This window comes from Hyla sarda, chromosome 10 (assembly GCF_029499605.1).
Source record: "Hyla sarda isolate aHylSar1 chromosome 10, aHylSar1.hap1, whole genome shotgun sequence".
Lineage (NCBI taxonomy): Eukaryota > Metazoa > Chordata > Amphibia > Anura > Hylidae > Hyla > Hyla sarda.
The window spans coordinates 11136520-11258415 of NC_079198.1; the positions used below are offsets into that span (position 1 = coordinate 11136520).

General features: G+C 43.8%; 3 protein-coding genes across 3 annotated transcripts; all 3 read right to left on the reverse strand.

Annotated features, from left to right (window-relative positions):
• Positions 1-33276: 33276 nt before the first annotated feature.
• On the reverse strand, positions 33277-73069 carry LOC130293717 (sialic acid-binding Ig-like lectin 13). The gene is made up of 12 exons (XM_056542743.1): positions 73014-73069; positions 71609-71725; positions 70010-70372; positions 58292-58555; positions 57165-57200; positions 46432-46686; positions 44525-44566; positions 43584-43841; positions 38113-38139; positions 35133-35223; positions 34759-34873; positions 33277-33614 (listed from the first exon to the last, which is right to left on the reverse strand). The coding sequence occupies exons 2-12, from the start codon at positions 71673-71675 to the stop codon at positions 33462-33464; spliced, it is 1671 nt and encodes a 556-aa protein (XP_056398718.1). The 5' UTR covers positions 71676-71725; positions 73014-73069; the 3' UTR covers positions 33277-33461.
• Positions 73070-87094: 14025 nt separating this feature from the next.
• On the reverse strand, positions 87095-100642 carry LOC130294293 (sialic acid-binding Ig-like lectin 12). The gene is made up of 7 exons (XM_056543906.1): positions 100576-100642; positions 97420-97794; positions 94197-94595; positions 93587-93622; positions 92435-92554; positions 90603-90652; positions 87095-87740 (listed from the first exon to the last, which is right to left on the reverse strand). The coding sequence occupies exons 1-7, from the start codon at positions 100640-100642 to the stop codon at positions 87690-87692; spliced, it is 1098 nt and encodes a 365-aa protein (XP_056399881.1). The 3' UTR covers positions 87095-87689.
• Positions 100643-104324: 3682 nt separating this feature from the next.
• On the reverse strand, positions 104325-120988 carry LOC130294294 (myeloid cell surface antigen CD33-like). The gene is made up of 7 exons (XM_056543907.1): positions 120934-120988; positions 118090-118467; positions 115832-116095; positions 111366-111383; positions 107325-107415; positions 106579-106681; positions 104325-104516 (listed from the first exon to the last, which is right to left on the reverse strand). Exons 1-7 carry the CDS (start codon positions 120986-120988, stop codon positions 104364-104366), a joined length of 1062 nt encoding a protein of 353 aa, XP_056399882.1. The 3' UTR covers positions 104325-104363.
• Between the last annotated feature and the right edge of the window lie 908 nt (positions 120989-121896).

The following is a 121896-nucleotide window of genomic DNA, read 5'->3' on the forward strand; positions in this document are numbered from 1 at the left end:
TCCGCCCCTGGACAGGGCTGTGTAATGAAGACATAGGTGTATATAATGAATATAATGAAGAAACAGGGTTGTGTAATAAAGACATAGGTATTTATAATGAAGAGACAGAGTTGTGTAATGAAGAGATAGGTGTATATAATGAAGAGACAGGGTTGTGTAATGAAGACATAGGTGTATATAATGAATATAATGAAGACACAGGGTTGTGTAATGAAGACATAGGTGTTTATAATGAAGAGACAGGGTTGTGTAATGAAGAGATAGGTGTATACAGTGACCCCCGACCTACGATGGCCCCGACATATGATGAAATCGACATACGATGGCCTCTCAGAGGCCATCGCATGTCGATGTCAGCATTGACATACGATGCTTTTTTATGTCGGGGCCATCGCATTAAGTGCTATCCGGCAGCGCCAAATGTTTAAGCTGCTGCCGGATAGCAGCTTAATGTTCCCCGTGTGGTACGGTAAGTATTACTTACCCCTCCACGATGCTCTGGGGTGCCCTCTGGGTCCAGCGCTGGTCTTCCGGTGTCTTCTCGGCCCTCTCCGATTACGTCAATACGCTGCTGCGCACGCCATCCAATAGGAATGGCGTACGCAGCGGCGTAATGACGTCACTATGCAGGCCCAGTAAGACTTGCGGAAGACAGAAGAGGACCGGAGAAGACAGAAGAGGACTGGAGAAGACAGAAGAGGACCGGAGAAGACAGAAGAGGACTGGAGAAGACAGCGGAGGACCGGAGAAGACTAGGAGAGCCCAGAGGAGGCCCGGGATCACCATCGGGAGCGGCGGGGATAGGTGAGTACAGCTTCCTATACTTTACATTGCACGAATCCCTCAACATACGATGGATTCGACAAACGATGGCTCGTTTGGAACGAATTACCATCGTATGTTGAGGGACCACTGTATAATGAAGAGACAGGGTTGTGTAATGAAGAGATAGGTGTATATAATGACGAGACAGGGTTGTGTAATGAAGACACAGGTGTAAATAATGACGAGACAGGGTTGTGTAATGAAGACATAGATGTATATAATGAAGAGACAGGGTTGTGTAATGAAGACATAGATGTATATAATGAAGAGACAGGGTTGTGTAATGAAGACATAGATGTATATAATGAAGACACAGGGTTGTGTAATGAAGACATAGGTGTATATAATGAAGAGACAGGGTTGTGTAATGAAGACATAGGTGTATATAATGCAGAGGTAGAGTTGTGTAAGGTAGAGGCAGGGCTGTGTAATGAAGAGACATGATGTAATGAAGAGACAGAAGTGTGTAATGAAGAGACAGGAGAGTATAATTAAGAGACAGGGGTATGTAATGAAGAGACGGGGTGTGTAATGAAGAGACAGGGGTGTGTAATGAAGGAGCCACCTGTGTCTTGGTGGTAGACAAAGAAACTGTGGGAGCTCGTGCTAGTCAACAAATCCTTTCTACTGGTTATCTGTTTGGACTGTCCACAGTCCACTGTCTCTTACCAATAGGAACACTACCCAAAAGTGGCCTCAGAGAGCCTTTTTTATAAGGCAGCACTTTTATACCCTTCTGTGGCAAGACCCAGTGTCTTATCAGACCTTACCTTTAATAGTTTACATATCTGCCTGAGACATAACTGCATGATTGTGCTTAATGTGTAATCATGGTGACAGCTACAGAAACAATGGTTGTAGAGAAAAGAATATGTGTAAAAATAATGAACAGTACTTACAGCAGACATCAAGAACAATGGTTTTTTGAGTTGTCCTCCCTCTGGAGTTTCTCATCTCACATGTGATGATTTTCTGGTGATCATCTAAAGATGGGGTAAATGTTATAGTAGATGAATTCTTCCAGATTCCGGACACATCACTCTTCTTCCATTGGATAACTAAGGAGGTCACATGACAGTCCCCAGGAGGAGCGCAGGTCACTGTCTTATCTATACCAGCAGTCAGTGTCCCAACATCTGAGATGACCGGTTCTTCTGTGAGATCTATGAGAGGAACAGTCATAGACTGTCATATATAATTTACAATATATATATTTATGGCAATATTATTATTCACTTTTAGAGGCCTTACCTTTCAGGGTAAAGAACATATAAAATACAGAAGATTTTATATACATGTAATGACAAGAACAAACAATTAAAAACAAGCAAGTGCAATAAACATGAATTTATGAAATAATGTATTGTTACTGAGGAGAATGGCCCCGCCCATGAGGATTACAGTCAATATAGAAAGAGAAAAGAGACATATCAGAGTAGAATCTGCATACAATATATATATGTGTAGTGGGAACAGTGTTATTGCAGGGTGTAAATATTTAAATATATACTGGTGATCTGAAGAAGCACCTTGAATGGTGTGAAATGGCTGTAACCAAGCACCCAGTTTAAAGGGGTACTCTGGCCCCAAGACATCTTATCCCTATCCAAAGGACTCCGCCCCCGTGTAACGCCACACCCCGCCACCTCAATGCAAGTCTATGGGAGGGGTCGTGATGGGGGTTGAGTCATGACGTCACGATACTGCGCCCCCGTGGTAGGGAGGCAAAAGACTGAGAACCCACCAGCGCTTACAGTAACGGGACACCCGCGATCAGACATCTTATCTCCTATCCTTTGGATAGGGGATAAGATGTCTTGGGGCCGGAGTAGCCCTTTAACCTCATATTGACGTCTTGTTAATGCTGTTTTAATGCAAACCGCACCAGATGGAAATGTGAGTGCCCCTTTCTTTTCTATTGTGGAATTTGTATATATTTAAAGGTTTGAATGGTGGGATGGGGTCTGGTGTGTTGGTGTAGGAAGTTCCAGAGTATTGGGGATACACAGAGGAAATCATAGAGACAATGATGTGAGGAGCAAACAAGTGGAGAACAAAGAAGATCTTGTGAGGACCAAATATTATATGTTGGAAAAATGTATGGGTTTTGGCAGAGATCACCACAGAGCCTTGAGGGACATCAACAGAAAGCGGAAGTGGTGTGCAACTTCAGACACTAAGGGCTCTATATGATGGTCTGAGCCGTTATGTACTGTGAACATATGTTGTAGATCGGCATTCGTTTACAGAAGCTGTTATATAGCTCAGTATTCATGTGGTGACGGCCACACGAATAATTGCTTGTGCCGCCCTTTTCACCTGCACATCCCTTTCATCTTCACTAATGCAGCAAGATGCTGGTTGTTCCCATTCAGCTGTGTGCAAAATTGGTGCAAGTATAAAAAAAAATATATATATAAGAAGCTAATAAAAAGAAACAAAATAATAATAAAAAAAAAATTGCCAGAAACAGAAGTTAATATGCTGTGCAGTAAGATGCTGGTTGTTCCCATTCAGCTGTATGCAAAATTGGTACAAGTATAAAAAAAAAATAAGAAGCTAATAAAAAGAAAACATATGGGTAGACCAAGAAGATGGCAAAGTGTCCGACTAAAAAACTCAAACCAATGCCAGGAAAATACAAAGTTTTTAACAAAACAAATAGGTAAAAACAGAAGTCAATGGGATTTACTGTACATATAGAGAAGCCAAATGTAATCTACCACTTACACCTAAACTGAGAAGAACAAGGTAATAGGGAGTTAAAGAGAAGAATCAGAGTGTGGAGAATTGGATGAAAGTGATATCACTGATCAGTCACCAATTTTTATTGGCTGAGGAGATGGAGCTGGAATTTCTGTCTGCGGTCATTCTAATGAATTACAGTTAGTGATGAGTGGCAGGGGCCATATTCAAATTCACAATATTTCACAAATATATTGACGATTATTTGTCCTATGTTTGTGAAATTTGCATATTCGCTATGTTCGTTCCTTTTTTTTCCATGGAAAACTTGCATAAAAATTCGCACCAAAATTTGCATGTGAAAAAACAAAAAACCAAAAAAAAATTCTGAATATATATAACTATATTCTAAATATTTGCGAAATCGCTAAATGCCGATATTCGCTATAAAAATTTGCATTATGAATATTCGTACTCAACACTAATTACAGTATATAAAGATGACGCTTGAATAAAACTTTCACATTTTTCAATGTTTATGAATGGAGCTATATGTCAGGTAAAGAATGAGAAAACATGGCAACCATCACCTCAGTAGTCCTTGTAGAGGAATAGGTTTGGTCATGATGATATGATTTTTCAGGATGATAATAAATCTTACTACAGAGCAAAGAGGGTTAAAACTTCTCTTCAGTAAAGACATAGCTGCTTATTGATAGGATTCAGATTATTGGACAGACTAGATGGGCCAAATGGTTCTTATCTGCCGACACATTCTATGTTTCTATGTAATGACAAACAAACAGTCATCCATTAGAATGGAGATCAAAGGACTAATGGGAAATTCATATGATGATGCTCCCAATTTTTGTTCACTCTATAGAATTGTCAGTTATTAAACATTGTTTAAACAAATTTATTTATAGGTGTTAGACATCAGGATCCTGCACAGTCACTCTATTTATACCCAGGACTGTATCTATAACAAGGGGGCATCCTCTACATCTAGAGGAAAGAAGGTTTCTACACCAGCACAGACGGGGGTTCTTTACTGTAAGAGCAGTCAGACTGTGGAATTCTCTCCCGGAGGAGGTGTCATGGTGAACTCTGTAAAAGAAGGGGTCTGGATGCATTTTTGGAGAGTAAGAACATTACAGGTTATGGATACTAGATTTATAGGGACAGAACGTTGATTCAGGGATTTATTCTGATGCCATATTTGGAGTCGGGAAGGAATTTTTACCTCTAGTCTGAGGGTTTTTTGCCTACTCTGGATCAATTCAGTAGGGACTCATTAGGGTTATAGGTTAAACTTGATGGACTCTGGTTCAACCTTATGAACTATGTTACTTACCAGGCACTGTAATAGTTGTTATTTTATTGATATAATTCAATTTCACTTTACTATATTTGCTTTCTTCAAATCTAAAGAAATAATCCCCGTCATCTTCTTTCCTGGCACCAGTTATGGTCAGGGTGCAGTCTCCAGTATCCGGATTTCCCGTCAGATGGAAGTTTGTTTTCTTCACCTCTCTGGATTTATCATTCGTGGCCACAATATAATCTGAAGAAGAAGGCATCCGTGTCCAGTATCCAAAGGAATTAGTGAATGTATTTCTATTATCAGCAGTGAAGGTACAAGGAATGGTGACACAGAGACCCTCCTGGACACTGAAGACACACTAGAAGACACTTGTATAGAATAACCTGGAAGACATGTACTACCTGTAGAAGGATAAAGGATGGGATTATTTCAGATCGGTTATTATATGTATCAAATATTCAATATAAATATTTAATTGGGCACTATCAGATACAAAAACTTTTTATATGTTGTAAAGCATGTATAACCAATAGGTTTTGCAGTTGCTTTCATTTGAAAATTTTCAGTATCTCATACAGAAAAAGTCAGTCAAACAACTGCCCCCCCTGTCTGCTTGGACACATACTAGTCCTGCTGTGTCCATTAGTCATCACCTATATCATGGACACACTTCCTTGATTGACAGCTGTGAGCGCAGGGCTGGAGGAAAAATTCCCCCACTGTCAGCTTGTGTCCCGCTACTGTCAGTGAGGACATGCTGGAATTTGCAGTTTTGCTAATGCTAGGGGAGATGTGAGCTGATTGTAGAAAAGCAACTGTAATGTTGCTTTTCTACAATCAGACTGCGACAGCTCATGACCAGAGAAAGTACAGATATTGCTGAAGGTAGAAGGAATCTCACGCACATGAAGAACAGAAACTCAGTGCAGAGATATTCAGAAATACAGAAAAAATACCCAGAGATCTGCACATACATGCTAAACAAAACTGAGAAATAGCTAAATGCATTAAATAAAATAAATAAATCCATTTCAGACTGTGATAATCTTAATATCTTGGAAAATATTTCAAAGGGCACCTGACTTTTGTGCCAATTGTATTATATTGATGTTAATTCAAAACATAAAGTCATAAAATTCTAATTTTCAGGTGGGATTTTCCAATGTTATGTGACTGTTATGGGGTTACATTGAAGTTTCCCATAAGATAGAACAAAGCTGGTTCATATAGGACACATTGTGGAGGGGTATGTGTCCATTATACAGGGTAATGTAAGATTCATTGGGGGGACGGACATTATACAAGGTTATACAGGGTAATATAAGATACATGGGGAGGAGGTAGCACCATTATAAAGAGTAATATAGGATAGATTGGGAGGTACCATTATACAGGGTAATATAGCATACATCGGGGAGTGGTACCATTATACGGGGTAATATAGGATACATTGAGGGGGATAGAACCATTATAGAGGGAAATATAGGATACATGGGGGATAGTACCATTATACAGTGTAATATATAGGATACAATGGAGGGGGTAGTACCATTATACAGGGTAATATAGGATATATTGGGGGGGGGTTACCATTATACAGGGTTATATAGGAGACATTGAGGGGGGTAGTACCCTTATACAGGGTAATATAGGCTACATTGGGGGGATAGTACCATTATACACGGTAATATAGGATACATTTGGGAGGGAGGGATACCATTATACAGGGTAATATAGGAAAGATTGGGGAGTGGTACCATTATACAGGGTAATATTGGATACATTGAGGGGGTAGTACTATTACACAGGGTAATATAAGATACATTGGGGAGGGGAGGGGGGATACCATTATACAGGGTAACATAGTATACATTGGGGAGGGGTACCATTATACAGGCTAATATAGGATACATTGGGGGAATAGTACCATTCTACAGGGTAACATAGTATACATTGGGGAGGGGAGGGGGGGAATACCATTATACAGGGTAACATAGTATACATTGGGGGAATAGTACCATTATACAGGGTAACATAGGATACATTAGGGGGTAGTACCATTATACAGGGTAGCATAGGATACATTGGGGAGGGATACCATTATACAGGCTAATATAGGATACATGGAGGGGTAGTTCCATTATATAAGGTAACATAAAATACATTAGGGGGGTAGTACCATTATACAGGGTAGCATAGGATACATGGGGGGGGGTCACCATTATAGAAGGTAAAACTGGTTTCAGGTCCTGTACATCTATGTATCACACTCACCTTTCCACAGCTGGAGTAATATCCATACACCACAGATGTGTCTACACGTCATCCTCATTCAGATGTTACTGATGGTTTAAAGGACTTAAATAGAATAGAACGATCGTGAGTCTCAAAAAAGAAGTCACATCGAGTCAATGTGTAACTTTCTTTTTTTGGAAAGCAGAAACATCTCTGTTTTAGTTTCTTCTTTCTCAGACCCAGCGCAGGCTTTACATCCCTCACTTCCTCCTGGTGTTACAATAAGAGAGCAACACAAGCACAAAAGTGTTTCGTTTTTTAAGATTTCCTGGATTTATCAAGAAGCACCCGTTTCTCGAATAATCCCCACAATTCTGGAGCCACAAATGTTCACATGGAAGGAATAGAATTGGAGGTGTCTGAAATGTGCAACAGATTTATTATTACCATTCCTTTATATAAAATATTGGTGTAAAGAGGTTGAGTAAGGAAAGATAAAGCATATACACTGAGATGTGCACCACTGTGATAGACTGGGCATGGGGGACTGCAGGAGTGTGGAGGATGGGGGGGACTGCAGGAGTGTGGAGGATGGGGGGGACTGCAGGAGTGTGGAGGATGGGGGGGAGGCTGCAGGAGTGTGGAGGATGGGGGGCTGCGGGAGTGTGGAGGATGGGGGCTGCAGGAGTGTGGAGGATGTGGGGCTGTGGATGAATGGGGGGCTGTGGGAGGATGGGGGGCTGTGGGAGGATGGGGTCTGTAGCAGTGTGGAAGATCTTCCCACACTCTCACAGCCTCCCATCCTCCACACTGCTACAGCCCCCCCATCCTCCACACTCCCACAGCCCCCCATTATCCACACTGCTACAGCCCCCATCCTCCCACACCCCCCATCCTCCACACTCCCACAGCCCCCCATTCTCCACACTCCTGCAGCCCCCATAAATAAATAAGCCCTACCCTGAAAATAAGCCCTAGTGTGTTTTTTGTGACTAAAATTAATATAAGACCCGGTCTTATTTTCGGAGAAACACGGTGTATATATATAGTATATAGATGTATACAAAAAAAGAAAATGGCCTAAATAAAAACTGTCCCTGTGTCCCCTGTGGCCTAACTAAAAATAACACTGTGAGTTCTCTAAACTAAAAAAGTTTACACAGTGGTCAGTCATGTCATCACACATCATAGGGAAATATATCACTATATCTTCAAGACACATCATGCAAAGGAAGCCTCAATAAATAACGCCTTGTGAACGGAAGCGCAACTTGTAGCTTCTGGGTCCTGATGAAAAATCTGCAACAGGGCCCCAAGTGCCATTTATTATACAGTACAATCTCCATTAGCGGACGCCACCCAATAGTGGACACCTCCCAATAGTGGACACCTCCCAATAGTGGACACCTCCCAATAGTGGACACCTCCCAATAGGGGACTTAATGTAATGGCACCCTCAAAATTGGGGACATTCCCAATAGCGGACATGGACACACCCAATAGATGGGGATTGTGCCATTTAAACGTTTTAAAATGTGAATACGGACAACCACAGTCAATGCTTGAGCTATGCTAGTATATATACAGAAAGGAGGGACCTATCTCTTTTTTCTATTTTTAACAGATTTTTTCACTGAAAGATCTTACTGTGGCTTTTGCACCATCTCTAGAACATAAGACTATTGACAACACCCTCAAAGCGGTCACGATATACCATATAACACATCAAAATGATGGCATATTGTAAGGTCGGTAAATTTAGTAATATGGTACAAAAAGGAACACAAACTGCTGCTGGCTAATTGTTGAGGATCCTGAATAGAAATGAGCCAAATATTTAAATATGAAATAGATTAGTCCAGAATTTAACACAATGTTCCGATTCCTAAGAAATTAAACATTTTGTTGCTTGTTTTATGCCAAACGCTCAAAATGGCTGCAATCTATAGATAATATGAAAAAGAGGAGAACGATGATGATGATGATTAGAGATGGGCGAATCGAAGCCGATGATGCCAAATTCATTTCGAATTTCATGAAAAATGTTATTCTGAACAAATCTGAATTTCGACGTGTTTCATGGTAATGAATCGTTTCAGTCACTACATTAAAATGGTGGCTACACGTGAGAGGACATGGGACATAAAAGTCTGGGAAGGCAGGAATGCGGGTAGGCGGGATCACCCTGAATCCCATTTTTGGCATGCAGCCTATCAGCAGCCTGCCGGCCCTGTGATGCCACAGCCGTATATATTTGGCAGCCATTGGCGAAAACGGCATTTCCCGGACATTTTGCTGAGAGAACAGGGACTGTGTGTGCGCACTAATCACCGTTACTGACAGTACAGATCTTTACAGCTGCGAATCCATTCACCTCAAGCCCGCAGTTGTTCTGGCTAGAGAAAAAGCAGAAACTGTGGGGTCACTAATCAGCGTTACTGACAATACAGATCAGCACAGGGGAAATACATTGACCTCGAGCCCGCATCACTGCAGGTAGGCAGGCAGGGAGAGTTTAGAAGTCGTTTCATAGATTGTTTCGCTTATTTCTGGTGTAACCATACTGGGGCATATTACTCAAAAAAAAAAAGGGAAATGTATACGCACTCCGCTGTTGTACGTGTTTTCTGTGGCAAAAACTATTTTTACAGCTTTTAAGTAACACCAAACCTATTGCTACTCCTCAAAGAGAGATCTTTTTTTTTTTTTTTTTTATGTTGTTAAAGAGACATTTGCTTCTTCCGCTGCCACCATGTGTAAAAACATCTTTAGGCATCTGCCACAAACAACCAATACAGTTGGACCATTTTTAAAAAAAACATAAAAAATCTTATAGTGTACCTGTGTTGCTGTCGCTTTGACATTACTAAAGCTGTCTAGAGGTTAAAGGGGTACTCCGGTGTTTTTTTGTTTAGTTTTTTGCCAGAAAGTTAAACAGATTTGCAAATTACTTCTATTAAAAAATCTTTACCCTTTCAGTACTTTTTAGTGGCTGTATGCTGTATGGAAATTCTTTTCTTTTTGGATTTATTTTCTGTCTTGTCCACACTGCTCTCTACTGACACCTCTGTCCATGTCAGGAGGAACTGTAAAGCAACAAATTAGACCACAGGTGTGCACATATGGGGGGCTTCCCTTATGTCTCATTCAGGGCTCCTCCTCCTGAACAAAAGTCCAATATAGAAAAGAAAGACATACTCTGGGAAGTGCAACAATGTTCAATCTCACTTGTTCAAAAAGTCATTAAAACAGAGAAATGAACATATTCACCCGGTGCAAGAAACAATACAAAGATCCTCTCAGCGCGGTGTCATAAGAGCGGTTCATCCTGAGCTTGCTGTAGCAGGACGATTCACTCCTGGCCGCTAGTGATGTCGCGAACATTTGAAAACCCACAGGGACTCTTTCTGGCCACAATAGTGATTTAAAGTTGTTTCAAGGGGACTAATACCTGGACTGTGGCGTGCCGGAGCGGGATCCATGGCAAAACTCCCATGGAAAATTACATAGTTGATGCAGAGTCTGGTTTTAATCCATAAAGGGCATAAATCACCTAACATTCCTAAATTCTTTGGACTAAGGTGCTTTAGCCCCCTTTAGGCATCACATAGTTAGAGCCCCCCTTTAGGCATCACATAGTTAGAGCCCCCCTTTAGGCATCACATAGTTAGATCCCCCCTTTAGGCAGCACATAGATTCCCCCATGTTAGGCAGCACATAGTTAGAGCCCCCCTTTAGGCAGCACATAGAGCCCCCCTTTAGGCAGCACATAGATTCCCCCATATTAGGCAGCACATAGTTAGAGCCCCCCCTTTAGGCAGCACATAGTTAGAGCCTCCCTTTAGGCAGCACATAGAGCCCCCTTTAGGCAGCACATAGTTAGATCCCCCTTTAGGCATCACATAGGTAGATCCCCCCTTTAGGCAGAACATAGATTCCCCCATGTTAGGCAGCACATAGTTAGAGCCCCCCTTTAGGCAGCACATAGATTCCCCCATATTAGGCCACACATAGTTAGAGCCTCCCTTTAGGCAGCACATAGGTAGAGCCTCCCTTTAGGCAGCACATAGAGACCCCTTTAGGCATCACATAGTTAGATCCCCCCTTTAGGCAGCACATAGATTCCCCCATGTTAGGCAGCACATAGTTTGATCCCCCCTTTAGGCAGCACATAGATGCCCCCATATTAGGCAGCACATAGTTAGAGCCTCCCTTTAGGCAGAACATAGATTCCCCCATGTTAGGCAGCACATAGGTAGAGCCTCCCTTTAGGCAGCACATAGAGACCCCTTTAGGCATCACATAGTTAGATCCCCCCTTTAGGCAGCACATAGATTCCCCCATGTTAGGCAGCACATAGTTTGATCCCCCCTTTAGGCAGCACATAGATGCCCCCATATTAGGCAGCACATAGTTAGAGCCTCCCTTTAGGCAGCACATAGATTCCCCCATGTTAGGCAGCACATAGGTAGAGCCTCCCTTTAGGCAGCACATAGATTCCCCCATGTTAGGCAGCACATAGTTAGAGCCCCCCTTTAGGCAGCACATAGAGCCCCCCTTTAGGCAGCACATAGATTCCCCCATATTAGGCAGCACATAGTTAGAGCCCCCCCTTTAGGCAGCACATAGTTAGAGCCTCCCTTTAGGCAGCACATAGAGCCCCCTTTAGGCAGCACATAGTTAGATCCCCCTTTAGGCATCACATAGGTAGATCCCCCCTTTAGGCAGAACATAGATTCCCCCATGTTAGGCAGCACATAGTTAGATCCCCCCTTTAGACATCACATAGTTATTTTTTTTTTCAAATTTACACTACTGTCACCCCAAAGATGATTTGCACTAGTGTGACAATGAGCCCTGAAGGCCAAAAGACTCTCAAGTGTGAAGTGACTGATTTTATTTTACAGCCAAAAAAGGTATTTTTTTTTTTCAAATTTACACTAAGGTCACCCCAAAGATGATTTGCTCTAGTTGTTGGAAAGAAAAAAAGTTTGCCAGCGGAGTACCCGTTTTAAACAGTGGTTACCCAACCAGGGTGCCTCCAGCTGTTGCAAAACACACGGATTGATGTTTGAGCCCTTTTAATACTATAGTTGCTGGACTGAAAAAAAGTTTGCCAGCGGAGTACCCCTTAACCAGAGGTTACCCAACCAGGGTGCCTCCAGCTGTTGCAAAACACTCGGACTGATCTTTGAGCCCTTCTAATACTGTAGCTGCTTGAAAGAAATCAAGTTTTCAACCGGAGTACCCCTTTTAACCTGTGGTTCCCTCCCAACCAGGGTGCCTCCAGCTGTTGCAAGACACACGGACTGATATTTGAGCCCTAAGAAGGGATTTTTTGGGTGCTGTCCTTAAAGCAGATGTTATATTAGTGGTTTAGGAGTGTAGTGGACCCTGAATGAACCACCTAGCTATCGCTTTCCCTATTTCAGCAGGAGCAGCTTCACTTTCCCTCCTCTCTCTAAGCCTACAGCATGCCGAATGAAAGTAAAATGGCGTCCGTGCAGGAGGTAGGAGGGTCTGGAAGGGAGGGTCTGCTAGTGATTGGCTGTAATGTGTCTGCTGACTGTGACACACAGGGTCAAAGTTTACCGCAATGTTCATGAATAGGGGGCGAATCGAACTTCACATATGTTCGCCCGGCAAGGCGAACGCGAACAAGTGAAGTTCGCCAGGAACCGTTCGCCGGCGAACAATTCGCAACATCTCTACTGGCCGCATGGAGACGCTGATCCCGAGGGTGTGGAAGAGCTCGCTGGCATGCGAGCAGCTAGAGGAACGTTTCAGGAGTCCCCTCCCTTTCTCAACCTAACTTCCGTGAACCCATCACCTTCTACTAATACAGGTGAATTCTCGTGAGATTTCATTTCTATATAAAATAGTATAAAACCAATAAGCATATAAATATACATATGGCAATAGTAACTTTTTCTTATAAGTCCTAATGGAACTTCATTTAGTCTCACTTTTATCATACGACATGTCTGTCCAACATAGGACATGCCGCATGGGCATTTTAGCATGTAGATGACCTGCTTGGAATTACAGGTACGGAACCCTTTGAGTTTAATTTTATTTCCTTGGGTCGGGTGTGTGACATAATCCCCTTTAATAATGCTACTACAATTTTGACAGGACATACATGGAAACGTCCCTTTTTTTTTGTGTTTTTAAACATTTCGGTTTGGACTCTTTTTTCTCTGTAATATCTGCTCGTATCAAATGGTTAGTTATTGATTTATTCTTTCGATAAAGAAACCTTGGCTTCTGTTCAAATAAATGCCCATATTTTTCATCAGCTTTTAATACACTCCAATATTTGTTCACTACTCTCCTGATTAATTTCGCATGACCATCATAAGTTGATAAGTACGTAAAACCCCTTTTATTTTCATTCCTCTTATTTCTTTTTCTTAATGTTTCCCTAGGGATCTGATCTACCTCTTCCCCTACTTTTATAAGTTCCGTTCTTTCATAGCCCCTTTCTACAAATTTCTCAATGATCTTTTCCTTATTTTTTATAAACTCTTCCTCTTTACTACCGATCCTCTTCGCTCTTATTAATTGTCCTTTCGGGATCCCTTTAAATGTTTGGGGGGCATGTCCACTCTTTTTATGCAACAGGTTATTTCTGTCACTTTCTTTTGAAAGTAAGGTGGTCTCAAACTTCCCATTTTTAACACTAACCTCCACATCTAGGTAATGGATGGAATTAACATCATACTCACATGTGAACTCTATAAGTGGATGGCAACCATTCAAATATTGTATATACACCAAGAGATCATCTGTTGTACCTGTCCATAAAACAAAGCAGTCATCTACATATCTCAGCCATTTGTTTTTTACATATTTGGATAATGGATGTGCTGGAACGAATTTATTCTCAAATCTGCTCATAAAAATTTTCGCTAAACTTGGTGCAACAGGGGACCCCATCGAAGTCCCCTGTTGTTGCAAAAAGGAATCCTGTCCAAACCTAAAATAATTCTCATACAATGTAAGTTCAAGCAGATCCATTATAAACCTTATTTGTGTATTATCCAGATTGTTTTCTTTAATCAGCTCCTCTTTAATTGTCAGCATCCCTTCATCTGACGGAATGTTAGTATACAGGCTCTTAATATCGAGTGTACACAATAACATCGTTCCTTCTATATCAATATCTGTAACATGATCCAGGAATTCATTTGTATCTTGTAGACAATTTGGCAATCTTTTCTCAATTTTCTGCAAAAATGTATCCACACATACCGCTAATGGATATAGGACTGAGTCGACCCCCAAGACGATTGGTCGTCCCGGGGGTCGACTCATGTCCTTGTGGATCTTAGGTAGCAAGTAGTCCAGGGGTAGTCCAGTGGTGAAAAACGTATCCCCTATCCTAAGGATAGGGGATAAGTTTGAGATCGCGGGGGGTCCGACTGCTGGGGCCCCCTGCGATCTCTCTGTACGGGGGCCAGGCTCTCCGGCCAGATAGCGGGTGTCGACCCCCGCACGAAGTGGAGGCCGACACGCCCCCTCAATACATCTCTATGGCAGAGCCGGAGATTGCCGAAGGCAGCGCTTCGGCTCTGCCATAGAGTTGTATTGAGGGGGCGTGTCGGCCGCCGCTTCGTGTGGAGGTCGACATGCCTCCTTCCCACGGGCTGTCGGGGCTCCGTACAGGAGATTGCAGGGAGGGGGCCCCAGCGGTCGGACCCCCGCGATCTGAAACTTATCCCCTATAAGTTGTTCACCACTGGGTCACCACTGGACTACTCCTTTAAGGGAACACGAGGACATTTGTTAATCAGCATTTCTTTAACCTCACTAGATATTATACCTTTATGGAAAGCTTCCTCTATCCCATTATCAACCTCTTTCTTGATCGCTCTGGTCGGGTCATTTTGTAACCTCTTATAGACAGTATCAACATTAAGCTGACTGAACGCCTCAGACATATAAAGTCCTCTATCCTGCACAACCGTAGCTCCACCTTTATCCGCTTTCTTCACTATGATTGCGGTCTCATTTTTCAATTCATATAGAGCGTTTTTTTCTTCTTTTGATAAATTGGGTTTAGTTTTATATTTCTGATTTTCCCACTCATCTGTTATTTCTTTAATAACTACCTTGTGAAAAGGAAATGAAGGAGATCGGATCCAGCTCAGTGCAGATAAGATCAGGTTTAATCCATAGGACAAGGAAGGAACAAGTAACGCGTTTCAAGCGCGATAGGCGCTCTTAGTCATACAACATGTATGACTAAGAGCGCCTATAGCGCTTGAAACGCGTTACTTGTTCCTTCCTTGTCCTATGGATTAAACCTGATCTTATCTGCACTGAGCTGGATCCGATCTCCTTCATTTCCTTGCTATTGGCTGGTGCCGTCCAGCACCTGGATCCGTGCTCTACTGTCCGGGGCGGGGTGAGCTGGCTTTCACCTTGTTTGCCTACCTTTTGAAAAGTATCCAAAGTATTGCAGACTACATTTGGGTCCAATGCACTCCTTTTTTTAAGTTTATTTCTCAGTACATCGGATATATTACCCTCCTTTTCTTTATCCTTATCACCGAAGTGCATTTTTAGCCGAATGAGCCTGCAAAACTTATAGAAAACTACCATAAAGTCAAATTTCCTCAAATCTTCAGAGGGCACAAACCCAAGTCCTTTATTAATAACCTTTTGTTGGGCTTCGGTTAATTCTATGGATGAAATATTAACTAATAGCTCACCGTTTTCGGATACTGTTTTTTGTTGCGAGCTCTTGTATAAACTCCCTCTGTACTCCCGGTATCTCTTTTTTCTTTTCTTTTTGGTTTTTGATGAACACCTAAAAAATCTTGTCTAGGTCCCTGTTCAGATACATCATTCAGCTCACTGTCTGTAGACCCGTAATCAAAGGCATCATGTTCCCCTCTTTGTTCTCTCTGGGTACGCCGCTATTTGCGTTTTTCGTCCGCCCATGTCCATTACATAATCTTTAGTGTCCCTTTCGAATTTAGATAGTTTGACCTGTAAAATAGATGTTTTTAATTTATCCACATTGTCCTTAATCTCTTGTTGTGTTTTATCAACCACTTCTTGTTTTTCCTGTTTTTTGAAATCTTCAGTGACTGTGGACACATCAATTATTGCTTGTTGTAAATGTTGAACTGTAAGATACATAAGATCCAAAAATGGTTTGAACTGTGTATTCAACATTCTTTGGCTCTTATGTATCTTACAGTTCAACATTAATGGATAAATATGGTGAAACCAGTCTCGTCAGGCATTTTATTGAAAACAGACATCAAACCAGTGATCTTCGGTGGTTAATACTGGAGGAGATTGAGGGACCGAATTTAGATGAAATAAAAAGGAGATTAGACCAAAGGGAGGTACCGTATTTTTCGTTCTATAGGACGCACCGGCGTATAAGACGCACCCTATTTTTAGGTGCCAAATCTAAAAAATTAAAAAGATTTTGAACCCAATAGTGGTCTTCAACCTGCGGACCTCCAGATGTTGCAAAACTACAACTCCCAGCATGCCCGGACAGCCGTTGGCTGTCCGGGCATGCTGGGAGTTGTAGTTTTGCAACATCTGGAGGTCCGCAGATTGAAGACCACTGCATAGGAGGTAATACTCACGTGTCCCCGCCACTCCGGACCCGTCACCGCTGCCCTGGATGTCGCTCCATCGCTGTCGCCGTGTCCCCGTCGCTCCGGAACGTCTCTGCTGCCGGCCGGGTATCCTCGCTCTCCGTCGCCGCCATCACGTTGTTACGCACGCCGACGCACGTACGCGACAACGAGGAAGGTGAGCGCCGGCCATACAGGGAATCCCTGAACGGAGAAGACACCGAGGAGGCAGGTAAGGTCCCTCCCGGTGTCCTGTAAGCACTAACCCGGCTATTCAGTCGGGCTGTTCAGGACCGCTGCGGTGAAATCGCGGCGGTCCCGAACAGCCCGACTGAACAGCCGGGTTAGTGTCACTTTCCCTTCAGACGCGGCGGTCAGCTTTGATCGCCGCGTCTGAAGGGTTAATACAGGGCATCACCGCGATCGGTGATGTCCTGTATTAGCCGCGGGTCCCGGGACCGCCGCGATAGGGGTGTATACGGTGAAAAATACTGTATATTGGATACACCACTTGAATACTGTTACACCAAGAGGCATTAATGAACAATGTCATTTTAATGTTTTCTTGTGAAATACTGTTGCGATCCTGAACTATTTATATATATCTATTGGTATATGTATATTTATATGCTTATTGGTTTTATACTATTTTATATAGAAATGAAATCTCGCGAGAATTCACCTGTATTAGTAGAAGGTGATGGGTTCACGGAAGTTAGGTTGAGAAAGGGAGGGGACTCCTGAAACGTTCCTCTAGCTGCTCGCACGCCAGCGAGCTCTTCCACACCCTCGGGATCAGCGTCTCCATGCGGCCAGGAGTGAATCGTCCTGCTACAGCAAGCTCAGGATGAACCGCTCTTAAGACACCGCGCTAAGAGGATCTCTGCATTGTTTCTTGCACCGGGTGAATATGTTCATTTCTCTGTTGAACAAGTGAGATAAAAGTGAACATTGTTGCAATTCCCAGAGTATGTCTTTCTTTTCCATATCAGGAACTGTCCAGAGCAGGAGAAAATCCCCATTACAAACCTATGCTGCTCTGAACAGTTCCTGACACGGACAGAGGTGTCAGCAGAGAGCACTGTGGACCAGAAAAAAAAGAAATTCAAAAAGAATAGAATTTCCTCCGTAGCATACAGCCGCTAAAAAGTACAGGAAGGGTAAAGATTTTTTAATAGAAGCAATTTTCAAATCTGTTTACATTTCTGGCACCAGTTGATTAAAAAAAAAAATTTCAACTGGAGTATCCCTTTAAGGAGCTCAAAACTTCTAGAGTGTCATACATGACCTTTCTGGGTAATTGGGGCATTTCTGGATCTGAAATAACCTCTGAATCAACATGGATGACCAACTCATTAGAATCCGACCCAAAACATATTTCAAAAGATATGTTCCTCTCAAGTCCTGAATAAATTACCCACTAACATAGCTATATAGTTACATAGTTACATAGTTAGTACGGTCGAAAAAAGACATATGTCCATCAAGTTCAACCAGGGAATTAAGGGGTAGGGGTGTGGCGCGATATTGGGGAAGGGATGGGATTTTATATTTCTTCATAAGCATTAATGTTATTTTGTTCCATGAATGTATCTAATCCTGTTTTAAAGCTGTTAATTGTTCCTGCTGTGACCAGTTCCTGAGGTAGACCGTTCCATAAATTCACAGTCCTCACGGTAAAGAAGGCGTGTCGCCCCTTGAGACTAAACCTTTTCTTCTCCAGACGGAGGGAGTGCCCCCTCGTCCTTTGGGGGTGTCACGATGCCGGCTGGCAGGTAGTGGATCCTCTGTGCCAGAGAGGGATTGGCGTGGACCGTGCTAGTGGATCGGTTCTAAGTCACTACTGGTTTTCACCAGAGCCCGCCGCAAAGCGGGATGGTCTTGCTGCGGCGGTAGTGACCAGGTCGTATCCACTAGCAACGGCTCAACCTCTCTGACTGCTGAAGATAGGCGCGGTACAAGGGAGTAGACAGAAGCAAGGTCGGACGTAGCAGAAGGTCGGGGCAGGCAGCAAGGATCGTAGTCGGGGGCAACGGCAGGAGGTCTGGAACACAGGCTAGGAACACACAAGGAAACGCTTTCACTGGCACAATGGCAACAAGATCCGGCGAGGGAGTGAAGGGGAAGTGAGGTATAAATAGGGAGTGCACAGGTGAACACACTAATTGGAACCACTGCGCCAATCAGCGGCGCAGTGGCCCTTTAAATCGTAGAGACCCGGCGCGCGCGCGCCCTAGGGAGCGGGGCCGCGCGCGCCGGGACAGGACAGACGGAGAGCGAGTCAGGTACGGGAGCCGGGATGCGCATCGCGAGCGGGCGCCACCCGCATCGCGAATCGCATCCCGGCTGGAGACGGTATCGCAGCGCACCGGGTCAGTGGAGCTGCCCGGAGCGCTGCGGTAGCGAGAGTGAAGCGAGCGCTCCGGGGAGGAGCGGGGACCCGGAGCGCTCGGCGTAACAGTACCCCCCCCCTTGGGTCTCCCCCTCTTCTTAGAGCCTGAGAACCTGAGGAGCAGACTTTTGTCTAGGATGTTGTCCTCAGGTTCCCAGGATCTCTCTTCAGGTCCACAGCCCTCCCAATCCACCAAAAAGAACCTTTTTCCTCTGACCGTCTTGGAGGCCAGTATCTCTTTCACTGAGAAGACGTCAGAAGAACCGGAGACAGGAGTGGGAGAAACTAATTTGGGAGAGAAACGGTTGATGATGAGTGGTTTAAGAAGAGAGACATGAAAGGCATTAGGAATACGGAGAGAAGGAGGAAGAAGAAGTTTGTAAGAGACAGGATTAATTTGGCACAAGACTTTGAAAGGACCAAGATAGCGTGGACCCAGTTTGTAACTGGGGACACGAAAGCGGACATATTTAGCGGAGAGCCATACCTTGTCTCCGGGAGCAAAAATGGGGGGAGCTCTTCTTTTCTTATCGGCAAACTTTTTCATGCGAGATGAAGCCTGTAAAAGAGAATCTTGGGTCTCTTTCCATATGGTGGAAAGATCACGAGTCACTTCATCTACAGCGGGCAAACCAGAGGGCAAGGGAGTAGGGAGGGGGGGAAGAGGGTGACGGCCGTACACCACGAAAAATGGGGATTTGGAGGAAGATTCAGAGACTCTAAAGTTATACGAGAATTCGGCCCATGGTAGAAGATCTGCCCAATCATCCTGGCGGGAGGAAACAAAATGTCGTAAATAATCACCCAAGACCTGGTTAATTCTTTCTACTTGTCCATTGGATTGAGGATGATATGCAGAAGAAAAGTTTAATTTAATCTTGAGTTGTTTACAGAGAGCCCTCCAGAATTTTGACACGAATTGGACGCCTCTATCCGAGACTATCTGTGTGGGCAACCCGTGAAGACGAAAAATGTGTACAAAAAATTGTTTAGCCAACTGAGGCGCTGAAGGAAGACCAGGAAGAGGGATGAAATGTGCCATCTTGGAGAATCGATCAACGACCACCCAAACAACAGTGTTGCCACGGGATGGGGGTAGGTCTGTAATAAAATCCATACCAATCAGAGACCAAGGCTGTTCGGGGACAGGCAGAGGATGAAGAAAACCAGCGGGCTTCTGGCGAGGAGTCTTATCCCGGGCACAGACAGTGCAGGCTCGCACAAAGTCCACGACATCCGTCTCCAGAGTCGGCCACCAATAGAAGCGAGAGATGAGTTGCACAGATTTCTTGATGCCCGCATGGCCTGCGAGATGGTAGGAGTGACCCTATTTGAGGATTCCGAGGCGTTGGCGTGGAGTGACGAAGGTCTTCCCTGGAGGAGTTTGCCTGATGGAGGCTGGAGAAGTGGAAATCAGGCAGTCAGGAGGAATGATGTGTTGTGGAGAGAGTTCAACTTCCGAGGCATCCGAGGAACGAGAGAGAGCATCGGCCCTAATGTTCTTATCGGCAGGCCGAAAGTGAATTTCAAAATTAAATCGGGCAAAGAACAGAGACCACCTGGCCTGGCGAGGATTCAGCCGTTGGGCAGACTGGAGATAGGAGAGGTTCTTGTGATCGGTGTAAATAATAACTGGAAATCTTGATCCCTCCAGCAGATGCCTCCATTCCTCAAGTGCTAATTTAATGGCTAGAAGCTCTCGATCCCCGATGGAGTAGTTCCTCTCCGCCGGAGAGAAGGTCCTAGAAAAAAAACCACAAGTAACAGCATGCCCGGAAGAATTTTTTTGTAGAAGGACCGCTCCAGCTCCTACAGAGGAGGCATCAACCTCCAATAGGAAGGGTTTAGATGGGTCAGGTCTGGAGAGCACGGGAGCCGAAGAAAAGGCAGCCTTGAGCCGTTTAAAGGCGTCTACCGCTTGAGGAGGCCAAGACTTGGGATTGGCATTTTTTTTGGTTAAAGCCACGATAGGGGCCACAACGGTAGAAAAATGTGGAATAAATTGCCTGTAATAATTGGCGAACCCCAAAAAACGTTGGATAGCACGGAGTCCGGAGGGGCGTGGCCAATCTAAGACGGCAGAGAGTTTGTCTGGATCCATTTGTAGTCCTTGGCCAGAGACCAAGTATCCTAGGAAAGGAAGAGATTGGCATTCAAACAGACATTTCTCTATCTTGGCATAAAGTTGATTGTCACAAAGTCTCTGAAGAACCATACGGACATGCTGGCGGTGTTCTTCTAGATTGGCAGAAAAAATCAGGATATCGTCCAGATATACAACAACACAGGAGTATAAGAGATCACGAAAAATTTCATTAACAAAGTCTTGGAAGACGGCAGGGGCGTTGCACAGGCCAAAGGGCATGACCAGATACTCAAAGTGTCCATCTCTAGTGTTAAATGCCGTTTTCCATTCATCCCCCTCTCTGATGCGGATGAGATTATAAGCACCTCTTAAGTCCAGTTTGGTAAAGATGTGGGCACCTTGGAGGCGATCAAAGAGTTCAGAGATGAGGGGTAGGGGGTAGCGGTTCTTTACCGTGATTTTATTAAGACCGCGGTAGTCAATGCAAGGACGTAGAGAGCCATCTTTTTTGGACACAAAGAAAAATCCGGCTCCGGCAGGAGAGGAGGATTTACGGATAAAGCATTTTTTTAAATTTTCCTGGATGTACTCCGACATAGCAAGAGTCTCTGGGGCGGACAGAGGATAGATTCTGCCCCGGGGTGGAGTAGTGCCCGGGAGGAGGTCAATAGGACAATCATAAGGCCTGTGAGGAGGTAGAGTCTCAGCTTGTTTTTTGCAAAAAACATCCGCAAAGTCCATATAGGCCTTAGGGAGACCGGTTACAGGGGGAACCACAGAGTCACGGCAAGGGGTACTGGGAACCGGTTTTAGGCAGTCCTTGAAACAAGAGGGCCCCCAACTCTTGATCTCCCCAGTGGACCAATCCAGGGTTGGGGAATGGAGTTGAAGCCAGGGTAGTCCAAGGAGGATTTCGGAAGTGCAATTGGGGAGGACCAAAAATTCAATCTTCTCGTGATGAGGTCCGATGCACATTAGAAGGGGCTCCGTGCGGAAACGTATGGTACAGTCCAATCTTTCATTGTTTACACAATTGATGTAGAGGGGTCTGGCGAGACTGGTCACTGGGATGTTGAACCTGTTGACGAGAGAGGCCAAAACAAAATTTCCTGCAGATCCGGAATCCAAGAAGGCCATAGTAGAGAAGGAGAAGGCAGAGGCAGATATCCGCACAGGCACAGTAAGACGTGGAGAAGCAGAGTAGACATCAAGGACTGTCTCACCTTTGTGCGGAGTCAGCGTACGTCTTTCCAGGCGGGGAGGACGGATAGGACAATCCTTCAGGAAGTGTTCGGTACTGGCACAGTACAGGCAGAGATTCTCCATGCGGCGTCGTGTCCTCTCTTGAGGTGTCAGGCGAGACCGGTCGACCTGCATAGCCTCCACGGCGGGAGGCACAGGAACGGATTGCAGGGGACCAGAGGAGAGAGGAGCCGGGGAGAAAAAACGCCTTGTGCGAACAAAGTCCATATCCTGGCGGAGCTCCTGACGCCTTTCGGAAAAACGCATGTCAATGCGAGTGGCAAGATGGATGAGTTCATGTAGGTTAGCAGGGATTTCTCGTGCGGCCAGAACATCTTTAATGTTGCTGGATAGGCCTTTTTTAAAGGTCGCGCAGAGGGCCTCATTATTCCAGGATAATTCTGAAGCAAGAGTACGGAATTGTACGGCGTACTCGCCAACGGAAGAATTACCCTGGACCAGGTTCAACAGGGCAGTCTCAGCAGAAGAGGCTCGGGCAGGTTCCTCAAAGACACTTCGAATTTCCGAGAAGAAGGAGTGTATAGAGGCAGTGACGGGGTCATTGCGGTCCCAGAGCGGTGTGGCCCATGACAGAGCTTTTCCAGACAAAAGGCTGACTACGAAAGCCACCTTAGACCTTTCAGTAGGAAACTGGTCCGACATCATCTCCAAGTGCAGGGAACATTGGGAAAGAAAGCCACGGCAGAATTTAGAGTCCCCATCAAATTTATCCGGCAAGGATAGTCGTAGACCAGAAGCGGCCACTCGCTGCGGAGGAGGTGCAGGAGCTGGCGGAGGAGATGATTGCTGAAGCTGTGGTAGTAGCTGCTGTAGCATCACGGTCAGTTGAGACAGCTGTTGGCCTTGTTGCGCTATCTGTTGTGACTGCTGGGCGACCACCGTGGTGAGGTCGGCGACAACTGGCAGAGGAACTTCAGCGGGATCCATGGCCGGATCTACTGTCACGATGCCGGCTGGCAGGTAGTGGATCCTCTGTGCCAGAGAGGGATTGGCGTGGACCGTGCTAGTGGATCGGTTCTAAGTCACTACTGGTTTTCACCAGAGCCCGCCGCAAAGCGGGATGGTCTTGCTGCGGCGGTAGTGACCAGGTCGTATCCACTAGCAACGGCTCAACCTCTCTGACTGCTGAAGATAGGCGCGGTACAAGGGAGTAGACAGAAGCAAGGTCGGACGTAGCAGAAGGTCGGGGCAGGCAGCAAGGATCGTAGTCGGGGGCAACGGCAGGAGGTCTGGAACACAGGCTAGGAACACACAAGGAAACGCTTTCACTGGCACAATGGCAACAAGATCCGGCGAGGGAGTGAAGGGGAAGTGAGGTATAAATAGGGAGTGCACAGGTGAACACACTAATTGGAACCACTGCGCCAATCAGCGGCGCAGTGGGCCTTTAAATCGCAGAGACCCGGCGCGCGCGCGCCCTAGGGAGCGGGGCCGCGCGCGCTGGGACAGGACAGACGGAGAGCGAGTCAGGTACGGGAGCCGGGATGCGCATCGCGAGCGGGCGCCACCCGCATCGCGAATCGCATCCCGGCTGGAGACGGTATCGCAGCGCACCGGGTCAGTGGAGCTGCCCGGAGCGCTGCGGTAGCGAGGGTGAAGCGAGCGCTCCGGGGAGGAGCGGGGACCCGGAGCGCTCGGCGTAACAGGGGGGGTTTAACCTGGAACAGTTTTTCTCCATATTTTTTTTATGGGCCATTAATATACTTATATACGCTTATCATATCCCCCCTTAAACGTCTCTTCTCAAGACTAAACAATTGTAACTCCTTTAATCGCTCCTCATAGCTAAGATGTTCCATGCCCCATATTAGTTTAGTCACGCGTCTCTGCACCCTTTCCAACTCCGCAGTGTCCCTTTTATGGACAGGTGCCCAAAACTGAACAGCATATTCCAGGTGAGGCCGTACCAATGATTTATAAAGGGGGAGTATTATGTCCCTGTCCCTTGAGTCCATGCCTCTTTTGATACATGACAATATCCTGCTGGCTTTGGAAGCAGCAGCCTGACATTGCATGCTATTCTGTAGTCTGTGATCTACAAGTCACCCAGATCCTTCTCTACCAGTGACTCTGCCAGTTTAATCCCCCCTAAGACATACGACGCTGCAGGTTATTAGTACCCAGATGCAGAACTTTACATTTATCCACATTGAACCTCATTTGCCAAGTGGATGCCCAGACACTTAGTCTATCCAAGTCATCTTGTAACCTATACACATCCTCTATAGACTGTACCGTGCTACAAAGCTTGGTGTCATCTGCAAAGATAGAAACAGAGCTGTTATTACCATCCTTTATATATACACAGCCCCCCCTCTATATACACATCCTCTATAGACTGTACCGTGCTACAAAGCTTGGTGTCATCTGCAAAGATAGAAACAGAGCTGTTAATACCATCCTCTATATCATTGATAAATAAATTAAACAACAGCGGGCCCAGTACTGAACCTTGGGGTACACCACTAATAACCGGGGACCAATCAGAGTACGAATCATTGACCACCACTCTCTGGGTATGATCCATGAGCCAGTGTTCAATCCAGTTACAAACTAAAGTTTCCAAACCCAAAGACCTTAACTTACCTGTCAGACGTCTATGAGGGACAGTATCAAACGCTTTAGCAAAATCCAGAAACACTATATCCACAGCCATTCCTCTGTCAAGGCTTCTACTCACCTCTTCATAAAAGCAAATTAGATTGGTTTGACAACTTCTATCCTTAGTAAACCCATGCTGGCTATCACTTATAATACTATTATCCCCTATGTATTCCTGTATGTAATCCCTTATAAGTCCTTCAAACAATTTACCCACAATGCACGTTAGACTTACCGGTCTATAGTTTCCTGGCGAAGACCTAGAGCCCTTTTTGAAGATTGGCACCACATTTGCCTTGCGCCAGTCCCTTGGCACAATACCAGACACCAGAGAATCTCTAAATATCATGAACAGGGGTACATATATTACTGAACTTACCTCTCTAAGAACTCTTGGGTGTAGTCCATCCGGCCCTGGGGATTTGCTTACATTTATATCACTTAACTTACCTTGTACCATCTTTACATTAAGCCAGTTCAGTACATTACATGATGTGTTACCAGCACTGACCTGTACATGATGTGTTACCAGCACTGACCTGTACATGATGTGTTACCAGCACTGACCTGTACATGATGTGTTACCAGTACTGACCTGGCCAATGTCAGCTCCTTTTTCCCTAGTATATACAGAACTAAAGAACCCATTCAGTAGCTCCGCCTTCTCTTGATCGCCCGTGACAACCTCCCCATTATCATTATTAAGGGGTCCTACATGCTCTGTCCTTGTTTTTTTTGCATTTATATATCTAAAAAAATATTTAGGATTAGTTTTGCTTTCTTTGGCCACCTGTCTCTCGTTTTGAATTTTTGCTGTTTTTATTACATTTTTAAAGATTTTATTAAGCTCTTTGTACTGTTTAAATGTTATCGCTGACCCATCAGATTTGTATTTTTTGAAGGCTATTTTTTTGTTGTTTATTGCTCTTTTAATATCATGTGTCAGCCATGTAGGATTTAGTTTTAATGGTTTATATTTGTTCCCCTTTGGTATATATTTAGCTGTATAGTTATTTAGAGTTGATTTAAAGATGTCCCATTTACCTTCTGTATCAGTATTTGAGAACACCTCCCCCCAGTCTATGTCCTGTAGTGCAGCTCTCAGCCCAGGGAAATTTGCCTTTTTAAAGTTATATGTTTTTGCCTTCCCCGCCTGTCTTTGTTTTCTACATTTTAAGTCAAAAGTAACTATATTGTGGTCGCTATTCCCAAGGTTTTCCCTCACAGTTACATTACCAACCAACTCTGCGTTGTTGGAAATGATCAGATCCAACAAGGCATCACTTCTTGTTGGGTCCTCCACAAACTGGCCCATAAAATTATCCTGCAATAAATTTAGGAATTGTCGCCCCTTTGTAGTTTTAGCCAACCCCGGACCCCAATCTATATCTGGATAGTTAAAATCTCCCATTATTACCACTGTACCTGCCCGGGCGGCCCTCTCTATTTGTTTATGAAGCCGAACTTCTATCTCTTCAGTGATATTAGGGGGTCTGTAGATTACACCAAATACTATTTTTTCAGTATTTCCCTCCTTTTGTAATTCTACCCACAGTGATTCCACATCCTCAGAATCATCACATACTATGGCATCGTTCACACTGACTTTCATACCACTTCTTACATACAGACAGACTCCACCACCTTTTCTGTTCATTCTATCCTTGCGAAACAATGTAAACCCCTGCAGATTGACAGCCCAGTCATGCGAGGAGTCCAGCCATGTCTTAGTGACCCCAACTATATCAATATGTTCCTCCAGTATCAAGGCCTCAAGCTCCCCCATTTTATTTGCTAGGCTTCTGGCATTTGTGAACATACACTTTACATTTCCATCCTTTATGTTATTGGGGTTAATGGGATTCAAGGGTGTAAGTTTTATTTTCCTATGAAGCCTATTCCTATTAACTATTCTAACTCCTCCCTCCGCTCCACCCCCAGGTACATTTATAATTCCCACCTCTCTATCTACACTATCTTCCCCCTCTTTGCTGTAGGTTCCCTCCCCCCAAGTCCCTAGTTTAAACACTCCTCCACCCTTCTAGCCATCTTCTCCCCAAGCAAAGCTGCACCCTCCCCATTGAGGTGCAGCCCGTCCCTATGGTAGAGCCGGTAACCGACAGCGAAGTCAGCCCAGTTCTCCATGAACCCAAACCCTTCCTTCCTACACCAGCTTCTGAGCCACTTGTTTACCTCCCTGATCTCCCGCTGCCTCTCTGGTGTGGCTCGTGGTACTGGTAGTATTTCAGAAAATACTACCTTGGAGGTCCTTGCCTTAAGCTTGCAGCCTAAGTCCCTGAAATCATTTTTAAGGACACTCCACCTACCTCTTACTTTGTCATTGGTGCCAATATGTACCATGACTGCTGGGTCCTCTCCAGCCCCGCCCAGCAACCTGTCAACCCGATCCGCGATGTGCCGAACTCGTGCGCCAGGCAGACAACACACTGTTCGGCGATCCCGGTCTTTGTGACAGATTGCCCTGTCTGTCCCCCTAATAATTGAGTCCCCCACCACTATTACCTGTCTTGCCTGCCCTGTACTCCTCCCTCCCTCCTTACTGGAGCAGACACCCCCCTGGCGGTCAGAGGCGGTATCCTGCTGCAGTTCTGCTAGCTCTGTAATGGCATCCCCCTCATCTGCGAAGCGGGCAAACTTGTTGGGGTGTGCCAGTTCAGGACTAGCCTCCCTGACACTTTTTCCCCTACCCCTCTTTCTAACTGTAACCCAGCTAACTGCCTGACTGTCCTGCAACTCCGTCCCACTGTCCTCCCCCACCTCTATTCCCGAGAGTGCCTGCTCAGTGAGTACGAGACTCCTCTCCATGTTGTTAATGCTTCTCATTGTTGCCAGTCGCCCCTCTAGATGCAGGATCTGGGCTTCCAAACGGACAACTAGCACACATCTCGCACAACAATATGCACCCTCAAACTGTTGTTCAAAGATTGCATACATTGAACAGGATGTACATTGGACTGCATTTGTCCGAGTGTGTAATCGTGTCCAGATGTTACAATCCGTCATGTGATTCTTCAGGCGTGGAGATGAGGAGGGGAACAAAGAAAGACCAATCAAAGTAAAATAATCTAGAACAAGAAAAGAAGAAATAAAATAAATTAGTATACAAATACTAAGTGATTAAAATATAATCTAAAAAGCAAACGCGGCTGAAAGGAAACGTCCGGTGATCAGAGAAATGGGGCGAATGGTTGTATTTCATTAAGTCCAAGTGGTTGTAGGGTATGAAGACGCCAAATCCATTTGCTTTCGCACTGTGCTAGAATTTTTGGAATATCACCACCTCTGATGCCTAGGTTCACTTGATCAATTCCTTTTACCTTTAGGAGGTTTGAGTCACACTCATGCTCCGACAAGAAATGCCTTGCAATGGGTTTTAGTTCTTCTACATGTACCCGCGTAGCCGCCTGTCTAATGTCTCGCATGTGTTCCCGCACCCTGACCTTTAATGGTCTAGTAGTTAGTCCGATGTAGATTTCAGGACATGGGCAATAGGCATAATATACCACTGCTTTAGACTCACAAGTAATGTGATGTCGAATTTTGAAAGTTTTCTGTCCACCAGAACCACTGAAGTCGGTGCTTCTCACAATGTTGGGACATGCGACACATTTACCACACGGAAAGCAACCATTTTTTATGGTACCCAAATTAAATGGATTAGGAGTAGATGAAACATACTCACTTTTCACGAGGATATCTTTCAAGTTGCGGGCACGTCTTGCTGTCATCTGTAGTCTAGTCACTACGTTCCAGATAGACTACAGATGACAGCAAGACGTGCCCGCAACTTGAAGGATATCCTCGTGAAAAGTGAGTATGTTTCATCTACTCCTAATCCATTTAATTTGGGTACTATAAAAAATGGTTGCTTTCCGTGTGGTAAATGTGTCGCATGTCCCAACATTGTGAGAAGCACCGACTTCAGTGATTCTGGTGGACAGAAAACTTTTAAAATTCGACATCACATTACTTGTGAGTCTAAAGCAGTGGTATATTTTGCCTATTGCCCATGTCCTGAAATCTACATCGGACTAACTACTAGACCATTAAAGGTCAGGGTGCGGGAACACATGCGAGACATTAGACAGGCGGCTACGCGGGTTCATGTAGAAGAACTAACACCCATTGCAAGGCATTTCTTGTCGGAGCATGAGTGTGACTCAAACCTCCTAAAGGTAAAAGGAATTGATCAAGTGAACCTAGGCATCAGAGGTGGTGATATTCCAAAAATTCTAGCACAGTGCGAAAGCAAATGGATTTGGCGTCTTCATACCCTACAACCACTTGGACTTAATGAAATACAACCATTCGCCCCATTTCTCTGATCACCGGACGTTTCCTTTCAGCCGCGTTTGCTTTTTAGATGATATTTTAATCACTTAGTATTTGTATACTAATTTATTTTATTTCTTCTTTTCTTGTTCTAGATTATTTTACTTTGATTGGTCTTTCTTTGTTCCCCTCCTCATCTCCACGCCTGAAGAATCACATGACGGATTGTAACATCTGGACACGATTACACACTCGGACATATGTATGAGACTGATATAGAGATTCTCTCGATTAATTTCAAAGTATTGTTTGCGCGACGGAATCATGTGCAATTATAAATTTATACACATATACTTTTTATCACTTACCGTATTTTTCGCCATATAAGACGCTCCGGCATATAAGATGCACCCAATTTTAAAGGAGGAAAATCTAGAAAAAAAAGATTCTGAACCAAATACTGTAGTAAAATATTTTATATCAGTATAGTTCCCCCACAATAGTTGGCAGTATAGTTCCCCCACAATGGTAGGCAGCTCCTCCTCCCTCCCCCCCCACAATAGTTGGCAGTATAGTTCCCCCACAACGGTAGGCAGCTCCTTCCCCCTCCCCCCCACAATGATTGGCAGTATAGTTCCCCCACAATAATTGGCAGTATAGTTCCCCCACAATGGTAGGCAGCTCCTCCCCCCCCCCCCACAATGGTTGGCAGTATAGTTCCCCTACAATAGTTGGCAGTATAGTTCCCCCACAATGGTAGGCAGCTTCTCCCCCCTTCCCCCCACAATGGTTGGCAGTATAATTCCCCCACAATAGTTGGCTGTATAGTTCCCCCACAATGGTTGGCAGTATAGTTCCCCCACAATAGTTGGCAGTATAGTTCCCCCACAATGGTAGGCAGCTTCTCCCCCCTTCCCCCCACAATGGTTGGCAGTATAGTTCCCCCACAATAGTTGGCTGTATAGTTCCCCCACAATGGTTGGCAGTATAGTTTCCCCACAATAGTTGGCAGTATAGTTCCCCCACAATGGTAGGCACTGGCAGCTCCCCCCCACAATAGTTGGCAGTATAGTTCCCCCACAATGGTAGGCAGCTTCCCCCCCCTCCAAAATGGTAGGCAGCTCCCCCCCCCCCTCCACAATGGTTGGCAGTATAGTTCCCCCACAATGGTTGGCAGTATAGTTCCCCCACAATGGTTGGCAGTATAGTTCCCCCACAATGGCTGGCAGTATAGTTCCCCCACAATGGCTGGCAGTATAGTTCCCCCGCAATAGTAGGCAGCTCCCCCCCCCACAGACATACAGCTTCAAGCCATATACAGTGTATGGCTGGAGGCTGTATCTCTGTGTGCTGCCCCCACAGTGTTCCGGTCACCGCTCCTCTGGCCCAGTGTCACATCTACTGCTATGGCCTATGGACCATAGCAGTAGGTGCCGGGACCGGAGGAGCGGTGACCGGAACGCTGAAGATTACACACCGCCGGTCACTCACCAGGCCCCGGTCGGCGTGCGTCTTCCTCCGGTCCTCCGGCGCCTCTATGGTTGTACGCGCGGGACGTCACTGAGGTCCCGTGAGTACAACCATAGAGAGGCAGAGGATCGCAGGAAGACCGCAGGAGGACCGGAGGAGGACGCGCATCGGCCGGGGAATGGTGAGTGACCCGCGGACATCCTTATGTCCCGAAAAGATTTTTCGGGACATAGGGATGTCCGGCATAGGAAAACCTATGATTTTATCTGCCCGGGCCGGCTCCTGTGTGCGGCTGCAGGCGGGGGCCGGCCAGAGCAGGTAAAAACTAATACTGTATATTAAAAACCAGGGGGCCTCCAGCTGTTGTGAAACTACATCTACCAGCATGCCCAGACAGCCTTTGCCGGTCCGGGCATGCTGGGAGTTGTAGTTTCAGAACAGCTGGAGGCACCCTGGTTTTTAGTATACAGTTATTAGTAATTCACTTGCCCGGCGCCCGGAACTGTATGTTCCAGGCATAGGGCAATAAACATATCCGGTGAGAGGTGAAAAATTCACCGGGGGTCATGAGGCTGCTGCGGGTGGGGAGCGGGTAGTCAGCGCTGTACCGCACCGCCGCAGCCTCTGTACTTACCGCTGACTTCCCGCTCTCGCCCTCAGCAGCCTCGGGCGTATATTCGCCGTATAAGACGCACCAACTTTTCCCCCCACGTTTTGGGGAAGAAAAAGTGCGTCTTATACGGCGAAAAATACGGTATATTATTTATTATTCAAAGGCTATTTTATTTCAGTTATTTGCACTAGTTTGGTACAATTTATACACCTTTAGTATTATTATTAATTTATATGAATTTGTTGCATGATTAATAATTAAATTTTGAATTTTGAATTTTTTTTAATATTCTATTTATTTATTTATATATATTTTTAATTATATTTTTATTCAAATATTTACGCTATTACATATATGTACACAGCTTATTTATTAATTTTTAACACATACTTTACTTATAATATTTATTCACAGTATTCACACAATTTATAATAATGATGGAATAGTATATCTGTCCATCATGACTGTACTAGGTATCACATATAACAGCTTATATACATATATAGTTAAGTATATATGATATATACCACATATTTCATTGATTATGAGATATATATATTATGATTGTCACATATATTATTTACTCACCTGATTATTAATGTTTTTAATTATAAATATACATTTTTCTCCTCTGATTGGTATCATGATCCGCACTGCTTAATTCTTTTTTATGTAATAATTTCAGTTCATATATACATATGTAAGACACCCCTGTAGCAAATGTATTATTTTGTAATCGTATTTCTGTGAATTGTATTATCGGCGCTGCGTCAGTGGAGCCTCCGGCCAATCACCGCCTGTGGGCGGGTGGTTGCCTTGACGCTCCACTGATGCAGCGCCGACGTCATACCGAAGGTGCGCATGCGCCGGGGTGCTCGTACTTCGCTCTTCTGGCGCTGTATCCTATCCGGCCGGTCATGTGATGCAGTCATGTGACCGCTATCATGGCCGCGCCGGGGACGCGGCGACCGGAAGAAGCGGAGCCTGCGGGTCCCGGCGTCATGCGCCGATAGAGAGGTATGTCTTACCTGGCAATTTATGTAAACATGACGTGGATGTATGTTATTGGACGGGGACCATATAAAAAGCAGCTCCTACTGAGAGGACGCCACCCCCAGGAGGAAGGACAACCCGAAACGTACGTTGGGGTGGCGTCTCTCCAGCGGTCCCTCTTGTATTTGCATCTTGATTCTATTTATTGGTATGTATACTGTCTCTAGGCACTTTATAGTTGTTGAGGTATATCCTCTATGGGATTGTGCAATAGAATGAGCAGTAGTACAACTTATGAAATGTATTTAATACTATAGTTTACATTGTGGACTTTCTGGAGTGACGCCCTCTTTTCCACCACAAGTTGTTTTCTCCCTTTTTATGATGTGTTTTTTTGTTTTTAATATGTAATGAATTATCAATAAAGTCATATTTTTATCCATGTATTACTCCATCCGATTCCTGTTCTTAGTATAAGGAGTGTATAGTAGGGCCATATGTAACAACACTATATATAGGTATCATAGATCCCTAATTATAATAATATATAGTATATTGTGCCATAATTTTGGTTATGGCTTAATAAAGAAGTATACCTACCTGAAACAGCTCCTGCAGTGGTTTGCGCTACCAGCAACGTTTTTTTTTTCCCTTGTTCATTCACCCTTTGCACACCTGACTAGTGATGTCATGTCTCGACTGCACTTAAACCTATGAAAACCTGAGTAATGTTCTATGCAAAATACATATTGGGGCAAAAACCAAATAAGAATTGCAAGACCACCGTCACACACAGGTACTGACACTATATTATGGACAACACTAACTATACAGTCTCTGCAGCATTGTAAAAAAAAAAAAAAAAACAGTTCCAAGAATACCCCTTTAATTTCTAATAGTCATACTGTATATAAATCCTGTAAAACAGTTGGCTGTCCAGGCATGCTGGGAGTTAAAGTTTGGCAACATCTGGAGGGCCCCAGTTTGAGACCACTGCTGTAGAAACAACAAAAATGACACAGAATATGAGGGTGGTGGTGGTGGGGGTGGGGGGTACACTGTAATCAGGGCTCAGTCTATTTTCTTTTTATTTCGGCATATTCTGTCTCTGGATGACTTGATGGCACTTTGGAGGGTTTCTCAGTAAAAGTGACAGTGGAATAGTGCAGGACTTCTTGATCCGATGTGACGCCACTCGAATCCTCTTGTATATTGTTAGATGTTTCTTCCTGTGCCACAGATAAAAATTGTAACTATTAAACATTGGGCCATTGTTGTTTCCAGCTTAAAAGATCATTTGCTGTAACTTAGAACTGAATAATAAAAGTAAACAGGAGATATTCTAGGGCAGTGGGGGGAGGCTCCTGCTGCAGCTAGTTGTCTTACAGCCAGACACAGTGCAATAATAGGGGAGAGTGGGGGATATGGGTGAGGTCCTCTGACCCACGGACCTTTATATATATATATATATATATATATATATATATATATATATATATATATACAGACTCTAATTTTTATCTGCTGCAGCACTGATCCAGGAAATCAAAGTCGTGGATCGGTGCTTCTGCAAAAGTGATTGCAGAAGCGGGGGTGGGGTGGGGGGGGGAAGACAGCAGCATGCGACAACCAATGATATATTGCATGAAAGCTAAGAAACTCCCCCGACACTACCACTGGGGGCAGCAAAGAGACCGTGTTGAAGCTCTGGGCACTACAGAACTTCCAGCATAGAATATGATAGTACAGAACTACCAAAAAAAAAAAAAAAAACTTCCCAAAATTTTATAAAGTACATTACAAAGTTCTTTAATTGTTAAATAAGACAAAAGGCAACTGGGACGCCCTGCGATCTCTGGCGTAACCAACACGGAAGCCTGGGGCTTCGGGTTCGTGAGGTCATGCCACGTCATGCCCCAGGCAGGTGTTTGGTGCCAGCAGTGCCGGCCTGGAGGTCGTAGGGGTGGTCCTACCCCTGAACATGTTACCCCTCCCCCCAATCCTTTGGATAGAGGATAACATGTCTAGGGGCGGAGAACCCCTTTAAATAAATTTATTTTTCAGCCTTCAAAAAATCGTTCATTTATCTTTTTGTTCAGATTGTATGGACACTATTATTTCAAATAATGTTTCTAAATCAGTGGTCTCAAACGGAGGCCCTCCAAATGGTGCAAAACTTCAACTCCCAGCATACCCGGACAGCCAACGGCTGTCCGGGCATGCTGGGAGTTGAAGTTTTTCACCATCTGGAGGGCCTCCGCCACTGTTCTAGATGAACCTACAGTGCACATATAGATCACAGACTGATGGATGCCTCTGCTGCACATACATACAGTACAGAAACCTACTGTAGGTTCTCATCACTCCTTGTACCTCGGCGTGTTGTTCAGCCTTGTCAAAGTTCATGTATATGACATCCGTTGGGGGGTCTGCACTGGCGGACAATCCTTTCTCATCCACATAAATCATCTTTTTGGAATTAATTTTCCTGAAAATTAGTTGGATAAGTAATCGTAGAATGATATATGTTGTATATGTTCATTCAAAGTAATTGCATAGAAGAAACCAAATCAATTGGACATATTTCTATGTTAACAGCGCACCATGTGGTTAGATAGGGTATTGCAAGGGAATAGTATTTAAATTTTTTACTTTTAAATTGAAATGACATGATTTAGGCTTTGTATGAAACAGTGGCTCTAAGGTGTTGTACTATATAGCACATTAATAAGCCTATGGATTCTGACCTTAAAATACATTTATACAGCAGAATGATTAAAGCGGTGAACAAGATTCCACATGTGAATGTGATCGCTATATCCCGGTATGAAATGGTAGCTGTAAAAGAAACAAAACAGGAAATATATGAAATAAATAAAAGTTTTTCTTATATTAGTTTGGTTTAGAACTAATGCAACTATTATAGAGATTGTAAAGGGTTACTCCGCCCCTAGACATGTTATCCCTGATCCAAAGCATAGGAGATAACATGTCTGATCGCGGGGGGTCCGGCCACTGGACCTCCCCCTGATATCAGGGCCGGCGCTACAGTGTTACGGACATAGAAGCCCGGGGATTCCATGATTGTGATGTCACGCCCCCTCCATTCATGTCTATGGGACAGGGCGTGACAGCTGGCACCCCCCGCAGACCCCCGCGATTAGTCATATTATCCCCTGTCCTTTGGATAGGGGATAACATGTCTAGGGGTGGAGTACCCCTTTAAGTCCCAGGCAGTTACCAGAGCTTAAAGGGGTACTCCGTTGGAAACATCTTCTCCCCGGATACCGCCATTGCCGACCCTGAGGTTAGGGCATAGGATGTTAGATCGTGGGGGTCCCCAGCAGCGGGCTGGCAACTATGCCACATAGAACACAGAAGCTTGCAGCTTTCCCATTCGTGCGTTACACCACGCCCCATAGTACATAGCCATCACGCCTCCTCCCATAGACATGATTGGAGGGGCTGTGGTGGCTTACATCGCCAGTCATCGGGCACGGAGTTCACGTCATGCACCGAATACAGGGGTGTTGCAGAGGAGATCATGGGGATCCCCAGCGGCAGATAGGGGATAATTTGTTTAGTAGCATCCCCCACTAGGCTAAGAAAAGGGAACCAGATCAATTTGCAAGGGAGGAGGTAATGGGCACAGCTCACCAACAGCATTGTAGATAATTACAATACTAAAATCACCAAAAATGGGGAAACAAACAGTAATTCAAAGGAGGGTTCCTCCATGAATCTACACACTATTTGTGTGGTTACTTTTTTTGTTTTATCCACCTGTATAACCACAGAGTGGGACATAGATATATATTCGGCATCTAGCATGTTAAGGAAACAGGGCGTACCTGTATGCCCTGAGTCTGCTCCCCATCATAGCGGGTCTGGCCCAGCCTCTAACAACGGATGGGAAATGTGGCTAATAGCGCGTGTCACCGATCGCGGTACCGCGCTATTAACCCTTTTTAATGCGGTGTTCAAAGTTAATTGCTGCTTCTAAAGCTGTGAAAAAGCACCCCCAATAGCTTAGTTGGGCTGATCGGGACCATCATGGTTGAATAGTGATGTCCCGATCAGCTAGGATGCAGAAGAAGGGTCCCCTACCTGCCTCCTGCGTGTCCGATCGCCGAATGACTGCTCCGTGCCTGAGATCCAAGCAGAATCATTTATCAATGTTATCCTATGGGATAACAATGATCAGTGTAAAAGATCAGTGTGTGCAGTGTTACAGCCACTAGAGGGGGCTGTAACATTGCAAAAAAAAAAGTTAATAAAGATCATTTAACCCCTCCCCTAATAAAAATTTGAATCGCCCCCTTTTCCCATTAAAACAAAAAAAAAACAGTGTTAATAAAAAAAAAAAACATATGTGGTATCGCCACATGCGGAAATGTCCGAACTATAAAAATATATAATTAATTAAACCGCATTATGTCCATAATAGCGTACTTTTGGTCACTTTGTAGACCAAAGCGATCAAAATGTCCGATCAATAAAAAAAAAGGTACCGCTAAAAACTTCAGATCATGGCGCAAAAAAATGAGCCCTCATACCGCCCCATACGTAGAAAAAAAAAAGTTATAGGGGTCAGAAGATGACAATTTTAAACATATACATTTTCCTGCATGCAGTTATGATTTTTCTCAGAAGTAAGACAAAATCAAACCTATATAAGTAGGGTATTATTTTAATCGTATTGACCTACAGAATAGAGATAAGGTGTCATTTTTACCGGAAAATGTACTGCGCAGAAACGGAAGCCCCCAAAAGTTACAAAATTGTGTTTTTTTTCTTCAATTTTGTCGCACAATGATTTTTTTTCCGTTTTGCTGTAGATATTTGGGTAAAATGACTGATGTAATTACATAGTAGAATTGGTGGCGCAAAAAATAAGCCATCATATGGATTTTTAGGCGCAAAATTGAAAGGGTTATGATTTTTAAAAAGTAAGGAGGAAAAAATGAAAGTGCAAAAACTGAAAAACGCTCAGTCCTTAAGGGGCTACAGAGCTAATGAGGTTTGAAGTATTATCTCTACATAACTTCCTCACACCTAAAATGTCAAGAACATTTTAGGACAAAGTCTTATCGCTATAAAGTGTACTTTTCATTTACAGTCATTTTTTAGGATAAACTGCCCTATGTGTGTACATGAGGAGCAGCACTATTTTTGACCATTATATCACTTGGTATATATGGTATTTTTCAGCAGATTTTTGCTCTGAAGGCTTCATCTACAATTTGCAGTTCTTTGAGAGCTGGTGGGCGGTGCTTCCTCCTCCCCTCTCCATAGACTTGTATTGCTTGTCTTGCAGGCACAGGACAAAGCTGAGCTGACTTTCATAGAAGTAGATTTGATTAGCACGAGGGAAGGGGGAGGGGTTGATAACTGGAGAGAGAAGAATTTTTGTCTGATATATTACAAAGTTTCTTATATTTGCTTGTACCATTAATCTATGCCGTTTGTCTAAATGACATAGGGCCTATTTAAATATTATCTTATTATGTAAAAACTTATAAGACATCTTTTAAACACTCCATTACAGGTATAATAGTGGACACAGCTAAATCCACTAAACAGAAAAAGAGATTAGAACAAAAAAAGGAACTATAGGAACAAAAGAAATGGGAAGCAAATGGGAACGGGGAGTATGGGGTTGGGGGGGGGTGAAAAGTAGAAGAGGAAAAGGCTCTACTGAGATTATAATGATATGTAAATTCATACCACTGGTCTTCTGTTCAGCTACAGGTTCTGAATGATATGAAAAGATAAAGAATGAAATCTCATCACATACATTTAATAATGTTATCTGCGCATTCAATATAATTAAACATTTTGATCAATATATATATATATACATATTAGGGATGAGAAAAAATCAATTGGCAATGAATGCGAATATCGCCGGGATTCGATCGCGCAAATCGCTTCATTAAACTCCATTTAGTGTGGTCCAGGCTCCAGGGCATCTAAAATGGCGGATACACATGTCAGGACATGGGGCAAGGAATCATGGGTGGCAGGAACAAGGATCGGCGGGATGACCCTGAATCACATGCAGCATGTAGCCTATCAGCAGCTAGCCACCCATGTCACAGCCCTATATAATTGACAGCCATCTTGCGACCACTCAATTCAGTGTCCTATTGCATAGAGAGAGGGACAGAGAGACACAGAAAAGCATTTTTACAGCAGCGATTCTCCTCAAGCCAAATTCCATCCGAGAAGCACTGATAGGGAAGGGAGAGAGATTGAGAGAGAAAATGCACCTGTGGGTGTATTACAGCAGGCTGTCAGCAGCGATTCACCTCAAGCCCAAATCCAACCTAGAAACACTTAAAGGGAAGGGAGGGAGAAAGGCCAGCCAAAAGTACACACCTGCTGGTGTTGTAGACAAATGCTGTTTTAAGCGTAGTGGAGCGCATTGTACTCCACTCATAAGTGCATACCACATACGTACATCTAAGTGGTGTACTATTTTGTTACAGTTAAAGTCTTAAAGGGGTAGTCCAGTGGTGAAAAACATATCCCCTATCCTAAGGATAGAGGATAAGTTTGAGATCGCGGGGGGTCCGACCGCTGGGGCCCCCTGCAATCTCTCTGTACGGGGGCCAGGCTCTCCGGCCAGATAGCGGGTGTCGACCACCGCACGAAGCGGCGGCCGACACGCCCCCTCAATACATCTCTATGGCAGAGCCGGAGATTGCCGAAGGCAGCGCTACGGCTCTGGCATAGAGTTGTATTGAGGGGGCATGTCAGCCGCCACTTCGTGCGTAGGTCAACACGGCCCCTTCCCGCGGGCTGTCGGGACCCCATACAGGAGATCGCAGAGGGCCCCAGCAGTCGGACCCCCCGCGATCTGCAGCTTATCCCCTATCCTTAGGATAGGGGATTAGTTGTTCACCACTGGATATCTCCTTTAAGGGCCTAGTTACTTGAAAGGCCAGACAAAAGTACACACCTGCTGGTGCTGTAGACAAATAAGCATAGTGGAGCATATTGTCCTCCACTCATATACGCACTAAGTATGTTAGGCAGAGAAGTGCCAGGACGTGCACAGAGGAGTGGCAGAGGCCTAAATTCATCAGACAGAGGTGGCAGCAGACTAGCGGCCTGAGCTCCCGGTATCAGCTAGCGGTCGTGTCTCGACCAGCAACCCATCTGCTGTCATCGATTGGTTAACACGGTCATCCACTTCATCACAAGTGACATCTGACACCCCCAGTCAACAGTCGGTGGGTTCCTCAGACACAACCCTCGGTTGGCATGGCCCGGGAGCAGTCCCTGTCCTCTTATTGCCTCTGTCCTATGCTGTTCCCTCCCCTACAGTAGTATCTTATGCTAATAGAGGACAGTCAGCAGCTACTGCCCAGCCAAGAAGTGGAGGAGACATCCGCCACTTCCTCCTCTAGGCGGGCAAGTAGTCAAGAGGAGAGTGACATGGGAGGTGGTGTTTCCAGCATTCAGGCTCTGAAGCAGATACTGTTGAGGAACCTGAGGAGGACATCAGTGACATGCAGACACAACTCGATGTTGATGATGAAGCCGATCGCACTTGGGAGCTGAGTGCAGAAGGGGCTACATCATCATCAGATGAAGAAGGTTGCAGGTTGCCCAAGAGGCAGCAGTTGAGCCAGCAAGGTGGTAGCACGGTTGACATTCAGCATCGTGGCAGAAGTGGAAAGTCTGGAGCCAAATGTGCCCGGGGTAGACCACCTGCTTCGCTGCAGCCTACCTCCCCTTCCTGAGGGCTTCCTGGAGTCGGCGGCAGTAGCAGTCAATTAGTGCGGACTGTTGGTGGGAAAATCAGCTACTCGGTGGTGTGGCAGTTTGTCATCAAGCATCCGGAGGAGGTTAACATGGCCACATGCAAGATGTGTCGACAGAAGGTGAAGCGTAGCCAGGGTCCCAATGTTAGCATCACAGCCCTGCATCAACATATGCAGCGTCTCCATAAAGTGGCCTGGAAGAACCGTGGCTCCGATGTGGTGGTCCAGCCTGCGGCATCACCCAGTGGCACACTGCTCCCTGTTTCAACCAGCCAAGGCTCCATCACCTCAGCCAAAGGGAGCTGTGTGTCATACCCTGCTTCTGTCGCTCCTGATGCTCCTGGTTTGTGACAAGCCGAGGTGGAGAGTCCCAAGCCGTCATTTCTTTGCGAAGAAGGCAGTACCAGCCCTGCACAATTTTGTGGAAGAGAAGGTGTGCCAGTCCTTGAGCCTGTCGGTGTGTAACAAAGTGCACGGCAGTGCCGACGTGTGAAGCTGTAACTACGGTGAGGGACAATACATGTCCTTTACGGCCCACTGGGTGAATGTGGTTCCTGTACAGCCACAACAGCAACTTAGACAGGTCACACTGCTTCCGCCTCCACGCTCTCAGGCCGTTGGTCCTAAGTACACGGTTGTGCGACTCGGCTTCCTCATCCTCCACTTTTACTCAACCTCCACTGCACGGAGTGCTCAGTGCCCCTCCAGCATACCAAGTGTGCAAGGCACGGCAGTGTCACACTGTTATTCACATGGTTTGCCTTGGCGAACGGAGTCACACAGGGGAGGAACTGTTAAAAGTCATTCATCAAGAAATTGGAGCATGGCTTACTCCACAAAAACTGGAATTGGAAACCATGGTGACAGACAACAGGAAGAACATCTTGTCTGCTCTGCAACAAGGAAGCCTGAGCCATGCGCCCTGCATGGCACACGTGTTCAATCTGGTTGTCAAGCGGTTCCTGAAGTGTTCCCCCCATTTGCAAGACATCCTAACAATGGGAAGGAAACTTTGCATGCACTTCAGCCTCTCGTACACCGCAAAGCACACCTTCCTTGAGGTGCAGCGCCAGAACGGTATCCCACAACATAGTCTGATTTGGGACGTTTCCTCATGTTGGAATTCCACCCTTCATATGTTGGACCGACTATACGAACAGAGAAAAGCCATCACCGATTTCTTGATGATCCATGCAGATAGGAGTACTCCCCTGTGTAACTTCAATATGAACCATTGGCAGCTCATACGTGACACCTGCCGTTTGCTCAGGCCCTTTGAGGAAGCCACATTATTAGTCAGTCGCCAGGATTATGGGATGAACAACGTGATTCCACTGCTTCATTTCCTACAACACGTGTTGGAAACGATGGCTGGTCAGGGCACTGGAGACGTGTCACCTACATCTCACGGCCACATGAGCCCTGTGGGGGCTGAACTGGAGGAGGAGGAGGAGGGGCACAGTGGAGCACAGTTTAGGTTTCATGAAATGGGCGGTTTCTCTAGTCATCTGACAGGAGAGGAGGAGCAGGAGCAACCAGAGGAGCTAGAGGGTTATGATGAAGGCGAGACAGAGGACCCAGACACACCGGGATGACTTCTGGCTCTCCACCTTATTGGACCCTCATTACCGGCACAAAATGGGGGCCTTTTTTTACACCCACTGAGAGGAAGGACAAACTGACCTACTACAGAAACATCCTACACACTGCCATTTCTCAGGATTTTTAGGTGGAAATAGAGAGAGGTTCCTGTGAGGGGCTGCCCTTTTTAGGTTGAGTAACACTTGCCAAGAAAGGAATTAATAGGGTGAGAATCGGGCCTTACAGGGGAAGTTTTTACCCCCACTGGTTGCAATGGACCATACGTTGTTCCCTTCCACCTTTTAGAGGTCTTTGCCTCACATCAATACTTGGTGGTGTAGGTGGACATGGTGTTTTTTGCAAACCCTTCCTTTTGTTTGATTAAAAAAAAAATTTGAGTACATATGTTTTATCCTAAGAATATTAATAAAAGTTAAGTTTTACGTAATGCATATCCTCAATACTTACTTGTGCACACTAACACTTTTACAAAAGAGACCATTTTCTTCTGCCTACCTGCCTCAGCTACTATTCTGATCCTGCCACCTGCCTGATGCCACACATCTGATGCCAGGTTCTACTTTTTTCACCAACCTTTGTCACCGGGTACAGGTATTGCCACCCACCACACCATTCTGTCACCGCGTCATTTTCAGGACTCCTGATGCTGCTGCTGCCACCTCCCGGCTGTCTCGTTCTGCCACCATATTTTCTCCTCATGCAGCTGCCACCTGCAGGCTGTGTCATTCAGCCACTATATGGTCTCCGCATGCTGCCGCCAACTCCAGGCTGTGTCATTCAGCCACTATATGTTCTCCTCATGCTGCCGCAAACTCCAGGCTGTGTAATTCAGCCACTATATGGTGTCCTCATGCTGCCGCCACCTCCACGCAGTGTCATTCAGCCTCTATATGGTCTCCTCATGCTGCCGCCACTTCCACTTTGTGTCATTCAGCCACTATATGGTCTGCTCATACTGATGCCACCTCCAGGCTCTGTCATTGTGCCGCTCTGTGACAGTAATAGCGACACCTCTGATCTGCATGTCACACTGAATAACAGTATTATTTCACTAACCCAGCACACACCCTATGCGTGTTACAGCAAGGCAAAGTGTTATATACCCCTATTGAGGCTCTCTGTAGGCCAGAAATTGTCGTTTTTAATAACGATTAGCTGCGAATTAATTTGTACCGAAACAAATTTTGGGGGAAAATATGGCGAATCGGCCAAATCAAATTTTTCAAAAATGTGCACATCTCTAATACATATATGTATATATATATATATATATATATATATATATATATATATATATATGTGTGTGTGTGTGTGAAAGTATGTGTGTATTTTTGTATGTATGTATGTTCCAGCATAACTAAAAAGCATTGTTAACTAAAAATATTTTAGAGTTAAATTAACACTAATCCACCCCCTTAAAAAATCTTAATCCTTTTAGTACTTATGAGCTTCTGAAGTTAAGGTTGTTCTTTTCTGTCTAAGTGCTCTCTGATGACACCTGTCTCGGGGAACGCCCAGTTTAGAAGATGTTTGCTATGGGGATTTTGCTTCTAAACTGGGCGTTTCCCGAGACAGGTGTCATTAGAGAGGACTTAGAACGAAAAGAACAACCTTAACTTCAGAAGCTCATAAGTACTGAAAGGATTAAGATTTTTTAATAGAAGTAATTTACAAATCTGTTTAACTTTCTGGAGCCAGTTGATATATAAAAAAAAGTTTTTTCCTGGATAACCCCTTTAATGTTTTGCTGATATGTACAACATATAAAAAGGTTTTGAATCTGACATAGAATGGTAATAATAGTAATGATACAATATCTATTACCCTGCTTTGTGTCAACTTGAACACGTCGTTCTCTGAGCCCAATCGCGTTCCATGCCAAGCACCGGTAGACATCAGCCATTGAGGCCGTCACATTAATCACTGCTGACGATCCATTAGTACTGATTATAGATGTATCTACATCAACTTCTCCCCTCACCCAGACCACAGTAACAGGGGGGTTACCCTCCGTTCCGCAGACCAGGGTCAGTGTTTCAGTTTCCTTAATATCCACTTGTGGACTTGCTATAGGTTCTTCACCTGCAAATATTTTACCGTACAACATTAAAAAAAAATAAAAAAAAGTTTGGTTGACCAATTGCAGGCACATGTAGAAAAACTCAATGGCGCAACTTAGGACAGCAACGTTCATTCTAGAGATGAGCGAAATTACAGTAAATTCAATTCGTCACGAACTTCTCGGCTCGGCAGTTGATGACTTATCCTGCATGAATTAGTTCAGCTTTCAGGTGCTCCGGTGGGCTGGAAAAGGTGGATACAGTTCTAGGAAAGAGTCTCCTAGGACTGTATCCACCTTTTCCAGCCCATGAGAGCACCTGAAAGCTGAACTAATTTATGCAGGATAAGTCATCAACTGCCGAGCCGAGAAGTTCGTGACGAATCGAATTTACTGTAAGTTCGCTCATCTCTAGTTCATTCTGCCAAATGATGACCGATCTGCTTTAAAATATTTTGATACCATAGTAAAGTGGTCTTCAACCTGCGGACCTCCAGATGTTGCAAAACTAAAACTCCCAGCATGCCCGGACAGCCGTTGGCTGTCCGGGCATGCTGGGAGTTGTAGTTTTGAAACATCTGGAGGTCCGCAGTTTGGAGACCACTGCCATAGTAAGTAGCAGTGACAAGTAGCATATTCAGTTGCATTGCATGATCGCTCAGCTCTGCTATATCTCCACATAAAATACTTAAATATAAACTTTTACCTTTGGATGAACGAATGGTGATTTGCATATTTTTAGGTGGGTCTGTAAGAAAACAATAGTTGTGAAAAAAAATTACTTTTGGATTTGATGGAGATTTCTGTCATTTCCTATTATATTGTATATCACAAATGTGGTGCAAATTTCTAAAGCAGTGGAGAGCTACCCTATAGGCACAACTCCTAGTCCAGTCATTAAAACAAATAACAATTCATTTCCCTTACAGCGGCAGTTGCAGGCAATATAAAAAATATAATAATAATGATAGTAATAATAATAATAATAATAGGAAGAAGAATATTAACAATTATTATTATTATTATTTATATTATTATTGTTATTATTATTGTAGTAGTAGTAGCAGTAGTAGTATTAATAACAATAATAATAATAATTATTATTATTATTATTATTATTATCATGAATAACAACAACTATTGTTCACATTTTTTTTATAATATTGTTGTTGTTGTTGTTGTTAATAATCATAATAATAACAACAATAATATCAAAAAATAAGAACAATAGTTGTTGTTATTATTAATAATAATAATAATTATTATTATTATTAATACTACTACTGCTGCTACTACTACAATAATAATAAACAATAATAATATAAATAATAATTGTTACTATTATTATTTTATATTGTTGTTGTTTTTGTTGTTCATAATAATAATAAAAACAACAACAACAACAACGATAATATAAAAAAAAACAATAGTTGTTGTTATTATTAATAATAATAATTATTATTATTATAATTGTAATTATTATTATTGTTATTAATACTACTACTGCTACTACTACAATAATAATAAACAATAAAAATATAAATAATAATAATAATAATAATAATTGTTGTTATTATTATTATTATTTTATATTGTTGATGTTTTTGTTGTTAATAATAATAATAATAACAACAACAATAATATAAAAAATAAGAACAATAGTTGTTGTTGTTATTATTATTATTAATAATTATTATTATAATTATTATCATTGTTATTAATACTACTACTGCTACTACTACAATAATAATAATAAACAATAAAAATATAAATAATAATTGTTGTTATTATTATTTTATATTGTTGTTGTTTTTGTTGTTAATAATCATAATAATAATAACAACAACAACAATAATATAAAAAAATAAGAACAATAGTTGTTATTATTATTATTAATAATTATTATCATAATTATTATTGTTATTAATACTACTACTGCCACTACTACTACTACAATAATAATTAACAATAATAATATATAATAATTGCTATTATTATTATCATTTTTATTATCTAACATTCCTTGTAAAATGAAAATGTATTATAGGGGTTACCCAGGAAAAAACTTGTTTTATATATCAACTGGATCCAAAAAGTTAAACAGATTTGTAAATTACTTCTATTAAAAAATCTTAATCCTTTCAGTACTTATGAGCTTCTGAAGTTAAGGTTGTTCTTTTCTGCCTAAGTCCTCTCTGATGACACCTGTCTCGGGAAACGCCCAGTTTAGAAGAAAATCCCCATAGCAAACCTCTTCTAAACTGGGCGGTTCCCAAGACACGTGTCATCAGAGAGCACTTAGACAGAAAAGAACAACCTTAACTTCAGAAGCTCATAATTACTGAAAGGATTAAGATTTTTTAATAGAAGTAATTTACAAATCTGTTTATCTTTCTGGAGCCAGTTGATATATATATATATATAAAAAAAAAAGTTTTTTCCTGGAATACCCCTTTAATAACTGTTACTAGTTGGTGAAATAAAAAGTTATTTTTAAAAATAATGTTGCATTGTATTGTACATTTCTCAGTATATTTTCTCCTACGTAACTCTGCACACCCAGAGATATTGACTTGTAATATGGCATTCATTATATTTATTAGCGATACTTACATAGTACAGTTATGTTGACTTTTGTGCTATTTATCACATGTTCAGTCAATGCAGAACAAGTGTAGGTACCGGTCTGGTTCATCGTCGTGTTCTCTAGTCTCAGTTCTAGGTCTTTCTCAGTCCCGCGCTGGAGAACATTGTTCTTCTCATCCGTCCAGGTCACATTAAGTGTTAGGTTACTCTGTACTGAACATCTCAATATTACTGAGGAGCCTTCAGTCACTGTGAAGGATTCTAATTTATTTTTTTTCTTTCCTGAAAAAAAAATTTCAACTTTACTATCTGAAGAAGTAATGAAGGAGACCTCCACATAAGTACCATTGGGCCCATGTGGCTGTTGTGGTTGTGCCTGGAGAGGTCCCACCATCACTACCTGGACTTTGTCCTAACCTGTGCTTCAGCTGAGACAAAGAAGATGCTGCAGCCAGATAGGATTATGTTCTGGATGGTATGGGGGCCCCTAGTGGTCTTTTTTATAAGCCATAATTTTTATAAAAAGGGGATAAATATAGAAAGGTTAGTCTTTTGCCAAGACGTACAATTCTGACAGTGCCCATATAACTGGCAGCAGAGCCACCATGCTCATCTTTCCTATATGGTCCTCTTAACTCTATGAAAGTCCCTTCCTGCAGTTTAAAAAAAACGATAACAATAACCTATAATATCAACCTCTAACTTAATCCCTTAAGGACGCAGATCGTAAGCATACGCCCCCGCTTCCGAGTCCTTAAGGACTCAGGGCGTATGGATACGCCCTGCCTTTTTCCGGCCCCTGCCGCTCGCCGGGTGGGGAACGGACCAGGATGCCTGCTAATATGGGTCAGCAGGCATCCCGACATATTGCCCAGGGGGGTCCTGAGACACCCCCCATGTTGGCGATCGCAGGAAATCGGAAGTCAATTCAGACATGAGATTTTCTGCTATTCCAGGCTGATCGGGTCTCTGGTGACCCGATCGCCCGGAAAATAGGGATGATCGGAGCTGTCAGTTACAGCCCCGATCATCCTGAGTGCTAGGAGCGAGGTTGCAGTGGTGCCACCTCCTCCTATCCCCTGCCATTAGTCAGCAATGAGTACTGACCAATGGCAGTTGAAGACGTGGGGTTGCCATGGATGTCGGGCAGAACGGGGGAGAAGATGGCGGACGGTACCTGTGGAGAAGATGCGGTGGGGACCGGCGATCGTTGGTGGCATCAGCGGAGATCAGCGGCGCAGGTAGGGAGGCGACGGCATGGAGCATCAAGGAAGGTGGCAGTAAAGCGATCTTTACTGCTGCCTTCCTAGTGGTTGCCAAACTGCAACTTCCAGCATGCCCAGACAGCCAAAGGCTGTCTGGGCATACTGGGAGTTGTAGTTTTGCAACATCTGGAGGGTCACAGTTTGGAGACCACTATTACCAGTGGTGCCCAAACGGTAGCCCTCCGTATGTTGCAAAACTACAACTCTCAGCATGCCCAGACTGCACAGGCATGCTGGGAGTTGTAGTTCTGTAACATCTGTCCCTTCAGATTTTGCAATTTTCATTAAAATTTTGAAAATTGCTGCTCTACTTTGAAGCCCTCTAATGTTTTCAAAAAGTAAAAATAGGTCAATTTTATGATGCCAACATAAAGTAGACATATTGTATTTGTGAATCAATATAAAAAAAAAATTTGGGATATCAATTTTCTTTACAAGCAGAGAGCTGCAAAAAAATTTCATGAAATTTTGGGATTTTTCACCAAGAAAGGATGCAAGTAACAACGAAAATGTACCACTAAAATAAAGTAGAATATGTCACGAAAAAAACAATCTCAGAATCAGAATAATCAGCAAAACCATCTTAGAGTTATTAATGCATAAAGTGACAGTGGTCAGAATTCCAAAAAAGGGCTCAGTCCTTAAGGTGAAAAAGGGCTCAGTCCATAAAGGGTTAAACTCTAACTCAACCCACAAATTTCAGAAATTAACTTTTCTTGGTCTTATAAAAAAAAAAAAGAAGATATATATATATATATATATATTTATATATATATATATATATATATATACATACGAAGCCGAAACACAGGAAGTGCAGCCTGGAGTGCTGAGGGGGGTGTGTCCAGCCTATGGCAGTTAAAGGAGCTATGATTGGATGAGGCTGGACACACCCCCTCAGCACTCCAGGCTGCACTTCCTGTGTTTAGACTTTGGTCCAAAGTCTGTGTATGAGATGGGGGGAAATGTGCTCTTGAGCTTTTTTAAGTACAATTAAAACATAGAAAACTTCATTTTTTTTTAAAACGAAGAATATTAGAAATATTTTTTATTTACCATGAGGAGTGCAATAGGAAAATTTCGTTTTAATGAGAGTTACCCTTTAAAGACTACCTCCCATCAAAAAAACTTTTGGTATATTATAGATTAATGTATGCAGAATAACTTTACAATTGCATGTTATTAAAAAATATGCTTCTTTCTATTTAATTTTCCACTTTGAAGAAATGACCACTAGGGGTCTCCCTACCAGTCCTGGCAGCAAGCATTTCAGACTCATACTGGAGTCCTAAACACTAGGAGCTGCCAGTCTGCTTTGTTCACAAAGGAGAACACTCAGAGCTGCCAGCCTGCTTTGTTCACAGCCTGTTTGGCTGTGAACAAAGCAGGCTGGCAGCTCTGAGTGTTTAGGACTCCAGCATGAGTCAGAAATGCTTGCTGACAGGACTGATCGGGAAAAATACAATAGAAAGAAGCATATTTTTCATTAAGATGCTATTGGAAAATTATTCAACATTCATTAATCTAAAATATATCAAAAGTTTATTTGATGAGAGGTCCCCTTTAAAATTGTGCCGATGCTTGTTCATTCTCATCCGCGGGGATTGTATAGTCCTACCTATGTATTGATCTCCACATTTTCAGGACAGGAGGTGAATCACATAAGAAGAGGAATAATTGTAGTCCTCCATTGGCTGTTATTATTTCTCCGGTGGAATTAGAGGAGATGCTAGAAGTGCCAGGTGAAGTATCCATTTATAAACATCTTTGTGTTCCACATCGAAAAGTCCCATTGGGGGAGATTTTAGAAGAAATGGTAGTAGATGTTTCTCTTGGTTTTCTAAGCCTGCTCGGTGCTCGTTGGTTGCGGAGAGTTTAGCTCTCAGATGTGTTATTGCTGGTTTCACTGGATCAGCTAGAAGCGTGGACCAATGTTTGTTTAGGATTCTGCATATTTTATTAGGTGCATTAGTTAAAGTAGTTATAAAGTTGTCTTTTCTTGTAGAATCTTTATAGGAGTTGGATTTCTTCTTCTGTTTTCCATTTTGTTCAACCAAATCTTTCTGGGATAGTGTACTAGCTTTTTTTAAAAGCATTACTTATAATCTTTTTCAGATACCCATTTTCGACAAACCTTGTTTGTAATATCCTAGATTGTCGGACAAAATCCTAATTTTCACTACAGTTTATTCTGATCCGCTGGTACTGACCATATGGGGTATTTTTTATCCATTTAGGGAAATGACAGCTTTTGTAGTTCAAAAAACTATTCACATCTACTTTTTAAAAGTGCGTATGTGTCTGTAAATATGGACTCTAGTCTTTAAAAATCTCCAGACCCAAGAAAATTAAATGGGCACTGTCACCAACTTTATTTTTTGATATGTTGTAGTATCTCTATCTAACATATCTCTAATATACTTTTATTATTATTTTTTTTATTTTATTAAAATGCTTTAATTTACATTTGAAAACCGGCCACTAGGGGTCTCCCTCCTAGTGGCCGGCTGCAGCCTGGCATGACGTCACGCCTGAAAAAGGACTGATTTTGGCCCGGCAATCGGTCCTTTTTCAGTTAGGCTGCACTCACTCCCTGCCTGTCAATCAGACAGGCAGGAAGCGAGCGCATTGGCTCCCCGGCCACTGGCTGGGAGGCCACTCCTCCCGCACATCGCCACCGCCGCCTCATCGCCTCCACTGTCCCTGCACGCCCGCTGCTGGACTCTGCAGTAAGTGTAATGAGGAAACGGGGTATGTGGGAGGGGGGTTTGTGATGGAGGGAACGGGGTATGCAGGGCGGGTTGTGATGGAGGGAACGGAGGGAACGGGCTAGCGCCGTAGCGCCGCATATAACTAGCTAATAGTTTATCTACACAGGGTGCCTCCAGCTGTTTCAATACTACAACTCCCAGCATGCCCTGACAGCCAATAGATGTCAGGGCAAGCTGGGAGTTGTAGTGGTGAAACAGCTGGAGGCACCCTGTGTAGATGAACTAAGGGCGGAAGTCCCCCCCCCCCCCCCAGCAGGCATCAGTGACGTGGTGCCTGCTGGGGAAGTCTGCCTGGCAGTGAGCACACTACCAGGCAGAAAAAAAGTAATTTTTAATATAGTAAAAATAAAAATTAAAAGCAGGGAGGGGGTTAGGGATAGATTGGCAATAGGCAGGGACAGAAAAAAAATAGGATGGTGGGAGCTACTCTTTAAAGATGTTTTTGACATAGTTGGGGTGAATACTAAGTCCCAATCATTTCTATTAATATTTAAAACAAAATCGGTGGCTTCCTCCTCTGAGCCATTCCATAAATTAAAATCGAATTTTTCAAACATTTTCTCATCTCTATATATTACCTTTGCACTTCATTACTATTGTATCACGCCTGATGAAAGGGTTGACTCCCAGAAACACGTTGTGTGATAAGAATAAGGTATCAATGTATGAAATGCCTCCCCCCCCCCCACCAATAGTGTGTATGAAGGAGGCCTAAAGGGGCTATCGTCTCTAAAAAAAAAAAACATTGTAGGGGGCCATTTATTAAAATAAAGAAAAAAGAAAAGAAAAAAGGAAACTGTATACCACAACCCATTTAATAATTATTTATTTTATTTATTATGTTCCTTTTTATTTTAGTTTTGTTTTTGTTCCTTTTTATCTTTTCAGGAATTGTACAGATTTCCAACCCGCTTATTTCCCTACACATTTTATTCCAGTTCCGGCACTACAGAGGTAAGGTTGTGTTCTGGCACAGCTGGTCAGACATAAGGTATTGTCACGATGCCGGCTGGCAGGTAGTGGATCCTCTGTGCCAGAGAGGGATTGGCGTGGACCGTGCTAGTGGATCGGTTCTAAGTCACTACTGGTTTTCACCAGAGCCCGCCGCAAAGCGGGATGGTCTTGCTGCGGCGGTAGTGACCAGGTCGTATCCACTAGCAACGGCTCAACCTCTCTGGCTGCTGAAGATAGGCGCGGTACAAGGGAGTAGACAGAAGCAAGGTCGGACGTAGCAGAAGGTCGGGGCAGGCAGCAAGGATCGTAGTCAGGGGCAACGGCAGGAGGTCTGGAACACAGGCTAGGAACATACAAGGAACGCTTTCACTGGCACAATGGCAACAAGATCCGGCAGGGAAGTGCAGGGGAAGTGAGGTGATATAGGGAAGTGCACAGGTGAAGACACTAATTGGAATCACTGCGCCAATCAGCGGCGCAGTGGCCCTTTAAATCGCAAAGACCCGGCGCGCGCGCGCCCTAGGGAGCGGGGCCGCGCGCGCCGGGACAGGACCGAGGGAGAGCGAGTCAGGTACGGGAGCCGGGGTGCGCATCGCGAGCGGGCGCTACCCGCATCGCGAATCGCATCCCGGCTGGCAGCAGAATCGCAGCGCCCCGGGTCAGTGGATCTGACCGGAGCGCTGCAGCGGAGAGAGTGTAGCGAGCGCTCCGGGGAGGAGCGGGGACCCGGAGCGCTCGGCGTAACAGTACCCCCCCCCCTTGGGTCTCCCCCTCTTTTTAGGGCCTGAGAACCTGAGGAGCAGACTTTTATCTAGGATGTTGTCCTCAGGTTCCCAGGATCTCTCTTCAGGACCACAACCCTCCCAGTCCACTAAAAAAAAAGTTTTCCCTCTGACCTTTTTAGAGGCTAAGATCTCTTTGACAGAGAAGATGTCCGAGGAGCCGGAAACAGGAGTGGGAGGAACAGATTTGGGAGAAAAACGGTTGAGGATGAGTGGTTTAAGAAGAGAGACGTGAAAGGCATTAGGGATACGAAGAGAAGGAGGAAGAAGAAGTTTGTAAGAGACAGGATTAATTTGACACAAAATTTTGAAAGGACCAAGATAGCGTGGTCCCAACTTGTAGCTAGGGACACGGAAGCGGACATATTTAGCGGAGAGCCATACCTTGTCTCCAGGGGAAAAAACGGGAGGAGCTCTTCTTTTCTTATCCGCGAACCTCTTCATGCGTGAAGAAGCCTGTAAGAGAGAATTTTGGGTCTCTCTCCATATAATGGAAAGGTCACGAGAAATTTCATCCACAGCGGGCAGACCAGAGGGCAAGGGGGTAGGGAGGGGGGGAAGAGGGTGACGGCCGTACACCACGAAAAATGGGGATTTGGAGGAAGATTCAGAGACTCTGAAGTTATACGAGAATTCGGCCCATGGAAGGAGATCTGCCCAGTCATCCTGGCGGGAGGAAACAAAATGTCGCAAATAATCACCCAAGACTTGGTTAATTCTTTCTACTTGTCCATTGGACTGGGGATGATATGCAGAAGAAAAATTTAATTTAATCTTGAGTTGTTTACAGAGAGCCCTCCAGAATTTAGACACAAATTGGACGCCTCTATCCGAGACGATCTGCGTAGGCAACCCGTGAAGACGAAAAATGTGTACAAAAAATTGTTTAGCCAACTGAGGCGCTGAAGGAAGACCAGGAAGAGGGATGAAATGTGCCATTTTGGAGAATCGATCAACGACCACCCAAATAACAGTGTTGCCACGGGAAGGGGGTAAATCAGTAATAAAATCCATACCAATCAGAGACCAAGGCTGTTCGGGGACAGGCAGGGGATGAAGAAAACCAGCGGGCTTCTGGCGAGGAGTCTTATCCCGGGCACAGATAGTGCAGGCTCGCACAAAGTCCACAACATCCGTCTCCAGAGTCGGCCACCAATAGAAGCGGGAGATGAGTTGCACAGATTTCTTGATGCCCCCATGACCAGCGAGATGGGAGGAGTGACCCCATTTGAGGATTCCGAGGCGTTGGCGTGGAGAAACAAAGGTCTTTCCTGGAGGAGTTTGCCTGATGGAGGCTGGAGAAGTGGAGATCAGGCAGTCAGGTGGAATGATGTGTTGCGGAGAGAGTTCAACTTCTGAGGCATCCGAGGAACGAGAGAGAGCATCGGCCCTAATGTTCTTATCGGCAGGACGAAAGTGAATCTCAAAATTAAATCGGGCAAAGAACAGAGACCACCGGGCCTGGCGAGGATTCAGCCGTTGGGCAGACTGGAGGTAGGAGAGGTTCTTGTGGTCGGTGTAAATAATAACTGGAAATCTTGATCCCTCCAGCAGATGCCTCCATTCCTCAAGTGCTAATTTAATGGCTAGAAGCTCTCGATCCCCGATGGAGTAGTTCCTCTCCGCCGGAGAGAAGGTCCTAGAAAAAAAACCACAAGTGACAGCATGCCCGGAAGAATTTTTTTGTAAAAGAACAGCTCCAGCTCCCACTGAGGAGGCATCAACCTCCAATAGGAAGGGTTTGGAAGGGTCAGGTCTGGAGAGCACGGGAGCAGAAGAAAAGGCAGACTTGAGTCGTTTAAAGGCGTCTTCCGCTTGAGGAGGCCACGACTTGGGATCGGCATTTTTTTTGGTTAAAGCCACGATAGGAGCCACAACGGTAGAAAAATGTGGAATAAATTGCCTGTAATAATTGGCGAACCCCAAAAAGCGTTGGATAGCACGGAGTCCGGAGGGGCGTGGCCAATCTAAGACGGCAGAGAGTTTGTCTGGATCCATTTGTAGTCCCTGGCCAGAGACCAAATATCCTAGAAAAGGAAGAGATTGGCATTCAAACAGGCATTTCTCAATTTTGGCATAGAGTTGATTGTCACGAAGTCTCTGAAGAACCATACGGACATGCTGGCGGTGTTCTTCTAGATTGGCAGAAAAAATTAGGATATCGTCCAGATATACAACAACACAGGAGTATAACAGATCACGAAAAATTTCATTGACAAAGTCTTGGAAGACAGCAGGGGCGTTGCACAGGCCAAAGGGCATGACCAGATACTCAAAGTGTCCATCTCTGGTGTTAAACGCCGTTTTCCACTCATCCCCCTCTCTGATGCGGATGAGGTTATAGGCGCCTCTTAAGTCCAATTTAGTAAAGATGTGGGCACCTTGGAGGCGATCAAAGAGTTCAGAGATGAGGGGTAGGGGGTAGCGGTTCTTAACCGTGATTTTATTAAGACCGCGGTAGTCAATGCAAGGACGTAGGGAGCCATCTTTTTTGGACACAAAGAAAAATCCAGCTCCGGCAGGAGAGGAGGATTTACGGATAAAGCCCTTTTTTAAATTTTCCTGGACATACTCAGACATGGCAAGAGTCTCTGGGGCAGAGAGAGGATAAATTCTGCCCCGGGGTGGAGTAGTACCCGGGAGGAGGTCGATAGGGCAATCATAAGGCCTGTGAGGAGGTAGAGTCTCAGCTTGTTTTTTGCAGAAAACATCCGCGAAGTCCATATAGGCCTTAGGGAGACCGGTTACTGAGGGAACCACAGAGTCACGGCAAGGGTTACTGGGAACCGGTCTTAGACAGTCCTTGGAACAAGAGGGCCCCCAACTCTTGATCTCCCCAGTGGACCAATCCAGGGTTGGGGAATGAAGTTGAAGCCAGGGAAGTCCAAGGAGAATTTCCGAGGTGCAATTGGGAAGGACCAAAAGTTCAATCCTCTCGTGATGAGATCCGATGCTCATTAGAAGGGGCTCCGTGCGGAAGCGTATGGTACAGTCCAATCTTTCATTGTTTACACAATTGATGTAAAGGGGTCTGGCGAGACTGGTCACTGGGATGTTGAACCTGTTGACGAGAGAGGCCAAAATAAAATTTCCTGCAGATCCAGAGTCCAAGAAGGCCACGGTAGAGAAGGAGAAGGCAGAGGCAGACATCCGCACAGGCACAGTAAGACGTGGAGAAGCAGAGTAGACATCAAGGACTGTCTCTCCTTTGTGCGGAGTCAGCGGACGTCTTTCCAGGCGGGGAGGACGGATAGGACAATCCCTCAGGAAGTGTTCGGTACTAGCACAGTACAGGCAGAGATTCTCCATGCGGCGTCGTGTCCTCTCTTGAGGTGTCAGGCGAGACCGGTCGACCTGCATAGCCTCCACGGCGGGAGGCACAGGAACAGATTGCAGGGGACCAGAGGAGAGAGGAGCCGAGGAGAAGAAACGCCTCGTGCGAACAGAGTCCATATCTTGGCGGAGCTCCTGACGCCTTTCGGAAAAACGCATGTCAATGCGAGTGGCTAGGTGAATAAGTTCATGTAGATTAGCAGGAATTTCTCGTGCGGCCAGAACATCTTTAATGTTGCTGGATAGGCCTTTTTGAAAGGTCGCGCAGAGGGCCTCATTATTCCAGGACAATTCTGAAGCAAGAGTACGGAATTGTACGGCATACTCGCCAACGGAAGAATTACCCTGGACCAGGTTCAACAGGGCAGTCTCAGCAGAAGAGGCTCGGGCAGGTTCCTCAAAGACACTTCGGACTTCCGAGAAGAAGGAGTGTACAGAGGCAGTGACAGGATCATTGCGGTCCCAGAGCGGTGTGGCCCATGACAGGGCTTTTCCGGACAGAAGGCTGACTACGAAAGCCACCTTAGACCTTTCAGTGGGAAACAGGTCCGACATCATCTCCAGATGCAGGGAACATTGGGAAAGAAAGCCACGGCAAAACTTAGAGTCCCCATCAAATTTATCCGGCAAGGATAGGCGTAGCCCAGGAGCGGCCACTCGCTGCGGAGGAGGTGCAGGAGCTGGCGGAGGAGATGACTGCTGAAGCTGTGGTAGTAACTGTTGTAGCATAACGGTCAGTTGAGACAGCTGTTGGCCTTGTTGCGCTATCTGTTGTGACTGCTGGGCGACCACCGTGGTGAGGTCAGCGACAACTGGCAGAGGAACTTCAGCGGGATCCATGGCCGGATCTACTGTCACGATGCCGGCTGGCAGGTAGTGGATCCTCTGTGCCAGAGAGGGATTGGCGTGGACCGTGCTAGTGGATCGGTTCTAAGTCACTACTGGTTTTCACCAGAGCCCGCCGCAAAGCGGGATGGTCTTGCTGCGGCGGTAGTGACCAGGTCGTATCCACTAGCAACGGCTCAACCTCTCTGGCTGCTGAAGATAGGCGCGGTACAAGGGAGTAGACAGAAGCAAGGTCGGACGTAGCAGAAGGTCGGGGCAGGCAGCAAGGATCGTAGTCAGGGGCAACGGCAGGAGGTCTGGAACACAGGCTAGGAACATACAAGGAACGCTTTCACTGGCACAATGGCAACAAGATCCGGCAGGGAAGTGCAGGGGAAGTGAGGTGATATAGGGAAGTGCACAGGTGAAGACACTAATTGGAATCACTGCGCCAATCAGCGGCGCAGTGGCCCTTTAAATCGCAAAGACCCGGCGCGCGCGCGCCCTAGGGAGCGGGGCCGCGCGTGCCGGGACAGGACCGAGGGAGAGCGAGTCAGGTACGGGAGCCGGGGTGCGCATCGCGAGCGGGCGCTACCCGCATCGCGAATCGCATCCCGGCTGGCAGCAGAATCGCAGCGCCCCGGGTCAGTGGATCTGACCGGAGCGCTGCAGCGGAGAGAGTGTAGCGAGCGCTCCGGGGAGGAGCGGGGACCCGGAGCGCTCGGCGTAACAGGTATTAACTATAGTTTCGGACATAAGGTATATCTCCAACAATCTAATAAACAGTGACATGGCACATTCTGCTCTGCATACAGTAAATATGGTCTTACCATTGATCTCCCAAGTGATTGTAAAGGATGCGGGACCTGCAACACAGAAGAAATATGTAGATGTGAAAATCACCATCATTATCATTGTCATCGCATTGACCTCATGGTGCAGGAACACATTCCCTACACCCATTTTTGGTTAAAGCATTGCCTACCTACCACGGCCTTAGCCCTTAAAGGGGAACTCCTGTGGAGGGGGAAATACAAGCACATTGTGGCATGTTCCATCAAATTCTGTACATTATAACATATAATGAGAATAGCTAAGCAGAGCTTTGGCTGCTAAGGGGTTACCTATACACTCACACTGGGGGGAACCTTTTGGGTCGAAGCCAAAATAAGTCAAGTTCAGTCCCCTGTTTTAAGTAGAGCTAAATGGCTATGTTGTGAGATTACCATAATACTGTGGCTGGCTGTTTGGGAACTGTCTATTTCCTGTTGGATTTCGTTCTCGAATTACACATCCCATAGTTCCATGCTTGTAAGTGTGAGGTCACTTTCCTCCCTCCCACACATCAGCCACCTCAACCCATGCTAATCTGAAATGTAAATGAGCTGCATTCCATTCAAAAGACCAGTGTTTTCTAACCAGGGTGCCTACAGCTGCTGCAAAATGATCTCTCTCCCACTCAGCAGTCACTCCACCGATTGAAGCAGACAGGCTCCCTGTCATCACCTGACTAGTGATGTCAGGTCTCGACGCACTGCAACCTGGGAAAACCCGAGACCTGAGTAATATTAGAGTGAAAATGACAAACGAATTGTGAGAAAACCGTCACACACAGGTACAGACACCAAAATATGGACAACACTAACTGTACAGCCCCTGTAGCATAGTCAAATAAAAAAAAAAAATCCTGGAATACCCCTTTAAGGGCACTCTAAATATCATTAGCCAGGAGACATACACAGGGGGTGCCCTGGGGCACTAATACCGCCATAATGGTAGAAGCATTCCAGCCAATTTGACCACCTAGGATTACTATTCTCATTGTTCTCACTACCAGTTCCTGCATTACCATCCATTACACTCGCCCTAGGTTGCTGCCTATTGGTGAAACATCTTATACCCTGATGGGACTTTTTAACTCTGAAAAATATTTTTTGCAAAACAAATCTGTACTTACAGCAGACATCAAGAACAATGGTCTTTTGAGTTGTCTTCCCACTGGAGTTTGTCATCTCACATGTGATGTTTTTCTGGTGATCATCCAGAGATGGGGTAAATGTTATAGTAGATGAATTCTTCCAGATGCCGGACACATCACTCTTCTTCCATTGGAAAATGAAGGAGGTCACATGACAGTTCCCAGGAGGAGCGCAGGTCACTGTCTTATCTATACCAGCAGTCAGGGTCCCAAGATCTGAGATGACCGGTTCTTCTGTGAGATCTATGAGATGAAGTCAGGGAGATAAAAGACTTATGTCAATCAAATGTCTTCTACAATGTATCCGGTAGGAATAATTGTGAATTAATATTTTCTTTCCGTAAGGTTTTAAATCAATACCACATACCATATATACTCGAGTATAAGCCTAGTTTTTCAGCACGATTTTTCGTGCTGAAAACGCCCCCCTCGGCTTATACTCGAGTGAACTCTCCGCCTGTCAATCCCTTCTCAGTGGTCTTCAACCTGCGGACCTCCAGATGTTGCAAAACTACAGCTCCCAGCATGCCCGGACAGCCATCGGCATGCTGGGAGTTGTAGTTTTGAAACATCTGGAGGTCCGCAGGTTGTAGACCACTGCGGCCTTCGTCATCATCCAGACCCCCCCTTTAGTTTTCTACTCACCTCCCCTCGGTGGGAAGGAAGGGTGTGCTGGTCTGTGACGTCCCTGCGCATGAACGTCCCTGTGCGTCTTCGTCAATGCAACATCACTAGTCCGGGGGCCGGCCCGGAGCGGAGAAGAGGGCATCCCGGTGAAGATGGACAGCCTGGAACGACTAACCCTCCCCACCGGATGGTCCCTGCAGCATAGATGGCCCGGACCAGCTCACCCTTCCTTCCCACCGAGGGGAGGTGAGTAGAAAACTAAAGGGGGGTCTGGATGATGATGAAGGCCGCAGTGGTCTTCAACCTGCGGACCTCCAGAGGTTTCAAAACTACAACTCCCAGCATGCCCGGACAGCCATTGGCTGTCCGGGCATGCTGGGAGTTGTAGTTTTGCAACATCTGGAGGTCCGCAGATGTTGAAGACCACTGATGAAGGGATTGACAGGCGGTGATGATGTATTTCCCACCCTAGGCTTATACTCGAGTCAATAACTTTTCCTGGGTTTTTGAGTTGAAATTAGGGGTCTCGGCTTATATTCGGGTCGGCTTATACTCGAGTATATACGGTAGATAAAAACAATCAAAAAGGAAAATTATTAAATTCCCTAATGTTTTTATTAGAAAAGAAAGACTAGTGCCAGGAAACCTCTGCCAAGCCAAATAATATTATGACTTATACCCAGAAACATAGAGGACTGGTGGTAGAAAATTACCACATGTTCCATTTAATCTGACATTACATTATTATTTTTTTTTAATCTTAAAATAGATATATGTTTTTTACCAGGCACAATTACTTATTTTACTGTTGATTTTCCAATCATTTACATCTACTAGTCATTCAGTAAAATAATATTTTCTCACATAGTTTCTGATCTCCCCCCGTACAACCTCAGGTTGTCTTGTATTTATTTTCTCATTAAAGGGGTACTCCGCTGCTAGACATCTTATCCCCTATCCAAAGGATCCAAAGGATAGGGATAAGATTTCCGCATCTGCACCTACACAGAGGAGACGTGACGTCCGCCCCACGGAGCGCAGGCGCCGATGATGTCGCAGGTGCCTGCACTGTGTAGGAAGGAAGACTGGGGCCCCCGCTGCGCTCCGGAGAAGATCGCTGCGTGGGACATCAGGTGAGATTTCTATTTTTTTTTTTACCTGGGAAGGGGGGGGGACTCTGCTGCCTGCACGTACTGAGGGACTCTAACTCTGCTGTATACACCAACTGTGGGGGAACTCTGCTGCCTACACCCACTGCGGGGGAACTCTGCTGCCTACACCTAACCTGAGGAAAACTCTGCTGCCTACACCTAATGTGAGAAAAACTCTGCTGCCTACACCTAATGTGAGGAAAACTCTGCTGCCTACACCTAATGTGAGGGAACTCTGCTGCCTACACCTAATGTGAGGGAACTCTGCTGCCTACACCTAATGTGAGGGAACTCTGCTGCCTACACCTAATGTGAGGGAACTCTGCTGCCTACACCTAATGTGAGGGAACTCTGCTGCCTACACCTAATGTGAGGGAACTCTGCTGCCTTCACCTACTATGGGGGACTATCTACTATGTTCCTGCTTAGCTAATATGGGGACAAACTACCAAACTAATAGGAGGGCTACCTACTAACTACATAGGGAGTTTTCATAGTGCCCCTCCCGAGACTAGACTGTGGATCCGCCACTGGGTGGAGAGGGTGCTGGCTACCTACTTGACTAACTCCCTGGCTACCTAACTTTGTACCTGGATGCCTAAATACTTACCTACATACCTGGCTATCTAACTACCTACATACCTGACTGCCTAACTACCTACCTACATATCTTGCTACCTACCTACATACCTGGCTACCTAACAATGTACATACCTGGCCATCATACATGGCTGCCTAACTACCTAGCTAGCAACCTACCTACCTACCTGGCTAGTCACCTACCTACATATCTGGCTTCCTGATCTACCTACCTAGTTACCTATTTACCTGGCTGCCTACCTCCTGCCCTTTGCAGGACACAAAGGAGGGCATTATTACAGTTTTTGGGCTTATAGATGGAAAGATTGTGTAGAGGAGGGGAGGGCACTGGAAAATGTCTAACAGATGGTGAGAAATGGACATGGCGGTCTGATCTGGATGGGGGGAAAAAAAGGAAGAGGACGCCGCCAATCAGAAAAGATGTAATTGTGAGTCCCAAAATGTAACTGTAATCACTTATATGGTATACACATCCTGTATACAGCTGGTATCTAACGCCATATGGTCCTGTATATAATCACTTATATAGTATACAGATCCTGTATAGTATACCGGTCTGTGTATAGTGGTTGTATTTAGTATAGTATGGCGGTATTATCCAGTTATTGTGTGGTGGTATATATTTACTCCTTATATACTGGTATTATTGGTCATGGAAAATTAATTTAGCTACCTTAAAGTGTTTCTTATATATAGAATTTAGTTTATTTTGTGTGTAGGGCTTGTGAAGGGATTTGGGTAGAATAGGGGCAGAAGTGTGACCAGCAGCAGAGCATCGCAGGGGCCCCTTACTTTTTTCAGTCCGGGGGCCTGAGTGTTGTCAGTCCACCCCTGTGCCTATTTAATGTGGGGAAACTATGCTGCCTATCTTAGTTGTGGGAACTGCTGCCTACCTAATGCTTTTTTCTTGGGGGGGGGGGGGGGGGGGCAGCATTTCACTCTTGGGCCCCGGCCCTGAACATATGTATAGAATTTCATGATGCCTTCCTCCCCTTTCTTCCATGCTATATAAATTAAGTTATTCAAAGCGGACCTGTCAATAAGAAAACAGAGGTGTAAATAAGCTAATGGCTACGTAGGGCATCTTATCAAAAGTTTGGGCATACCTTTTTTTATTTCCATAGTTATTTTCAGCAATAGAATATACCGTATTTTTCGCCGTATAAGATGCACTTTTTCTTCCCCAGTTTGGGAGGGGGGGGGGGGGGGAATTTGGTGCGTCTTATACGGCAAATACACATTAAAACCCTGTCCTATCGCGTCGGTCCCTGCGGCCATCAATGGCCGGGACCCACGGCTAATACAGGACATCACCGATCGCGATGATGCCCTGTATTAACCCTTCAGACACGGTGACCAAAGCTGACCGTAACGTCTGAAGCGAGAGTGAAACTAACCCGGCTGCTCAGTCGGGCTGTTCGGGACCGCCGCGGCATCCCGAACAGCTTACAGGACACCGGGAGGGACCTTATCTGCCTCCTCAGTGTCCGATCGGGGAATGACTGCTCCGTGCCTGGATCCCCTTCATGGCCGGCGCTCTTCTTCGTCGTCATCACGCACGCCGTCCCATCATCCAATAGGAGCGGCGTGCGTAGCGACGTGATGGCGGCGACAGAGAGCGAGGATCCCGGGCAGCAGAGACGTTCCGGAGTGACGGGGACACCCCGGGGATGCGGCGACAGCGATGGAGGGCGACATCCAGGGCAGCGGTGACGGGTCCAGAGCGGAGGGGATACATGAGTATTACCCCCTATACCAGTGGTCTTCAACCTGCAGACCTCCAGATGTTGCAAAACTACAACTCCCGGCATGCCCGGACAGCCAACGGCTGTCCGGGCATGCTGGGAGTTGTAGTTTTGCCACATCTGGAGGTCCGCAGGATGAAGATCACTGTCCTATACTTTACATTGTATTTGGTTCAGACTCTTTTTTTCTATTTTTTCCTCCTTTAAAATTGGGTGCGTCTTATATGCCAGAGCGTCTTATATGGCAAAAAATACGGTAACTCTTTACTATAATGCAAATGCAGCTCATGTGTCCAGGGGGTGGTTCCCAGCCCAGGTAAGTCCAGTCCATTGGTGAAACAGGGTAGGCAGATTGCGGCAGACATGGGGCGGTGATAAAGGAGACATGGGTTGGACTTACATGGTCTTTTGTTAGGCAGGGAAATGCCCCCTGGACACTTTGGCCTCATTTACATAATAACAAAAAGGCTTATATTTTGGAAAGGACAATAGAGATTAAAAGAAAAGAAGAATGTGTGCCAGGAATCCTGATTACTAGCCCTATCTAGCCGTATGTTTTTTTTTTACACCCATGTATTCAAGCTGACACTTCAAGGTTAGGCTAGGATCACACCATAATTTTGCACCCTCGGGAAAGGTCTTTTTTTTTAAATCATTTTCTACATGAAACAACAGATAGCATTTTAAAGGGGTACTCCGCCCAAAGAATAGGGGATGAGATGTCTGATTGCGGCAGTCCTGCCACTGGGGACGCCCCTGATCTCAGCTGCGCCACCCCAGACATCTGGTGCACGGAGCGAACTTTGCTCCGTGCCGAATGACTGGCGCTGCACCTGACACTCTAAACGAACGCCAAGTGTAGCAGGGAGATCGCGGGGGTCCTGCCGCTGGGGACAGACATCTTATCCCCTAAGAAAAACATTCCCTCCTCTCCGCACCTCCCTCCCCTCAAAACCCCACCACACGGGTGATGAACAAAGTCATGTGCAGGCATAGATCTGAGCGTCGCGCACTGTCTGGAACTCCGCAACTGCCGACATCAGCTGCTTTCCCTGAGCGCTTATATGGGAAGATTTATCAAAACCTCTTCAGAGGGAATATTGCTGAGTTGCCCAGAGCAACCAATCAGATCGCTTCTTTCATTTTTGAAAAGGCCTCTGCAAAATGAAAGAAGCAATCTGATTGGTTGCTATGGGCAACTCAGCAATATGCAAACTAGTTGCTTGGGGCATGGGCGGAGCTACGAACCCTGCTCCGGGCACTGTGACGTCATCTTCGCCGGGAGATAACAGGACACTGAGGATACGCGGAGGCTCCTTACAGGTCCAAGATGGCCATGGGAATGAAGCTGAGCCGAACGCTGCTTCCGGGTCTACCCAGGTGTATCCAGGAAGCGGCGCATGTGCAGTACAGTAACGGGCCGAGCGAGCAGGGAGGGGGATTATGAATATGGAGGAGCCAGGCGCAGCCCACCCAGCCTTATTCTCCTGTCTCTATAATGAAACTTGGTTGTCAGGACAGATTGGGGCATAAATGTCCCAGTATAATATAGTTGTATTTTAATGGGATATCTAACCCCTTGGAATTAGCTTTTTTACACGACTTTTATTTTTTTTTATAATATATAATTAATAAGTACATGTTCATTTTTGTCTAGTGCTTTTATGCTTATGTTGAGACATATAGATCTATAGATTTAGTTTTTTTTTGTTTGTTTGTTTGTTTTTCATTGATGCTTATAGGGTCAGGATTGGCTGTAAATAGAAGCACACACCCTATAAATACCTGTCACGATGCCGGCTGGCAGGTAGTGGATCCTCTGTGCCAGAGAGGGATTGGCGTGGACCGTGCTAGAGGATCGGTTCTAAGTCACTACTGGTTTTCACCAGAGCCCGCCGCAAAGCGGGATGGTCTTGCTGCGGCGGTAGTGACCAGGTCGTATCCCCTAGCAACGGCTCAACCTCTCTGGCTGCTGAAGATAGGCGCGGTACAAGGGAGTAGACAGAAGCAAGGTCGGACGTAGCAGAAGGTCGGGGCAGGCAGCAAGGATCGTAGTCAGGGGCAACGGCAGAAGGTCTGGAATCACAGGCAAGGAACACACAAGGAACGCTTTCACTGGCACTAGGGCAACAAGATCCGGCGAGGGAGTGAAGGGGAAGTGAGGTGATATAGGGAAGTGCACAGGTGTAAACACTAATTGGAACCACTGCACCAATCAGCGGTGCAGTGGCCCTTTAAATCGCAAAGACCCGGCGCGCGCGCGCCCTAGGGAGCGGGGCCGCGCGCGCCGGGACAGAACTGACGGGGAGCGAGTAAGGTACGGGAGCCGGGGTGCGCATCGCGAGCGGGCGCTACCCGCATCGCGAATCGCATCCCGGCCGGAGGTGGTAACGCAGCGCCCCGGGTCCGTGGAACCGACCGGGGCGCTGCAGTGAGGGAAGTGTAGCGAGCGCTCCGGGGAGGAGCGGGGACCCGGAGCGCTCGGCGTAACAGTACCCCCCCCCTTGGGTCTCCCCCTCTTCTTGGGGCCTGAGAACCTGAGGATCAGACTTTTGTCCAGGATATTGTCCTCAGGTTCCCAGGACCTCTCTTCTGGACCACAACCCTCCCAATCCACTAAAAAAAAAGTTCTTCCCCTGACCTTTTTAGAGGCCAAAATCTCTTTGACAGAGAAGATGTCCGAGGAGCCGGAAACAGGAGTGGGAGGAACAGATTTAGGAGAAAAACGGTTGAGGATGAGAGGTTTAAGAAGAGAGACGTGAAAGGCATTAGGGATACGAAGAGAAGGAGGAAGAAGAAGTTTGTAAGAGACAGGATTAATTTGACACAAAACTTTAAAAGGACCAAGATAGCGTGGTCCCAACTTATAGCTCGGGACACGGAAACGGACATATTTAGCGGAGAGCCATACCTTGTCTCCAGGGGAAAAAATGGGAGGAGCTCTTCTTTTCTTATCTGCGAATCTCTTCATGCGAGAAGAAGCCTGTAAGAGAGAATTTTGGGTCTCTTTCCATATGGTGGAAAGATCACGAGAAATTTCATCCACAGCGGGCAGACCAGAGGGCAAGGGGGTAGGGAGGGGGGGAAGAGGGTGACGGCCGTACACCACGAAAAACGGAGATTTGGAGGAAGATTCAGAGATTCTGAAATTATACGAGAATTCGGCCCAAGGTAGAAGATCTGCCCAGTCATCCTGGCGGGAGGAAACAAAATGTCGTAAATAGTCACCCAAGATCTGGTTAATTCTCTCTACTTGTCCATTGGATTGAGGATGGTATGCAGAAGAAAAATTTAATTTAATCTTGAGTTGTTTACAGAGAGCCCTCCAGAATTTAGACACAAATTGGACGCCTCTATCCGAGACGATCTGTGTAGGCAACCCGTGAAGACGAAAAATGTGTACAAAAAATTGTTTAGCCAACTGAGGCGCTGAAGGAAGACCAGGAAGAGGGATGAAATGTGCCATTTTGGAGAATCGATCAACGACCACCCAAATAACAGTGTTGCCATGGGATGGGGGTAAGTCAGTAATAAAATCCATACCAATCAGAGACCAAGGTTGTTCGGGGACAGGTAGAGGATGAAGAAAACCAGCGGGCTTCTGGCGAGGAGTCTTATCCCGGGCACAGATAGTGCAGGCTCGCACAAAGTCCACCACATCAGTCTCTAGAGTCGGCCACCAATAGAAGCGAGAGATGAGTTGCACAGATTTCTTGATGCCCGCATGACCTGCGAGATGGGAGGAGTGACCCCATTTGAGGATCCCAAGGCGTTGGCGTGGAGAAACAAAGGTCTTTCCTGGAGGAGTTTGCCTGATGGAGGCTGGAGAAGTGGAAATCAGGCAGTCAGGAGGAATGATGTGTTGAGGAGAGAGTTCAATTTCAGAGGCATCTGAGGAACGAGAGAGAGCATCGGCCCTAATGTTTTTATCAGCAGGCCGAAAGTGAATTTCAAAATTAAATCGGGCAAAGAACAGAGACCACCTGGCCTGACGAGGATTCAGCCGTTGGGCAGACTGGAGGTAGGAGAGGTTCTTGTGATCGGTGTAAATAATAACTGGAAATCTTGATCCCTCCAGCAGATGCCTCCATTCCTCAAGTGCTAATTTAATGGCTAGAAGCTCTCGATCCCCGATGGAGTAGTTCCTCTCCGCCGGAGAGAAGGTCCTGGAAAAAAAACCACAAGTAACAGCATGCCCGGAAGAGTTTTTTTGTAGAAGGACAGCTCCAGCTCCCACTGAGGAGGCATCAACCTCCAATAGGAAGGGTTTAGATGGGTCAGGTCTGGAGAGCACGGGAGCCGAAGAAAAGGCAGACTTGAGTCGTTTAAAGGCGTCTTCCGCTTGAGGAGGCCAAGACTTGGGATCGGCATTTTTTTTTGTTAAAGCCACAATAGGAGCCACAATGGTAGAAAAATGTGGAATAAATTGCCTGTAATAATTGGCGAACCCCAAAAAACGTTGGATGGCACGGAGTCCGGAGGGGCGTGGCCAATCTAAGACGGCAGAGAGTTTATCTGGGTCCATTTGTAGTCCCTGGCCAGAGACCAAGTATCCTAGAAAAGGAAGAGATTGGCATTCAAACAGACATTTCTCTATTTTGGCATAGAGTTGATTATCACGAAGTCTCTGAAGAACCATACGGACATGCTGGCGGTGTTCTTCAAGATTGGCAGAAAAAATCAGGATATCGTCCAGATATACAACAACACAGGAGTATAGTAGATCACGAAAAATTTCATTAACAAAGTCTTGGAAGACGGCAGGGGCGTTGCATAGACCAAAGGGCATGACCAGATACTCAAAGTGTCCATCTCTGGTGTTAAATGCCGTTTTCCATTCATCCCCCTCTCTGATGCGGATGAGATTATAAGCACCTCTTAAGTCCAGTTTGGTAAAAATATGGGCACCTTGGAGACGATCAAAGAGTTCAGAGATGAGGGGTAGGGGGTAGCGGTTCTTAACCGTGATTTTATTAAGACCGCGGTAGTCAATGCAAGGACGTAGAGAGCCATCTTTTTTGGACACAAAGAAAAATCCGGCTCCGGCAGGAGAGGAGGATTTACGGATAAAGCCCTTTTTTAAATTTTCTTGGACGTATTCAGACATGGCAAGAGTCTCTGGGACGGACAGAGGATAGATTCTGCCCCGGGGTGGAGTAGTGCCCGGGAGGAGGTCAATGGGACAATCATAAGGCCTGTGAGGAGGTAGAGTCTCAGCTTGTTTTTTGCAAAAAACGTCCGCAAAGTCCATATAGGCCTTAGGGAGACCGGTTACATGAGGAAGCACAGGGACACGGCAAGGTTTACTGGGAACCGGTTTTAAGCAGTCCTTGGAACAAGAGGGCCCCCAACTCTTGATCTCCCCAGTGGACCAATCCAGGATTGGGGAATGGAGTTGAAGCCAGGGAAGTCCAAGAAGGATTTCAGAAGTGCAATTGGGGAGGACCAACAGTTCAATCCTCTCGTGATGAGATCCGATGCACATTAGAAGGGGCTCCGTGCGGAAACGTATAGTACAGTCCAATCTTTCATTGTTTACACAATTGATGTAGAGGGGTCTGGCGAGACTGGTCACCGGGATGTTGAACCTGTTGACGAGAGAGGCTAAGATGAAATTTCCTGCAGATCCAGAGTCCAAGAAGGCCACAGCAGAGAAGGAGAAGGCAGAGGCAGACATCCGCACAGGCACAGTAAGACGTGGAGAAGCAGAGTAGACATCAAGGACTGTCTCACCTTTGTGCGGAGTCAGCGGACGTCTTTCCAGGCGGGGAGGACGGATAGGACAATCCTTCAGGAAGTGTTCGGTACTAGCACAGTACAGGCAGAGATTCTCCATGCGGCGTCGTGTCCTCTCTTGGGGTGTCAGGCGAGACCGGTCGACCTGCATAGCCTCCACGGCGGGAGGCACAGGAACAGATTGCAGGGGACCAGAGGAGAGAGGAGCCGGGGAGAAGAAACGCCTCGTGCGAACAGAGTCCATATCCTGGCGGAGCTCCTGACGCCGTTCGGAAAAACGCATGTCAATGCGAGTGGCAAGATGGATGAGTTCATGTAGGTTAGCAGGGATTTCTCGTGCGGCCAGAACATCTTTAATGTTGCTGGATAGGCCTTTTTTAAAGGTCGCGCAGAGTGCCTCATTATTCCAGGATAATTCTGAAGCAAGGGTACGGAACTGTACGGCATACTCGCCAACGGAAGAATTACCCTGGACCAGGTTCAACAGGGCAGTCTCAGCAGAAGAGGCTCGGGCAGGTTCCTCAAAGACACTTCGAATTTCCGAGAAGAAGGAGTGTACAGAGGCAGTGACGGGGTCATTGCGGTCCCAGAGCGGTGTGGCCCAAGCCAGGGCTTTTCCAGACAGCAGGCTGACTACGAAAGCCACCTTAGACCTTTCAGTGGGGAACTGGTCCGACATCATCTCCAAGTGTAATGAACATTGGGAAAGAAAGCCACGGCAAAACTTAGAGTCCCCATCAAATTTATCCGGCAAGGATAGTCGTATTCCAGAAGCGGCCACTCGCTGCGGAGGAGGTACAGGAGCTGGCGGAGGAGATGATTGCTGGAGCTGTGGTAGTAACTGTTGTAGCATAACAGTCAGTTGAGACAGCTGTTGGCCTTGTTGCGCAATCTGTTGTGACTGCTGGGCGACCACCGTGGTGAGGTCAGCGACAACTGGCAGAGGAACTTCAGCGGGATCCATGGCCGGATCTACTGTCACGATGCCGGCTGGCAGGTAGTGGATCCTCTGTGCCAGAGAGGGATTGGCGTGGACCGTGCTAGAGGATCGGTTCTAAGTCACTACTGGTTTTCACCAGAGCCCGCCGCAAAGCGGGATGGTCTTGCTGCGGCGGTAGTGACCAGGTCGTATCCCCTAGCAACGGCTCAACCTCTCTGGCTGCTGAAGATAGGCGCGGTACAAGGGAGTAGACAGAAGCAAGGTCGGACGTAGCAGAAGGTCGGGGCAGGCAGCAAGGATCGTAGTCAGGGGCAACGGCAGAAGGTCTGGAATCACAGGCAAGGAACACACAAGGAACGCTTTCACTGGCACTAGGGCAACAAGATCCGGCGAGGGAGTGAAGGGGAAGTGAGGTGATATAGGGAAGTGCACAGGTGTAAACACTAATTGGAACCACTGCACCAATCAGCGGTGCAGTGGCCCTTTAAATCGCAAAGACCCGGCGCGCGCGCGCCCTAGGGAGCGGGGCCGCGCGCGCCGGGACAGAACTGACGGGGAGCGAGTAAGGTACGGGAGCCGGGGTGCGCATCGCGAGCGGGCGCTACCCGCATCGCGAATCGCATCCCGGCCGGAGGTGGTAACGCAGCGCCCCGGGTCCGTGGAACCGACCGGGGCGCTGCAGTGAGGGAAGTGTAGCGAGCGCTCCGGGGAGGAGCGGGGACCCGGAGCGCTCGGCGTAACAATACCATTCTGGGAAATCTGCCCCCCCCTGCAGATCACTTCTGAGTCTTCTTGTAACTTCTATTAATATGTCATGAAGTGTTTAGCGCAGTCACATATAGAGATATAGATCCCAGTGATATCATTGTTAGGATCCTGCACACTCACTCACACTTACCAGATACTGTAATAGTGGTTGGTGGTTGATAATTATATTTCACGTTACTGTTTTTATTTTCATCAAATCTAAAGTAATAATCCCCCTCATCTTCTTTCCTGGCACCAGTTATGGTCAGGGTGCAGTCTCCAGTATCCGGATTTCCCGTCAGATTGAAGTTTGTTTTCTTCACCTCACTGGATTTATCATTAGTGGCCACAATATACTCTGAACTGACCGGCATCTGTTTCCAGTATCCAAAGGAATTAGTGAATGTTTTTCTCCCATCAGCCGTGAAGTTACAAGGAATGGTGACACAGAGACCCTCCTGGACACTGACCCTACGAGACACTTGTATAGAATAATCTGGAAGACATGTACTACCTGTAGAAGGATAAGAATAGTGTTATTATATATCAGGTATTACATAGAAAATAATCCATGTAGATACTGGCTGATATTATTTATTTATTTTCTTCTCTTATTTATTTCATAATTCAGTGAAACTCAAGCCATTCACACTAAGCAAAACACACATATAGATAGCGGTATATAGTCAGCTTGAAGCCAAGCCCTGTTTTCGCTTTCACACCTGGGCGCAATTTGCATGCCCAGCACAGAAATGAGATTTGGAAACAGGGCTCAGCTTCCAGCTGAATGTCAATCAAGCAGGGACAGGAGAGAGAGGGAGGAGGCGTTTCAGCACTTCAGGAGCTGGGAACTCCTCTTTGACATTTAGCTTGAGAGAATAAAAGTGATTTTCTATGTTATGAAGACACAGACAGAAGAAAGGTGCCATGTGTCGCCTCGTCCTATCAGCATCTAACAGTGTCAGACGTTTGGAACCTGAATTACAGCTGATAGATTCTATTTAAAGCACCAGGCCCTCTTTTCTTCATAGACAAAACAAGTGTATAATAGGAAAGAGATTTTAGCTCTGATAGGGAGATCCCCTCTCTTTTATGTCTGGTGTAATATATGTACAGGATTTCCTATTTAATAACAACCAAACCCTTAATGAGGTTAAAAGTGTTTTATATATAATTTAGATGGGACATTTATGGGCAGGACAGTCACCTTTATGTTCTCCATCCAAATCATTCTCATAGAGGTCCAGGAAGTTATGATCGATGGTTCTGTCTGGCAGGGAGTTTATGAGTGTAAGGCCTCGTTCACACTGCCGTTGGATTCCGGCGGCCAGAACGACAGGAGTTTAGCGGAGAAAAAATTGTGCAAGCACTATTGAATGACCCGGCAGTAGCCATTTGCCTCCAAACCATTAAAAATAAAAGGAGCCGATCTGACCCTTAAAGGGGTACTTTGCTGCTCAGCGTTTGAAACAAACTGTTCTGAATGCAGGAGCCAATGCCCGGGAGCTTGTGACGTCATAACCACGTCCCCCTCATGATGTCACCCTCCCTCCCATAGACTTGCAATGAGGGGGTGGGGTGTGACATCATGAGAGGGCGGGGCTATGACATCACGAGCTCCCAGCCCTGCCACCTCATGGTGTCACGCCCCCTCAATGCAAGTCTATAGGAGGGGGCGTGACGGCTGTGGAGTACCTCTTTAAATGTGTTACAGCAGATCTTACATATGTCATCTAAATGGTGTACTTACCTTTCCATAAGAGAGGAATGAAAACCACAAGACTGACCCCCAGGCTGCTGGGCTTTATGTGCCGCATCCTGACACTGAGATGAATTCTGGGTAGAGATCACGAATGGATCGTGTATTCTATGGAAGAGAAACTTAAGTTTACACACCAGCAGGCAAAAAGATCATTCTTGTCTGACTTCTTCAACCTTTATTTTAGATCTACATCAGTTCACAAGAAAGTTGACTCAGCAGAGACACTTCACAAGTGTGGAGAAGAAAACAACAAAACACAGAAATTCACATTTGGATACAATACCAGCAGGGAAACACCCACGAATAAATAACAAATCTGCGTACTACCCAATAGATGACGAGGACAAGTTTTAAAATACAGCCGTTGGCTGTCCGGGCATGCTGGAAGTTGAAGTTTTGCAACATCTGGGGGGTGGGGGGGCGCAGTTCGTGACCACTGGACCAATCATTAAAATACTAAATGATTAGTTCCTTAAAGAGGTACTACGGGATACAAAAACTTCCTCCCTATCCTAAGGATAGGATATAAGTGTCAGATCTAACGTACGGTGCCCAGCTCTCCTATAGAGCTTTATTGAAGGGGCGTATCAGCTGTCGCTTCACTCGGTGATCAACACGACCCATTGAGGAGGAGAGCAGTATGGGTGATCGTGGGGGGCCCGTATCCTTGGGGTAGGGGATATGTTTTTTTATCTGCTGCAGATTTCACAATAAAAAATCTGCAATTGTGGATCAGCTATTTCAAGTCTGTAGCAGATCCAGTATGTGTGAATGTACCCTAAAACAAGAAACTAAAATCACAGTATGAGTAGAAAACCTTTCTTCTGGAGAACCTGGGATTTATTCTAAAAAGCTTTTCAGTATACAATTAGGACACCTACAACCAGCAAAAAGGGACCGAGATGGGTACTTTGGTAACTCCATTGCTTACTAATCTTTTTAAGGGACATTTTAAAGGTCATTTTATTGGATTTTTAAAGAAAATTGTATTATAAATTTGCACTTTATAGACGATTTTATTGTTGGAATAAAAAAAAAAAGCATGGAATGATGATGTCCTGTATTAGATTATCTATAACATGTAGAACCTTCTATAGTCCATATATACAGGTAATAGTAGTTATATAATATCCTGGACTGGTGTCCTGTATTAGATTATCTATAACATGTAGAACCTTCTATAGTCCATATATACAGGTAATAGTAGTTATATAATACCCTGGACTGGTGCCCTGTATTAGATTACCTATAACATGTATATCCTTCTATAGTCCATATACACAGGTAATAGTAGTTATATAATACCCTGGACTGGTGTCCTGTATTAGATTATCTATAACATGTAGATCGTTCTATAGTCCATATAAACAGGTTATGAATAGTCTGCACTCACCTTGTAAACTATAAAACACTCGAAGTATATACCATGTGCCCACTGCGGCCCCTCTGTGCTGTTTTCCCTCTGCACTGAAGGTTCTCACTCTGCTTCCTCTTATTTTCACCAATTATTGTAATCCCCCCCCCCCCCCCCCCGACTTCTTCGTTCCTCTTTTCTTATCTTTGTATTTTGTTTTATTAAATATAAAACATTATTTTGCATAACATTCCGTCCGTCATATTCTACTTATCTGTTAGTGATCCAAGCCTAGACCTTATGCGGCGCCAATATTCTTCCATAACCAAAGAACAGATGTAGCAGAGCTGAATTTGTCATTTACTGATTTCTTTGTGGCACTGCGATAGCTCCAGTGCAGATAAAATATCATAATATTGTTATATGTTACATTTCATATATTGTTATATCTCAGATGAATAAACTCAGCTCTGCTGCATGTGTACGATTTGTTACCATTACTGATTTATCTAAGGAAGCACTCCCTCCTGATTGGGTTGGGGGTTGTAGATATGGTATTTTTTTATACTGTCCCTTATAGACACCTAGCAGGCAAATTAGGTCTTTTCATTGTACCTCTCATTAAAGGGGTTACCTGGCCAAAAACATCTTATTCCTAAATATATATATATATATATATATATATATATATAGATATATATACATATATTATTATTATTATTATCATTATTATTTATTTATTTTAGACATCTTATGCATTTACTTTAGTTGCTGGCCTGTCATTATTGTATTTTGTGAATTAATCCTTCACCCACAAGGGCCCTGTGGGTGGAGTATTTATGAATTTATTTTTATAGGGTTCTGTGCACTAAAGTCAAGCAGGGCTCTGTACACTGAGGACAAGCAGGGCTCTATACACTGAGGACAAGCAGGGCTCTGTACACTGAGGACAAGCGGGGCTCTGTACACTGAGGACAAGCAGGGCTCTGTACACTGAGGACAAGCGGGGCTCTGTACACTGAGGACAAGCAGGGCTCTGTACACTGAAGACAAGCAGGGCTCTGTACACTGAGGAATAGCAGGGCTCTGTACACCGAGGACAAGTAGGGCTCTGTACACTGAGGACAAGCAGGGCTCTGTACACTGAGGACAAGCGGAGCTCTATACACTGAGGACAAGCGGGGCTCTGTACACTGAGGACAAGCGGGGTTCTGTACACTGAGGACAAGCAGGGCTCTGTACACTGAGGACAAGCAGGGCTCTGTACACTGAGGACAAGCGGGGTTCTGTACACTGAGGACAAGCAGGGCTCTGTACACTGAGGACAAGCAGGGCTCTGTACACAGAGGACAAGCAGGGCTCTGTACACCGAGGACAAGCAGGGCTCTGTACTCTGAGGACAGGCAGGGCTCTGTACACTGGGGACAAGCAGGGCTCTGTACACCGTGGATGAGCAGGATTCTGTACACTGAGGACGAGCAGGGCTCTGTACACTGAGGATAAGCAGGGCTCTGTACACTGAGGACAAGCAGGGCTCTGCCCACTGAGGACAAGCAGGGCTCTGTACACAGAGGACAAGCAGGGCTCTGTACACATAGGACAAGCAGGGCTCTGTACACCGAGGACGAGCAGGGTTCTGTACACTGAGGACGAGCAGGGCTCTGTACACGGATGCTGAGCAGGGCTCTGTACATGGAGGACAAGCAGGGCTCTGCCCACTGAGGACAAGCAGGGCTCTGTACACAGAGGACAAGCAGGGCTCTGTACACCTAGGACAAGCAGGGCTCTGTACACCGAGGAGGAGCAGGGTTCTATACACTGAGGACGAGCAGGGCTCTGTACACGGATGCTGAGCAGGGCTCTGTACACGGAGGATGAGCAGGGCTCTGTAAACGGAGGATGAGCAGGGCTCTGTACACCGAGGACGAGCAGGGCACTGTACACCGAGGACGAGCAGGGCTCTGTACACCGAGGACAAGCAGGGTTCTGTACACCGAGGACAAGCAGGGCTCTGTACACCAAGGACAAGCAGGGTTCTGTAGACCGAGGACAAGCAGGGCTCTGTACACGGAGGACAAGCAGGGCTCTGTACACCGAGGACAAGCAGGGCTCTGTACACCAAGGACAAGCAGGGCTCTTTACGCAGAGGACAAGCAGGGCTCTGTAAACCGAGGACGAGCAGGGCTCTGTACACCGAGGAAAAGCAGGGCTCTGTACACTCAGAACAAGCGGGGCTCTGTACACCGAGGACGAATAGGGCTCTGCATACCGAGAATGAGCAGGGCTCTGTACACCGAGGACAAGCAGGGTTCTGTAGACCGAGGACAAGCAGGGCTCTGTACACGGAGGACAAGCAGGGCTCTGTACACGGAGGACAAGCAGGGCTCTGTACACCAAGGACAAGCAGGGCTCTTTACTCAGAGGACAAGCAGGGCTCTGTACACCGAGGACGAGCAGGGCTCTGTACACCGAGGACAAGCAGGGCTCTGTACACTGAGGACAAGCAGGGCTCTGTACACTGGAGACAAGCAGGGCTCTGTACACTGAGGACAAGCGGGGCTCTGTACACTGAGGACAAGCGGGGCTCTTTCAACTTAGGACAAGCGGGGCTCTTTACACTGAGGACAAGCAGGATTCTGTACACTGAGGACAAGCGGGGCTCTTTACACTGAGGATAAGCGGGGCTCTGTACACTGAGGACAAGCAGAGCTCTGTACACTGAGGACAAGCAGGGCTCTGTACACTGAGGACAAGCAGGGCTCTGTACACTGAGGACAAGCAGGGCTCTGTACACTGAGGACAAGCAGGGCTCTGTACACTGAGGACAAGCAGGGCTCTGTACACTGAGGACAAGCAGGGCTCTGTACACTGAAGACAAGCGGGGCTCTGTACACCGAGGACAAGCAGGGCTCTGTACACTGAAGACAAGCAGGGCTCTGTACACTGAGGACAAGCAGGGCTCTGTACACTGAAGACAAGCAGGGCTCTGTACACTGAGGACAAGCAGGGCTCTGTACACTGAGGACAAGCAGGGCTCTGTACACTGAAGACAAGCGGGGCTCTGTACACTGAGGACAAGCAGGGCTCTGTACACTGAGGACAAGCAGGGCTCTGTACACTGAAGACAAGCAGGGCTCTGTACACTGAGGACAAGTAGGGCTCTGTACACTGAGGACAAGCAGGGCTCTGTACACTGAAGACAAGCAGGGCTCTGTACACTGAGGACAAGCAGGGCTCTGTACACTGAGGACAAGCAGGGTTCTGTACACTGAGGACAAGCAGAGCTCTGTACACAGAGGACAAGCAGGGCTCTGTACACTGAGGACAAGCAGGGCTCTGTACACTGAGGACAAGCAGGGCTCTGTACACTGAGGACAAGCAGGGCTCTGTACACTGAAGACAAGCGGGGCTCTGTACACTGAGGACAAGCAGGGCTCTGTACACTGAAGACAAGCGGGGCTCTGTACACTGAGGACAAGCAGGGCTCTGTACACTGAAGACAAGCAGGGCTCTGTACACTGAGGACAAGCAGGGCTCTGTACACTGAGGACAAGCAGGGCTCTGTACACTGAAGACAAGCGGGGCTCTGTACACTGAGGACAAGCAGGGCTCTGTACACTGAGGACAAGCAGGGCTCTGTACACTGAAGACAAGCAGGGCTCTGTACACTGAGGACAAGCAGGGCTCTGTACACTGAGGACAAGCAGGGCTCTGTACACTGAAGACAAGCAGGACTCTGTACACTGAGGACAAGCAGGGCTCTGTACACTGAGGACAAGCAGGGTTCTGTACACTGAGGACAAGCAGAGCTCTGTACACTGAGGACAAGCAGGGCTCTGTACACTGAGCACACATAGTCTGGAGACTCACAATGTCAACATACTCCAGTGTTTATAACCAGGGTGACACCATCTCTTGTAAAACTACAACTCTCAGCATGCTTTTAGGTGTGGGGGAGGGGATTGTACTGATTATACATTAGGGCCCAGGACCTTCACTTCATGCCTTTGAAAAAAAACAACATTTATCTCCAACAAAAGCCCTTAGTGGGCGACACAGAAGATAAGGTAACAGACCAGGCAGACTGAGGATTTGGTGTAGTGAGGTCCATTTTCTTGATTACTCTAAATTTATACCATACATAGTTCTCCTGGTTGATAGATTTGGTGTAAATACATCAAATTCACCACAACTAAAAAAAAAAAAGGTATCTACACAGCAGACACACTGATAAATTCCTCCCCATACATCTCCTATCATCCAGCATTATACTCGCCGACTCTTCACTGCGCATTTACTAAGATGTGTGCAATTTAGTTCATTTTTCAGTTCTTTTTTCTTCTTTTTTTTTTTTTGCACGTTTTTTGCATGACTCCGAAAAATGTATTAAATGGTCACAGGGCATTTGAGAAACTTTGTGGAGGATACACATTTTCTGAAATTTCACTCTTCACATACACCAAAAAAGCTACGCTAGGTCTGGGCTGGTGGAGAGTTGCATCTTAATGGTGGGTTTTGCAACTTTTTTTGCCGCAGTCGCAGTTGATAAATTCATTACCAGTGTACAAGACGAACCCTAGACTAACTAACATCTGGCCTGTACGCTCCTAAAAAAAAAAAAAAAGGTGTATATTGAAAAGGCACAAAAAATAGCCTGAGGCTCGAAACAGAATGATAAATGCCCCCACATGTTCTTTAGTCCTGAAATTCAAAAACCTTATCGTTCATCCACTTCTGCTTTCTGCTATTTCCCTATTCTATATAAGGAGACTCTGCTGATATGTCAAGTGAGTAAAAATGGTGTAGGGCTAGTTCTGCGGTAGCTTTATTGCCTGCCTTATATATATATTATTTACCCAAAAATAAATAAATAAATAGAAAAAAATGCCCGATTGCTTTTTCAAGCATCTTTGTTGTTTTATTTTTGTTTTTTGCTATTTTTTACTTTTTTGTGGAAATTGATTTTTTTTCTCTTTTGGCAGTTTTCTTATTTATGTGTTCATACCTTTTTATTATTATTATTATTATTATTATTATTATTATTTTTTTTTTTTTTGTAAATAAGTTGAAATAAACTCCATTTTTTTTCTTTTTTCTCTCCCAGAGACTTCTATAGAAAAAAAAACACCTACATTTTACTGGGAAAAAAAAAAATGCCATAGTCTCCCACAAATTTGCCTGCAGTTTTGAAAAACTAAAACTAAAAATTGCAGAAGAAAAGCCAAAAGAGAAAAATGGCAAGTTGTTTTTGCGTTTTGCGAATCCCTGTTGACTTGCAGCTAAAATCTGTCCTCAGAGAAAAACACTAATAAATCTAAAACATATCCAAAGAGGTTATTTAAAGCATTAATGTGATTAACAAAAAATAAATAAATAAATAAAAAAACCTTGTCTATCAGACAAAAAAAATGAGCCCTCACTGAGCTATGTAGAATGTTATAGGGTTCTGAATATATTGCCATGCTAAGTGATTTTATGGCATAGCGTGCCAGCTCAGAGCAGGAGGATGACCTCAGGAGTCTTGTGGTGAGATGGTGCAAAAGCCTCACGGAGAGTAACAGGAGGAAGATCCAATCTGCTTCTGTACATCCGGGCAAAATTGTCACATTTCAAGCCACCACAAACCCCGGCATAGCTCAAGCTTTACAGTATTACTGTCCTACAAATCACTTTTGATCATTTTTGTGCTCTGAATTGTGCTTCATACGGACACTGACTGGCACAATATCAGGACATAACCAAAAAAGTGGAACATTTTGTGAGAAACTCAAACATACTAAGAGCCTCGTGCGTGTCATTTCAGGTGACTAGGATTAGCTGTTGTGTGTACATGAGAAGCAGCACTACTTCTGCGCTTTATATAACCTGTATATGCCATTTTTCAGCAGATTTCTGCTCGGCAGGCTTCCTCCATAATTTGCAGTTCTCCCAGAGCTGCTTGGTAGAGCTCCCCCTCCTTCTTCCATAGACTTGTATTGCTTGTCTTGCAGACACAGGACAAGGCTGAGCTGATTTTCAGGGTGAACTACAGTGTCAGAGGGGGGAAGGGGAGGAAGAAGCATGATAACTGGAGGAAGAAGCATTTTTGTGTAATAAGATATATTACAAAGTAGTTTCTTATATTTGCTTGTTCTAGTGATCTATGCAAAGTTCGTTCCAATGACACAGTGTCTGTTTAATAGGGCAGTTTGCATTCTTTAAACTAAACCACATCTCCATTTGCCATGTCTCCTGCTTCTTACTACTCTAGTTGCTGCCCGCTTCTCTCCCCCTGCCTTTCCTGGGGACTAGAGCCCTGCTGCCGCCGCTTCTTTTCCCCCTGGCTATCAGTGCCGCTTCTCTCCCCCTGGCTATCGGCACCACTTCTCTCCCTCTGGCTATCGGCGCCACTGCCCCATTGCCTCCCTCATGCCCGGTTTTATAATTACCTGTTGCCGGGGGTCGGGTCCACGCTGCTTCTGTCTCCGGTGTGGTGTCTCATGTGTCGTTGCTATGCGCTGCAAGGCGCAATGACGAGTGACGTCATCAACGCGACGTCACTCGGCATTGCGCAGCACATAGCAATGACGCAGGAGACGCCACATCGGAGCCAGAAGCAGCGTGGACCCGACCTCGGCAACAGGTAATTATAAAACCGGGGATGGGAGAGGCAATGGGGGCAGCGGCGCTGATCGCCAGGGGGAGGGAAGCGGCGGCAGCAGGGCTCTAGACCCCAGGAAAGGCAGGGGGAGAGAAGCGGGCAGCGATGGCCTCTCTCCCCCTTCCTTTCCTGGGAGCTTCTGCATGGTCAGAAAAACTGGGGATGGGGGAGGCAATGGGGCAGCGGCGTTGGCAGTCTCTGGACCCCAGGATAGACAGGGGCAGAGAATAGGGCAGTGACGGAAGGTCTCTGGACCTGCAAAAGCCGCTGCAGTTCATTGATTTAAAGCGCGCGCTTTAAATCATTGAACTGCAGCGGCTTATCGGCATATAACACGCAGATAGACTTTAGGCTAAAAATTTTTGCCTAAAAAATGCGTGTTATATGCCGATGCATACGGTAAGTGGTCTCCAAATTGTGAACCTCTGACTATTGCAAAACTACGACTCCCAGCATGCCCGGACAGCCAACGGCTGTCCGGGCATGCTGGGAGTCGTAGTTTTGCAACACCTAGAGGTCCACAATTTGGAGACCACTTATCTAGATCCTTTTTTTTGGCCCTAATCTCTTCCTACTCTTGTCTTGATCTTACTACCAAACATACTAGGGCCCAAATCCCACACATCAATTTAACCCATTGGAGATCCCTTCTCCTCTCCTTGCAAGTAGTTTGACAGATGGGTACTCCACTACCAAAGCCGAACACAATACATGAATATAGTACTGGAATCAAGCTCAGTTAAAGGGGTACCCTGATGGAAAACTTTTTTTTTTTTTTTTTAAATCAACTGGTGCCAGAAAGTTAAACAGATTTGTAAATTGCTTCTATTTAAAAATCCTAATCCTTCCAATACTTATCAGCTCCTGTATGCTCCACAGGAAGTTCTTTTCTTTTTAAATTTCCTTTGTATTTGAATACAGTGCTCTCTGCTGACATTTTAGGAACTGTCCAGAGTACAAGTAAATGCCCATAGAAAACTTATTCTGCTCTGGACAGTTCCTTACATGGACAGAGGTGTCAGCATTGAGCACTGTGGTCAGACTGGAAAGAACTACACAACTTCCTCATGATCATACAGCAGCTGATAAGTACTGGAAGGATTAAGATTGTTCAATAGAAGTAAATTACAAATCTGTTTAATTTTCTGGCACCAGTTAATAAAAAAAAATGGTTTCCAGTGGAATACCCCTTTAAGAGTTAGTGTAAAGGGGTTTTCCAATTAAGAAAGCCCATTTTGAATATTATATTAGGGAATTATAAATTAAAGGGGTACTTCAATTCAAAGTCAACATGTTGGGAGATAAGTGTCTGACTGCGTGGGAGAGGAGGGAAGGGGGGGGTGTCAGACCTCTGAGACAGCCCTCACGCCCCTCCCATAGACTTACATTGAGGGTGTGGGGCGTGATTTCACGAGGGGACGGGGCTATGACATCACAAACTCCCAGCGCCAGCTGCCCCCCCTCCCCCAAAGAGTTAACAAGTGCTAGACTTGGCAATCTTCAAAAGTTTGGAAAGCTGCAAACCCCCCAACGTTTGGATCGAATCCAGGCTCGGCTCACTCATTTCTAATCAATATATTCCGAGATCTATGTAATAAGATAACCATCTTTTCACAGCAACATGATTTGGTGACATTCTGTCTGAAAATGCAAAAACTTCATAAAAAAATGTGATAATCTACTAGTTGAGGAAATTTAATGACATTGAAAAGGGAAGTTATCAGTATGGGAGACTTTAATCTTTCTGCCCTGATGTGAACTGGAAATAGGTAGTTCTGCCGGGAGTACAGATATTCTAAATTCCCTACTGGAATTATCTGTACAACCCAGAAGAACCCAATTTGCACTTGACTTGTGTGATGTCCCAGTAGGGGATATAGTCATATAGATAATGTATAGTGTTGTGTGTGTTATATATGAAGGACGTTTAACCCCTTAAGGATGCAGGGTTTTTCAGTTTTTGCACTTTCGTTTTTCCTCAAAACCTTTAAAAAATCATAACCCTTTCAATTTTCCACCTAAAAATCCATATTAGGGCTTATTTTTTGCGTGACCAATACTACTTTGCAGGGACATTAGTCATTTTACCCAAAAATTCACAGTGAAACGGAAAAAAAAATCATTGTGCGACAAAATCGAAGAAAAAACACAATTTTGATACTTTTGGGGGCTTCCGTTTCTACGCAGTGCATATTTCGGTAAACCTTACACCTTATCATTATTCTGTAGGTCCATATGGTTAAAATGATACCCTACTTATATAGGTTTAATTTTGTCGTACTTATGGAAAAAATCATAACTACATGCAGGAAATTTTATATGTTTAAAAATGTCCTCTTCTGACCCCTATAACTTTTTATTTTTCCACGTACAGGGCGGTATGAGGGCTCATTTTTTGCGCCCTGATCTGAAGTTTTGATCTGACTTTGTGATCACTTTTTATTCATTTTTTAATGGTATAAAAAGTGACCAAAAATGTGTTTTTTTGAACGCCATTGACCGTGCGGTTTAATTAATGATATATTTTTATAGTTCGGACATTTCCGCACGCGGCGATACCACATATGTTTATTTTTATTTACACTGTTTTATTTTTTTCATGGGAAAAGGGGGGTGATTTAAACTTTTATTAGGGAAGGGGTTAAATGATCTTTATTAACCCTTTTTTTAACTCTTTTTTCGCAGTGTTATAGGTCCCATAGGGACCTATAACACTGCACACACTGATCTCTTACACAGATCACTGGCGTGTATTAACACGCCTGTGATCAGTGTTATCGGCGCTTGACTGCTACTGCCTGGATCTCAGGCTCGGAGCAGTCATTCGCCGATCGGACACCGAGAAGGCAGGCAAGAGCCCTCCCGGTGTCCTGTAAGCTATTCGAGACGCCGCGATTTCACAGCGGCGGTCCCGAACAGCCCGACTGAGCAGCCAGGATACTTTCACTTCAGACGCGGCGGTCAGCTTTGATCGCCGCGTCTGAAGGGTTAATACAGGGCATCACCGCGATCGGTGATGTCCTGTATTAGCCGCGGGTCCCGGCCATTGATAGCCGCCGGGACCGACCCGATATGTCACGGGGTCACTGCGTGACCCAGCGGGATATCGCGGGAGCCGGCGGAGGACGTAAATATACGTCCTTCGTCGTTAAGGGGTTAAGGACTTTTGAGTTAGTCACATGATAATGTGTTCACCTGATGTGTTTGTTACCCAGAGAGCTCCAGCTAACCAGGTGACCTGCAGCTTGACCTTTATAAGAGGGGCAGCCATTACAATCTCTCTCTTCCAACACACTCCTGCTGTGGAACAATAAAGACCAGACATCTCAGAGCCAGTGTCCAGCACATCTGGAGGCCTCAAGCCACAATCACATTCCAGTAAGTGAAGTCTATATCTGCTGTCACTACCTACAACCTAGTCAAGCCTAAAGTCAAGTCTATTATAGTCAGCGTGGATAGGGGATAAGTTTTAGATTGGGGGGGGGGGGTCTGAGCACTGTGGCCCCGCCGCAAGCCATGGGTCTCCCACAAAGTTGCATGTCACGCTCCCAGCACGAAGCGGGGGCCGCAACGCCCCCTCCATACATCTCTATGGTAAAGCCATTCGTCTATCTTCGGCTCTACCATAGAGATATTAGGAGGGGGCATGGCGGCCCCTACTTCGGGCAGGGGTCGTGACGCGTCACTCTGTGGGAGAGCTGAGGCTCCATACAGGAGTAATGTTGAGCGGCATAGGCCATATTCGAATTCGCGAATATTCACGAATATATGGACGAATATTCGTCATATATTCGCGAATATTCTCGTTTTATTTTCGCATGTGCAAATATTCGCATGTACGAAAATGAACATATGCGAAAATTTGAATATACAAAAACCCGTGTAAGTTAAATTCGCATATGCGAAAATTCGCACGCCAGTCTCACACAGTAGTTTTAGAGCCTTCTTTACACTACACAAGCTGGAAGCAGAGAGGGATGACCACTGTGATGTGTACTGTGAAAAAAAACAAAAACGAATATTCGTAATTACGAATATATAGTGCTATATTCGCGAATATTCTCAAATTCGCGAATATGCGATATTCGCGAATAAAATTCGTATTGCGAATATTCGCGAGCAACACTATACAGGAGATCGCGGGAGCCACAGCACTTGGACCCCCGTGATCTAAAACTTATCCTCTATCCACAGGATAAGGAATACGTTTTTCTGTACTTATCGACATGGGGCTTCTTCTTTAAGGCCAACAGACAGGCTGAAACGCGTTAGTACTAACCTCTTAATCTGCACTGCTGACATGATCTATATGTATATAGATATTTTTTTTACCGTACTGGTTTCTGGTGAACGCTGTTTTTCGGGACTGTCGGCTACTTCAGGCCAGCGGAGTGGCTCTCCGAGCTCTGTGCACCCAGACCGGTACAATAGCATGGGGGCTGGATGACTGCACACTTACCGGTGTGGATTTGTCTTTTTGTAACACTGCGGGTCATTATGAGAATGGTCTTATAATAAAGGTCCTCTATTACATCTGTTACTCACATTTGGAGCTGGTGGATCTCCTCTACTCACATACACTGAGATATTCAATGTTATCCTTATAACTTACATCAATTCCTGTTCAGCTTATCTCTTCCTAATGTAACTTTCTCCACTTTGCATTCAAACTACCTGTATTATGTATTGTAGAACTCGTTATGTTGATGTTCCTATTGTTTTTATTCTGTTATTGCAAAACTTTGAATAAAATAAAAAAAAATTTTTTACCAGAAATGGAAAAAGGATTTGAGTAAACCAGAAGAATGGTCAGAACTCTGGTAACTTAAAGGGGTACTCCACTGGCCCAGCATCCGGAACATTTTGTTCCAAAGGCTGGGTGCGGGCTGCGAGGGTCGTGATGTCACGTCACACCCCCTCAATGCAAGTCTATGGGAGGGGGTGTGGCGGCTGCCACGCCCCCTCCCATAGACTTGCGTTGAGGGGGTGTGGTGTGACATCACAAGGGGGTGTGGTCGTGACGTCATGACCCCCACAGCCCACACCCAATGTTTGGAACTAAATTTTCCGGATGCAGGGCCAGTGGAGTATCCCTTTAAACTGAATGTGGATAAGTTCAAGATAATGCACTTAGGGCGTAAAAACCCTCGGGCAGAATATAGAATATGTGACACAGCCCTGACCTCAGTATCTGAGGAAAGGGATTTAGGAGTAATTATTTCAGAAGACTTAAAGGGGTATTCCAGGAAATTTTTTTTTATGTGACTAGGCTACAAGGGCAGTAAAGTTAGTGTAGTTCATAATATAGTGTCTGTACCTGTGTGTGACGGTTTTCTCACAATGCTTATGTGATTTTCACCACAATATTTATTTTTAACAGCATACAAAATGACTGTTGTGTCAGATTTTTCCCAGGTTGCAATGCGGCCGAGACCTGACATCACTAGTCAGCTGATGACAGGGAGCCTGTCTGCTTCAATGGGTGGAGCAATTGCTTGGTGGGAGAGAGATCAATCTGCAACTAATGCAACAGCTGGAGGCCCCCTGATTGAAAACCACAGGTCTTTTGAATGTATGCAGATCATTTATGTTTCAATGGGTGGGGTGGCTGATGTGTGGGAGGGAGGAAAATGGAATTATGGGATTTGTAGTCAAAGAAGAAAAGTCAAACAAGAAATACCAGTTCACAAAAAGCTAGCCACAGTGTTATGGTAATCTCCCAACATAGCCATTTAGCTCCAAGACAAGCGCCGATCCTTCCTAAGCATGTCCATTACTGTCTGCCAGGTACGTACTAAAATCACCTTATGGTGGAGAACCCATTTAAGGGTAGGCAGACAATGTCATAGAGCAGCGGGGAATGCTAGCAGAATTCTTGTGTGTGTATAGGAAGAGGTATTAGCAGTAGTAAACGGGAAGTGCTCATGGGTGTATAAGGAGAGGTATTAGCAGTAGAGGGAAGTGCTCATGGGTGTATAGGGAGAGGTATTAGTTGTAAAGAGAAGTTCTCATGGGTGTATAAGGAGAGGTATTAGAAGTAGAGGGAAGTGCTCATGGGTGTATAGGGTGAGGTATTAGCAGTAGAGAGAAGTTCTTATGGGTGTAAAGGGAGAGGTATTAGTTGTAGAGAGAAGTTGTTATGGGTGTATAGGGAGAGGTATTACCAATAGAAAGAGGGAAGTGCTAATTGTTGTATAGGGAGAGGTATTAGAAGTAGAGGGAAGTGCTCAGGGTTGTATAGGGTGATGTATTAGCAGTAGAGAGAAGTTCTTATGGGTGTATAGGGAGAGGTATTAGTTGTAGAGAGAAGTTGTTATGGGTGTATAGGGAGAGGTATTACACATAGAAAGAGGGAAGTGCTAATTGTTGTATAGGGAGAGGTATTAGAAGTAGAGGGAAGTGCTCATGGGTGTATAGGGGGAGGTATTAGCCATAGAAAGGGGGTAGTGCTAATTGTTGTATAGGGGGAGGTATTAGAAGAAGAGAGAAGTGCTCATGGGTGTATGGGGAGGCATTAGCAGAAGAGAGGAAAGTGCTCATGGGTGTATGGGGAGAGGTATTAGCAGTAGAGAGAAGTGCTAATGGGTGTATAGGGAGAGGTATTAGCAGTAGAGGGAAGTGCTCATAGGTGTATAGGGAGAGATATTGGCAGTAGAGAGGGAAGTGCTCATGGGCATATAGGGAGAGGTATAAGCAGCAGAGAAAGTGCCCATGGGTGTATAGGGAGAGGTATTGGCAGTAGAGAAGGAAGTGCTCTTGGGTATATAGAATGAGGTATTAGCAGTAGAGAGGGAAGTGCTCATGCGTGAATAGGGAGAGGTATTAGCTGTAGAGAAAAGTGTTCATGGGTGAATAGGGAGAGGTATTAGCTGTAAAGAGGGAAGTGATCATGTCACTGTACAGAGCACTGGTGAGACCTCATTTCCTCACTTGGAGTATTGTATGCAGGTCTGGAGACCGTATCTTCAGGGCTAGCACTAGCCTAAGGCATCCAAAGCAGCTGCATTAGGGTGCTGACAGTAAAGGGGCAGAAAAAGCAGAATTCCCAGCCACTGGCAGGGCATTCGGATCACAGGCTGCACCACCACAACTGTCCAACGATGCCACCAAACCCCCCTAATCCCCCCCCCTAATCCCCCCCCCCCCCCCCCCCACACACACACACACACAATTTACAAATCTGTATTTTCGGCCACAATGGTGAAATTTTTTTTTCCACTGGAGTACCCCTTTAACCATATGAGGAGTTGGGTCTTCCTTCTTGTTTAAACAGAATATTTTGGAGATAGATAGCAGAAAATCAAATATTGTAGGTTTTAGTTTTTTTTTTTTTTTTTTGTAATAAAGTCAGATTCTTCCAATGCTTTACTATAGAGATGTCATCTGGCTCCATCTATGGGACCAGCCAGGTACTGCAAGTCTTATATCACATACAGTATAATGGAGAAATCATGACACAAATGACACAATGAACCTCATTTGATAGGTCAAGCTTTATAAATACAATAAGTGTACGGTGGTATTATATGAAGAGATTGGCGTAGGTCACATAGCTGCTGGCTCAGAGATCGCGGGGGTCCGCAGCAGCGGGAACCCCCTGATCTAACATCTTATCCCCTATACTTTGGATAGGGGATAAGATGTGTGCAGCGGAGTACCCCTTTAAGATGAGATCCTTCAAGGTCTACAGTAAATATCACTGACCCATGGCTTTCAAGCTGTTGCAAACCTAAAACTCCCAACATGCTCTGTTAGGAAATGCTGGGGGTTATAGTCTGTAAATGCGTTGGTTGGAGATCACTGGTCCCAGTTGCAGGCAGAGCTTGTATACCATGATGTAGTGGAGACGAGTTGGCATTGCCGTCTTGCTGTGAGTTTTCTTCCACAGTTCATCCACCTGATGGACATTAGTTTGGAAGCTGCATTGGTATTAACCCCTAAATGTTCGTGACGCCAGGGCGTGGTTTTACCGATAACAAGGCCTATGTGTATGGGGACAGTAGTGTGTACAACCCTACAGCATATGCCGGTGCTATCTAAGTCATAGAATATTAAATATTGGAGGCGTTCCATTATTATTGTGCTTTAAAGTTGTAGTAAATGTCGTTTCTTTGTCCTTTTAATTCCTAGGAAACAAGAAATAGTAAAAATAAAGACGATTATATGTTATTTTTGGATAATATAATAAAAAAAAAAAAAAAAAACAGATGTAATGAGAAAATCTAAGGCTGTGGTCTCAAACTGTGGCCCTCCAGATGTTGCAAAACTTCAACTCCCAGCATGCCCGGACAGCCAACGGCTGTCCGGGCATGCTGGGAGTTGAAGTTTTGCAACATCTGGAGGGCCACAGTTTGAAACCACTGCTCTAAGGCCGTGTTCACACAGTGTTTTTCCTAGCACGCTCATTTTACATTTACGTGCGTATTTTTACCTTATGTAACTGTTTATTTTTGGGAGGGTTTTTTGTAAAATTTATGCCTAAATCCGGCCCCCTGATCAGTTAGTTACATCATTATAAATTCGACACCCCAGACGTTCAAGGACCATGTGCTTTTGTTGTGTTTTAAAAAAAATAATTCAAGAATTATAACAATAAATAAAAAAAATTTATAATAAAAGAAAACATTTAAAAAAAACATTTCATCCACAAACAGGTAGCATGTGACCTATATATATATATATATATAGATATATTTAAAAAAAAAAAAGCCGCTTAATATACAATGTATGCAGAAACAATTGCTTTCCCATAAACATACAGGGAGCACATTATTGCGGACACAATTTAAAAATATACGTGCCTGGAAACACACTGTGTGAACTGAGCCTAAAGGGAAAAGTCATACAGCATTATTTTGCTTAATTCACACACACCCCTTTAATGGGGAATTTATATATATATATATATATATATATATATATATATATATATATGGTGGCAGAAAGTTATACAGATTTGTAATTTACTTCTATATAAAAATCTCAATCCTTCCAGTACTTATCACCTGCTGTATGCTCCAGAGGAAGTTGTGTAGTTCTTTCCAGCCTGACCACAGTGCTCTCTGCTGACACCTCTGTCCATATCAGGAGCTGTCCAGAGTAGAAGCAAATCCCACTAGCAAACCTCTCCTGCTCTGGACAGTTTCAGACATGGACAGAGGTGTCAGCAGAGAGCACTGTGGTCAGAATGGAGAGAACTACACAACTTCCCCTGGATCAGCTGATAAGGATTAAAATTATTAAAGAGAAGACATTTACAGATCTTTATAACTTTCTGTCATCAGGTCGATAGTTTTTCCCTCCAAAATACCCCATTATGTGAAACATATGTATATATATATATATATATATATATATATATATATATATATATATATTATATATATATATATATATATATATATATATATATATATATATATATAACAAAAAGTCTCGTCCACAGCACCAAAATTCATGAAAAAAATATATGTTTTATTCCATATAAGGTGTCAATACAGCAGCGACGTTTCAGTCAGCTCAACCGGACCTTTCGCTGCTGTATTGACACCTTATATGGAATAAAACATATATTTTTTTCATGAATTTTGGTCCTGTGGACGAGACTTTTTGTTCTGTTTGAAAGATGATCCCCTAACCAAGGATCCAGGAGCTGCGTGCACCTCCCTACGATATTTTTCCTTTCATTGGTTGTGCTGTTCTTTTTCTTCTACTATATATATATATATATATATATATATATATATATATATAATCCCGTTAACATTGATTAGTATGAGCGATCCAATAATTGCTTATAATAGTTGCCTATGAGGAAAATCTAAACAAGAATAAAAAAAGGGGGGGGGGGGGTTGAAAATTTAAAGAAGCCCCTCCCCTGATGAAGATGTGTGACATTTTTAAACACATTTTATTAATCCTGCATGATAAACAGCATAGATGAAAAACATAAATAAATAAACACAAAAACGCTAGGATTGCTCAATTACATTATATATAAAAATAATAACATCTTCATAGTTGAAGAATAAATAAAAAAAATTTACAGGGGTGAGAATAGGGGGATTTTGAGCATTTTATTTACTTTAAAGTTTTATATTGTTTAAGTAATATTATATAAATTAGGTAGTTCTGTAATTGTATTAACCTACATAGTAAAGATAACCTGTCAGTTTTATCATCGATTGAACTGCATAAAAACAAAACCCACAGAAGTTGCTACATTTTGTTTTCAAATTCGCACCACAAAAAAAAAAAAAAAAAAAAAATATATATATATATATATATATATCTTTTTTTTAATAGGTGTAAAAGAAAAGGTGTCTGTGCAGAGTACAATTTGTCCTGCATAAAATAAGTCCTCTTATGGCCCTGTAGATGGAAAATTGTAGAGTTAGGAGAGGAGGAAACATGCACAAGCCCTCCCTGATGAAGAAGACCATTGTCTTAAAAACTTGTTGGAGGTTTTTTTTTTTTTTTTGCTTGATCCTGGAGTGGTCACTCATCGGTGCACGGCACCAGACAGCATTGCTTGATAGAGACGCCACTTGCCGAGGAAGTCCCCTGTAAGTCGCATGCTGTTCCCTTATTGACCAGAAGATTCCAGAACCAGCCTTATGATTATGGACTCATCTAATATGAATCACTGGCAGATCTTTTTTGTTTTAGTGCATGTGCTCTGGTATTTAATACTGGACACCTAGTACAGGATCACAGGATACTTGTACAGACTGGGGACTTGGGGCTTTGTTATCATCATTATTCCTGTCGTACTGCACAAAATAGCCATCACAAATACCTGATGTATTAAAACATCTCATCTCATTACCAAAGAGTGTATGTTTATGCTTACAGTTTTCTACATAAAATAGTATCTCTGGGAACAACTTTCATCTTCTTTGTTGTGTTGCACCCAAATACTTTTTTTTTTTCAGAAGAGATGGAATAGGACAACCAACAGTAATAATTTTCCATGGAACAGCTTGTACCTCATATGTAGATTCTGTAACTTGTGTCCCCTGGTCAGGAGGTCCCTTTTCTGAAAACGAAAACATTTTAGTCAGTTGTATGGCCATGAAGAACATTTTTTTTTTTTTTTTTTTTAAGTATTAAAGAAAATTCACCTCAACTAATAATTATTAGAATATAAACGAGTTGTTAGAACTGGATTCTCAGAAATGGGTGGCCATATATTTCCCCTGCAGCCACCACTGGAGGAGAAATGTGGTGTAACATGGCACCAATTTAAAATAAACATGTAATATAATATGGATACAGTATTATAATACATTAACTTTATTTGCTGAAAGTCTCACTACTTTTATAAAGGCCATAGAAGTTCTTAGTCTTAACAATTCACATTACGGTCTATATTATTTCCTATAGTGCAGAATGTTTTTGAGTATGTTGTTGCTTGTGTGGTGACCCAGCAGTGCGGCAGAGATGTTGATGTCTGGGTCTGCTGGTAGTTGCTGTCCTTCCCTCGGTAGAGGACCTTGTTCACATTGGATGGAGTAGAGTTGGAGTCATGTGCCTCCTTAGGAGTCAACATAAATTTTTAAGAGAAGAAGGACTACACTGAAGGCGTTGGTCTTTAGTCCCTTGGGGCACTTTCTAGTTAAAGGGGTACTTCGTCATTAGACATGATGTTATCCCCTATCCAAAGGATAGGGGATAACATATCTGGTTACGATGGTCTGGCTGCTGGAGACCCCCACGATCTCTGCAACGGCACCCCAGTCATCTAGTGCACGGAGCGAACTCTGTGCCGGATGACTGGCGAACAATCATCCATTCATGTCTATGGGAGGAGGCGTGATGGCTATGTACTAGCCTCCACGTCCCCTTCCATAGACATGAATGGAGGGGGCATCGTGTGACATAACGATCACGGAAGCCACAGACTACCGTTACCGTAACGCTGCAGTACCAGCCTGAAGATCGTGGGGTCCCTGCATCCAGAACCCCCGCGATAAGATATGTTATCCCCTATCCTTTGGATAGGGGATAACATGTCTAGGTGCAGAGTATCCCTTTGACTATATCTTTGCTACTGGAAAAAGGATGCCCATGGTGTCTCATGTGCAGTGAGAAACCAATACACAAGGATTTGAGGAGTTGTTTCACGATGGGTAACTTTACTTAACCATAAAACCTTCAACTACAAGGTGGACGTTCACAGTTTAGACAGTTCCAATAGAGATTACTTTTGGTGGTAAGTGATAGCTGGAAACAAAGAGTTAACCTGTGTAGTCAGTGTGTTGGAGGGTTAGTTCCTGAGATGGATAATTCCCTGAGAAAACTAGAAAGAAACCTCCAGTTGGCTTTTGGCAGTAGTTAGGTCGTCTGCCCCGACTGGAGATCCACAAAGGCAAAGACAGCTAAGGGACCCTGTTATCTCCTCAGAAAATCATCCACCATTAGTAGTATGGTTCATCACACCACACAAAACACCTATAGTGGTATAATACACTTGGAAGGAAGCTTTCCAAGTAAGAAGTTCTGCAGCAGTTAGATTTATATTATACGGTAAATTCTTACGGCTAGTACATAACCTATTTCAATAAGGGGGAAAAGTATGGGAAGCATGGGTTGTGTCCGGGAGAAAGAGGAGGAGAACCAAGGAGGAAAATATGGAAAGTAATAACAGCAAATGTGGAGGAGGAGCTAATTCTTTCATTTGGAATGTAATACATCTTTACATTCCTCATTTACTCTTTACAGTATAAATATCCAGAATATTGATCAAAATGATGTATACTGTATATAGAAGCACTTTATGGCTAAATGTTCATTGTAGGAATATATTTATCTCTCTTACCTAATTGTCTTTTCTCCATGTGTCTCCTTAGACAGAAATAGGATCCCACATAAATGAGGATGAGGGCGACTATATTACCAATAACCATCCCAATAATGAAGGAAAAGTCCAGGCTACAAGCTACAAAGAAAAGAATGATGAGTTTCATATTGAAAGGCACTGCAATAATAAAGGATTAAAGGGGCCGTTCCATTAATGGATATTGCATTTCTTCATTAGATTTTCCAACACAAAATGTTTTTAATTAGAAAAATGTCATCAAAATTATCTTTTGTATGTAGACATTGCTTTTAAATACATGTTATGGAGCTCCATGGTGTCCATTCGATTTCCTCTCACAATAGGATCAAGAGGATCCAAGGAATGGGACTGAGCCACTGGGGATGTGTGACCACCATTATTGAGTCATGAGATGGACATTCGAAGAAGGAATCAAAAGAACACCAGGGGGAAACATAGACACAGAAGTATTTCATTTAAAAATTGTTCTGTCTCATCTGATCTTCCCACAGCCGAACCGGTAAAGGCTTGAGTGTTCGCCGAGCCTCAAAAATCATAAAGTTCGGGTCGAATCCGGGTTGGCCGGATTCGGTTCACTCATCTCTTCTGATGAACTAACCAAAATTTGGAAAATCCAGTACCCATTACTCCTCATAGATAAACTTAAACAATCCTACTAGAGAACTGGGGGTTTCACAGTGTTCCCAAGCTCTAAACAATAATGGGCTCCACAGATACAACTGAAGACAGCCCCATGTAGAGTTGATGACTCTGATGACTTGCCGCTATTGTCTGTTTCCCATGGCACATGACGGCCGTCACGCCCCCTTCAATAGGCTTGCATTGAGGGGGCGGAGCATGATGTCACACAGGGGGTGGAGCCATGATGTAACAATACTCCGGCCCCGTGATCGGCAGTCATCAGACCCGGAGCGAACATGCTCCGGGGGCTGATGGTAACAGGGTGCTGCATGAAAGATCACGGGGGTCCCCAGCAGCAGGACCCCCGCGATCAAACATCTTATACCCTATCCTTTGTATAGGGGATAAGATGTCTTAGTGCCAGAGTACCCATTTAAGAAAGTTAATCCCCCCCAGTGACAGAAGGGATATGGTGAGAAAAGCCACTATATCACATTAGTAGGGCATTACCATTTCTATCCTCTGTGGTTGGGATGCTCGGAGAAACTGTAAATAAAAGAATAAATTCATGTTAATAATGAAGGAAAAGCAAAATTAAAGATTTTTTCTAACAACATTTAATTTATGAAAATGTTGATACCTTTACAAGGGGTAAATATACAGTTATTGTTACAACATGCAGTTATCCAGCCGACAATGTCCAAAGAAATCTTTAAAGGGGTACTCTGCCGCTAGACAAGGGATAGCATGTCTGATGGCGGGGGTCAGGCTGCTGGGGACCCCTGTGATTTCTGCAGCGGCACCCCAGTCAGGGGCACAGAGCGAACTCAGCTTCATAGACATGAATGGAGGAGGCGTGGTGTGGTGTGACATGATCAAAACAACTTTTGACATGTCTGACATGTCAGCGTGAATTAGTGCTGCTGAGGGGTAAGACTTCTAGGGGCGGAGTACCCCTTTAAGAAAAACATTATATATTTTTTTAAGATTCGCTGTACCATCAGATGAGATAACTGCCATACCAAACACCATATGACCCCCCCCCCCCCAACAACCCATCTCAAATTTGTCCCACAACAACCCCGACAGCCCTAAATTCTGCACACTCACTCACACTTACCAGGGACTGTAATAGTGGTTGGTGGTTGATAATTATATTTCATTTTACTGTCTTTGCTTTCTACAAATCTAAAGTAATATTCCCCCTCATCTTCTTTCCTGGCCCCAGTTATGGTCAGGGTGCAGTCTCCAGAATTCGGATTTCCCGTCAGATTGAAGTTTGTTTTCTTCACCTCACTGGATTTATCATTAGTGGCTACAATATAATCTGAATTGTTCGTCCTCCACATCCAGTATCCAAAGGAATTAGTGAATGTATTTCTATAATCAGCAGTGAAGGTACAAGGAATGGTGACACAGAGACCCTCCTGGACACTGACATTACGAGACACTTGTATAGAATAACCTGGAGGATATATGACCTGGGATGTGATACCTGTAGAAGGATAAGGATGGGATTATTATATATCAGGTATTACATAGAAAATAATCCATATAGATACTGGCTGATATATGTATATATATATATATATATATATATATATATATATATATATATGTCACAGCAGCGCAGATGCTTCTTGCTTGGTTACGCAGGAACAAGAGAGCGAGAACATGGCCGCCGCTCCCTTATATGGGCAGGGGCTGGGCTGTTTTCACTGGTCCAATAAACTGTCACTCACTGTTACAATGAGTGATGGGAGATAAACGTCACAGGAACCTCCAAAGGTCCTGAAGCACAATACCATAGAGTTGACCTGATCACATGACCCGCAGGTCCTGCTATGCTATGGACAGGTAATTAACTAACTATTTACATTTATACAATCCTACACATACAAATCCTAAATGGCTACAGGATAACTACTATAGAGAGGTGACTAGGGGTGAATAAGACAATAGGGACCCCGACGTCCTAGGGACTCTGGCTAAGGGGACCTATATACACAGGTACCGGATAGGATAAGGTACCGGGACACCACACACACATATATATATATATATATATATATATATATATATATATAATATATATATATATATATAGATAGATAGATAGATAGATAGATAGATATCAAGGAAGGCTGCAGCACACCAAAATGGACGGTGAAGAAACAATATATGGTTACAAATCAACAGTTAATTAAGTGAAAAAGGCACATATATTGTATATATTATTATATGAAAAAACATAAAGTGCAGTGTGACAAAGTTAGAACTACCGCCTGTCAAGTGGCAGCAAGCATATAAACATTATTCTGAATAAAGGCTGCTGGGGACCCCCGTGATTTCTGCAGCGGCACCCCAGTCAGGGGCACAGAGCGAACTCAGCTTCATAGACATGAATGGAGGTGGCGTGGTGTGACATGATCTAAACAACTTTTGACATGTCTGACATGTCAGCGTTAATTAGTGCTGCTGAGGGGTAAGACTTCTAGGGGCGGAGTACCCCTTTAAGAAAAACATTTTCTTTTTAAGTTCCGCTGTACCCATCAGGTTAGATAACTACCGTGCCATACCCCATATGTCCCCTCCCCCCTCAACAACCCATCTCAACCCGGCAAGCCCTAATACCCTTCTGCACCCCCCACCCCCAAGACCCCCACCGCACAAAGTCATGTGCAGGCATAGATCTGAGCGTTGCGCACTGCCTAGAACTCCACAACTGCCGACATCAGCTGCTTTCCCCGAGCGCTTATATGGGGGAGATTTATCAAAACCTGTTCAGAGGGAAAGTTGCCCAGTTGCCCATAGCAACCAATCAGATCGCTTCTTTCAGTTTAAAAAGGCCACTGCAAAATGAAAGAAGCGATCTGATTGGTTGCTATGGGCAACTCAGTAATGTTTCCTCTGAAGAGGTTTTGATAAATCTCCCCATATAAGCGCTCGGGGAAAGCAGCGGATGTCGGCAGTTGCGGAGTTCCAGGCAGTCCGCGCCGCTCCTCAAGTCTCTCTCCTCACATCTTCCTCTCCCCCCATCCCCCAAATCTCCCCTAACATCACCATAATTACAACTCCCAGCATGCGCTGACAGTGAAGACATGCTGGGGGTTGTAGTTTTGCAAAAGCCGGGAAGTCATAGGTTGGGGATTGCTGTATCCTAACAAGGCTCCAACCTGTGGCTTCCTAGCATTAGCTAAACTACAACCCCCAGGATGTTCTTATTGTCAGGGCACGCTGGGAGTTGTAGTTTTGCTAATGCTATGGGAGATGTGAGCGAGCAGATGATGACAGCAGACTGAGGGAGGAGGCGGAGTCATGCACAGTGAGGCCACACCCTCTACCTTTGAGAGGATTTCAGGCAAGTGAGATACACAACATATGACTTTTTTTTTTTTTGCAAAAATAAAGGTACTAGAGACATATAATATATATGTACATGATCAGGATTAGGTACTGAGTGACATATAATTTTTTTTGGGGGGGGCGAGGTGTATCTGGCAAGTACGTTTTCTAGGAATTATCAGTATCACCCGCAGTAACCTGTGTAACAAGCTTGTAGTGATCAAAATGATACGGCGAACCGAATCATCACTCCGTTCCGCTTTAATTCATCTTTTTTGGTATATGCAAATTTGTTGCTTGGGGCATGGGCGGAGCTATGAACCCTACTCCTGGCACTGTGACGTCATCTTTGCCGGGAGATGACAGGACTCTGAGGATGTGCGGAGGCTCCTTACAGGTCCAAGATGGCCATGGGAATGGAGCTGAGCCGAACGCTGCTTCCGGGTCTACCCAGGTGTACCCAGGAAGCGGCGCATGTGCAGTACAGTAACGGGCCGAGCGAGCAGGGAGGGGGATTATGAATATGGAGGAGCCAGGCGCAGCCCACCCAGCCTTATTCTCCTGTCTCTAAAATAAAACTTGGTTGTCCAGGACAGATTGGGGCATAAATGTCCCAGTATAATATAGTTGTATTTTAATGAGATATCTAACCCTTTGGAATTAGCTTTTCTACACGACTTTTATTTTTTTTATAATATATAATTAATAAGTACATGTTCATTTTTGTCTAGTGCTTTTATGCTTATGTTGAGACATATAGATCTATAGATTTAGTTTAGTTTTTTCAATGATGCTTCATTTTTTTCAGCTTTAGATATATAGGGTCAGGATTGGCTGTAAAAAACACACACACACACCCTATAAATACTATTCTGGGAAATTCTGAGTCTTCTTGTAACTTCTATTAATGTGTCATGAAGTGTTCAGCGCAGTCACATATAGAGATATAGATCCCAGTGATATCATTGTTAGGATCCTGCACACTCACTCACACTTACCAGATACTGTAATAGTGGTTGGTGGTTGATAATTATATTTCACGTTACTGTTTTTATTTTCATCAAATCTAAAGTAATAATCCCCCTCATCTTCTTTCCTGGCACCAGTTATGGTCAGGGTGCAGTCTCCAGTATTCGGATTTCCCGTCAGATTGAAGTTTGTTTTCTTCACCTCACTGGATTTATCATTAGTGGCCACAATATAATCTGAACTGACCGGCAGCTGTTTCCAGTATCCAAAGGAATTAGTGAATGTTTTTCTCCCATCAGCAGTGAAGGTACAAGGAATGGTGACACAGAGACCCTCCTGGACACTGACACTAGGAGACACTTGTATAGAATAACCTGGGAAATATATGACCTGGGATGTGATACCTGTAGAAGGATAAGGATGGTGTTAATATATATATCAGGTATTACATAGAAAATAATCCATATACACACTGGCTGATATTTTTTTTCTTCTCTTATTTATTTCATAATTCAGTGAAACTCAAGCCATTCACACTAAGTAAAACACACATATACAGGGTGGGCCATTCATATGGATACACCTTAATAAAATGGGAATGGTTGGTGATATTACCTTCCTGTTTGTGGCACATTAGTATATGTGGGGGGGGGGGGGGGACTTTTCAAGATGGGTGGTGACCATGGGGGCCATTTTGAAGTCAGCCATTTTGAATCCAACTTTTGTTTTTTCAATAGGAAGAGGGTCATGTGACACATCACACTTATTGGGAATTTCACAAGAAAAACAATGATGTGCTTGGTTTTAACGTAACTTTATTCTTTCATGAGTTGTTTACAAGTTTCTGACCACTTATAAAATGTGTTCTATGTGCTGCCCATTGTGTTGGATTGTCAATGCAACCCTCTTCTCTATATACTGCTATATACTACTATATACACCGCAGGAGAAATGCTAGCACAGGCTTCCAGTATCCATAGTTTCAGGTGCTGCACAACTCGTGGTATATGGGGTACAAAGATAGTGGGGCCATTCTTCATCAATGGAAACCTCAAGGCCACTGGATATGCTACATGATGATGTGTTTCCCTCTTTATGCACTGAAGCTGGCACGTTCCCTGAGTTTTTCCAGCAAGATGGTGACCACCACATTATGGGTGCCAGGTCCGAGCATTCCTAGATGAACAGTTTCCAGGAAAGTGGATTGGTCATCGTGGGCCAGTTGAATGGTCCCCAAGGTCTCCCAATCTGACCCCGTTAGACTTATATCTTTGGGGTCATCTGAAGGCAATTGTCTATGCTGTGAAGATACGAGATGTGATGCACCTGAAACTACGGATACTGGAAGCCTGTGCTAGCATTTCTCCTGCGGTGTGGCTATCAGTGTGTAAAGAGTGGAGAAGAGGGTTGCATTGACAATCCAACATAATGGGCAGCACATTGAACACATAAGATTGATGTGTCACATGACCCTCTTCCTATTGAAAAAACAAAAGTTGGATTCAAAATGACCGACTTCAAAATGGCCACCATGGTCACCACCCATCTTGAAAAGTTTCCTCGCTCACATATACTAACGTGACACAAACAGGAAGTTAATATCACCAACCATTCCCATTTTATTAAGGTGTATCCATATAAATGGCCCACCCTGTAGATAGTGGTATATAGTCAGCTTGAAGCCAAGCCCTGTTTTCACTTTCACATCTGGGCACAATTTACTTGCCCAGAGTAGAATTGAGATTTGGAAACGGGGCTCAGCTTCCAGCTCACTGTCAATCAAGCAGGGACAGGGATGAGAAGGAGGAGGAGTTTCAGCACTTCAGGAGCTGGGAACTCCTCTTTGACACTTGGCTTGAGAGAATAAAAGTGATTTTCTATGTTATGAAGACACAGACAGAAGAAAGGTGCCATGTGTCGCCTCGTCCTATCAGCATCTAACAGTGTCAGCCATTTGGAACCTGAATTACAGCCGACAGATTCTATTTAAAGCACCAGGCCCTCTTTTCTTCATAGACAAAGCAAGTGTATAATAGGAAATAGATTTTAGCTCTGATAGGAAGATCCCTTGTCTTTTATGTCTGGTGTAATATATGTACAGGATTTCCTATTTAATAACAGCCAAACCCTGAAGAGGCTAAAAGTGTTTTATATATAATTTAGATGGGACACTTATGGGCAGAACAGTCACCTTTATGTTCTCCACCGAAATCATTCTCATAGAGGTCCAGGAAGTTATGATCGATGGTTCTGACTGGCAGGGAGTTTATGAGTGTAAGGCCTCATTCCCACTTCCGTTGGATTCCGCCGGCCAGAACAATAGGAGTTTAGTGGAGAAAAAATTGTGCAAGCACTATTGAATGACCCGGCAGTAGCCATTTGCATCCAAATTGTTTCAGGGCCCGATGGGCTCAAAAAAAAAAAAAGACGATCTGAACCTTAAAAGGTTTATCCACCATAAGGTGATTTTAGTATGTACCTGGCAGAAAGTAATGGACATGCTTAGGAAGGATCTGCGCTTGTCTTGGAGCTAAATGGCTATGTTGTAAGATTATCATAATACTGTGGCTTGCTTTTTGTGAACTGGTATTTCCTGTTTGAGTTTTCTTTTTTGCCTACAAATCCCATAATTCCATTTTCCTCCCTCCCATACATCAGTTACCCCACCCATTGAAACATAAATGAGCTGCATCCATTCAAAAGACCTGTGGTTTTCAATCAGGGTGCCTACAGCTGTTGCATTAGATGCAGATTGATCTCTCTCCCACCAAGCGATCGCTCCAGCCATTGAAGCAGACAGGCTCCCTGTCATCAGCTGACTAGTGAGTCAGGTCTCGGCCACATTGCAACCTGGGAAAAATCTGAGACAACAGTCATTTTCTATGCTGTTAAAAATAAATATTGGGGTTAAAATCACAGAAGAATTGTGAGAAAACCTTCACACACAGGTACAGACACTATATAATGAACTACACTAACTTTACAGCCCCTGTAGCATAGTCAAATAAAAAATAATCCTGGAATACCCCTTTGACGGATCAAATGTGAACGGCAATGTGAACCTAACCTAACCTGGATTATACACCCATCTACAAAATGATCTGCTTGTTTTGAAAACCTTGCAGAATGGTTATATAGACCATAAAGCATACCTTATATATATGTTATCAGAATGGTGTACTTACCTTTCCATAAGAGAGGGAGGAAAACCTGAAGACTGACCCCCAGGCTGCTGGGCTTTATGTGCCTCATCCTGACACTGAGATGAACTATGGGTAGAGATCACAAATGGATTGTGGATTCTATGGAAGAGAAACTTAAGTTTACACACCAGCAGGCAAAAAGATCATCCTTGTCTGACTCATTCAACCTTCATTTTTTATCTACATCAGTTCACAAGAAAATTGACTCAGCAGAGACACTTCACGATCGTGGAGAAGAAAACAACAAAACAGAGTCACAGAAATTCCCATTTGGATACAATATTCCCACAAACAAATAACAAATCTACATACTACCCAATAGTGTCAGATCGTGGGAGGAGTCTGAATCCTCCCCCCCCCCCCCCCCCCCACAGCGCGATCTCACGTACAGGGCTCACCTCTCCTATTGAGGGGGCATGTTAGCTGCTGCTTCACTCGATGATCGACTTTCCCCATTCAGGAGGACAGCCGGGGAGCCGTATGGGTGATTGCGAGAGTCCTGTATCCTTGAGCGGTAGGGGATCCATTTTTTTTATCTGCTGCAGATTTCACATTATAAAACCTGCAATTGTGGATCAGCAATTTCTAATCTGTAGCGGATCCGGTGTGTGTGAATGTACCCTAAAACAAGAATCTAAAATAACAGTAAAAGTAGAAAACCTTTCTTCTGGAGAGCCTGGGATTTATTCTAAAAAGCTTTTTCATGTACAATTAGGACACGTACACCCAGCAGAAGGGACCGAGATGGGCACAACGGTAACTCCATTGTTTGCTAATCTTTTAAAGGGACAATTTTAAGGTCATTTTATTGGAGCCAATAGGCCTTTTAAAGAAAATTGCATTTTAAATATGCACTTTATAGATGATTTTATTGTTGGAATAAAAAAAAAAAGCATGGAATGATGATTTCCTGTATTAGATTACCTATAACATGTAGAACCTTCTATAGTCCATATATACAGGTAATAGTAGTTATATAATGCACTGCACTGGTGTCCTGTATTAGATCATCTATAACATGTAGATTCTTCTACAGTCCATATATACAGGTAATAGTAGTTATATAATACCCTGGACTGGTGTCCTGTATTAGATTACCTATGACATGTAGGTCCTTCTATAGTCCATATATACAGGTTATGAATAGTCTGCACTCACCTTGTAAACTATAAAACACTCAAAGTAAATACCATGTGCCCACTGCGGCCCCTCTGTGCTGTGTTCCCTCCGCACGGAAGGTTCTCACTCTGCTTCCTCTTATTTTCACCAATAATTGTAATCCCCCCCCCGACTTCTTCGTTCCTCTTTTCTTATCCTTGTATTTTGTTTTATTAAATATAAAACATTATTTTGCATAACATTCCGTCCGTCATATTCTACTTATCTGTTAGTGATCCAAGCCTAGACCTTATGCGGTGCCAATATTCTTCCATAAACCAAAGAACAGATGTAGCAGAGCTGAATTTGTCATTTACTGATTTCTTCGTCGCACTGCCATAGCTCCAGTGCAGATAAAATATCATAATATTGTTATATGTTACATTTCATATATTGTTAGATCTCAGATGAATAAACTCAGCTCTGCTGCATGTGTACGATTTGTTACCATTACTGATTTATCTTAGGACACACTCCTTCCTGATTGGGTTGGGGGTTGTAGATATGGTATTTTTGGATACTGTCCCTTATAGACACTTAGTAGGCAAATTAGGTCTTTTCAATGTACCTCTCATTAACAAGATTATTTTATTCCTAAAAAATAAAAAAATGCAATAAATTATATATATATATATATATATATATATATATATATATATTGTTATGACAGGACTTTTGAAAGCAAAGTTCAGTGTTTTATTCACACTTGGAAAACAGCAGTCTTAAATGCAGATCAAAGAAAAAGTAACAAAAGTCCACCTATGTTCCTCATGTGTTTGTTCACACCCGAGTCCATGGCATGCAGCATCAAGCAAGTCTTTTCCAGGCCTCCAGGCTCACTGCTCACCAGCTTCAACACTCAAAATTCAGCTCTCTCTGGCAGTGTGAGCTGCAAAATGCAACCCCCCCCCGACTGGTGAAGCAGACTGCTTTTAAAGTTAACAAAAGGCGGCCTGGATTGTAGGGAATGGCCCCCACTCTGCACTTGACCATTCCCATACACTGACATTGAGGGGGCAGGAAATGATGTAATGAGGGGGCGGGGCTATGACATCACAAGCTCCTGGCACCAGCTCCAGCATTCGGAACAGTCGTTCCAAACGCTGAGCAGCGGAGTACCCCTTTAAATTAAAGAAATTGTTAGAACTTACATAGGCTTGAAAAAATTCAACAAGCACAGAAAAAAGGCCACATTTACTGGTTACTAGATACTGATACAAGAGCAGGTTAGGCTCATATTCCCATTATGATGCCGGTCAGTCACAATGCTATATAAGGGAAGGTTTCACAGGTGCAAAATACTGATGAACAACCACTCACACCCTATTATTCATGAGGGGGGTAGCTGCTTAGTAATATAGTTGCACACAGATAAGGCATACACAGTTAGGCTGCTTTCACACTATATCATTTCTCCGTTTTAAAGACTCGTTATAATGTTCCGTTAAGGAAACCCTTAAAACTGGCCTTTAAACAGCCGTTCCAAAATCCCATACGGCTTTCATAAAATCCCAGTCAAGTCTATGGGACTTTGTGATTAGCCATTATGACCCGTTAATGCCCGTTATGAATAACGGACATTATTTTGTGATGCGAGAAAATGTGTGCATGTACCGTTTTTTCTCCCGTCTCAAAATAATTTCCATTTTTCATAACGGGCATTAACGGGTCATAACGGCTAATTACAAAATCCCATAGACTTGACTGGGATTTTCTAACGGCAGTGTCGGATTTTGGAACGGCCGTTTAACAGCCGGTTTTAAAGGGGTACTCCGCCCCTAGACATCTTATCCCCTATCCAAAGGAAGATCATGATGTCACAACTCCGCCCCCCCGTGTAACATCATGCCCTGCCCCCTCAATGCAAGTCTATGGGAGGGGGCGTGACAGCCGTCACGCCCCCTCCCATAGACTTGCATTGAGGAGGTGGGACATGACGTCACACGGGGGCGGAGTTGTGACATCACGATCTTCCGTCCCCGTGGTCGGGAGGCATTAGCCTGAGAGCCTCCAGCGCTTCCGGAAGCAGTTACAGGTGTGTGCTGCATGCTATATTCCCACCGCTGGGGACCCCCGCTATCAGACATCTTATCCCCTATCCTTTGGATAGGGGATAAGATGTCTAGGGGCGGAGTACCCCTTTAAGGGTTTCCATAACGGAACATTATAACGGGTCTTTAAAACTGAGAAATTATATAGTGTGAAAGCCATACATGATTACGTGTAGTACACCATGCTGGCTTAGTGATGCCGATACTATTTGATCAGGCGGGCTTCCCAATATCTTCTATGTGCACCCGGGGCTCCCCCAGCATCACAGGGTCCGACCACACTTACATAGGCTACCAAATGGGGCAAGTTGTTTGAAACAACAGTAACCATTTATGTCTACTGGGAGCATGTTGTGATATTGTGTTGAATTTGCTTCTTTAGAAAAAAACATTTCTTAACAAAACTAAAGGAAAGTAAAGATAAGGATGGACACTTCTATTATGGTAAAAAAAAAATAGTATATTTATTGCTTATAAGGCTATATAAAGTATGTAAAAACAACGTAAATAACTGTACAGAATCCAATGATCATGATAGGAGAGAACATTATGGTGATCAATCTATTTCAGATGTATTTCGGCATATTCTGTTTCTGGCTGATGTGACGTCACTTTCGAAGGTTTACCGGTAAAAGCGACAGTGGAATAGTGCATGTCATCCAGATCCAATATGAAGCCACTTGAATCCTGTTGTAGATTGCTGTCTGTGGCCTCCTGTACAAAAAATACAAAATATATCGATCAAACGTTGGGCCAATGTTACTTCCATAAAGCTAGAAATGAATGATAAAACTATATGGGAGATAAGCTTGCCTGTCACCTTGCAGGATTTTCTCCAGGTTCCTTAAAGGGGTTATCCAGGAAAAAACTTTTTTTTATAGATCAACTGGCTCCAGAAAGTTAAACAGATTTGTAAATTACTTCTATTAAAAAATCTTAATCCTTTCAGTACTTAAGAGCTTCTGAAGTTAAGGTTGTTCTTTTCTGTCTAAGTTCTCTCTGATGACACAAGTCTCGGGAACCGCCCAGTTTAGAAGCAAATCCCCATAGCAAACCTCTTCTAAACTGGGCGGTTCCCGAGACACGCGTCATCAGAGAGCACTTAGACTGAAAAGAATAACCTTAACTTCAGAAGCTCATAAGTACTGAAAGGATTAAGATTTTTTAATAGAAGTAATTTACAAATCTGTTTAACTTTCTGGAGCCAGTTGATATATAAAAAAAAGTTTTTTCCTGGATAACCCCTTTAAACAAACAGTCTCAAAAAAGGGGGGAGGCTCCTACTGCAGACCCAACACCTTTTAATAGCTATAACTCTTTAAATTTTCCACCTACGGAACCATATGAGGGCTTGTTTGATGCGGGATCAATTGTACTTTGCAATGACATCAATCAAAGGATTGAACAAGGAACAGGAAGGATTGAACAAAAAAAAAATGTAATTTTGAAAATGTGGCTGCATATGTGTGGGCAAGGACTTAGCGGACGGTTTGAGCAAGGGGGTTCGTAATGCTAAGACAACAAGGTCCAAGTTGAGGCAGGTGGAACATTTACAAATTGAGTTAATGGTGTCTTCCACCTCTTTCCAGAATGGTTGGAGGACAGGGCACATCCACCATATGTGCCCAAATGTACCCACTGCATCTTTATTTATATATATTAATAGTTCAGACATTTACGCACCAGGCAACACCATATATGTTTATGTTTATTTTTGTTTACATTATTTTTGTGATAAATGGCAAATTTGGGGAGGGGCTTATTATTATTATTTTTATTATTATTATAATTATTTTTACAATATTTTAGTCCCCATAGGAAAACATTACATTAATTATTTTGATTGCATACACTGTTCAATGCTGTGCCATAGACATAGTATTGATCAGTGTTATCGGTGCTCCATTATTACAGGCTGCTGAGGCTGCTAGTATATCCTCTGTTTCTGACCAAACAGAGGCAGGCAGTTAGGACCCTGTACAGATTCGCTCCGTGAGCTCACAGCACTTATATTTATTTAACACTTTTAGATCCCGCAATCGACTTTGATTAATGCAGGAAAACGACATGATCGCCATTATCCGGCATTAATAGTGAGTCCTAGCTGCTCATAGCAGCAAATCTTCCCCTACTTTGTCCTCTAGGGGTTTATCAATGGTATTATAAAAAAGAAAGCTCATAAATCAACCTATGGCATGGGAAAGGGGCGTGTATCAGACAGTTTTGAAAAATCCCAACAATTTACTAATGTTTTCATATAAAATGTGGTGGATTTGAGCACTTAATTAGTAAACACTATGGAAAAATACCTTTCAGAGAAAAAAAAAAACCACTAAGGAAAAAACACTCCACTCTTAAAGGGGTTATCCAGGAAAAAAAAAAAAAAAAAATCTTAATCCTTTCAGTACTTCTGAGCTGCTGAAGTTGAGTTGTTTTTTTCTGTCTAAGTGCTCTCTGATGACACCTGTCTCGGGAACTGTCCAGAGTAGAAGCAAATCCCCATAGCAAACATCTTCTACTCTGTTCAGTTCACGAGACAAGCAGAGGTGTCAGCAGAGAGCACTGTTGTCAGACGGAAAAGAACAACCCAACTTCAGCATATGATTATTATTGGAAGGATTAAGATTTTTTTTAATAGAAGTAATTTACAAATCTGTTTAACATTCTGAAGCTAGTTGATATAAAAATAAAAATAATGTTTTCCTGGGATGCCCCTTTAAATCATCCCTAGTGTATAGTATTTAAATCTGCTGCAGATTCTTAATACTCACTGTACCTCAGCTTTTTTAACATTTTTGCTGTTCTCGTCTGTTGGTGGTTCTGTACTGCTGGGCATTTCCTTCTTACATACAAACGTCTTCGTTTTAGCAATTTTTTTCCTAAAAATTAGTTGGATAAGTGATCAGAGAATGACATTTATTCTGTATGCACCAATAGAAATGTAGTAGGAAATATAATTAGCTTCACCCATTCAATCGCTATAAATATTGTATTGAAATATTTGTGAGTTAACAGCACACCATGTGGTCAGATGGGGTATTGCAGGGGAATAGAATTAAATGACCAAGTTTAATACTTCTGACTAGTTTGTTTAATGTGGTTCTCTTTAAAGAGGTACTCCGCTGCTCAGTGTTTGGAACAAACTGTTCCGAACGCTAGAGTCGGCGCCGGGAGCTTGTGACGTCATAGCCCCGCCCCTTCAATGCAAGTCTATGGGAGGGGGCGTGACGTCCGTCACGCCCCCTCCCATAGACTTGCATTGAGGGGGTGGGGCATGATGCCATAAGGGTTGGGGTTATGACATTACGAGCTCCCAGCACCGACTCCAGTGTTCGGGACAGTTTGTTCCAAACGCTGAGCAGCAGAGTACCCCTTTAACTACTTTTAGGACGTCTAAAAATCTGCTGTAATTCTAGTTCAAATGTAGAAATAAAGAAAATTCTGAAGGGTTCACATACTTTTAAATAACACCGTGTGAGTGTTTAATTACAACAAGACAATAAAAGACTTATGGATTCTTACCTTATGATAAATTTGTACATCAGAATGATTGCAGTGATGATAGTTATAGCACATATTGATACAACTGCTATATACCAATATAAATGTGTACCTGTAGAAAAAAAAATTTAAGAATAAGTAAATGTTTGCTAAAATATTTTGATTGAGAATTACTGCTTTGGGGGAGGGTCCAGGGGAAAGCAGAGAGCCCGTGCAGGAGATCTGAAACTTAGGGGATATGTTTTTGGGCATGAGACTTCTCCTTTAAGCAATATTGTCTGGCTTCAGAAACGGTGAGAAGTGGCTGCTAAAAGCAGCCAGGACTCACCTCCAATGCCGGGAAGTGATGATCGTGCCAATGTCTTGCATCAACACTTTAGATCCCGTGATTAAAGTTGATCCCGGGATCTAAAGTGTAAAATTTAAGGTGTGGGTGGGTTCGGGAGTTGATGAGGACCTCCGCAGGGATCAGCTGCCAGCCAGAGGTCACTTATCCACCTCCGTGCTATCTGATCGTCACTCCAAGTATACAAGCAGCCTCAGCAGCCCATATCGGCAGATAACACTGGTCATTGCTATGCCTCTTGCAACAGTATGTGCAATCAAAATATTGTATGTAATAGTGTCTTATGTCTTAAAGGGTACCTCTCATCAAAAAAACTTTTGATATATTATAGATTAATGTATGCAGAATAACTTTACAATTGCATGTTATAAAAAAAATATGCTTCTTTCTATTTAATTTTCCACTTTGAAGAAATGACCACTAGGGGTCTCCTTACCAGTCCTGGCAGCAAGCATTTCAGACTCATGCTGGAGTCCTAAACACTACGAGCTGCCAGTCTGCTTTGTTCACAAAGGAGAACACTCAGAGCTGCCAGCCTGCTTTGTTCACAGCCAAACAGGCTGTGAACAAAGCAGGCTGGCAGCTCTGAGTGTTTAGGACTCCAGCATGAGTCAGAAATGCTTGCTGACAGGACTGATCGGGAAAAATACAATAGAAAGAAGCATATTTTTCATTAAGATGCTATTGGAAAGTTATTCAACATTTATTAATCTAAAATATATCAAAAGTTTATTTGATGAGAGGTCCCCTTTAAGAATAAATGTTATAAGTGTGAATAAGCCCGTTTCCCTAATAAAAGTTAATATCCCCCCTCCCTTTTCCCATTTTCAAATAAAACTATGTAAATAAAAATAAATATATATATATATATATATATATATGTATATATATATGGTTAATATGTAAATATAACTATAACATTAAATAAAGGAAATAGAAGTAAATATAACATTACTGAAACCATGTGGATAATGACTAAAAATAAAAATTATAATTACTAAAAGTCCAGAATTCCTGATTCATGTTCACTTCATAAAGCAGGAAAAAAAGAAACCTCACAAAATTTGCTAAATTGCTTTTTTAATTTCAATTTTGCACCACAAATATATATATATATATATATATATATATATATATATATATATATATATATACTGTATATATATATATATATATATATATATATATATATATATATTTCTTTTTGGCCTTTAGATCTTGTGGTAAAATAAATGAAATCATTGTGTTGCCATGTTCTGACACCCACAACTTTTTTATTTTTCGTCCACGCCATTGTATGAGGGTCTATTTTTTACAGCACGAGCTGCACTCTTTATTACCATTTTTGCAGTACCTGATAACTTTTGATAATTTTTATTCTACTTTTTGGATTCTTGCGCTTTTTTGTTGTTGTTTTTCTTACAGCGTTCACCGTGAGGGATAATTTACATTATCATTTTATAGTACAGGTTGTTGCGAACGCAGCAATACCTATTATATATAGTATTTTTGTTTATTATTATTATTATTTTTAACAATTTTTTTTTTAAATTGTTAGCGCAACTGGACGTATGCAACAGGAGATCACCAGCGGGACCCAGCTGTCAATCACAGCCGGGGTCCCATCGCAGCTGCCGAGACCGGGATAGCACTGTTCTTGGCAGCATTAACCCCATAGATGCCGTGATCAGTCCGGATCAGGGAATCTATGGGATTGACAGGGGGAGGATGCTCCCATCGTCTACCAATGGCAATCCTGCCATGCGATCGCGGGATCCCTTTGGTTGCAATGGGAGCAGGAGGCAAGCTGATGGTCTCTTATCTGCCTAGTACGGCAGCCTGTGAGGTCCACCCATATGATAACACAAAAAAAGGGGAAAACAGGATTTTGTTTAGATAAGGAAAAAGAACATAAAAAAGCTATATGATGTCATATATAATGACTGGGGTCCAGGGAGAGTGAGCCCTAAACTGACCCTTAAAACACTCCCTGCCTACTCCATCCTAAGCAGTGAATTGACAATTTGGAGCCAGTCCCTGACTGCGCTAAAGTGCAGTGGCTTAAAAACACATAACATACATAGTCGGCCATGACAGAATAACCAACATGTTCCTGAATCCTGTTTCAAGTGTACCAGACACAAGGACCTCTTTGGCCAGTCTTTGAAGCTGCAGTATGGTGTACCTCCATTCCTGAGCCAAGCATCTGCGTTCAGGTGGCAATCGTGGAACCAAAAAAAATTCCGGTATGTTTTGTTATGCTTGTTTTGTGTTTTTTTAGAGGGTCCGTTATGTGTGATATTTTATCTGAGTTTTTATCCGTTTTCTGAGTTTTTATAACAAGACATCCCTGTGACCTTTTAATGGGAATCTGGGGAATTGAGAATTAGTACAAGATATCTCCGTGCTCCATGGTGGACTCTGGGAGATTGAGTTCTAGTATCAAGACATTCCCGTGTTTTCTGGAGGTTTTCTGGGGGATTGAGTTTTTATTCCTGTTTGCTCCTGGAGTCTATGCTGACTAATCCGTTTCCCAGTCTTGTGTTCTGGACCTAATCTTTTTGTTAGTTATCTGTGTCCAGTTTGAACAGTTTTCTATATTTACATATATATTTATATTCTGTTTGGTTGATCTGATCTTTGTCCTTTGTACTTGTGTCCGTTTGTGAACAGTGTTCTATGTTCCTGATCAGTTTGCCTGTTTATATTTTGCCCTGTTAGTATTTGTATCCTGTTTGGTATATCTGGTTGTCTAGTAGTTTTCCGTTTCTGTTCTGGCCTTCTGGCCTATATTATTTGTTTTTACGCCACTGCACTTTAGCGCAGGTAGGGACTGGCTCCAAGTTGTTGATCCATTGCTTAGGATGGATGGTAGGGAGAGTGTTTTTAGGGTCAGTTTAAGACTCACTCTCCCTGTCTCCCCCAGTCGGTCATGACATATAAATTGGGTATTGCTATAATCGTACCGACCCACAGAATAAAAATGATATAATTTTTACCATTCAGTTTTAATATAATGATATAATTTTTACCATTCAGTTTTAATATAATGATATAATTTTTACGATACAGTTTTTTATAAACAGTGCTCCAGGAATCAACAAAGATTTACCACTAATATAAAGTACAATATGTCATGAAAAAACAATCTCAGAATTGTGTCACTAAGTAAAAGCATGTCAGAGGCATTACCACTTAAAGAGACACATTCCATATTTGAAAAATTGGGCCGTGTCATTAAGGTAAAAACAGGCGGCATCCTTAAAGGATTATATATCAGGCTTACAGCACAGAATAACTGTCCGTATTACACTGACATTCAGCCTGCAAAATCCAGCCTATAGCTGGACCTCACAGGCTGCTAACCTTGGCAGACAGGAGGCCATCAGTTGGCCTCCTGCTGCCATGACAACCATCGGGGGACAGGGGGATCTATGGTCAGACATGTTTTTGCTTGACATACCTGATCCGTCACATGTCGGGAAGGAGTTAAAGTATCCCACATGTGCAAAATATAACATATATACAACATATATATATATATATATATATATATATATATATACATATATATATATAATATATACAACCAGCCATTTATGCACACAAATTTAAATAAATACACTTATGTATTTACACACACAGTATAAGCACACATACACAATACAAAATAAAGCAATTGGGATAACAAAAGAAATAAAAACAATAATTCATACCTCCAGTCCCCGGCTGAGCTGTTTATCCAGAATCATATGAAAAAAGAATAAAATATCATATTACACAGCAATCAAGGCAATCTGAGCACAATTTAGTCACGGTAATAATAAAAAATAATAATAATAATAATAATAAAGTTAAGCTAAAATGGCACCTTACACTTACTATGGCGCAGGTTTAAGACCCAGGACCACAAGATGCACATGTAAGATGTGTGGATGTACATGAATTAAATAAACATTACTAGATATTTCTGTCTATGAATATCTCTATCATAACTTTTACTTCTTCATTAGGCTAAACTAGAATTTAAGTCTCTCTAATAGTCATTTTCGTTCTTCCACATTCCAGCGTTGGCTTTCCTATTGGTGTTATTTGAGTAACTTTGAGTTATTTTTCATTGTTCCTCATTTGATAATTTGCTTTATGGACACGTTGTCTTGTCTGCATATAATTCTGCATCCCTTTTTAGGAACTAGATAATAACATTTATCTATATATCAAACTATAGAGTTATTTCAATTTCATATTATACTGTATGTGTCAATCTTTGCAGAAAACAAATCAAAATCATTTTGTTTACATCTAGTGAAAGAAATTGTAATCTGATTATTTATGTGTATTATGGAGAAGCAGGAAGAAAGGAAGCGAGAAGCAGCAGCAACAGAGGTAACCCCCATCACAGCTTTCCCTTATGGGATGTGGTTGCTATTTCTGTGTATGCAGCAAAATGCAGCAAAAAGGTAACTTGTAAAAGTTACTTTTTACAAGCAGCTATGCCCTCCTCTAGCAGATTAAACATTTACATGCATCTATGTTCCCTTCTAGCAGATTTACTCTTTAGAAACATCTGTATCCTCCTTTCTTAGCTGGGCAGCATAATGTATAACAATATCTAACAATATTCTGTATAAATTGAAGTTAAGTTCTGATTTGCATTTTGCTGATCTGTTGATGGGCTGGTGAATTGGCTGAGCAGGCCGTCACTCCTGCTTGTCTCCGAAGGTGGGGGCTGGAGCACTTCTGGGACTGCAGAGTAGAAAATGATTACTGTATAGGAGCAAAAAGGACAACATGCCTTCTATGTAGAAACACAAAAGGCTCCCTTATTACTGTGTGGGCACATAAAGGGAGCCCTGTTACTGTGTGGGGGCACTTTAGAACCCTATTACTATATAGGACCAATATTACTAGTTAGTCTGGGACATAACAGATGGAAAATTCTTCATAGCAGGCTGGGCCATAGAAAGAGGAAAAGGAAAGTTAAGGCAAAATGTTACATGCGAATCAATGGATATAACTGCACTGTAATCACTTTGGCCCACATTCATTATTGTAGTGTAAGTGAAGCATTTTTTTACACTATTTTTTTGTGTGCTGGTAATGTGTAGGTGTGCAAAATGTATTAAATGGTCAAAGAGCATTTGATAAATTTTGTGCAGGTCACATTTTCTAAAATTTCTGTCTTCACATACACCAAAAAGCTAAGCTAAGTCTGGGCTGGTGTAGTTTTAGAGACTTTTCAGTGGCTTTGCCCCTTTTTTGCGCCTTTTCACAAAAAGGCACAATTGATAAAACCCTTCCACATCATGTGTAGTGCCAAAATCAGTGGATTGCAACTCAAAATCAGCAGAAATGTGTAAACAAAAAGGCACAAAAAACCCTGCTTGCTCCTATTTTTGCCCCTTTTTAGACACAAAAAACAGTCTAAAGACAATGATAAATGTGGGCCTTTGTCTGTAGATGCCTATGCAGAGCTGGTAACTATGACCACATGTTTACTGTATACAAATAACATTTGCATGTAGTGTTTTTAATCAGTAACAGTATGAGGGTATTTTTCAGTATATATGTGGTGGCAATGGTGAGGGTATGGCAGTACAGTGATCCCTCAACATACAATATTTTCAACGTACAATGGTCTTTTCTGGACCATTGTAACTTGAAACCAGACTCAACATACAATGTTATGGAATCTGCGAGACGTGTCAATGGCTGGAAGAACCGACCAATCAGAATGGGCATTCACTGGTAAAACCCCTGACTGGCTGTCTGGTAGCGCCCCCTACAGTACAGGGAGGTATTACATGTTCTGTACTCTTTATCTGTATTACTGAAGTGTATGCACTGACTGGTGTCTGGTAGCGCCTCCTACAGTACAGGGAGGTATTACATGTTCTGTACTCTTTACCTATATTACTGAAGTGTATGCACTGACTGGTGTCTGGTAGCGCCCCCTACAGTACAGGGAAGTATTACATGTTCTGTACTCTTTACCTGTATTACTGAAGTGTATGCACTGACTGGTGTCTGGTAGCGCCCCCTACAGTACAGGGAGGTATTACATGTTCTGTACTCTTTACCTGTATTACTGAAGTGCATGCACTGACTGATGTCTGGTAGTGCCCCCTACAGTACAGGGAGGTATTACATGTTCTGTACTCTTTACCTGTATTACTGAAGTGTATGTACTGACTGGTGTCTGGTAGTGCCCCCTACAGTACAGGGAGGTATTACATGTTCTGTACTCTTTACCTGTATTACTGAAGTGCATGCACTGACTGGTGTCTGGTAGCGCCCTCTACAGTACAGGGAGGTATTACATGTTTTGTACTACTCTTTACCTTTATTACTGAAGTGTATGCACTGACTGGTGTCTGGTAGCGCCCCCTACAGTACAGGGAGGTATTACATGTTCTATACTACTCTTTACCTGCATTACTGAAGTGCATGCACTGACTGGTGTCTGGTAGCGCCCCCTACAGTACAGGGAGGTATTACATGTTCTGTACTCTTTACCTGTATTACTGAAGTGCATGCACTGACTGGTGTCTAGTAGTGCCCCCTACAGTACAGGGAGGTATTACATGTTCTGTACTACTTTTAACCTATGCCACGGTTAGCTGCTCCTTTGAATACCAGGTTGGGGCGGCTCCCTTTTACTTTTTTAGGACATTGCGTGTTCTGTACAGGACCCTGAAGAAGCTCCTGTCCTCTACATAGACCAGTGTTTCCCAACGAGGGTGCCTCCAGCTGTTTCAAAACTACAACTCCCAGCATGCCCGGACAGCCAATGGCTGTCCGGGCATGCTGGGAGTTGTAGTTTTGCAAAAGCTGGAGGCACCCTGCTTGGGAAACACTGACATAGACAATGATTTACAGCCCCCAGCAGATCTTTATTACTTTTATATGGAAGGATTTGTTTTATCTATATTAGTTATCTACTTATTTTTCTTTAATCCTCACTTTTTCCTATTTTTGGATGACATTTTGGGGCTTCAGAACCAATTACCAGGTTTCCATAGAGTTCTGGTCTCAACATACAATGGTTTCAACATACAATGGTTGTCCTGGAACCAATTCATATTGTAACTTGAGGGACCACTGTATTATTGAAGTAACAGGTGTTATAACAGGTTTTGTTCTTTATCAGTATGGTAACAATTGTTTTCCTTATATACTGGTATTATTTGGTAACTGTGTAAATATTATTATTATTATTACTATATTAGTAGTATTATTATTATTATTATTTTTTTTTTATTATTGTTACTGTTATTATTATTATTATTATTACTATATTAGTAGTAGTAGTAACATTATTATTATTTTTTATTATTGTTACTGTTATTATTATTATCATCTTACTACTAGTACTCTGGTGGGCCTATTCAATGATGCAGCACAACATTAGAGATGAGCGAACTTACAGTAAATTCAATTCGTCACGAACTTCTCGGCTCGGCAGTTGATGACTTATCCTGCATAAATTAGTTCAGCTTTCCGGTGCTCCCGTTGGCTGGAAAAGGTGGATACAGTCCTAGGAGACTCTTTCCTAGGACTGTATCCATCTTTTCCAGCCCACCGGAGCACCTGAAAGCTGAACTAATTTATGCAGGATAAGCCATCAACTGCCGAGCCGAGAAGTTCGTGACGAATCGAATTTACTGTAAGTTCGCTCATCTCTACAGAACATTAGTGTTGCTCGCGAATATTCGCAATTCGAATATTATTCGCGAATATCGCATATTCGCGAATTCGCGAATTTCGCGAATATAGCGCTATATATTCGTAATTACGAATATTCGTGTTTTTTTTTTTCACAGTACACATCACAGTGATCATCCCTCTCTGCTTCCAGCTTGTGTGGTGTAAAGAAGGCTCTAATACTACTGTGTGAGACTGGCGTGCGTTTTTTCCGCATATGGGAACATTTGCATATGCTAATGTTCGCATATGCGAATTTCGCTTATGCTCATTTTTGTATAGGCTAAATTTCGCATATGTTAATTTTCGCATACGCGAATTTTTCGCATTTGCGAAAATAAAACGAGAATATTACGAATATGCGAATATTCGCGAATATATAACGAATATTCGTCCATATATTCGCAAATATTCGCGAATTCGAATATGGCCTATGCCGCTCAACACTACAGAACATATATGAATCTTAAATACTTACAGGACACTTCAAGAAGAACAGATTTTTGAGTTGTGTTCCCCTTGGAGTTTCTCATCTCACATGTGATGGTTTTCTGGTGATCATCTAGAGATGGGGTAAATGTTATAGTAGATGAATTCTTCCAGATGCCGGACACATCACTCTTCTTCCATTGGATAATTAAGGAGGTCACATGACAGTCCCCAGGAGGAGCGCAGGTCACTGTCTTATCTATACCAGCAGTCAGTGTCCCAACATCTGAGATGACCGGTTCTTCTGTGAGATCTATAGACAATGATAAGTGAAATATAAAATGTATTACAGTAATTCTTATGTCAATGAAACATCTTCTTCAATGTGCCCTGTAGAAATAAATGTGTCAGCCTTTGGCTGTCCGGGAATGCTGGAAGTTGTAGTTTTGCAACAGCTGGAGGCACACTGTTTGGAAAACACTTGGTTATGCATTAGAAGGAGCATGAAGATATCGTTTCAAAGACATGGGAAAAAACATCTGCAGCGATTGGATTTGGTCCACAGACTTCAGCATGGTGGAAGAAGAATGACTCCAATAGGTGAAGATATTGCCTGTGGGCCACTGAATATAAATATGTATGTTACCGGAAGCTGCTGCTTAAAGGGGTATTCCAGGCAAAACCTTTTTTATATATATATCAACTGGCTCTGGAAAGTTAAACAGAATTGTAAATGACTTCTATTAAAAAATCTTAATCCTTCCAATAGTTATTAGCTTCTGAAGTTTTCTGTCTAACTGCTCAATGATGATGTCCCGTCCCGGGAGCTGTGCATGATGGGAGAATATAACCATAGGAACTGCACAGCTCCCGGGACGTGAGTCATCAGAGAGCAGTTAGACAGAAAACAACAACTCAACTTCAGCTGCTAATAACTATTGGAAGGATTAAGATTTTTTAATAGAAGTAATTTACAAATCTGTTTAACTTTCCGGACCCAGTTGATATATATAAAAAAAAGTTTTGGCCTGGAATACCCCTTTAATAGAAACATATATAGTAGGTCATAGTTAAAGGGGTACTCCAGTACTATATTCATGTACTGTGTTTGGCTTAGGTACTACATTTATGCACTGGATATGGTTCTGTATTGTATTTATTGACTATATTTCTGGTACCATATTTACTGTAATGATTTTGATTCTAGTGTTGTATTGAGGTACTGAGCTTGGTTCTTGTACCATATGTATGTGCTGAGCTGAGGAACTTATGATGTGAGTGTGATGACTGTTTCTGCCTGTGCTCGTAGGGTTCATGTTTTCTAGCCCTGTTGTTTGTTTTGGTTGCTGGGATGATGCCTCTGTGCTCCTGGGTGCGGTTCAGCTTGCTGAGCCAATAAGAGTCATCCCGTTTGCAGCTCAGGCATATATAAGGAGGCTCTTCTCATTCATTCCCTGCTTGAGATAGTTCTTAGTAACTGATCTAGCAATCTCTGTACTCTTTCTGTTTATTCTGGTTTTGTGACTCTTGGCTTGGCTTTTGACTTCCCTTTGATACTCTGTTACTGTACTTCGTGCTCTCCTGGTTTAGACTCAGCTCTCTGACCACATATCTTTGTGTGTGCGTGTTTAGGTTTCTTTTTTTGGTATTTGTGTGCCTCCAGCCTTTCCCTACCTTTTGTCAGTTTTGTAGCTTATTGTTTTGACTTTTTGACTGTCCCTCACTGTCTTCGGGGTTGTGGACCTGTTATTTAGGATGGGTATGCAAGTAGGCACGGATAGAGTGAGTGGGTGAGCTCAGGGATGCACTTTATCCCTGCCCATAAGTGACAGTGAGCTTTGTTCAGGTCCAATATGTATTAATGAATTTGGTTCCGGTACTGTGACTGTTATAAGCTTGGTTCAGGTACTGTATGTCTGTTATAAAAGAGGCTGGAATCAATTAATTAAACTTATATTTGATAAAGTATTTGTAGACTTGAGACTAAACCTTTGTATTTAATGGGTGTGAATTATCTAATAGACTTAGGCACCGCATATATTCAACACACATCCACCTTCTCACAGTGCACAGTCCAACTGAATGGCCAATGCAGGTCAAGGAACATATCTAAGCATATATAAGTCTATACTTTTTTTTTAGTTTTTTTTTCTTTGTTTTATTATTTTCTATTTTAGATGTTCTTTATGAAGCACTAAGTCTTCTTGTAACAAAAACAAAACAAGAAAATTATTATTATTATTGTTATTATTTAATCCAGTTCAAAATTGGATTGTTATTGATACTGCCGGATTCACTCGCACTTACCAGTTACAGTAATAGTGGTTGTCATTTCTCTGTAATAGTTATATTTCACTGGACTATCTTGGCTTTCTGCAAATCTAAAGTAATAATCCCCCTCATCTTCTTTCCTGGCACCAGTTATGGTCAGGGTGCAGTCTCCAGTATCCGGATTTCCCGTCAGATTGAAGTTTGTTTTCCTTGTACTTATTAATGATAGGTCATTAGTGGCTACAATATCATTTGAATTGTAAAGTCTCCAGTATCCAAAGGAATTAGTGAATGTTTTTCTCCCATCAGCCGTGAAGGTACAAGGAATGGTGACACAGAGACCCTCCTGGACACTGACCCTAGGAGACACTCGTATAGAATAAGCGGGAGGATATGTGACCTGGGATGTGATACCTGTAGAAGGATAAAGGATGGGATTTTTACAGATCAGATATTACATATTGCAAATAATCCATGTAGATATTGATCAGCACTGTGATTTATAATGGTGTTTGGCTTGGGAGATCATGAGTGTAATGTCAGTTCATAATACAGCCATGTATTACTAACAGAAATTGAATCTTTAGGTTGAGGTGGGTTGGGGCAGGGTTGGGGGTCAGGGGATCATTTGCCCTCTGGGCCAGTCCCCTGGTAGGGCTGCAGGACCACTGCCGCTGTCATTGCCATATTTAAAAGGGGTACTCCACCCACAAACATCTTATCCCCTATCCAAAGGATGGCGGGGATCCTGCCGCTTGGACCTCCCTGCAATCTCCGTGCAGCAACTGATGCTGAGTTTCCGTGGCCAGAGATGTCACCACATGCCTTCCCCCAACCCCTCCCCTCATGACATCACGTCATGCCTCTTCCATTGATGTCTATGGGAGGGGGCATGACGGCCCCTGTTCAGAATGTCGGGTACAACACAGGTGCTGCACTGAGATCACACGGGGTCCCAGCGGTGGGATCCCCGCGATCAGACATCTTATCCGCTATCCTTTTATTTCATACTCAATTGTATATTTATTACTTCAATGTATCAGAACAGACCTGATTTATGGCACCAGTCTGATGTTCTTACCTTTCCATAAGAGAGAGAGGATAACCACGAGACTGACCCTGATGCTGCTGGGCTGAATGTGTTATGTATGGATTGTAGATTCTATGGAACAAATTACTTCTGTTATTAGTCACATAAAAGGCAAAACATTTTAAATCATAATAATTTATATATTTCTTTAGTTTGAGATAGAGCTCATGAAGTTTTTTTACATGCGTATACTGTACCTGTGTGTATAAACTGGCTTAGAAACATATGCAATATCCTTTGGCTTCCAAGGACTTATGGGTACGTCTTGGGTAGGGGTGGACATCATATTTGGAGCAAGATTCTGGTGGGATCCCACTCTGTACCGGGCAGCCCCCAGCAGTTATGGCTAGCCAAGGGCTGCAGCTAATAGCCTTCATCGGCAGTCACCCCTACAAGGCTATTAACCCTTTAGATCCCCCAAATCAAAGTCGATTGTGGGACCTGAAGCCCATAAGATACTTATGCCTGTCCTTTCCTACAGCTGATCGGGACCACCACAGTGCAATTGTGAGGTCCTGATCAACTGACATGATGGCCGGGGGTCCATTTCTGCCACTGGGCAATTCAATCTTCATTCTGTTTCTACAGGTTGCTTTGGCAAGCAAAACGCTGATAACACTGAACAATAATGTAATAAATGTGAATATCCCCCCTTTTCCATTTTTCTAATAAAATAATGTAAAGAAAAATAAACATATGTGGTATCACCGAGTATGGAAATGTCGGAACTATTAAAATATAATGTTAATGAAACCACACGGTCAATGGCGTACCCGTAGAAAAACAAGTCCAGAATTGCGGATTTTTGGTCACTTCATATACCAAAAAAAGAAGTAAAAATAATTCCCATCAAAACAAAAATTATACCAATAAAAAAGGACAAATCATGGCACAAAAAATGAGCTCTCACACATCCCAGTATACAGAAAAATATAACAGTTATAAGGAACAGAAGAAGACAATTTTAAGCATACTTATTAAAAAAAAAATGATATATATATATATATATATATATATATATATGTGTGGAAATTGAAAGAGTTATGGATTTTTAAAAAAAATCGCAAAAAAAAAATGCTTCATGCTTAAAGGGGTACTCCGGCCCTAATACATCTTATCCTCTATCCAAAGGATGGGTGATAAGATGTCTGATAGCGGGGGTCTTACCACTGGGGACCCCCGCAATCTGTCATTGCGCACCCACCTTTGTGAGCTCTCCGCAGCGCTGGAGGCTCTATATGTGTAGTGTGACGACCACGGGGCCGGAGTATCGTGACGTCATTACTCTGCCCCGTGTGATGTCACGCCCCGCCCCCGTCAATATAAGTCTATGGGAGGGGGCGTGATGGTTATCACGTCCCCTCCCATAGACTTGCATTGAGGGGCATGGCCATGACATCACGAGCGGGCGTGGCTGTGACATCACGAGGGGTGTGGTCATGACAAACGTGTGGTCGTTTAGAACGCCGGGTGCTGCGGGAGAACATGGGGGCCAGCAATTCCATAAAACATCAACTTTTATTTGTAATCCAACACGATAAAATCTTGCAATTAGGCACTCACAACACACCACTTGGTCAGGGCAACATGGACGTGTATTCGCAAAATATCGCAAATTCGAATATGGCCCCTGCCGCTCATCACTAATTACAGCCCAGGACCTTCACTTTATGGCTCCAATAATATAATTAACCATAAAAGAACTATAATCCACAAGTACATTGTAACAATAAAAATAAATAACAATATTAATATAACAGGTGTATCCGATCATCCAGCATGATACTCACCGACTCCCTTCTCTTCTCTTTGTGTTCTTATTGTAATAATCTGAAACCTTATCATTTATTACCAACTTCTTCTTTCGGTTATTTCCTGTTATAGAGCGAGACAATTCTGTTGCCTCATGGCTGATGTGTTATGTCTCATAGGAATCAAGGCTTCACATAGTTTCTCATAGGATGTTTGCTACAATGTTTGTGTCCGGGACAGAGTTTTGCAAGGTGTTGTGCCCATTGTGTGTTGCACTAATAAATGAGAGAGATGCAAGTAGACTCTCCAAATGACTGAATACTGTCCTGTACTCACTCCAGAGTGTAAGTATCTATAAAACATGATAAAAAGCAAGTAAAATCTCCGAGTGCCATTTAATCACCCCTTATCCCTCCCCCCCTGTACATTTGATTCCCCCTTTATACATTGTGCCACCTTATTCCCCCTTTGCCTTGTGCCAAATTATCCCCCCGTGCCACATAATTTCCTCTTGATCCCCCTGTGCCATTTCTTTCCACCTTTATTACCCTCTGCGCAAAGTCATCGCTCCCTGGAAGCCTAGGCCCCTTACTGGGGTATTGGATGTACCCCCTTACGGTGGCCCTGTGTACAAGGTAAGGCCGGCACATAAGCCTGGTTGTCCCCTATTTAGAGTGTTAAAAATCGTGCTGAAAAACTCGGCTTATACTCGAGTATATACGGTATATCAACTGGTTCCAGAAAGTTAAACAGATTTGTAAATTACTTCCATTAAAAAATCCTAAACTTATCAGCTGCATAAGTTGAGTTGTTCTTTTCTGTCTAAGTGCTCTCTGATGACACCTGTCTCTGGAACTGTCCAGAATAGAAGCAAATCCCCATAGCAAACCTCTTCTTCTCTGTTCAGTTCCCGAGACAAGCAGAGATGTCAGCAGAGAGCACTGTTGTCGCACAGTTTGTCGCACGGTTTGTCACAGTTGCTGTCTAGAGATTTTTCATTG

What these genes read in the sequence shown, in the direction of transcription:
- LOC130294294 (XM_056543907.1), bottom strand. Translation starts at nt 120,988, where the DNA reads ATGATAAGGTTTCAGATTATTACAATAAGAACACAAAGAGAAGAGAAG. An exon ending in AACCACTATTACTGTAACTG is followed by an intron (nt 116,096 to 118,089) that starts GTAAGTGCGAGT and finishes CATTGTCTATAG; the next exon opens with ATCTCACAGAAGAACCGGTC. An exon ending in AAAATGTTAAAAAAGCTGAG is followed by an intron (nt 104,517 to 106,578) that starts GTACAGTGAGTA and finishes TTTTTTGTACAG; the next exon opens with GAGGCCACAGACAGCAATCT.
- LOC130293717 (XM_056542743.1), bottom strand. Translation starts at nt 71,675, where the DNA reads ATGCGGCACATAAAGCCCAGCAGCCTGGGGGTCAGTCTTGTGGTTTTC. An exon ending in AACCACTATTACAGTATCTG is followed by an intron (nt 58,556 to 70,009) that starts GTAAGTGTGAGT and finishes TTCATCTCATAG; the next exon opens with ATCTCACAGAAGAACCGGTC. An exon ending in TCAAGTTGACACAAAGCAGG is followed by an intron (nt 38,140 to 43,583) that starts GTAATAGATATT and finishes CATATCATTCAG; the next exon opens with AACCTGTAGCTGAACAGAAG.
- LOC130294293 (XM_056543906.1), bottom strand. Translation starts at nt 100,642, where the DNA reads ATGAGGCACATAAAGCCCAGCAGCCTGGGGGTCAGTCTTCAGGTTTTC. An exon ending in CCTCCCTCTCTTATGGAAAG is followed by an intron (nt 97,795 to 100,575) that starts GTAAGTACACCA and finishes ATCCTTCTACAG; the next exon opens with GTATCACATCCCAGGTCATA. An exon ending in AACCACAGAGGATAGAAATG is followed by an intron (nt 92,555 to 93,586) that starts GTAATGCCCTAC and finishes TTTTCTTTGTAG; the next exon opens with CTTGTAGCCTGGACTTTTCC.